Source organism: Sciurus carolinensis, chromosome 12, assembly GCF_902686445.1.
Source record: "Sciurus carolinensis chromosome 12, mSciCar1.2, whole genome shotgun sequence".
Lineage (NCBI taxonomy): Eukaryota > Metazoa > Chordata > Mammalia > Rodentia > Sciuridae > Sciurus > Sciurus carolinensis.
Window position 1 is genome coordinate 112845958 of NC_062224.1, and position 144179 is coordinate 112990136.

Here is a 144179-nt window from a genome sequence, read left to right on the forward strand (position 1 = left end):
CAAGGGGTTGAGTAGGTGAGGAAAAGTAGGGACTGCTACCCACAACAAGGAAAGTTCTCCACAGCTGACCAGCTTCTGACTCTCCAGGAATGTGCCTGTTTCAGTCATCTTTTCCTCTCTGTGCCCAAAAGACCTGACTAGAAGAGTTTGGAGGAGGAAAAGATTATTTTGGCTCCTGGCTTCAGAGGTCAGTCCATGGTCAGTTGACTCCATGGCTCTGGGCCCAAGGTGAGGTGGAACATCATGGTGGAAGGGAATGGAACAGGAAGCAGCTCAGGACATGGCAATCAGGAAGCACAGAGAACGCTCCCCTCACCAGACACAATATGTAAACTCCAAAGGCTCTTCCCTAATGACCCACCTCATCCAGCCACGCTTCGCCTGCCTACAGCCACCACCTGGTTAATCCACATCAGTGGATCAGTCAACTGATTGGGTCAACTCGTGACCTCCTCATCTCACCTCTGAACATTCCTGCCTTGTCTCCCACGTGAGCTTGGGTGACTCCTCCTATCTAAACCATAATGGTGCCCACCTCTACTTCTTTTTTTTTTTTTTTTAATGTGTGTGCTTATTTTTTTTATTGTAAACAAATGGGATACATGTTGTTTCTCTGTACATGGAGTAAAGGTATACCATTTGTGTAATCATAAATTTACATAGGGTAATGTTGGTGATTCATACTGTTATTTTTTCCCTTCCCCTCCACCCCTCCCACCCCTCTTTTCCCTCTATACAGTCCTTCCTTCCCCATTCTTGCCCCCCTCCCTAACCCTAACTCTAACCTTAAAGCTAACCCCTCCCACGACCCATTATGTGTCATCATCCACTTATCAGCGAGATCATTCTTCCTTTGGTTTTTTGAGATTGGCTTATCTCACTTAGCGTGATATTCTCCAATTTCATTCATTTGCCTGCAAATGCCATAATTTCATCATTCTTTATGGGTGAGTAATGTTCCATTGTATATATATGCCACAGTTTCTTTATCCATTCATCAACTGAAGGGCATCTAGGTTGGTTCCACAATTTGGCTATGGTGAATTGAGCAGCAATGAACATTGATGTGGCTGTATCTCTGTAGTATGCTGATTGTAAGTCCTTTGGGTATAGGCCAAGGAGTGGGATAGCTGGGTCAAATGGTGGTTCCATTCCAAGCTTTCTGAGGAATCTCCATACTGCTTTCCAGAGTGGCTGCACTAATTTGCAACCCCACCAGCAATGTATGAGTGTACCTTTTTCCCCACATCCTCGCCAACACCTGTTGTTGCTTGTATTCTTGATAATCGCCATTCTAATTGGGGTGAGATGGAATCTTAGGGTGGTTTTGACTTGCATTTTTCTTATTACTAGAGATGTTGAACATTTTTCCATATGTTTGTTGATTGCTTGTAGGTCTTCTTCTGTGAAGTGTCTGTTCATTTCCTTAGACCATTTGTCGATTGGGTTATTTGTAATCTTGGTGTTGAGTTTTTTGAGTTCTTTATAGATTCTGGAGATTAGTGCTCTATCTGAAGTATGATTGGCAAAGATTTTCTCCCAATCTGTAGGCTCTTTCTTCACATTGCTGATAGTTTCCTTTGCTGAGAGAAAGCTTTTTAATTTGAATCTATCCCAGTTATTAATTCTTGCTTTTATTTCTTGTGTTATGGGAGTCCTGTTGAGGAAGTCTGGTCCTAAGCCGACATGTTGAAGATCTGTACCTACTTTTTCTTCTATAATTTGCAGGGTCTCTGGTCTGATTCCGAGGTCCTTAATTCATTTTGAGTTTAGTTTTGTGCACGGTGAGAGATATGGGTTTAGTTTCATTCTGTTGCATATGGATTTCCAATTCTCCCAGCACCATTTGTTGAAGAGGCTATCTTTTCTCCATTGCATATTTTTGGCACCTTTGTCTAGTATGAGAAAATTGTATTTATTTGGGTTTGTGTCCGTGTCCTCTATTCTGTACCATTGATCTACCTGTCTATTTTGGAACCAATACCATGCTGTTTTTGTTACTATTGCTTTGTAGTATAGTTGAATTTCTGGTATTGCGATACCCCCAGCTTCATTTTTCCTGCGAAGGATTGCTTTAGCTATTCTGGGTTTCTTATTCTTCCAGATGAATTTCATGATTGCTTGTTCTATTTCTGTAAGGTACGTCATTGAGATTCTAATTGGAATTGCATTGAACCTGTATAGCACTTTTGGTAGTATGGCCATTTTGACAATATTAATTCTGCCTATCCAGGAACATGGGAGATCTTTCCATCTTCTAAGGTGTTTTTTAATTTCTTTCTTTAGTGTTCTGTAGTTCTCATTGTAGAGGTCTTTCACCTCTTTTGTGAGATTGATTCCCAAGTATTTTATTTTTTTCGAGGCTATTGTGAATGGGGTAGTTTTCCTAACTTCTCTTTCTGAAGATTCATCACTTATGTATAAAAATGCATTAGATTTATGAGCATTGATCTTATATCCTGCTACTTTACTAAATTCACTTATGAGTTCTAAAAGTTTTCTGGTGGAATTTCCTGGTTCCTCTAAATATATAATCATATCATCAGCAAATAGGGATAGTTTGAGTTCTTCTTTTCCTATTCGTATCCCTTTAATTTCTTTGGCCTGTCTAATTGCTCTGGCTAGAGTTTCAAGGACGATATTGAATAGGAGTGGTGAAAGAGGGCATCCCTGCCTTGTTCCAGATTTTAGGGGGAATGCTTTCAGTTTTTCACCATTTAGAATGATATTAGCCACGGGCTTAGCGTAGATGGCCTTTACAATGTTAAGAAATGTTCCCACTATCCCTATTTTTTCTAGTGTTTTGAGCATGAAGGGGTGCTGTATTTTATCAAATGCTTTTTCTGCATCTATTGAAATAATCATGTGATTCTTGACTTTAAGTCTGTTGATATGGTGAATTACATTTATTGATTTCTGAATGTTGAACCAACCTTGCATCCCTGGGATGAAACCCACTTGATCATGGTGCACTATCTTTTTAATATGTTTTTGTATACGATTTGCTAAAATTTTGTTTAGAATTTTTGCGTCGATGTTCATTAAGGATATTGGTCTAAAATTTTCTTTCCTCGATGTGTCTCTGTCTAGTTTAGGTATCAGGGTGATATTGGCTTCATAGAATGAGTTTGGGAGAGTTCCCTCCTCTTCTATTTCATGGAATACTTTGAGAAGTATTGGAATGAGCTCTTCTTTAAAGGCTTTGTAGAACTCAGCTGGGAACCCATCAGGTCCTGGACTTTTCTTTGTTGGTAGGCTTTTGATGACTTCTTCTATTTCATTAGATGAATTTGGTCTATTTAAATTGTGTATGTCCTCCTCGTTTAGTTTAGGCAATTCATATGTCTCTAGAAACTTGTTGATATCTTCGAAATTTTCTATTTTGTTGGAGTATAGATTTTCAAAATAACTTCTAATTATGTTTTGTATTTCAATCGTGTCTGTTGTGATATTTCCTTGTTCATTCCGAATTTTGGTGATTTGGATTTTCTCTCGTCTTCTCTTTGTTAGTGTGGCCAAGGGTTTATCAATTTTGTTTATTTTTTCAAAGAACCAACTATTTATTTTGTCAATTTTTTGTATTGTTTCTTTTGTTTCACAATTTTGTTGATTTCTGTCAGGGGCGGGCTCTGAGGGCCCCAGAGCCGCACCGTGGCCTGATCTCTAAGATGGCGCCTGGCAGCTTGCCAGACTTAGCTGCACTCATAAACAAGTTTTAGGAAGTAACTCTGGTTGGCTCTTGTACGTGAGGCGATCCTGGTATCTGCCTGGAGACTATTCCTTGATAGGCTGACGTTCCTGGTAGTCTACTCTCTGATAGGCTGATGTTCTCAATATAAGTCTGAGACTTGTGGAATAAACGGCTTTTTGGTTCCTGTGCCTGAGAAGAGCGTACGTGTTGTGATTGTCCCCACGGGTGGTGGGCGATCATAAGTGGTGCCGAAACCCGGGAATGAAAACTTTACAAGGATAAGTAAGAAAACAAGGTAAGATATTCTAAAATTTTAACAAGTTAAATTGGTTATAAAAAGGTCAAAATAAACAAGTGAAAGGCAGCTTTGACATTCGCGGTACGCGACTATCTGGACTAAGCGGAAAGCGGTCCAAAAAGGAAAGTAAAACAGTGGACTAAGCGGAAAGCGGTCCAAAAAGGAAAGTAAAACAGTGGACTAAGTGGAAGGTGGTCCAAAAAGGAAAGTAAAACAGTGGACTAAGTGGAAGGCGGTCCAAAAAGGAAAGTAAAACAGTGGACTAAGCGGAAAGCGGTCCAAAAAGGAAAGTAAAACAGTGGACTAAGCAGAAGGCAGTCCAAAGAGGAAAGTAAAACAGTGGACTAAGCGGAAGGCGGTCCAAAAAGGAAAGTAAAACAGTGGACTAAGTGGGCGGCGGTCCAAAAAGGAAAGTAAAACAGTGGACTAAGCAGAAAGCGGTCCAAAAACAGTGACCTAAGCGAAAGGCGGTTCAAGGACTAGATAAGCACGTGGAACGCGGCTTACATTGCACAAGGTGGGGTCTGAAATATCAAAAGTTCCTATGCAACAACCCTTACGGAAAAAGCGATGAGTTAAAGTTCGCGGGAAAAGCGACGAGTTTAAGTTCGCAGGAAAAGTGACGGAGTTAAAGTCCGCGGGATAAGCGACGGAGATTTAGTGTTTGTAAGTGCTTTCGCTTTTGTTTTGCTAGTTAAAGTGCTTTGCATTCTGTTAGTTTAATAGAGAAATATGGGCACTGAAATGTCACGAATGCACATGGAAGGTCCCTTAAAGGATTTGCTCCGGGCCAATGGAATTCCTCTTGAAACTAAAACAGCCCGAAACTTTTTACACACAGTGGAAGTTATTGCGCCATGGTTCTTGGACGAGGGATTACTGAATATCCCTCAATGGGAGCTTCTAGGGGAGGATTTGAGAGCGACAGAGAGCGTAAAACCATTACCCCTGGGAACCATGGCCATATGGATGTTAGTTAGAGGGTGTTTAGATACTCCTAATACCAAATGCAGAGAGGCAATAAAACAAGGGGAAGAGGTTTTGGAGGAAATAAAAGAGGAAAGGTCTAAAGCATCAGAAAGGGCGTCAATAAGATCAGAGACAGACAAGAAAAATGAAACTGGGTGTGAGGATAGTTCAGATGAAAAGGATTCCTTATCTTCAAGTCTCTTCTTTCTTGCGCTTCTCTGCTCTTCCTGCAAACTCAAATGCCTCCTTCTTCTCCCCCTCTTAATCCCTCCTCCTCCTCCAACTTTGACTCAGCTGTTTCTGCTTCCATTCCCCAGTCCAGCCCACCTAGTCCTCCTGCCATGAGGTCCCACATACACCGGTGGGTAGGGAGTAACCAGCCCAACCATCAGTGGCATATCCTAGTAAGGAGTATGATATAGTAGCCCCAGTCCCCACAAATATTGGGAGATAATTGTTTCACAATTTTCTGCGTCCAAACCTGAATTGATTACTAACCAGGATTAAGGGTTAAAATGCCCTAGGCATCAAGTTTCTGCTGGAACATTTTCTCCCCTTTCAGATCCAAATCTCAGTCAAGGCTTACATTGAAATGTAAATAGAGAAAGCCTGAAGGCTCAGTAGGAGACCGGTCTCAAACCCAAAAAGAAAAAAGAAAAAAGAAAAAAAGAGCAAAAAGTCTTACCTGAACTCCAGCAAAAGTAAATTTTATAGTGCTTTACTAAAGTAATTAACGGCCGTATCATTTTTCCAGGACTCTTGCTTTTTTTTAATTCTACATATTTTTGAGCTCATGACTTTTTTGATCAGTTCTATTTTTTTTTACTCAACTAGAGTTTTTGAACATCTCTTGCATTGCAATGGAGATTCACCTATAAAGTTTCAAGGCCTTTGATTTTGTGTTATGTGTATGTTGTGCTGTCTGATGTCATGTTTTGTCTGTATCAAAACTGAGCGCTCCTAAAATTAAAATTTAAAAATGGATCCAAATATTTTTAATTCACGTGATTTAAAAAGGTTCGATTTAAATTGGGTAAACGAATTGAAGTAAAATGTCTTGAAAATAACTTGCAAGTCTCTAGGTGGTCAAACTAATATAATGTTGATGTTTATAAAATGTCTAACATCAATTTTTCTAGGACTTTCCTCCAACAAGAAAAAGCTGGCAAATACTGTTCAGGACACTTGTCTAATATCTTGGTTTGTTTTTTTTTTTTTTTTAAGAAAATAAGTGAATTAGAATTGACATGCATGGGATTACTCAAATGTGTTTGTACAGAAAATTGTTTTGTGTCATCACTAAACTAAAAACAAGGTTACTAAGAGTTATGTCCTAACAGGTACAATTCTATACACAAAGGGTTCTAAAAGTTTTGACTGTGTTTCAATTAGAGTACTATAAATAACAAAATATTTAATCTTGTTAAAATAGAGTAATTTATCTAAATTCAGAAATTTCATAAGAGTTGTTTCAGAATGTGAACAAAAAGGGGTCAACAAATAGGAAAGAGAAAATAAAAGGTTCTAGGTATGGAAATATATTTAACAAAAGGGAAAAGGAAATGTTTCTGGGTAAGAAAGTGTTTGTGTGATGAAATAAATGAGGGTCTAAGTAAGTGCTAAGAAAGTCTATGTAAGTAAAGGGCAAGTTTCAACAAGTTTGCATGTAACTAAGTTGGTTGTATGTATGTGAAACATTTAAAGCTATTTAAGGTTTTTCCTAAGGTGAAATGCTAATGTTCTAATATAAACCAAAGTTTAATCTATATGGTAAAATGACATGGTAAAACAACAAGGATTTCTTAGAAACACTAATTTACTCTTAACTTTGTGTCTATTAAGTTTTATTCTTTAGAACAATTAGTCTTAAAAATAGGGGTTTATACAATTATGGTTAAGCAACTGTTAGAGTATTGTACTACGTTATAGAGTCTAAATTTTTCTTTAAAAACTAAATTTGGTAAGAACCAATTTCTCACTAAATTTGAAATAACTCTAACCACAGGTATGCCTTATAACCCACAAGGACTCTTTATAAACAAAAAGGGGGAATAGGGGAGACCTTCAGGTCCCCTAAAGATAAACTTTCTCTTTGCCTCTTTAATTTAAATTTTTTAACTCTGGATAATGAGGGTCGCTCTGCCGCTGAGAGACATGGCAATCATAAACAACATGATAGAGTGACGGTAAAATGGAAGGATGTTCTTACAGGACAATGGAACGGCCCGGACCTGGTGCTTTACTGGAGTCGCGGCTCGGTTTGTGTGTTTCCACAGGACAAAACATCGCCTATCTGGGTTCCTGAGCGACTAACTCGACCAGTGCCAATGCTACCAACAAGTAACTCAGACCAACAAAATGAAGATGCTGAACATACTGCTGATGACCATGATGCTCGTAGCCTTCCCCCCCTTGAACTAACTTACAACCTCTTTTCAGTCTATTAGGAGGAACAGTTTAATTATGTACCTTTCCACCTACCCCAGTTTGTGTGTTTCCCCCTTTTATGTTTCTGAACTAACGAAACAACCGCTTCTCTCAATTGTACTTCAGATTTATGCTATCTCTCTCAATGTTGGAATGCTTCTAGGTTTCCGCTGGCAGTCTTAATGTGTGTTCCTACCTTCCTACCAGTCCCAGTCTCTGTTACAGATACAGAACTGCCAGTGCTATTATCAAGAAACAGAAGAGATTTTGGCATCACAGCAGCTGTGATCACTGCCATTGCAGCCTCTGCAGCAGCAGCATTGACACAACCATACAGATAGCAACAACAATCACTTGGCCGAAAATACAGCTGCAGCCTTACAGACTAAAGAGACCCTAAACCAACATCAAACAGCAGGCATACTCCTTGTAAATCAAAGAGTGGACTTACTACAAGAACAAGTGGATATCTTGCAAGAACTTTTGGGACTGGGATGTGTTTATCCTTTAAGAGCAGTGTGTGTCACCCCTATTGCTTATAATAACCTTAGTTCTGCAGCTATGTTATCTAAAAATATCTCTGTCTACCTTACTGGCAATTGGTCATCTACGTTTGATAATTTAACCAGTCAGCTATGAGCTGAAATACTCAGAGTCAATGCCACCAGGGTTCAAGTTGCATCGGTATCCGAGATGTTCTCTTTGTTATCTAAAGTCCTGGGATTGACAAAACAGTGGGCTGGAACAGTAGCTGTTCTGATTATTATCTGCTTAGGGATAGCCTATGTTATACACAGCCAAATCAGAGCTCGCCAAGATGCCCGATGTCATCAACAGGTTATAGTACAGACTTTGATAGCCATTGAGACAGGCACATCCCCCCAAGTATGGCTAAGCATGCTGGACCAGTAGTCAAAGACGGGTAAGATCCGTGGAAATGCATACCAACCTAAGACAGGGTTCTGACACCTGGAGGTCAGAATTCCAATGACAGGTAAGGATGTAATTTGCCATGGACAACCTAAGACAGGCATGGTCCCAAGTCATCTTTTCTTTATTTAAAGAATAAGGGGGAGATGTCAGGGGCGGGCTCTGAGGGCCCCAGAGCCGCACCGTGGCCTGATCTCTAAGATGGCGCCTGGCAGCTTGCCAGACCTAGCTGCACTCGTAAACAAGTTTTAGGAAGTAACTCTGGTTGGCTGTTGTACATGAGGCGATCCTGGTATCTGCCTGGAGACTGTTCCTTGATAGGCTGACTTTCCTGGTAGTCTACTCTCTGATAGGCTGATGTTCTCAATATAAGTCTGAGACTTGTGGAATAAACGGCTTTTTGGTTCCTGTGCCTGAGAAGAGCGTATGCGTTGTGATTGTCCCCGCGGGTGGTGGGCAATCATAATTTCAGCTCTGAGTTTAACTATTTCCTGTCTTCTACTACTTTTGGTGTTGGCCTGTTCTTCTTTTTCTAGGGCTTTGAGCTGTAGTGTTAGGTTATTTATTTGTTGAGTTTTACTTCTTTTATTGAATGTGCTCAATGAAATAAATTTTCCTCTAAGTACTGCTTTCATAGTGTCCCAGAGATTTTGATATGATGTTTCTTTGTTCTCATTTACCTCTAAGAATTTTTTAATTTCCTTCCTAATATCTTCTGTTATCCATTCACCATATAATAGCATATTGTTTAATCTCTAGGTGTTGGAGTAATTTCTGTTTTTTACTCTTTCATTTATTTCTAATTTCAATCCATTATGATCTGATAGAATACAAGGTAGTGTCTCTATCTTCTTGTATTTGCTAACATTAGCTTTGTGGCATAATATATGGTCTATTTTAGAGAAGGATCCATGTGCTGCTGAGAAGAAAGTGTATTCACTCTTCGTTGGATGGTATATTCTATAAATGTCCATTAAGTCTAAATTATTGATTGTGTTCTTGAGTTCTATGGTTTCTTTGTTCAATTTTTGTTTGGAAGATCTGTCCAGTGGTGAGAGAGGCGTGTTAAAATCACCTAGTATTATTGTATTATGGTCTGTTTGGTTTCTGAGATTGAGAAGGAGTTGTTTGACATACATGGATGAGCCACTGTTTGGGGCATAGATGTTTATGATTGTTATATCTTGCTGATTTATGCTTCCCTTAAGCAGTATGAAATGTCCTTCTTTATCCCTTCTGACTAACTTTGGCTTGAAGTCCACATTATCTGAAATGAGGATGGATACTCCAGCTTTTTTGCTGAGTCCATGTGCATGGTATGTTTTTTCCCATCCTTTCACCTTTAGTCTATGGGTATCTCTTTCTATGAGGTGAGTCTCTTGCAGGCAACATATTGTTGGATCTTTCTTTTTGATCCAATCTGCCAGTCTATGTCTTTTGATTGATGAATTCAGGCCATTAATATTCAGGGTTATTATTGAGATATGATTTGTAGTCACGGTCATTTGACTCATTTTATTCATTTATTTGTTTATTTTTGACACCACTTGGTTCCTCTTTATTTGAGAGTTCCTTTAGGATAGCTCCTCCCTTTGTTGATTTGCATCTTTATTTTTCATCTCTTCCTCATGGAATATTTTGCTGAGAATGTTCTGTAATGCTGGCTGTCTTTTTGTATATTCTTTTAGCTTTTGTTTATCATGGAAGGATTTTATTTCATCGTCAAATCTGAAGGTAAGTTTTGCTGGGTATAAGATTCTTGGTTGGCATCCATTTTCTTTCAGGGCTTGAAAAATGTTGTTCCAGGCCCTTCTAGCTTTTAAGGTCTGGATTGAAAAATCTGCTGATATCCGTATTGGTTTCCCCCTGAATCTAATTTGGTTCTTTTCTCTCACAGCCTTTAAAATTCTGTCTTTATTTTGTATGTTAGGTATTTTCATTATAATGTGCCTTGGTGTGGGCCTGTTGTAATTTTGTGTATTTGGAGTCCTATAAGCCTCTTGAACTTGATTTTCCATTTCATTCTTCAGATTTGGGAATTTTCTGAAATTATTTCATTGAATAGATTGTTCATTCCTTTGGTTTGTTTCTCTAAGGCTTCCTCAATCCCAATAATTCTTAAATTTGGCCTTTTCATGATATCCCATAGTTCTTGGAGATTCTGTTCATGATTTCTTACCATCTTCTCTGTTTGTTCAACTTTGTTTTCAAGGTTAAATATTTTGTCTTCGATAACTGAGGTTCTGTCTTCCAGGTGTTCTATCCTATTGGTTGTGCTTTCTATAGGGTTCTTAATTTGGTTTATTGTTTCCTTCATTTCAAGGATTTCTGTTTTTTTTTTTTTCAATATCTCTAACTCTTTATTGAAATGATCTTTTGCTTCCTGTATTTGCTCTTTTAACTGTCGATTGGTGCGATCATTCAATGCCTGCATTTGCTCTTTCATTTCATCATTTGCTTCCCTTATCATGTTAATTATGTACATTCTGAACTCCCTTTCTGACATTTCTTCTGCCATGCTGTCATTGGATTTTATTGATGTAACATCTAGATTTGTTTGAGGCATTTTCTTCCCTTGTTTTCTCATGTCGTTCAGGTATCAGTGGACTGCTGAGATGTTGCAGATTTCCTCTATTGACTTATAATGTCCCTGAAGATTGCTAGTGTATCCCCTCTTATCCTTCAGTAGCCTGAAGTCTTAGAGGAAGTTGATACTGCGGTGCTCCCCAAGGAAGCTGCCTCTCTAGGGGTGGTGGCCTTCAGGTGGGGTATATTCCCTACTAGTGGGCAGAGGTGCCTCCACTTGTTGACCAATAGTCAACCAAAGGGCAACTAGGCTGCGGGCTGAGGCAAGGCCTGTTTGTGCCTGTGTCTCTGGTTTTACCGTCCTTGTGGGAAAACCTCACCTGGCGGGGAAGATTCACCCGGTGGGGAGGTCTCGCTGGTCAGTTCCCCTCTTGGAGGTTCCCCTCAGTCCACAACTACCGCCTGGGCAAGGCAGCCTTCCCAGGCAACATTCCCAGGGGCCCAGACCTACCTTCTGGTCCTGGGGGCCCTGCCCTTCGCAGATGAATCTCCTTAGGCTGCCCCTCCTCAGAGAAGCTGCCCGCAGTCCTGGAACCTTCGCTCTGCCCCTCAGGTTGTCTCTGTGTAGCTCTTCCACCAAAAAGCGCCTAGGTCCCTGGACCGTGCTTTGCACCTAATCGCCTGGCTATGTGACCCTTCCTCTGAGCAGCCATCTGGAGCCTCGTACATATGCTCCAAGCCCCAGTGACCCGACGCACGCCTATTCCTCCAGGCAGCCACCCGGTGTTCTGTGTGGGCACTTGGAGACCAAGCAACTCACTGCGCACCTCCTCCTCCTCAGGACAGCCCCACCCCGTTGTTCAGGAGGTTGCTGAGTCCAAACAGCTCGCCGCCCAGCTCTTCCTCTGTCAGCCGCCGGAGCCCCGGCGGGTTGCTCCGAAACCAAGCGTTGTGCTGCGCGGCCTCCTCTGCAAAGTTCCCAGCTGTCCGTGTTCACTGCTCCAGCGGGGAGAAGGGTATCTTGCCGCCTGGGCAGGGCAGCCTTCCCAGAACGTTCCCAGGGGCCCGGACCTACCTCCTGGGCCTGGGAGCCTCACCCTTCGCAGACGAGTCTCCTTAGGCTGCCTCTCCTCAGAGAAGCTGCCCGCAGTCCTGGAAACTTCGCTCCTCCCCTCAGCTTGTCTCTGCAGCTCTTCCACCGAAAAGCCGCCTAGGTCCTGGGACCCTGCTCTGCACCTAATCGCCTGCCTATGCAGCCCCTCCTCTGGGCAGCCCACACCTCTACTTCTGACGGGAAGGGCGTTGCACAGAGGAGAAACAGCAGGGGAAGGAACTGAAACAAACTGCTTCCAGGGCCTTGTCTTCACTCAACTAACTCTGCTCCACTGCCTGGGGTGAGGCTGTTCTGTTACTACAGAGAAAAAGGAATTCTTGGAAGATCTCCTCAGTCACTATCCGGTAGAATTTCCATTTGACTGGGGCCTTCAAAACTCCTGAGTGCCCTTTTTGCATTGAAGGACAAAGGAAAGTTCAAGCCCTGAGTGTTAAGGGCAGCTTAGCCACAGGGAAGACACCCATGTGCTTCTGAGGAGAGCCGCAGCACCCCATCCTGACCTGGGCCTCCTCCCTGCCTTTTCCTGCCTCCTTGACTGTCTTTGAACGTCTTCCACTGCGATGCCCCACAGAGCTGGGGCTCCTGACCTCCAGTCGGACTGCCACCATGTCTGAGTTGCGCGTTGGCAGTAGGGAAATGAAGGGGAACCCAGAGCAGAATATGGGCCTGAGCTCATGTTGGGTGTGTTGCTCCATTTACTCCTCCCACCCACTGTGACAGTTATCATTCACAAAGAAGGAAAAAGACTCGGGATAACAACTAGCCCAAGATTACATGTTTCCCATTAGGTCACACCATCCCGCAATTCCCTTGGGGCCTGCTATCTCAGGGGTTCCCCACCCCCATGCCTGTGCTTCTGTTCTGCACCCATCCCATGCATCAGATCGATGTCCTACTCCTTTAAGGCCATGCAGCCATGGAAACAGCTAATGGTCACCTCACATGGGTGGAGCCTGACCTCTTACCCAGCAGCGAACATTGGGAGACCCCTGGGAACCGCAGAGTGAAGGCAGGAATACGTCTCTGATACATACAGAAGTAAGCCAAGGAAGATATTTTTGGTGGAAATCTTTTAGAAACACCAATTCTCTGTGCTGCAAATCTTGCTTGGGTGAGTCAAGTTATAGGCAGGAATTTTTTGGCTTCTTAGACATGTATAAGGATCTCTCTGTCTGCTTGTCTAGAGAAAGCTGGGCATTATGCAATCACACCCACCCCGACTGCACCCCCGCAGCCCCCCGACTGACATCTACAACATCTACATGCCAACTGCTTTCTCTACGCTTAAATCTGAAATATAACAAGCCCGGAAAAGTACAGAAATCAATGTAACGAACATGCTGTACTCACCACTCAGCTTTTCTTGACTTTTAATATGTTGTCATATTTGCTCCTCATATTTTTTAAGAAATAAAATATTTCAGATGTATTGGAAGCACACAGAATTCCCGTCTCAGCCCCATCCACTGCCTTCTGGCTCAGAAGTTACATTTACCAAAGTCATTTCTGGGAACAATTCAGAATTTTCTGACACTATTTCTCATTTCTGTGCATTTTTTATGTTCTTAACACACACTTATGTGTTCACAAACAAAGCAAGATTGCAGGGTGCATTTTTAACTTTGTATCCAAGGTCCTCCTCTAAAGTGAGAAGGTGTAGGACAGGTAACCAACTGGATGTGTGTGGTGGTGGTCTTTCATTATTTATTTCTGAATAATATTCCATTGTGTGAACATACTGCATTCTGTTTCTTGTCCCATTGATGGACATTCTGTTTATTTCCAATTTTGTATTACTGCAAACCATGCTGCAATGAGCATTTCTGTTCATGTCTTCCGGTGCACATGTGTGAGTTTTTCTAGCCGCCCAGGATTGCTGGCCTTATTTTACCTCTGCTAAACTGAGTGACACTAAGCAAATAAATATGTGACTCTAAGAAATAGTTTACAGATGCCCTCAATTTGTGGATGACCTGGTCATTTTCCTCTTAAGAATGCTGCTTTTTCATACCTAGAATAACATTTTGGGATTTTCTTTTTTTCAGGAACTCCAGAGTGTCAGCCATTAATTTCTTGAAAGTGATATCTAGTGTATTGATTTACTATAACATTCGACTTCTTTTTAGGTTATACTCCAAAGCACACAAGATGCCACGTAACTATATATTTTATATTCAAAGACCCAATGTGAAAGAATAATTTCTCCTAGCTGTTGAGAGCTATAAATCTGGGTTACACAAAGGAACTTGAAATGCTGGTGGGAAAAAAGAAAGGAAGATAGGAAAGAAGGAAGAAAGGAAAGAAAGAAGAAAGGGGGACAGAGTGTATAAGGGTGGGCAGAGCTGCAGTAACAATTAAGTCTTGTCATATAATAGTTCAACTGAATCAAACCTTATTTTTCTGTCATATAAAACTCCAGGATGGTTCCAAGTCAGCAAGGGCTACAGCTTCTCTTATTCAGTCACGTTCCTGGGTCCCAAGCTAACTGCTACTTTACCTTTTTCAAAACGTGTCTCCCAGAGTTGGTCAGAGGTTGTCATCTCAGTCAGCCGGATGGAACAAAAAGTAAGAAGGAATGCAAATGGGCCAGGACTGGAATGGCCAAAGACCACTTCAGCTCACATTCCGTGAGCTGGCCATCAGCCTCCAGAACACGGCTCACTGCAAAGGATGCTGGGAAATGAAAGTTGCCTATATGGCCAAAAAGAAGAGCAAATGGACTTTCTTGAAATGCTAGTTCTTTCTGGCATAAGAAAGAGGAAATGAGTTGGTATAGTTTTAATCAAAGTATTTGCAGTAATGTCTGTCAACATTAGAAGAAAGAGTTACTACCAACTGAACTGGAAAACAATTTACCATCAGAAGTCCTCACTCCTTTCTTCCTTTCTCTGGTGGATCTGTATTATTTTTGTCTGCCTACACTTCATTCCCTCCTTCTTCTAATGACAGTACATGCCCACGACTCAATCCATGTAGATTTGGAACAATTCAGAATTTTCTGACACTATTTCTCATTTCTGTGCATTTTTTTATGTTTTTCCCACACACTTACGTGTTCACAAACAATGCAAGATTGCAGGGTGCATTTTTAACTTTGTATCCAAGGCCCTCCAGGCAAAAGAGAATAGGATTTTAAGCTAGCAGAGTTGGCGGTAATGGTCAACAAGCAGAAAGATCACCTGGAAAGTGATCCTCGAACAGAGCAGAAATGCTGGCCTGAGGGAGGAGAACGGGTAGAGCGCATAATCATGGGGGCCACCATTGCTAAGGGGACTGAAGGTCAAAAACTCTAGGCCCACAGAGGAAAGTGGGGAGCATTTATTTGAGGTTCTGTCTTCCAGGCTGGTGAAAATATCCCAGGGAGGGAGCACAGGTCTGCAGACGGGCACAGAAGGAGTTGCACTGGTGCTCAGCTGTGCCTCATAGAGACAGGAGCCTGTCGGCTGCTCAGTACACCTCCACCTGGCAGGCACAGAGATGAGATCATGGCTATGCATAAACCAACCTAGGACACTAGAACCCATCCTCAGTTTTTGGTAACAGTACCGTGTTTCTAAACTCCTTCTTCCAAAGCTGAATGAATGTCCATCTGCACGTTCCAGGAGACACTTCCCATACTACATGGAGGAAACTGGACTGCAGAGGCAGGAGACAGAATGCAGGTGAGGTTACATGTCAGACCCAGTACTTGAGGTTCTCAGTTACCCTGATTCCTCCAGTTCTTCCTTTCATTCTGTGGACCATCCATCAAATAAATCCTAATTAAAACCATCTTAGTCTAATTTGATTTGGGTTTCTGTCACTTGCAGCTGAAATACACCTGAACTGAAATCTAGAGTATTACCAATTATACGCCTTCCAGTTGAGAACCAAATGGCCTGTGGTCATCAGAGAGCATGGAGGACCATGGCCCACAGCCTGCTCTCCAATACTGAGATCGGAATGAGGGTCAGAATCTGCCAAGTTTTAACTGCATTTCCCCCATTTAAGCAAAGGCACAAAGTTTGAAACATGCCAGGAAGTCTTGACACTTAGGGAACCACCAGAGAAAAGAAGGGAAGCTTCTTTTCTGAGCCCTTTGCCAAACCTCTGTTGCTGTCCCACTCCCCACAGATCTGTTATGACAAATCACCCCCATGATCACTGCCCCCTCAAAGCCACAATCTGCTGGGGTGCTCCAAGGACAGAGGCAGTACAGCTGTGCCCAAAACTTAAGCCTTTCTGTTCAAAAGTGGAAGGCCAGGATGAAGTCTTTAAATTGAGGTCCTAGGTAGATGAGCAGATCTCGGAGTGCTGTTTTAAAAAAAAAAAAAAAAAAAATATATATATATATATATATATATATTTAAACACACAACAGTGGGGTGTGATGGGTTCAGATTCAGAATCATGACTTAGCAAGATTTCCAGCACTGGTTACCAGTTATGGATTCTCTGGGTACTCGATCAACAGAGTGAGCCAGGTCTTCGAAAGGAGGCACGTGGTACTCAGCCACTGGGGACGCGGGCAGAGAGGCTCTCAGGAGAGGCTGCCCAGGGCCGGGCTGTGGGGTAAAGGCTGAAGGGGGCAGAAGTGGGGGCAGGAGGACTGACTAGCCAAGGAACTCTGTTGTCAAAGGGGCAGATCCTCCATGTTCCTGGTGTCACATGCTGTGACAAGTGGACACTAAATGTCAGTCCCCCTGCTTTTCCCTGAAGGGACTCTTACTGTGGTAGCCTCTGCTTCACACTCATTGGTGATGGTTAAAACAGTAATTTGTCTACAGACTGCAGGACTATAAGAAAACATCGCAAATATGACCAGAAAATGCATGTGCCCCAAAGTGCCAAGCTCAGCTAAGGCACTGTGGGTGGCGCGCAGGTGGGTGGCACGCAGGTGGCTGTCCACAGCCCCTCCCTCCTGGCCTTCGCCTTCTCAGGAGGCTGCTCCTGACCCTCAACCACTGTCTCATGGTGCCAGGGGATCTGCCAGCCAGAATAGTCCACCCAAAGTGTCCTGGCCAATCAGGGGACCCCACCTCCCTGACCACAGCGCTGTTTCAAAAAAGCCATGAAATCCAAGCATGGCAGATCAGAATCTTCATGTTGGACTGTTCTGCTTAGAACCAGCACAGAACACCGTTTGTCCCTTATCAGAATGTAAGGCTAAGCTTGCCACTGGCCACGTTTTCCTTCTGCTCATAGACTAATCAGTTGGAAACAATGAAAATAAGAGACAAGGAAATGGATGAGAAAAGACAATCATTGAGTGTTGAGATATTGCCAGGTCCAGTGCTCAGTGCCAAAGTACAAATGGAAGGTCTGTGTTCTGATTTCCACACTCGTGTTATAAATCAAGCTAACAGACTGTTAAACAGATCAAGTCCTCCTTTAACAAACGTGCCTTCATTAAAACCTGAGAAACCAGGTTCCCTGTCAGAATTCTGACGGCTGGGTGTCCCATTCCAGAACATGGCCGTGTGAGGAAGGTCAGATCCTGGCCCGCAACCTGTGGTCTGTCCACTTCTCACTGCTGCCCTGCCCACACCAGAGTGGACATGTGCTTACATGTCCAGCAACAGTAGCATGCATGTCTCAGGTCTATCTGCGCTCCCTGTCCCTACAAACAGTGACCCCTTGGTCACCTTCAGTCATATGAATCAGGAGTCCCTATGTGGGACTTTTGGTCACTTTTTGAAAGTGAACGTTGGCCAGAGAATTCCAACTCTCAAGTGACTGGAGTGTGGTCCAGAAGGGGGGGGGCTCAGGTTCCCAGGGAAGGGTCAGTCAGAGAACTCTAGAAGGAACTCAGGGTAGGGTACAGGACTCATCTGGCCTAAGGGTGTGACTGCGTGGTTGTGACCCCACAAAAGTCATATGTTGACACACTACTCCCAGTGGGGTGATGTCAGGAGGTGGGGCCTTTGGAAAGTCACTAGGTTGAGATGTGGCCTGAGAGTAGAGCCCTCCCTCATGGGATTAGTGTCCTTATCAGAAGAAAATGAGACCAGGGCTCACTTTCTCCACCACATGAGGCTATAGTAAGTAGACAGTCATCCCAGAAAGAAGAGCTTCATCGTCTGCACCTCCAGCCTCCAGAACTGTCTGGAGATGCAAGTGTCTGTTGTCTATGTCAGCATCTTGGTAGAGCAGCAGACCCAACCAGGACCAAGGGTGGGTTTTGTGCCGGTGTCCGGGATCCCTGGTCCACTCTGACTCCAGCAGACCTTCTGGGCTGCACGCAGCCCTTCCAATAAACTCTCTTGTGGTTTTTGTCTAGTTGGGTAGGTTTCTTCTACCTGCAACTGAAAGCACGCTTACGATATCAACATCATACACGTGGTCAGTAGCTGCGGCTTTCATTTTCTCAAATCACTTATTCGTATCAAAATTTGCTAAATCAACATTCCTCCCCCAGCACCATAGTAAACTGTTCTCTTGAAAGTCACTAATCCAATGGCCTCTCTTTGGCCCAGTCGGCTGATCTGCACTGTAGTATTTGAATGTATTAGACAGTCCCCCTTTTTGGGAACCTTTCTAAACTCTGAAATATTAAAGGGAAAGTTTGATTCTCCTCTATTTTTCAAGCAGCTCCTTTTAAATAGACCTCTGTAGCCCTCTGCCCAACTATAGATGTTCTTCAAAGTTTAACCTGGCTCTGGGGTCTGAAGTGACATCCAAAATCCACTTATTGGAATTGATTGAGTCACATGGCGCTCTCTCATCGTGACGAGCCCATTCATTTTTGCACCTCCAAGTGTTACACCCTTAAAAATTAGTCTCAAACTTCTATCCCACCCTTGACCTTGGTATCAAGTCCGATTTCCGTGTCTTCATTTACAGAGTACTTACACTTATAGCACTTAGGTTCCGTAACACATCTAATGCTCCATTGGGGTGATGTTAGGAGGTGAGGACTTTGGAAAGTCACTAGGTTGAGATGAGGGCCTGAGAGTCGAGCCCCCATCATGGGATTAGTGTCCTTAGCTCCAGTGATCTTCCCCATAACTAGGGCTTCACTGCTTGCGCCAGGTTCCGTCGGTGTTCCTGGTGATCCTTCTCCTAGTCACCAGGATGCTGTCTGACTCTCCTCCCGTTCTCTTCCTGCTGCAAAACCCTCTCGATTCTTTCCTTGCAAGATGTTTTCTATCCATCATTGTTGTGCCCCTACAGCATCTTTGCCGGCTCCATTCCCAGCTCCTGTTCTGCCCCAGTTTACTTTCCTTCTTTTATAAGAATAACCCAACCCTGCTAAAATTGCGAATTTTTGCATGGCTCTTTTTTTCCTACTTAAAAGCCTTCCGTGGATATCTGTGGCCTGAGGAAAGGTCCACATTCCCTCGTCTGATGACAGAGGCTCGACGCTGGTCTTCAGGGTTTTGTCCTATTCTGCTTTAAAATAGGCTCTTCGTCCAGTCCAGGCCCATCTCGCCACGTCTCCCTGAACCACACTCCTCCCTCCTGCGTCCCTGCCCTGCTTCCTTCTCCACTGGCCAGCTCCCCCCTTCACTGCCCAAGTTCTGAATGATGACTCTCAAGCCTCAGTTCCCCTACGAAACCTTTCTCCCACTCAAGATCACAATGTTTGCTCTCTGGAAATTTGTTGACTCTATTTGTCTGACTCTTATTAATTCCTTGCCTTGTGCAGAGCCATCAATTTGTCCTTGCTAGAGGTGCCTTTAAATCAGATTTTAATTGTTTTGAGAACAGAATTCATGCCTCGCTATGGGGTCTTTCTGTCCTCATGACCACACAACCTATGCTATGCACAATGGGTGACTTAAAGCATTTTATTTTGCTATTTCTTTGTTCTAAATTAAAAGGCTGTGCCTTATACGAAGTCCTACTGTCAGACACTATGGAGGAGCGGGGATGCTAACAGATGTCGGTAAAACTTGTGGGCCTCTTGGGCCTCTTGTAAAAGTTCTGCTCCACCCTATCCCCCTCCCCCTGCCACTGTCTTTGTCTTTGAAGAACAACTTTATTTCCCCCTTTTATAGGAAATAATATGGTACTCTGACAAAAGTTCTCTTGTTTATGAACACTTCTTACCTTCACTCTTCCAAATGTGCTTTTGGATCTTAGCAGACAGGTGTTTTTTGAAGTTCAGAAAGAAAAGAATCAGCAGACTCTAAGGTACATGACAAAAGACACTGTAATGTCCTTCTTTCATTTTATTGAAAAGGAAACATTTCTATTCTAGCGCAAACAATGTATATTTTACATCATAAAGCAAGATATAATTTACATATTACATTTCTTAGGAGATCTTTATACCATTATGTCATTCCCTTTTTTATTAGGTTAAGTCTTCAGATTTAATTTAACCTGCCAACTACCCACACCTGGCATCCCGGTTGGAGGGGGTTGGGCAACAGCTGGGTGCTCCACTCTGTCTGGGCATATTGATGCCTTGAGGTCTGGCCCTGAGACCCTCTTCTGACAACTGGCTTCACAGCCAAAAGCTACTTCTCCAAATCACATAGCAAACTTGTGTTTTCAAAAAAAATCAATAGTAAATCAAGTGCTAGTACTACATTGTTTACTTCTTGATCAAGTGCTCAAATAATGGATGCTTGTAGTGTTGGTTCGCTATCAACGGACATTCCCATGACTTACCAGCACTGATCGCTCTTCGGAATTCCCAGAGATGGCTTGCCTAAGGCATCAGACAAAACCTCCCAGTCCTCCCCCCACTCGGGTTTATGGGGCCAGGCTTTTCTGCGGACCACTGGAAAAGTATGTCGGGATGAAGGTTTCAAACAATTTTGTTTCACATGCCTCCCTCTTCTAAGAGTCTCCCTTTCCATGCATGACTTCTGTTCCTTACCTATGACCAAATCCTCTTTTAGCTGTTCTCCCAAACCTTCAGACCCCTCAAATTCACCAATTTCTTGGATTGCACTTGCTTCACAAACCAAAGACTGTTTCCATCAGTAAGGATATACTGTTTCTTTGAAACTTGATAATCCACAGCAATTCATGGGACAGAAGAATAAGTCGAGAGATTCCTTAGAAGCAAAAGTGTGAGTTGTCCAGTCACCCTACATGATGGTTCCATAAGTAATGCTTTAACAGTGGGTTAAAAGGAGAGGGAACCAGTTGTGAAAGTAAAATGCCTAAGATGGGCTTTCTTCTTATTGAAAAAAGTACAGAATCAACATTTGAAATACACTTTGAGATGGGAGGCTGTTAGGCTGAAAAAATATATATATCACCATTAGCTCAATCTGATATGCCAAGGGAAATACAAATATTTGCTAAAAGTGCATCTTACACCCCAAATTCCTTGCCTGTCACTCATAGTTCAAAGTTGACATAGTTGACCAAAATCAATCTAAAGATTTTTAATCACAGGTAACTAAATTTATTAGAATCAAACTGGCCAGGATAAGAATATAAGATAAAATATGTCTGTTTTGCATGTCTTAAATTATTCTTTGGTCAAATGGTGTGATTTCTCAGACATCTGAAAATATAAACCTGTTTCTTACTTCCAAATACATGGCTTTAAATATGTACAGCCAGGGAGCATTTCTTTCTAGAAAATAAGGCTTCCTGGTATGGCACCATTCCATGAACATTGTACACTTTTATAGTCCTCTTCCTCTCCAGGCTACAAAGTGCTGGACATGCAGAGAACACAAAGAAGTGTAAAGGAGCAAATGTATAGAACCTCACAACACCCCTGTGAGGTAGGGAGGCATTGCTAAACCCATTTTATAAACAGGCAAACTCAGGCACAGCATGGCAATATGGTTTGGTCGAGTCCACCTGGCAAGTTATAAAAGCAAGGCTGGAAACAAAGAGAAAGAAACAAAGAAATATCAGTCCTGGCTCCTAGCCCTAGATGCTAAACTTTACTTCGAAATACCTAGGGAAAATAAAAACAGTCTACAATTGCCTTTAAAGTTTTTGGAATTTAGACAAACCTTTAGATATCCCTCTTAAAACATGTGTTCCGTCTTTCCTATTTCTGTTGAGTGGAGAAAGCAGATGACTATCTTTTTCTCCTCTAAGGATAATTCCCATGATAGATCAGAATATATCAGCATTCCACCAGAGCCCAGCTCCAAATTCAAGGACATCTTTGTTCTCTCAAATAATTTGTAATTCATTTAAAGCCCTAATGCAAAAAACGAAACTGTTCTCAAACAACTGCCCTGCCTATTGCTCTGGGGCCTTAGTGAGAATTCTGTGTAGAATATAAGAAAAGAAGCAAGATCCCTAACTAATGTCTCATCACTGCAGAGATAAGGACAATGGTGATAGTGTGAAATTTGCTTTCTGTGGTGTTTGAAAAATTGCAGACTGGAACTTGCAATATTTTATATATATATAAAATATATAAATATGTACAGTATATATATAAGTGCGCATCTGACGACCCTTAAGGCACCGAAGAGAAGTAGGCCATGCCTTTCACAATTCAGTCTTTGTTTTCCTAGAGAAATTTCTCTCCTTCTCAAGTGAAAATATTTCCTCTACCAAACAGCCTATGACAACAACTAGCTTTAACTCAAGATGACCGATTGTTTAAATGGGGCAGGGTGATATTGCTGGTGATATTATAGTACATAGCTTAGAGTTGAGACCTAGAGCTTAGAGCTGAGAGTGAGCCAGACACGGCCAGCCACACTGGTCAGACGGACCAGAGACCAAAGTTGTACACAATTTTTGTTTTCCAGCAGCTGATGGAAGAAAACCTTACCATAACCAACAGACACGGACAGAGTGAGAAAGGGGATCGTGTGAAGCGCAGATCTTCAGAAAGACTTTGGCTTTGCAAAAGCTCCTAGAGAGAACTGGCAAGAGCTCAGAGTAAGGCACTGAGGTTTGCACGGGCTGGTGAGAAGGCCTGGGCATCTCTCTGAGCATGTGTGTGTGTGGCTTCTGTGGCTGCCGCAGACCTTCTCCAAACCTCTTAGGATTATGGGAGTGGGTGGCTGAACCTAACTGAAGAAGCTCGGCGTTATATTAAGCAAAGCATGAATACAAAGAAAAATAAAATAAACACACAGAAACAAATGGTGGTGGAATTCCAGAGGGAGGAGGAAGGTTTTGTTAACTAATTTTCATTTTGCTCCTCTCCTGCTTTTCTCTGCCATGGTCCCAATATTTTAGTTCTGTTTGTTTGATTGATTGTTTTTACTTTTTTTTCCAGCGGATGAAGAAATGACAGAGCAGGATAGGTGTCTTATGGTTTTGATTTCTTCTTAGGCCTGTTTAATTTTTTTTTTCCTCAGTTGACTGTTGGCACCTGGTTCCTCTGTAAACTATACTCCTTGGCCTTCAGTCTCAGGTTGGCAATGCTGTTGGCCATGCTGATGCCCTGTGCAGGGCTATTGTTGGCACATGTGGCAGAATAAGTAGCCATGGCGCTGTGGGGACAAAGGAGAAAGCAGGGAGAATAACAGGCATTAGTTTCACAAAGCTGCAAGTCCCTGCCCCGGGTGGATGCACTCGCAGGACGGGGCCGTCACAGGGCGGGGGTCGGACTGAATGACCTCTAGGGTCTCTCACAGCCGGGCTTTCCATTAGGCTAAGGCACTTGGAGAGGGTGGCTGTTCTGCAGGGCAGGGGAAACGGAGGGGAATGGAGCCAGGGGAGGAAGGGGCACTTGCCACATTGGGCACAGTGAGTAATGATTTATTTCTGGGGTGAGAGAAGAGTGCTGCCCAAATGGAGCAGCAGGTGCTTTATCAGCTGACTAATTAAGGCAGCATTTGATCTCTGCCTACCTTGCCTAGCCCATGGGAGCAGCGAGGCAGAAATGCAACTTCGGGACAACTGGCTTTGATTTCCTAACCTCTCCTCGAAACTTCCTGCGGAGCACACACTGCCTTTTGGGTCAGTTATTTTGGAAATGTCTAAATTTCCAAAATAAAATATTGAAGGCTCCAGGTTCAGCATTCCTGACTTCAGAGATAACTGTTTCTCACTGTCCATATCGCCAAGGAAAACTTGAAGCTGTCATTGTCAGAGATTGTACTTGGGACCCAGGAACATCACTAGGCAGAAATTTGTCATTGCATCCATGAATCTCTTCTAAGGAAAAAAGAAACGGTGTTGTAGAACTGGATGAAATTATCCTTTATACAGAATGGCTAAAAGAAGACTGAACTAAATGAAAATGTTTCTAGTTGTTTCTAAGATTAGCAAAATCCCTTTCAACTGAGGTGGGGGGAGAGGGGGGGGGGATGGAGACAGACTTATAAATGGAACGACATGTGCTTTTCTGGGGCCTACATTCCAGTGGAACTTGTCAGCCACACAGGAGCCTGTGGTGCTGGGATCAAGTGGTGAGATCAGAAAGAGAGAAAACGGAAGCTGCTCTCAGGAAAAGATCACCTATGCTCCTCTGAAACACCACGCGGCCAGACTTATCACAGCCTCTTTCGGCTCAGTGACTAGCGATTAGCCCAGGAAGATTGAGATCAAGAAACATAAGTAGTTCCGGATTGCTCATCTCTCCAGAAATACACATCTTTAGCTTGCAGCACTGGTATAAGGGTGTGAGCACGTGTGTGTGAGAAAGTGAGTGCATGGCAGAAAGAAGGAGGCTCAGAGGGTCGCAGAGCCTGCCTCCTACTTCCTCCTCCTCCTCTCTTTCTTTTTTTCCTGGTACTGGGGATTGAACCCAGGGGTGCTTAACCACTGACCCACACCCCCAGCCCTTTTTATTTTTCATTTTGAGACAGGTTCTCGTTAAGTTACGTAGGGCCTCGCTAAGTCGCCGAGGCAGGTTTTGAACTTGGGATCCTCCTGCCTCAGCCTGCAGAACCACTGAGATTACAGACATGCGCCCCAGATCCAGCTGCCTTCCTTCATTTTTGCCCGCTCACTCTTACTCGGCGCTTCTGGGTGGTGGTCTCCACCCTCCTTCAGGGCAGGTCCTCCTATAGCAGCCTGCCCTTCTGCTTCTCTCACTTAGTTCAGTTCTGATGAATAACTTCTCTGACGTCTATCACTGTCCTCAGCGGTGAGCTCCACGGAGCGGACACCAGCTCTGCCTGTTCACAACCGTATCCTCCCGGGGAGCGGACGCCGCTCCTGGCACATTCTTGGTGCTCGTTAACTCTTTAGTGAAGAGACAGTGAGCGGTCATCCTGCTATGAGTGACAATTTCCCCACCGTGCTTTCACTCTTAAGAAGTAGTCCTTGCCGTAAGTTTTGCTATCTTAATGGAAAGAACAAAGTCAGAAGGACATGGCAAAAGGGGATGATCGTTACATATTCTGGGATACATAAAACTATCTTTCCACCGTAAAAATAAGCAAATATTAGAAGGGTTGAGACAGACTATCACTTCTCCCATTCTCTACCAAAGGGCAGAGAGGCAGAAGAGTCTCCAGCTAAAGTGGGCTTCATTAGGAGTGAAACAAATGACCAGAATAACCCATTAAGATAGGAAAAGTCTTTTCTAGAATGCTCCAAGAAATGCCATTTATTTCCAAAACACATACACATATCATCATTTAGTTCCTAGATGAATTGCATGTTTCCACTCAAGATTCTGCCAGAAATATAAAGCCCATTGTCACAGAATTCTAGGGTACACCAAGGACCTGAAGCTATCATAACTAGGAAAAGAGATGAGTGGATGTGGAAAATGTACCTAAACCATGGATTATTATAAAATCAGCCAAATTAGCCTTTCCCAACTAGGAGTCTGAGAGGATGAAGTACTAAAGATCGTAGACAGTAGGTGCCATTTTAAATACACAGGGATAAGCTGGAATTACAGGGTATCTGCATCAGTTGGTAAGTACTGAGGTGACAATGAACGGCTTCTGAGCACAGAGGGTAAAACTTCATGAGAGAACACGAAGACAAAGTCTGGTGGCAAAGTGCAGACTGCCATGGAGTATTGTCCTCGGCCTAATTTTGGAGATGTGTTTTCCATTCTTTGAGATTCTGGACAAGCAAAGTCCTACTTAATAGAAATTCACCCTTTCTGTTTGCTTAGCAGACAAAGCAAACCTGACCTTGGGGGACTAAGGTAGTTTACTGAAGTCGTTTCTACCATTTTCCAGAAAGGTCTGCAGTAGTGGTGACTGCGGTTTTGTCTACTGTGTACCATTTTTGCTACAGTTGCTTCACAGTCTATTGACTGTACCATCAGGGATGCTAGGCTGGGATTTATAAGGTAGCACATTTCTTAGAAATGCTGAGTTTTTCTCCCTAATGCAGGCCAGACTATAAAATCCAAAATCAGAGGAATGTTGATCCACTTTTTTACTCAAAAACAAATTAACTGGGAATTAGGGTCATATATGGCACAGGATGTTCACAAGGCATTTTTCGCTTGAATGGCAGCCTGTTCTTCTGCAGTAGACTGCAGCACCCTGGTCCAGTGGTATGGTGGTGCCGTCATAAGAACACCACGGTAACGGTGAGTCCTCACGGGAAGCCTCCGTTGATCGTGGTGTAAGGAGCAGAAAGCAGTTGATATTAATGAATGGATTTTGTGATTCCCTAGAGGCTTCAGTGATAACATTTCACTTGCACAATTTTAGAAAAGTTATAAATGTTGGAGAAACTGATCTGACTTATCCCAGCATTCTGTGGCTGAAAGACGTAGGCTAAGAGAAGAGAGGCCACCTTCATCCCTGCCTCTTAAGTGACGTTTAGACTGCATCATCCCACAAATAGAGACTGCAGTGACACTTTGTGCACATGCTGAGGAATGGTATCTCTTTCCCTACGGTAGTTCCACACGGGTCTAGCTTTGCAACTGAAGCTATATATGCCTTGTAGGCAGGCGTGGGTGTTTCTTTGACGTAGCAGTGATAAACAAGACTGGTTGCAGGTCAGAAAAGACAGACTCACTGAGTGGGTGTTCACGGACTAGCTGAAGCATGGCAGTGACTGATGGAGAGGACTCGCTTCCTAAAGGGAGAGCAGACGGGAGAGGCCCTTGGATGGCTGCCAATCTGAAAGACTGTTGGTGACCACCTGTTTTCTATGTCATGGAAACTCTTAAAGCTCTGCTTTAGGGAAAGGAGAATGCTGAAACATCTTCTTGCAAGAGAGAGAACTGTCAGGACAATTAGCTACTTTCAACCAATTCATGGGGCCATTCAGACTATATGAAATGACCACCCCTTCCTATCAGACGTCCTGGGGTAAACAGGTAAGATTGAAACTGATGTCCATCGTAGGTTAAGTGTAAGACAACAACCGAGAGCCAGCTCCCTACCCGCTGGGCTTACCTTCTGAGAAAGGCAGGGTGCAGATACGAGCTGACTCTTGGCCCTGAGTTTATAGGGTTTGGTTAAAGAACCATCTCTACTTAAGTTCTAGTAAAGCTCTGTGTATCTGTGACCAAGAAAGGACTTTGCTGGGATAATGTGCAGGGAGACATTAGAGATGAGAAAGAAGGGCTGTCTCCCGTCTGTTGACTCAGCAAGGCAAGGCTGGGACGGCCACAGAGCTGACACGTTTAACGGGGCTTGGAATGTTTCCATTTCCTTATTTGGAGATTCCTAGCACATGTGGCCCCACTGCAGGCAGCAGAATGCTGACCCCCACCAGCGGGGTTGAAGGACGGTTCTCACTGGGGACAGATCATTCACGATCCGTCGAACCCGCTCTGCAGTGAGGGAAAACATGCTGAAGACGCTGCCGGACACCAAGGAGGCCCGAGCAGCCCGCAGGCGGCACGATTTCAAAGCCGGGAGACTCGGCCACGTGTCCCTCAGCTTTCTGCTCACCCGTAGTGTGAACCCTACAAGTCACAGGACAGTTGAGGTTTGGGAGAAAGCAACACTCGACTCCATTTTCAACTGTAAGGTGGCCTTCTAGTTGGCTCCTCTGAACAAATGATGACAGACTGTAAAATTTGACCCCAAAGACAAATCCGTCCACTGAGAAGTCTGTGGGTCTTGCTGGGAATCCAGGTTTTCCTCGGGGGGATTCTGACGCAGGAGCCTTTCAGAGGCTCGGAGCCCTCAGTTTCCCAGGCTCTGCGGTGCTGGAGGGCAGAGGCCGCCCCTGCCTCTGCGGTACATTCTTTGGTCAGTGCAAGAACGGTGGAGGCAACAGGCCCTCTAAGAAAACTCAACACTGGTTTTCCTAGGGAAGCGTAACTGAAGCGAAAGTCTTTATGTCCCATTAGAACGGTTCTTACGTGACGTCAACAATCACGTGCAACTTCCGTTTTGGAAATTCAGAGGTTGCTTTTAAACGTAAACTTAGCTCTTACGAGTGGACACGCTTGGACCACGTTTCCTCAGTCAGTCTTCAGGGTCTTCTACATGATCAGTCACATTTCTGCAAGCCTTAACTTTTCTTCTAGAACTGTCTAATACATATATATGCAAACGTTGGCATATGTAGGCTTTGCATCTTTCTATTGTACACATTTTTTTAAATTTCTTGTTCAAAACATATGCTGCTTAGTAATAGGTTCTGAATTGCCCTGTGAGGTCTGCAGCAGGGACACATGCTGGCTGGGTTTTGATACAAGCTCGCACAGGAAGTCCATGATCCGACAGAAGCCAGGAGGAGAACATAGTTCTTCTGACTCCTACACGTGCCCTGCAGTCAGTGAGCTGACAACCTCACTGTTCAAGGCGTGTCCTGAACGGCACGGCCATCACCTGGGAGTGCAGCAACTTGCCGATGCAGAATCTCAGCCCCGCCCCAGGCTTAGCGCACCCCAGTCCGCAGGGATGGGGTCTCAGGCGAGTCCTGAGCACAGCCACATTTGAGGAGTGCTGCTCTAGCCGGCGCTGGCCTTAGGTTTATGGGCAGGTTCTCCAGTAGCTCTGGCTCTAACCCCAGTCCCCGCTCGAGGACCTCACTGCTCGCGTCTCCGGGACTTGAACCCCTACTTTCTTAAACACACTGAGCTTCCCCTTAAGCCCTACCCCAGCAGCCCCCGCCCCCCTGACAAGTTACCTTTTCAGGGTCTTCCGTTAGAATCCGTTATGAAGCCCCTCGTGTAAACAACATCTTGGGAGGGACGAGGATCTATGTTTGAAAGTGTGAAAGCAAGAAATGAGCCAATGTGTTCAGCAGATGTCGGCCGCACCAGGGGGACAAGGCAGGGGACGGGGCGCTTCACTAGTGCGGGTGTCCAGCCCTCCCTCCGCAGACGGCGCTCTGGACCAAGCGGCAGGGCCGGGCCATTGGCTCTGCTCTCCCGGGAACTCAGGTCTCTGGGGAAGGGCGTCTTAGCTATTTCATCTCAAAAAACAGGCAACAGCCCAAGACTTGGTTGGTCACTGCTACCCAAGAGCAAAGCGCTCTGTAATCACTGAGTCCTCCCATCCTAGGGCCTGCGTGTGGGCTCATTCTCATAACTTAAGGAAAATTGACCTGAGCTAAGCAGAGAGTATCATTCCAGAAAGCTTCCTTCCACTGGCCACAGGTAAATAAAGAAGACACCTGCCAGGAAAGTAGCATCTGAGCTCCGGGATGCTTTGCTTCCTCTGGAGGCTCAATGGCGGGCCGGTCATGTCCTATAAAATGCTCAAGGGAATGAACAAGGTCGTGACATACCTGGAGTAAACTATGTGCCTGAGTTTGCCACCAACAAGCCTGGTTTACGACTGCCGTCCCAAGGTGATTATTAATACCACTCCCCTTTCACTTTCAAAAATGTACCAGTTATACAGTCACCACTCTGACTGCAAATGACACCCCGGAAAAGATTCGTTGGCTCTTCCCCAGTCCACAATTCTGAACGTTAGAAAGTAACTGTTCTGTGCCTTGGCTTCCTCCTTTCCTCTCTGGGAAGAGCCCTGGAAGTCAGCCAGCTGCTCTCTAACAAAACTGTCAGCTGGCAGTCCCCAGGTTGCAGGAGCAAGCCCCAGGGGTTGTCCCTGTGGGGTGCCCACACCCCTGAGCTGTCCACTTATCTGAGATAGACCTTGCCTCAAAAACAACAGTTTAAACAGTTCTCCAGCCTTAGACTTTTTGCTGTTTCCAAAACGGTGCAGGTTCAACTCGAATGAGAAGAGTCATGTGTCCTAAGGAGTGGGACAGAAACAGGGACCTCAAGTACTGGCTCTCACTCTGTTCCCTCAAGACTTCAACCTGGGCAAGTGTTCAGTCTCCTCTTCTTTGGAACTGGAGCAAGGACAGAGTATCACACAGGAGTGTCCCAGGGATTAACCAAGACAAATGCTTTTTAATGAATGTCACTAACTTGACATAAGGACCAACAGAAATTGCGAGTGAATTTTCCATAACACAAAATGTCTATCAATTCCTCCGCTCTTCGTCACTCGTTTTTCTTTTGTATTTCCTTAACAATAGTTATATTTCCTAGCAAGTTTCAAAGTGTGAAATCATAATATATTGGATTCTAAACAGCAGAAAAATCTCTAAGTAACAGAATGGTTTTTGCCACTTTTAGAAATTAACCAAACTATAAACACTTCAGTCAACATTAGGTCAAAAAAAAAAAAAAAAAAAAAAAAAAACCAGATTAACTCACTGCTTTAAACCATCGCTTTTCTACTTAAATTTGGAGATTAATTTATTCTTCATACAGAATATGAACAATCAGGTTCTGTAATATTGTTTTAATTTTTACACTCTTGTATCTAAGAAATGATATAAAAGCACACCATAAATGAGCAAGAAGTAATAGGTTATATGATCTTAAGTGAAAAGAGCAGAATACAAAATAATATGTACACTAAGGCTACACTATTTAAAATATTGAACTCTAGTCGTAGAAGAGAACAAACTAGTTATATCAAGATGATAGAATGATGTGTCTTTTGAAAACAGCTCTAGATTTTCTTTATCATCTTTTTAATTAAAATAGAATATTTCCAAAAAGGCACACACGACTTGCCAGGTTAACAGCTTCAGTTAGATGCCCACATACTAAATGCTCCTGGTGTGGACCCTGAGGCTTGGCTTTTGCTGCAGCCGGTGTCTAACCTGACACTGGTTCCAGAGGACTTTGTCCCCATATGCAGGGCACTGTGCTCAGTCTGTCCCTGGCAAGGACCACATGGCAGCCGTCTGGGTTATTTATGGGTGTGAGGAGACCTTAAGGAGCATGCAGGCAGAAAGAGGAGTAATGCTTCCTGGTTATGACCACATTCACGCCCAAGAACTTGAGTCCCTGGACTATAAACTAGACCCACAAGCCATTTAGTGAGTCTGTGGACTACCAGTACTCATAAGAGAAACAAAGCAGCCCTTCACTCTTTTAAAATATTAAAGAATATGTGATCACGATGGTCCTGTTTTTAGTAAATCCTAGGGAAGAAATAGGACACACAGATAAAATTAATCTTTCAAAATCAGCAAAGATGAGGGTAATGGGGTCCCAGAACACAGCTTCCTATACGTGGGGCCACTATGTACTAAGACCAGAGTTAATTCAGGCTAATTTTACAACAAGGAATATAAAAGACATTCCCAAACGCATTTATAGTGTTTCTCTCACGAACTGCTCTGTCATAGACAGAACATTTAGGTGAGGCTTTTGGTTTGGATCGGAGCTATCAGATCTGGAAAGCATTTGCTTTTCACTTCAGGGGCTAGGTTTCTGCTAGGGAACTGTTAGTTCGGTTAGTCTAAAGCCTGTCCTTAAGCTCATAATTAACCTTGACAAGAAAAAGGTAAACAAAGGCACAATAAGTGAATTTGCGAACACTTCTTCCATTGACATCAGCAGACGAGAACATGCAGACTTGACCTGGTTTCTTAGAACGCTCAGGTCTAGGTTCAGAGAAAGGCACCCTGGACCAGCCATGTGGCGCTGAGCACCCGACTGAAATAGCACTCTGCCATTTGCTTCTTCAAAAAAGTCACTTTTTTAATATAAAAGTTTAGTGTAAATTATACATTCTTTTTTTTTTTATTTAAAACATACACAAGTGCACACACACACACACACACACACACACAACTGACTCCCAAAGACACCTCCAGACAAGTAGATAAGAATTAGCAACAGAACAGAAAGCATTTGGGATCCTAAGAAAGTTCCACCTACTAACTAATAAGGAACTGAGGTTGTGAAAGTGATTGGAATGAGCTCGGGTTTTCCTTCCTTGTGTCTGCATCACTGTCTCCCTCCCTTCCTCCCTTCTTTCCTTCCTATTTCCCTTCTTCCCTTCCTCCCTCCCTCCTGTCTTTCTTTTCTTCTAATTCAAAATCAGTTTCACTGCGAGTTTGGAGCCTTGCATGTTAATTCCCTAATTGAGCCTAAGAACACAAATCTATCTGCAATTTAGAAATGGGGTAGTTCTGTTCCAGAATGGCTGCGGAAAGGGGCAGTGGGCACAGCTTATTATTGGTCTTTCCTTTTAGATTCTTCCCCATCTTTGAATACTTTGCAAGAGTTCCCGAGTCCACGAAGAGACTGCTGATGGCCTGCCCCTCTCTCTTCTGCCCCAAACCCTGCTCCTGGGGCAACTAGTAACGTCCTGTGGAACTCTGGGGATGTCAGCAGGTTGAGTGTCTCTGGAGAGGGTAACCCAGGAAGAAGTGTCAGCACACGCGGCTTTGAGCGTGACGATGGCTGAGGAGCGTGTGGAGGTGGAGCGAGGGAGGGCGGGCGAGCCATTCACCTGTACGGGGACGCCGTCCCCCAGGAGAGATAGTCGGTGGGCCTCGGCGCGGGGCGCGGGACGATGGGCTGTTCCAGGGCGCTCACGTCCCCTGAGTAGGGCTTGAGCAGGGACGCGTTTTTGTTGGCCAGCATGGCTCTCTCGTTCCTGCGGAACTTGGCCCTTCGGTTCTGAAACCACACCTGGAAGACGGTGGGAGGAGAGAAGGGCGTGAAGAGGGAGGGGAGACAGAAGGGAGAGGGGACTGGACGCAGCACGGCCTGGGACTCCTCCCAGGGAGTCAAGGTAGGCACGGTCCTTCCCTGGTGCCAGGCCTGGAGCCCGCCAGGGTGGGGACGGCAGGCTGGCTGGGAGGCGCGTGCTGAGCATGCAGGTAGCCTGGGTTCTATCCCCAGCACAAAACAAAAAGAAAACAACACAAAAAAACCTAGGGCCACGGAGTTCTTCCCGTAATCCAGACTCCTGAGACAGCTCTGTGACTCACACACCAGACAGCAAAATGGGGGCACAATCCCCAGCATAATCGTAATCAAGGAAAAGGAAAAATCTCACTAGACCTCCCCACAGATACAATGACTTTACAAAAATTTTTTCAAAATTCTTCAAAATGTGAAAACTTCTGCTTTCATGTTACTGGGTGTCTAAAAGAAAAGTCTCTGTTTCTCCAATCGCGCTCCAAGGACTTAAGGAGCAGACAGTTTGTTTTGGAGATGCAAGGAACACCATTTGGGGAGTGAGGGGCCGCAGAGCAGCAAGCACTGCAGAGAGCACTAGCAAGCCCCTGGGCCGCCCTGTCTGCAGGAGGGCTGGACTCCGGCCACCGGCCACCGCAGCACGCTCTCTGTCATCCCCCTGCAGGGGCCAGGGAGCCGACTGCTTGTATCCTGGCTCTTGTCACTCATTGGTTACTAACATTCCGGCACTTCTGACATACCAGAGGCAGGCAAGGAGGTCTCTTGAGGTTCTGGAAGGAAACATGGATGCTAAACATCAGAAGTTGGCTGGACTACATTTCTTTGTAAGGTTTGAGGGACGTGGGTGACAATGACAGCATCCATTACAGCTAATAATAAACTTGCACAGTAAGGGCCACCAGGACTGGGAACATCGAGAGGCACACTACTTCTGGTCATCGTGATAATTCCAAATACTGTTCTATTATTTTTATTTTAGAGTTAAGGAAACAGGTTCAATGAGATTAAGCTATTGAAGTTTACACAACTAATTAATGGCTGAGGTTCCTCTTGTTCTGCCGTTTTGTTTGTTTTGTTTGTTGGTGGGCTGGGGTGCTTGCTTTGGCTAGTTGCTTCTGGCTTGCAGTGTGGGAGCTGCATCCCCAACCCAGGGGCTGAGCTCGTCAGGGACATCCACCTCATGACCTTGGCCTCTCAGAACGCAGTGACACCGCTCCTGCCCCTTCACTCATTAGGAAGCCTTTACAGAGCGCTGCCGTGCCCGGGCCCTACCAAGTGCTGGGAAGAGAGATGAGAAAGGCTTATTCTCTGCTCTTCAGCAGCTCCCAGTCTACAGAGGAAGATGTGTATGCGTGAGAAACTGCAAAATAAATAATTTAGGTGCACTTATGGAAACAGACGCTGGTGAGGCGTGGGAGAAGGGATTCCAGCACATGGAGAGACAGCTGCATGGCTCAGGGGGCAACACACACCCCAAGTATTCCAGGATCACTGCCCCACAGAGTCGGGCAACAGGAGGGGCCAGAGTGGGAATCCACAAAGGTGGAATCTGGACATCCCTTCTCTGGCTTCCTGGACCCCAGTTGTTCTGTTTCTTCTCTTCACATTGCTATTGGAGTCATCGTTTTAAATATCAATGTGATCCTATCAGTGCCCTGCTTGATATCATCCACTGGCCTCCCAAGACAGAATAAATGACGACTCCTTGCCATGGATCCAAAGTCTGTTCAGGAATTAGTTCTTTGTCCAACTCTAACTTGGGCACTGGTCCTCTACTTTGGCTGCTTTCCACCCACCCGAAGTCACGGCAGACATCCCCTCTGCCTGCAGTGTGCTTCCCTTTGTCCAGCTCCAAAGCCCAGATGTTAATCAAGATTTAACTTTAACATCTGAAGTCTTGTAATGGAAGGAAGATGACTTTTAAGGTCCAACAGAAATGAATAAAAATACTGGCTACACTACGTTCAAGATTTATCTTGGAAAATTATTTAATTTCTCTGTTCCTTGGACATAATGTTCCTACTTCCAGGATGGTGAGAACCATTCCAGAGTGGGTGCTTGATCAGTGTGCATTCCCTCCCTTTCCCCAGGGAGCCTGGATGGTTCCTGTCTCTGGTCCATGGCTGGTTCCTGTACCTTCCTTTAAAGGAGGAATCGCCTCACAACATCAAGACTGTGATTTGCACCTCTGTCTTCCCAGCCCCAGACTAGAATATCCTCAAGGAAATGGTCAGTATTTTATTCACCCCAGCAAACCAAAGCAGGTCCAAAGGTATAATTGGTGCCCAATAAGTGTTTGATGGAAAAAATGGGGAGGGAAAAGGAAAATGAAAAAAAAAAAAAACCCACGAATTTTACAAAGATGAACAAAATATGGCCTCCACCCAAGGGGACGCCACCATCGAGTGGAAGAAGCTGGCCACAAACAGCTCCATGTAAGGCACATCATGTAAAGATAAGTGCCCTAAATATGAAGAAGCCTGGAGTCAGAAGGGGTGAGCTCAGACAGGGAAAGTGCTGGACTCAGGGAGGAAGAATGATCCTGGAGGAACAGTTCTGTCTTCCTCTTAGGGAATGTTCACAGCCCTGGGAGTTATTAGTAAGTGGCAGGTGGGAATGGAGGAAGAGAAAACAGCTCTGCCATATCTGCCTGTCTATCCATATTTGACTCCATCCTCTTTGTTTTATATGTATCTATACCTATAGATAATATGTATTATTTATATGTATACAGATAATTTGCAATATGTTTATATAAATATACAATTGCCTACTGTAATAGGGACAAGATGGTCTCCCAACCCAAATATTATTTTCACTTTTTTTTTTAAATTTCTCCTATTGCATTATCCAGGTTTCCTTCTTTAAAATTCAGAACACTGTAGTGAACATAGGACTTCAAGGTCACTGTGGATTACTGGCCTAAAGTTCTTCCTGACTCCACCGCAGGCTGAGGTTGGGGTGTCAGCCGTATTGCGAGGTGAGTGTTGGGAAAGTGGAAGGGATTTATGAGCACTATGTAATAAGCAGCTGGGGAAAGAGGAGGTGGGAAAGGGAACATCATAGTTCATCACAGGATGGTGGGGTGGACAGAGCAGGACTGAGCTGTGTCCCTGTGGTCACCCTCGCCTGAGCCCCGAAGCCTGCTACTAGTAACTACACACCCTCACGCACACCTGCTCACCTATCCTCAGGGGCCCCTGGATTCTATAAACCTTCCCCTTTGTGGCGGGGACTGAGCCCTGGGGTGCTGAGTCACATTCCCCTGGTATTTTTTTTTTTTTAATTATTTGAGACAGGTCTTGCTAAGTTGCTTAGTGCCTTGCTAAATTGCTGAGGCTGTCTTTGAAACTTGTGATCCTCCTGCCTCAGCCTCCGGAGCTGCTGGGATTTTAGGAGTATACCACTGTGCCCAGATAAACTTGGCTCTTTTGTCATTGGCATTTTTCTTCTGTCTCTTAGGAAGGAGCTCTTTTTAGGTGAGGTCCCTGTTCCCCATTGGAGAAACTCTCTCACACTCTCTCTGAAGGGACCTCCAGCACCTCCACATCAACTCAATGAGCATCTCTTGCAGTGTCCCGTGCCTTGTGACAGACACAGTCCTACCCTAGTCAAGACCCTGGAGGTGGCTCAAGTCCCCATCTGTCTAGAGTGTTATCCTTAATAGAAAGAAATCCCTCAAGTCAGACAGAACACTGATAGGCAAACAGCTATTTCTTCAGGAAGACGAGAGAGTGGCCCGCCCTCCTGATGGGGACGGCAGCTTGCCACCGGCAATACGGAGGACAAGAAGCTCTGTCGGCAGAGACGGCAAAGCACCCCTTGAAAAAGCATCTGGTCAGGGGACTCATGGATTCAAGTCTGTCGTAGAAAAAGAAAGAACTCAGGATCTCCGCATCTGTGTCCAGATCCTCTTCAGCCGCCTCTAGCTACGTGACTTTGTGTGAAATACTTGAGCCTCTCTGTGCCTCTGTTTCCCCATCTGCAAGGTGAAGCATACTGCTCACATCACTGACCGGGGTGAAGAGGAACTGGACTAGTGATTAGAGAGCACCTCCAGGCAACAAGGGCTCGCGGTTGTATTGTCATTGTGGCTGTTACTAAACACAATCACAGGCATATTGTCCCCCAGGTCTGGCTTACAGTCAGTGTGCCACGGGAGGAATGCTTTGCACAACGCTGCGCCCTCTTACCCTGTCTACGTGTCCCTGCCTCTGCTCACTTCAGGGGACACGGTGAAGACATGAAAGCCGCCCACCTGAATGTGCTCTGAATCCCTTGCTGTCCACTGCCCACTTACACCGCTGTGCACAGCCATGTGTACTCAGCAAGTCTCTGAAGGTCTGCCTATGCCCAGAGGCTGGGGAGGAGAGCTGAGGCTGGAAGAATTGACTCTGTGGACACCTGATGCTCGAATGGAAAGCTGGGGGTACAGAGTCCTAAGCTCAGATGGACAGCACAGGTGACATGAATTGGAAGGGTCAGTGACCACGGGGAGGAGTGGACCCATAGCAAAGACCACACTGCCCTGCCTCAAGGCCTTCCATTTGGCTTTTAAAAATACCAAACCCACAGTTAGAGACAGGCATCTGTCTTCGTGCTGCCCGCTTGTGACCCTGTTAGGGCCGGCTCAGTCTGAAAGCTGCAACTTGGGTTTCAAGCAGTGAGGAGCCGTGTGGCTACGGGCACCCGGTGCCATCTGCCACGGCAGGCGTTACCTGCACTCTGGCCTCCGTGAGGTTCACGCGGCGCGCCAGGTCTTCCCGCACGAAGGCGTCCGGGTAGTGCGTCCGCTCAAACACACGCTCCAAGGCCTGCAGCTGGCTGCTGTTGAAGGTCGTCCTGTTCCTCCGCTGCTTTCTCTTCTTTTTCTCCTCTGAGTTCAGCTGATCATCTGGAACAGAAGAAATTGATGATAAGGATCCACATTCACGTTATGGGTCTGTCAGCACTTTTTTTTTTTTTTTTTTTTTAAAGTTATCTAGAGATGAGGACATTTGCTCATGTCCTCATCAAAGTCCTCCAGTCCGTGTGCAATCGTTGGCATTGGCACTCAAGGTCATCTGCCCAGAACTCCCAGAAGTTCTGATGCTTGGTTTTTGCTTCTCAGCATGGGCCAGACCTGAATCAACAGTTGGAGAGACTCTGCTTGCATGTTCCTTAAAGCCCGTCTTGTCAAGAGGGCTAACGGACAATCTCACTCTTGGCCACGTTCTCTGGGCTTCACCAGAGATGGAGGAGTTGTCTTTTACTATGTCTTAGACAATATTATGCTCATTGATACAGTTTCATAACCAAGTAAACAAAGCAGCTCCTGGCTCCTTCTCTAAAACATGCAAAAGTGAACGCAGATGCAGAGAAGAAACTGTTCACACCAACTAGGGGGACTTCTGCTCCACGGTGCACTCTTTGTAAAACAGGAGCTAAGTCCTAGGAGCATTCACCCAGGGTTCTGTGCTTTGCCAGGGCTGGCTTCAGGGACTTGATTCTCCATCTGGGCCAGGGCCCAGCACCACCAACCCAAGCCAACATTAGCCTGGGACTCACCCTGGGAGAACCCGAAAATGAGGAACAAGGTTCCAAGATCCCTGAACCAGTTTCACTGCAACTTGAGTCTTAGGGCCCTGGGACTTTAGGGACCTTTGGAGAATCACAGTCCCAAGTGTCCCCCTGCCAGGAGCTCTGCTCTCAGTTCTCCCAAAGGCTAATCACACAGCCTGTGCATGTCAGTCAGAGAGCAGTGTGCCCCTCTTGACACCCCACCAAGCCCCAAAGAGGAGTGACAGATTGTGAAACAGAGCGGAATCCCAGCTGTGCTAACACCACCCTCAAACAACAGCCAAGACCCAAACTGCCACAGGGCCTGCACGGCTCCCAGAGACCCACAGTGCCACTGCCCAGGTCCAGGTCTGAGGCTCGGCTGAGAGACTGATCCTCTATTTCCTTCTCCCCTGAAGTACCCTCTAGTACCTTCTCCCCTGAAAGGCTCAGCCCAAAGAGAATCACAAGGAGTTTGAGAGAGGATGGGAGCAAAGAGAACCTGGCCACATGTTCCATGAGCAATAGAAAGTAGCTCTCGGCCACTTATTTCTAATGTGTACAGTCTCTTGGCCTGCGATTATAACCACAGAACACATTCAACAAAACTACCAGCGTCAACCCTAATGTCTGAAGAACAGAACACCTACCTAGCTAAAATATTCTTATTACAAATTAGAGCACATTCTAGATTCGCATTTGGATTCGAAGTGCAGCTCAAGTCCAGGGGCAGCCAGGTCTCCAGGTCCTTCTGCCCAGAGGGTCACTGCTGCACCAGGAGGCCCTGGAGCTCTAAGCAGAGGGAGCCTGGCGTTTCCTCAGCTAATTAAAGCACCCACTTATGTAAGTGGTCGTTGAATGTGTTTTCAGGGAAAATGTGAAATTTCTCTTGTCCTTAGGAAACTGTTTTGTACAGTTTTGTGTGATCTCACCCAGATTCCTGCAGCAAATGCTCTGACCCCATCCTCTGTGCTTTGTGGGTGTGCCCAGTTGATCCCCTCTGGGATTTCACATTTGGGGAACCTCCCCCAGGAGCCCACCCTTGAGGGCATCTCTGCCACTCAGTGAGAATATCAGATCAGCCACATCTGAGAATGAAACTCATTTAATCCCAATTTCTGGAGTCTGTGCAGGCCTAGCGTACCCCAACCAACATCGCTGATCATCCCACTATTATTTATCCCTCTATTTAGCTATTAGTAAAATTAGTTTATAATAATATCAACCCTAGAATTCAGCTACAGAGGATCAAATACCTTTAGCAGTTGCCTTACATTTGTCTTCTGCTTATCTACATGTTTGGGAGCATGTGTCTACATTTCCTTTTCACAGATCCTTCTGTCCACAGTTCAACATGTCTTGGACTTCAAATCTCATTGGGTCTTCCAGAACTTGAAAAGTACTGGTACCTGCTCCCAATAAACAGGAATCTATAAAATATCCTTGGCTTCCATATTTTTCTCTCATTAACACCAATTATATGCTAAGCTATTATTTTTAATCATATAAGGGAAATATTTTATTAAGTCAATACCATGATTTCTTTTCTTCCCTCAAAATTATTTCTCAGGTAGAATCTCAAATTCTAAATCTTTTTTGCTGCTTCCTAAGTCTTCCTGAGCTGCTTCTTGTGTTGCCAAACTACAATCAAGAGCAAGAATAATTTATGTCTCGTTCTTAGTGCTACAACCTGCTATGTAATCTCCCAGTAGTTCTTTTGAAATCTTCCACTGTTCTTTCAAATTCCACTGACTGTCCACCATAAACCACCAACTCCCCTGACGTGGGAGTAAGGGAAACGGAGAATTACAGTTTATGACAGGGAATAAATAGCTGTGATGACTTGAAACCATGCCAGCAGAAGTTTCCCAGTGAACGTTCTTGTTGTTTTTAACAAATGAAAACATCAGTCCAGATCATGTGGAAGGTGAGAAAAGACATGCAAATAACAGGGGTCCCGGGAGCCTGGATCTGGCAAATGTCCTGCTAAGTGGAGGTAGAACAGGAAGAGCCGGCGGGCAGGGACAGCTTGAGCCGCAGCCCCTCGCTCGCTCGCCCGCTCGGCTCACAGATCTAGGCCGATCCCGTCCTGAGCACAGGACAGCAGGATGCAGCTCCGCATCCGCCTCAGCCTGAGGGGACAGAGAGGCACTGCAGGAGTCTACAAGTGTAGGGCACCGGAAGGACCTGTGCTGGACACATTTCCGGTTCCTGGCCCTGGCTGGGGCTCGGGAGCCAGCCATGTCCTTGCATCATGGCAGGAGGACCATCGTTCTTGTGAACCATGCTGTCCAGGGATAGTGACCTCCCATCAGACACTAGAGGCATCTCATTTTTTGGTACTCTAGAGTGTTAGGATGCACCAAGTTACAGATTAGCCACGAATTATGAATGAGTTTTGATCAAAGTCGAATGTTTCAAATCCAAAGTACTTCCAGATTTTATGATTTTTTGGCCTCAGTTGCAAATACGCAGATATTGTCGCTCTTCCCCTCCCTATCCCCCAGTCCTGGAGACTGAACCCAGGGACTCTACCACTGAGCCACATCCCAAGTCTTTTTAATTTTTTCTTTTGAGACAGGGTCTCACTAAGTTGCTTAGGGCCTCACAAAATTACTTCCATTCTACTCTTGAGAGCAAATTACAATACACAGGCTGTGTAAGCAAGAAACAAAAAAGCATCCAGAATATAAATAGAAGCTGCTACCCAGGCAGATCTTTCCATACTAATTATATCTAGGAAAGAAGATTGACGTGTATCACGTCATTCCTACCACAATAGCCGTTACACAGAGAACAGCTAGAACAGTCATTTCAATCCAGGTGTTCTTGCAGTTTTTCCCAAGAGCCTCCCCTGCATGTGCAGGGCCCATGTAGCACAGGTGTGCACCCCTCCCGTCCACTTTTTCACCATGAATACATTTGCACGTCTTCATTTTTAGATATGGTCCAAAATCTGTTTCCTGGGACACATTTCAAATCTTTCCTGCTCTGTAAGACTTTGTGGATAGCTGCAGTTCATATTGACATCTCCTGTCTCCAAATTCCTATAATATATATGTATATATGCATATATTATGTTCATGTACATAAGGCCATACATTAGTATCTCACCTAATACTTTTTAAAGTCAATTCTTTCTATGTAAATGTCCTGTCACCTTAATGCATTCAGGTATTCCTATAGAAAAGAGATAGGGTCCCTTGACAAATCAAATGACAGAGTTGGAAAAGTTAGAGTGGTATTGTGGTGTAGAACTGGCTCAAAATATTAGAATCTTAGTCATTCATCCAAAATCTTAAAAGGTTGAATAATTCCTGAATTCTGATTATTCTTTTTAATAATGCAAAGAAAATAACTAGGCTGGTATTGTCTTTGTGTCCATAGGACTTGAACTACAGAGGGAAAATAAACTTTCTACAGTGTTCCTTCTTCAAGTAGGTTGGATATCAGCTTTAGAGATGGGAAGCTTTGCGATCCTGTTCCTGTCTAGATGCAGGAATGAGTCCTTCACTTTCATCCCTGATGTGAAAAACAAATTACAGAATAAATGAATCATTTAAACAAAAAGGAACACTCAAGAAAGAGATGTTGGGGAGAATGGTGTCTCCTCGGAACAGCACACACGTGAGGCCCTTCTCTAGGAAAGAAGGTCGTAAGCCCAAGGTAGAGTCCTCATGTGCCCTCAGATGGGCCGGAAGGGCACGGTGGCCCAGGTAGGGCTCCTGCACAAGGCTCATTCTGGACTCCTCTTGTGGCTCCTGAAGTGGCCCAGGAGGGAGGGTGGAGAAGGCACCACTGACACCTGGTCACACCGCGGGGACCAGGCAGCATGAGATGAGCCCTCCGCACTGAGGCCTTGCTCTCCCGCGCGGGCTTCCGTTAACTCTGCTCTGTGTCCTGTGGGAGGAGCCCTGGAGATCCCAAATCAGTGGTCAGCCTGACATAATTTAAAGGTACAATAAGAATATATTTCAGAAATAAGATCAAATCGGAATAAAAATGTGTTTCCTATGCCTGAGTCACATCAATTTGGGAAGAAATCTGATGCAAGAAGATAAAACTCCAGCTTCAGTAGCAGAAACCAAGCACCACATCAAAGCTCCTCACCCGCCTTTTGGTGAAGACATGGCAGGCGAGCGGATCTAAAGTGCAGCCCGCTGATCATTTTATGGGCATCGAAGAATGTTCTCAAAGGAACTTACATTGCACAACAGCTACTTACTTTAATGGGATTTGTGTGGTTCAGGCCCCATAACCTTTGGAAAATTGAAAGGAAGTATAATTGCAAAAGCCACTAAAAACCGTTTGGCTTTCGTTGCAAGGCCTGTGAACAGCAGCGAAGCACGCCTGCGGCACTCACTTGCGTTTTTTGGTTGCACTGAGCTTCAGCTGAAGTCGTGACAGCGTCCTTTAACATAGGCCCTGATGAATGGCACCGGGTCACCTTCCCGGAAGACGACTGCAGTCCACGTGGTGCTGAGCACATCACAGCCAGAGTCGGGTTCAGCAGCACGTCATGCTTTCCCCACAGCAGAGGTGCCAGGGGTCCTGGGCCACAGCATCCCAGCAGCCCTGCCCAGAGTGCCAGGCCTCTGCCAGTGTGAATACCCAGCTGGACACCCGCCGTCCACCACAGGGTGCACTGTCATGTCAGAGCGCCAGGTCCTGAACTTTGCACGCGGCATTCGACCAGCGTGTTTCCCTTTACAGTCCACCTGGCATAGACGGGTCTCAGCCGGCCATCACCGTCACTAAGGACCAGAAAGCCACATTCAAACACCTCAAGTGTCATCAGGGGGATGACAGACGTCCTTCGGAGAACAAAATGCTTTAAAGGGTATGAAAAAACGTCGTTTTGAATGGTTTTGACCACACAGATGAGCTCACAGCTGCAGAGTCACCACGTCTCTGTGACCGAGCTCAGGGTTAGCTCCTGGTCATGCTCAACTTCCCTGGGAAGCAGAAAACCCTGAGGACTACGAGGCCCGGCCGTGACCTGTACTGCCCTGGACTTCCTCTCATATACGTCCTTCCACCTCTGTAGATTAATACCCTTCTACAGGCCAGAAGAACGAACACGGTCCACACTGCTTTACCCGCTTCAATCCCTCAGGATTTGTCCTTACGGATTCCCGCCAGAACCCCGGGATGCCCCACCGGAGCAGGCCACCCTGCACATGGCCACCCACAGCAGAACTCCGGCTTCTCCTGGGGCCGTGCTGGCAAACCTCACACTGCCACTTCCATGTGATTGAGAGTCGAGGTTCATCTAAGACCCCAGAGGACAAGGTTGAGTCTGTCCTTACCTGAAGCTCTTGTCAGTGCCCAGTAAGTACAAGCTAAGAACCACAAGTGCTGGAGCCAGACAAGAGTGTCCTTGTGACAGGAGCTGAGTTATTGGACAGGACAGCATCTCTGTGATAAAGGCATAGAAGTCTAGCTTCAGACATGGAAGCTGCTCCCAATTTCTCTGTGGACAAACGACTCAGTGGTTCTCAATTTGATGCAGAATACAAAAAAAAAAAAAAAAAAAGTAGAAATACGACACTTTATCAGAATGGACTAAGAATCACCAGAGAGGGCACACGGTGTGGCAGAATAGACAGCAAACCAGCTTAGTGACAGGGGCGACCTGCATCCTACAGCCCCTGCCCCTTGCTGTCTGTGTGGCCTTGGATGAGACACTTCACTTCTCTGAGCCTTGGTTTTCACAACAACAAATTGAGAGTGAGACCACTCACTTCTCGGGGTCCTTGGAGGACTTAAGGAACACATGGTAGCCACAGAGTCATGCACAGAGCAGCCATTTCTAAGTGAGGATCTTACTGCTACCACAGCTGCTGCAGTTTCTGCTGGGAAATGGACTTGCCAAAGCTGTAGATGCTCTTCCATTTTTCTTGGCTCACTGCTGACACTTAGCTCTCCTACCATGAAATGACTGGAGAGAAAAGGAGAAAGTCATTCAGATACGTCGACGTGGCACCACTGGCGTTGACGGAGAGCACAGTTGAGAACCAGGGAGCTGGAAGATGAACAAAAGCTCTACACGTCAGCAGGCGCAGGGCATGGTGGGTGACCGAAACTCGGGAAGTCACACGTAGATGCTTGTCCCCAAAGCTCCACGTGGACGCTCCTCTGCTTAGTCAAGTCCTGGCTTTCTACCAAGTCAATGTTTCTTTCTAAATTCAGATTTTTAAAAGAAATATTCAGAAAGCAGGCAGATCCTAGGACTCAGGCAAGGAATTGATACCTTGAGCGAGTAACCACACCAGAATCAGGTTTGGGGAAGGAAGAAGGTGGCCAGCGGCTAAAGGCAGGCCATGAGAATTCAATTATTTCCCAGCCCATTTGCCTTAGATTAACTAATTTGGTTGCCACATGTCTAAAAACACAAAAATTGGGTCATATTACTCAATGTTTATTCAATGACTTTTTTTAAAAAAAACATCTGAGCACTTTTGGACATTCCAAAAGATTTTTATTTTGGAAATTCCAAAAGATAAAAAAGAAACCAAGGAAGGCAAAATTCGGGGACAAAGAGTGAATTCCGAGACTTAATCATCTTCCTAAACTTACAAGATGGCAGGTGCGTGGTCCCCTCGGAAGTGCTGGCGTTTGGTTAGGATCACAGAGCTCTGGGAGAGGTGCACACTGCTGGCCTCCTTCTGGTGACATTTCTCCTCGGTAGTTAAGACTGTTGTCACTTTGTAAAAGACACAACATTGACCATGACATACCAATAGAAGCTGGCATCTTCAAGGGAAGCAGCTACCACGTGTCATTTTTAAATGACTCCCTTTTTTGTCATGATTTTAATGCTCTTTTGTAAATCTGGGGACCACTCCTGGGAGCGGCAGCACCGAAGGAGATACACACAAGCACTGGGTAAGCTCAGCTCTCGGCGGGACAGGAGTCAGGAGCAGAGAGGGCGCCTCTGCTCAGACAAGGTATTTGAACTCTTGAGGACAGAAGCAGGACTTGCAGTTCTTCATCGTATTTATGTTCAATTAAAAGGACAAGAAGCCCATAGACAAGAAACCTCAGGAAACAGAATTAGCCTTTCATCACAATGAGAGAGAACCCGGGGTGATTCTGGAAGACTGCGTAAGCAAATGAGTCTGGAGAGGGGATTAAAGTCCCTCTCAGTTGTTGCTCTGGTCTTGGACACCAAAACAACATGAAGGCAGAAACATGCTGATGTGATTAATGCAAGATGTGATTCGTGTATGACATTTTAGAATTGTTTAGGTTTAAAAAAATTAAAATCCCCTAGAAAGAACAAGAAAAGCTAAAGTGTAAATAATTACTTATGGCTTGAAAACTTTGGAGGAAAGTACCACTCTGTAACATCTATGGGTTTCAGTTGTCCTGTCTATAAAATGGGTTGCTGTCAGCTCAGGCTGCCATAACCAAATACCACAACCTGGTGACTTAAGCAGCAGTTCCGAAGGCTGGGAACTCCTGGGATCTAGGTGCTGGCCTATCTGACCCCTGCTGAGAGCCCCCTCCCTGGCTTGCAAACTGCTGTCTCCTTGCTGTATCCTCATAAGATACGGGGGAGGGAGTGGGGGTGCACCCTGTTCTCTTCTCCTAAGGCCCTGATTCCTTCGTGAGGACCCTGCCTCGTGGCCTCATTAAACCCCTTGCTTCTCAAAGCCACCCCAGCAGGGACCATCACATTGAAGAGCGTGGCTTCGACACATGGATCCCGAGGGGAGGTAAAGGTTTGTTTTATGACAATGACTTTAGGATACAAAGAACACATGTTTTTTAAATTATGTAAATTGTGACAACTAGTGATACACACTTGTTTACACTTGGCTTTACATCCCACATGTGCTGGTTCTGGGGGAACAACTGCAGAAGGGGCCACAGACTGGGAAACGGGAGGCCTGACCACGTCTGTTGCTCCGTGTCCTAATTGGAGGAGCTACAGACTGGCCTGTGACTGGACCTCTTTCAGACCCAGCGTCCTGGGGTCCTGGGATGGACACACTTCCAGCACCTCGCCCAGCAGAAAACTTTCAATAACTGTCTGTTTTAGGCGATGACCGAATTGTGTTCTGAATTGTGGTGGTGGTGGTGAGGGTGGTGGCTTTGTTTTTTGGTTTTTATTGTTTTTGTTTTTTTAAGGAACCCTTCGATAAATAGCTAGGATGAGGACTGTGTTATAATCACCATGCCTGGGAAAGCAAGGATGACCTAGTTCTCCATGCCAAAGCACTCTGCAGCAATAAGTTTCCAGACTGAAATTAATGTGAATTTTTATTTTATAAATGAATTAGTTCACCTATAACTAAAGTCGAGAGGAAGAAGAAACCCACCAAGCTCCGAGGGGTCAGTTAGTTTACCCTGTCAGCTAAGTAAAAGGGAGTCGAACACCGTGTGCCTCTCTTCTGTCCTTCACCGTCCTCGACGACTTCGCCACGGGCACTGACCTTGCTGAAGACAGCCTGGACCAGCCACTTCAGGCTAATCCCAGGCGGAGGCCACTCACCACAGCCAAAGCCAGCCTGGACGCTCCCAGCCTCTCATGGTCCCGTCGTGCACTCCCTGGGCGGCCAGGAGGCGCTCTGAGCAGAGAAGCGTGGCTTGCGGGCTGTTCTCAGGGAGCGCGGAGCTGACGGGCGCCAGGCCGAAAGCACTCGAAAGGCAGTGGCAGAGAGTATCTGCCCGTGGATGCAGGGTCCTCAGCGCCAGCCACTCTAGTGGCACAGCCGATGGTGACAGACGCGCCCTCCTGGTCTCCTTTTACTCTCTTGGAGCTTGTCTCCTTTTGTCTGACGGCACACGCGGGCCCTGTCCTTGCCCACCACTCTGCCTCGACTGCGGCATCTCTGAGCCTCAACTTTCTCGCCCACTCTTGGCAGGAAGCCTCTCTGATCGACAGGCCGCTCAGGGCGCTCCACCCAGCATCTTGACCAACTTACAACAATCTAATTTTCTGCGCCGGTTGCCTCGGTGCCAGGCGAGAGCAGCTTCCTGAGGCGGGCACCTGACTTGTTACCTGCCATGTGCCAGCATCTAGCGTTGGGACCTGACGCGTTCCAGGCACTTTTCTTACCATTACCAAGTGAATGTTAGACTGTGCTTGGTGAAAACGTCTGTTCCATACGCCCTGCTCGGTTCCTGCTTGGCCACAAAACTGACAGCTCTTTTCAGGATCCGTTTCTGTATGAAGGTCCTGACACACAGCTTTCCCAATGAAAGCTGGGTGGCCTCTGAAAGGCAGGGAAAGTCCCTCGGGGTAAGCTGCCACCCAGGCCTTCCATGTATCTCCTGCACGCATGGCTTTGTATCAGTGACTACAAGTCCTCGGTCATTATTCTTAGTTAGAAGGTAAACCTTGACGGCAGGTGAGCCCAGTGAGGGTCAGAGTCCTATACCTCCCAGTAGCACTCGATAAATGTCTGACTCTCATAACGAGGATGAACATGACGTTTTTGGCCCTTTTGCTCCCAGTAAAGAGACAGAGGAAGTCTCAAAAGACGTGACCTGGTACAGTTGTATCAATGTTCTAAAATACATATGTTTAGTTTTCGGTGATATTTTCTTCTAGTTAGTCATTTCCAGTCTGGTGTTTTCTGTTCCCTTCCACTGGCGAAAGAGCTCGGGCCAGAGCCTGGCTCATTCACTCTCCAACATACAGGAGCGTTGCTGCCCGTCAGCCACACCCAAACCTTGATTATACAGTGATTTCTTCTCCAGGGATATGTGACTGTTTTCACTAGTAAGGAAATTGATGTATTAAGGTCATATGAGAAAAAAAAAAAGTTACATTTGGGCAAAATATTCAAAAATCCATGTGGAATCATCTTATTCCACTGAATCATGCCCCCTGTTGTCGAACAGCCCTAAAGAAGTCCTTGTTAATAGGTGATTCTGTCTGCCTGGCGTGGAAACCCATGAGTAATCGATGTGTCACTGTGACTCATGTCATGACCACCGCTTCCAAATCCCCATCCTCCAAGAGCTGGCAAAGGAGTTTGTACCGCTCAGCTCACAACAGGAAGAAGCCAGGATGGAGGAGAGACTAATAAAAAGTGCTGTTGAGTAAAAAGAGAATGATAATTTGCAAAGGGGGACAGCTGAGGACAGGAAGGACGGCCTTCAGTCGCCACCTGCCACCCCCCGCTTGGCTTCTGTCTCCACTGCACAGAGTTCTTCCTCCCATGTCCTTGGGCCTTTCTTCAGGTTTCCCCTATTTTTATAGTTTTCCAACTTTTAAATTGTTTTAAGGACTTTGATAGTAATCTGTTGAACCATGACAAGGACAGGCCATGTTTGAGTCCATTATGAAGCATAACCCAACCACCAATGAAACTTTGATTTGCCAATTTGCTTTCTTCTTCTTCATTTTTTTTTCCTTTTGGTACCAGGGACTGAACCCAGGAGTGCTTAACCACTGAGCCACGTCTCAGTCCTTCTTATTTTTCATTTTGAGCAGGGTCTCACTAAGCTGCTGAAGCTGGAACTTGTGACCTTGTGATCCTCCTGCCTCAGTCCTCCGAGTTGCTAGGAGGATTTGCCAGCTTTCTTATTTCTTCTCTGTCCCTCTGTTTAAAATGACACAGGGCTTAACAATTTAACTCACTCAGAAGTGAGCACTTTTAAAATAAAATATGTTAGGAAAAAACTTGAAGATTTTATGAGCTCAAGGGATTCACTGACTAGGTGATTTGATAGAAGAAGGCATTTTTAGAAAACCAGATTCTGTAAATGTATCTATTACCCTAGGTCATGTAAACGCTGTGTGTGTGCATGTGCGTGCACATGCACACACATATGTATAGTAACTGACTTAGGCAAAAATGAGGACATGCCAAGCTACATTTTAATTTTCCTATCCAGTCAAGAGAAATTCGCAGGATTCTCCTGGTTTCCTGTTCGTCAGCTGTGTTCTCCAGACCCCGGCCGGGCTTCTTTCTGCTCATTTGTTGATGGTGGTGGTGGTGTTTCTGTACTGGGTCTTGTAGTTGCACCTGTCCCTTGGTAACATCATTAAACTGCTCCCTGTACCATATTCCTGTTAGTTGGAGGGGAAATTTCCTTGACTAGAAATATGATCACAGTTTCCTTCCCTGTGGAGGTCTACCTTGAGCACCAGTACTGGGTCTTCCCGAGGCCAAGTGGCACTGAACTTTGCAGGCCATTTCTCCTAAGTGGCCACCAAGTGGTAGCTGTAGTTAACTTCTTGCGTGAAGAGACCTAATTTTTTATGTCAAAGTTTAATTAGCCATAGCCCCAAACCAGATTTGCACAGTAGAATTTTATAACTTTCTCCATATAATCACAAATCTAATATTGGTAAAAAAAAAAAAAATCATAGAAATTTATGAAAAAGACAACTTCATATGATGGGCAGGAGAAGGGGATTGTCCAGTGACTGAAGTGAGACAACCTGAGTTCTCACCATGTCTGACCTGAAAATGCGTAATCCTAAGAATCTAACTTTGCCAATCTGAATTTCTATTTCTATTGCTATTCAGAGAGGCACAGTATTAGATTGTTTTTATTAATTTTCCAGTGTTAAACTACACATTTCTTTTTTAAGTTTCTGACCAATAAATAAATCTGTGCCCTCAATGAGGTATACAGTAAAGAATAATGTATTCATTTAGAAATATCTCCAAGTTTGGAATCTGAATTTAACAATGGATTAATTTAGATACTGTGTAATTGCATTTTATAATTTCTTTAGTCAGATTTTCAATGTCTTTGATGTTTAAACAAGATTAGCAATAATTTTTGCAGATATCAGAGTTATTTCAACATTGCATGGATGCTTATTTCCTTTTAGATAATTTTAAAGAAAATGGTGAGGCTTTGAAGTTGTTCAAACATTTAAGAAGAAAGTAAAGATGAAAACTATTTTGTAAGGCTATGAAGTTTTAAAATAATCTAATGTTTAAAGTTGAGGAACATAATTTCTTGAAAAGTGTGTATGCGTGTATGTGACTTAACTCAGAGATTCCTCAGTTAAACTAGGAACAACAGTCCTATAAACATGAGAACTAAGATCCAATTTCCCAGAGTGAAAAGGTCCAACCTATTGCACTGAGAAAGACTTACTTTTGGGGCTCTTGCATAGCCCACTAAAACTGTTGAGACCTATCGTCATTACCTAGTCCGGTACTAACTGTATCTGGTAACTCACTTTGACATATGAGTTTCTGGTGGGAGTTCCCAGACAATGGCTCATATATCACTGCCAGCTGAACTTGGTCATAAACAAAAGAAAACTTAAATAGATATTTCAGATGTTTAAATTTTAAATAAACCAAGCACAGTACACAAGGTTCCAAAGGAAGTCAATTGCCGAGTCGTGCTGGTTGGCACAACCCAGCACTGCATTGATGGGATCTTAAATCACTGCACAATGCAAACATGGAAAGAAAAGGAAATGGGGGAAAGCAATGGTGTACAGTGAAGATGAATCGCTAAGGCGATTCCACCATTAAACTCTGAGTTGAAACATTGAGACTCTCCCACTAGAACCCAAGTCACATATGCACCTTTAAAACCATTTGTGCAGAGTTTCAAAGTCCAGACCAGAGCCACTATGTAAGTTTTAGGGGTCCCTCTAGAAAAGCAGTTTCTTGTCAGGGTTGGAAAAATAATGGCACAAAGCATCCAGTAACAACAGAACGTAGGCTGTTAGATTCCAAGCTGCTGCCTCTTCCAAAAGGATAGAATCAAGAAGAAAAACTGATTCCCCAGACAGAGTGTGAAAGTCTAATATCTAAGATCAGAAAAAGCCTGGTGCATAGAATAACACACCCAGGGCACAGATCTCTTGGGAAATCTGCTTACCATTTCACTGTTCCAATGAAGACTATTATGAAGCTGAGCTTCTCCAAGGTGATCATGTGTGGGGACTAAGGACAGGAGACAGGAAGATGTATGTCGCTTCCTTGTCAAAGTATGTCTTGCTTCCTAAGGCTCTTAGGCACACAGCAGAGCTAAGAAAGCAAGTCTGCATCCAGTCCTGCACAGTGACAGCGGTGACCAATGGCCCATAAATCAATCACATCTTGTGTACCCAACTTCACCTATGGATATGATGAATATTTGGAGCATGTTTTTGGTGGTCTCAAGCCAAAAGTTAACCATAGCCTGGAGAATTCTGAATTTCAGAAAAAACAACTAGAAATCTATGTTCCCCACTACATTTCAGTGCAGTTGGAAAAGAGAGACTTCCGTCAGAGAGAGAGAATGGAACTGGGCTCACAACTTCTCAGCAATGAGGGCTTGCATTTATGTGATGACTTTCTTCCCAAGATCATAAAACATCTCACATATGGTATTTCATTTATATTCAAAATATCTTTATGGTACAACAAAAGAGCACTTGATACGATTTTTACCAAACAACTAATAATTTAATATACTTTGGCAAAACTAAGCAAAGTCACATTTACCTAATGTAATGTGCAGAGAAAAACCAGTGCTTAGTAATATTTTCTGATTTAAAAAATAGTGAACTCATTATTTCTTTTAATCAAAAGTGTTGTATCCTTTCCCCCAGTTAGTCAGCCAAGGGACATTAATTATTCTCTTTTCTTAACTCTGAGCCCGATTCACACAATTTGGCACATTGTTGTATTTTTCATATTGTTGTCTTGTCTGTGTATTTTAGTCTCAACTAGCCACTATCCTGAGAGCCAGCCCTATCACTCATCTTCCTCCAGCAAATTCATCCTTCCTGACCTCCAGATTCCTAACTAACAAGTGAAAAAGAAAAGAGAAGTCCTAAGTGTCTTAGAGGATTTTCGTGAGGTTCAAACAGGATCACTCTCTCAACATCACTATGCATCTGCAACAGACGTTATTCATATAAACTCCAAAAGCAGAGACTGAAGCTCATGATTTCCTTTATACTTCCCAGGATCTAAGGTGATGTTGGGTCAGGATGATTTCTCAGGAAATCCTAATTTCTGAATAATAATAATTATGTAATTATTATTATTATGCTAATAATAATTTCTGAGTTATAAACAATTATTGAGTGCCTTCTGTTGCTAAGAACCACTGCTGAGCACTCTGCACAATCTATTTCATATTAGCACCCTGGGTGGTTTCTGCTATCTCTGTCCTGAGCACTTGGCCAGGGATTTCTAGCTCTCAGCCAGTGAACCCAAGTTCTGAGATGCTTTGCTCTCTTTGGCATTCAAGGAACCAATGATCCTGAAAGAGTTCAGAGCTTATAAAACTTCATTCCTAACAGTTATTAAGAAATTGAAGAATATTTAAGAAGAAGGTAAGAATTTAAGAAAGTATTAGGTATAGTTTTAGCCCAGAAATTGAAATACATAAATGGACCCACTTCTTGATATGATTGGGTTGTGATCGGATGACTTTCAAAATCTGTACATCTGGCTTGTCTTTGAGAATTGAGGTTCCAGCCTGCAATATATTTCTGCTCTTCCCCTGATGCAACAGTCACAGACCCCTCTGAATCGGGGGAACATAAGTCTGATTATGCACAAGGCCAATGGGAAGGAGGTCATCGCACAGATCTAGTACCCATCCGTTACTCGGCATCGTAAATCACCCATCGGCCACACCTCAGCTTTCTGGAATCCCTAGTTGTTGGAGACACTCTGCTCTTGCCATTTATGGGAGAGCCATATTATACTGTCTTCATCTCAGGTACTATAAAATTAAAATTAAGACTTTGAGCATTTACTCTTCAGAGAGCGCTCACGTGACAAGACAATGAAAAACACAAAGAAACCAATCAAAACGTGGGACCTTCTTATGTGAACATGCGCCAAAGCTTCGACCTCAGGAACAGGTCATCCCCACCTTCAGAAGCCACGTTGAGTGGTCCTCTCCGTAGTCATTCCGTTTGGGAAATTACATTTGATGGCAGAAATGCAGACCCGCTCCCTATCGCCACACCCAGCACCACCAACTCTGTAGGGAGGAGGTTGACAGATCCACTTCCAACAGCTCCTCCACTTACTAGTTTTAGGATGGAAAAGCTATCGCCTCAGACGTTACAATTCTTGAACAAAACGAGCAAAGCATTTTTCATGAGTAGAGAAATAATCAGATGCCTGCAAAGTAAATTGAATTAATTAAGCCATGAAATTTAAATTCAGTTGCCATGATGAATCACGATTTAGACCTTTTGCCTTGTGTTTTCTCTCTGTGTGGGTGACTCAGGCTTATTGAACAATGACTGGCGGGTAAGTGTGAAAGGTCAATAGGCCTCACTCCCACAAAGAGCTCCAAGGTTAGTAAACAAATACATAGCAAGTAACTTCCAAACATGAGTTAAGTAAAGAGGGGTTACTTTAAGCTGTGGCGTAAAGGAGGGATCAACTGCGCCTTAGAGATGAAGAAAGGGGTCCAGGGCAGGACAACTGATTGCACTAGATTTTGAGGAAAGTGGGAAAAGACTATTTGTGATGGGAGGAGCGGGATGCTGGAGGTGGGGTTGCTCACTCGAGTGGGTTTTACTCATGTCTTCCTTACAACAGCCCTAAGAAGGGTGTCATTGTCCCATTTTAGTAGACCTGTGAGGATGTGGTGCTGGTCAGCAGTGTGGTCGTGAGGCTCCAGTGCTGCCCCTGCTGAGCACCTGAGTCTTGGAGACAGGAACCACACTGCTGTGGCAGGGCACACGGAGCCAGGTGACCAGGGCTCTGACTCTCGCCAAGGCCTTGGGACTTCACGCTCTAGTGCAGGAAGCAGGGAAGGGTTTCAGCAGGAAGGTGGCCACAAGAGCTTGCCTTTCGTAGACCCAGTGGTGCGTGGCGCTGGATTTTGGCGGGGCATGAGAAAACACCAAGGTTTTGCAGATTCAGAACGTCAGTACCAACAGCTGACCTGTCGTGCTACTTTTAACGGTCGGGACACACAAGCCTCTCTGGTTGTTAAACTTCTACCATAAAGTCTCTGCCCATCTTCCATGTTCTCCCCTATCTGGGTCTGTGGTTAACTCTCTGGGTTGTCTTTCTTTCAATCTATGAAGTATGCATGCATCCACTAGCCAGAGAAGCAAAGTATGAATTCAAGACATGATGTCATGTAATTTTTAAAAGAAAGGGGAATATCTGAAGGACTTTCCAAACGCTCCAAGTATGTATCCTAAAGGTTCGTGCATCCTCTAGAAGGCAACTGTAATAGCACAGCTCACCAAGGAGTCTGGACTGGTGGGGAGTGCCCCCGTCTCCACACTTCACCTAGAAATAGCAGGCTTCGTGGGCTCCTGGAGAGCCCCACTTTAAACAATCTGATTCACAAAACAAAAATTTTCAAAAGGCATAAATCAGATATGGCAATTCATTTGTTTAAAAAAATTGAGCAAATGATATTTAAAAGTTGCTGACACTTAAATGATTATACATATGATTGTATCTATGATATATAGTTACATATATGATTTTATGTAGGTACACATGAAAACCCTAGAAGTTCATCCATTTGCACTTCTCAGTGTATCTTTATGAGCTTTGCTTCATTTCGAAGGTAGTAGATCAGTTTAGATCTGGAATCCTGTCTCTTTGCGGCCCACAGACCCCTGTGCTTGCCTCTTTGTTCTCCAGGCTCCTTTTGCTACCAACTGCCCCTCGGTGTTGAAGCGGGCAGGTCCTCGGGGAACCTGCCCTACTGCTGCTGCCCACGGCGTTATCTGGGAACCGGCAGGAGCCTCCTTCCCCTGTGCGTCTGGAGGGCTGTGTGCACCTCAGACTCCTGAGTGGAACAGTGGAAGAAGGGAGAGGCATTTAAAAACCCAAAGGCCCTACTCATTGCAAGGAACCAAACATTTACTCCTCTGAAGGGGGTTTGTAAAAGAATAAAAAAAGAAAAAAAGAAGAAGAAGAAAGAAAAACTTCATTAATGTTTGCTGGAGAAACAAAAATGTCTTTTCCACAAGAAAAGTCCTTTCTGCCCTGAAGTTGGCAGCCAAGGCCTGGGCATTTATCTCCCGCATAGAAAGTGCCCTGTCAGGCAAGCTGCGACTAACAATGAGCTGAAAAGCACACCACAGACTTCCACTGTGTTTTATTTGGCAGAGAAGAATTATTTCTCAGCACAAAGTATTTGCAACTGGCATTGGTTAAACAAGAAATTACAACCTTTAAAAGACCTATTTATCATTAGCTGTAAAAGTGCAGACTTCACCGTCAATTACCCTGACATGGGATTACAGACCATCAACACCGCACACAGGATAATGACGGTCCCTGCGGCCTGGCCTCGCCGAGGGGAGGATCGCAGCCAGGGGCCCCTTCTCCCACGGCCCTTCCTCGCCCACCCCGTCTTCCGGGGGTTCTCACGTCTCCAACCCTCTCACTTCAACTCAGCTGGGTGGGTGGAGGCTGGGGCCAGCAGAGCTTCTAGGAGAAAGATGCCACCGTCGGCAGCAGGCACTCAGGCTCCCTGGCCAAGTGGAGTCTGCAGCAACTTTGCTCCAGCTCTGCTCTGAATGTGTCCCATTGATGAGAACGAAAACACAAGACCGACTTCTGAAAGCTAAAGAAATAATGTGGTGTTATTCCTCTCCACGCTTCAAGAGGCTGGCCCGTCAGGAAAGGAGAGTGGATTTTAATCAGCAAAAGGTCGCCACTGTGATTGATTCTGCAACAGCCCCCCAGCCCTGAACGGTGCCTATGTGCGCTCGGAAGGAGCCTCTGCGTGGCACGGAGGCATCGACCCATCTTTAAGTGATTTCGTGCCTTGGGAACAGAAAAACAAAGAGATTCTTTTTTTCCAGTCGTCAAACGTTTTTTACATGTCTTTTTTCAGGTGGTTATATAATGATGAGAGGTTTCCCTCAAGAAACAGATAGGTACACGTCCTTTGTAGCTCTCACTGTCCCCGGAGCACAGGGTCATGACAGCGCTATGGTCACCTTCCTGCCAGTCAAGTTAGTGTAAATGGGCCTGGGGCTTCTCTCAGAGGAGCAAGGCTTACAGATGAACACCATTCTGCAGTGTTTGTGGATGTTGGCCGTATTTGCCGCAGTGCACAAACATCTATAGATCATGAGAAACAAGTGCACGTAAACCGCTCACATCACATTGGCACCGCGACAAGAGGAGGGTCTCCAGGACAGCGCCCACGCAGATGAGGACGACAATGGTGCAGTGCTGGAGGTTGTGTCTATGAAGGCTTGTTAACAACACCACAGAACCCAGAGGTGTGTGTACGAAGGGTCCCAGAGGCACCTATGGGATGATCTTAACTGTGTAAGAAACATCCAGCAAAAAGACTGGATGGAGAGAAATTAAGATGTTAAAGAGTGTTCACCTCCGAGAGATGCAAGATGGATGTTTTCCTTTCCTTCCTTTCTGGATTCCCTAACTTTCTATGATGTGCTTAACTTACATGCATCATCAGAAGAACATTGCAAAGGTCCATGCTGGGAAGGAAAATAATTGGAACTAACATAGTATATTTCCAGGGTGATTATGAGTTAATAAACTCTTGTGCACACAATATTCTAAGCCTCCAAGGGAGATCGTGGTTCCCATTTTATAATAAAGCAACTGAGGTTAAAAGAGGCTAATGATTTGCCCAGAGGAATTCAGCTCCACCTTCCAGCCAATGCTAAGGCACAGTGACCTCCGTTCTGCCTGTCTCGGTCCTGAGCTGCCCGGTTCCTCCTGTGGCCTCCGGACAGGTGCACGTGTGCGTGCACAGGAGCCCTGTGGCCACTGGCTCATCTTCTCTGTCTTCTCCAGTCAGCGTATGTCTAGAAAGTGGGTCTATTCGTGCACGCCATCCCCATCTCCCCAGATCAGAGAATGTTCTTTCGCATATGGTCTGCTGTGTTCATAAGAACTATCACAGGGCTATCGCTCGTGGGTGACCTTCTCCAAAAATCACAGGAGTTTGAAGGCTTTATTTAGCTCTATTAAGTTCAAAGAATGTGCCAGGCAGATTCGCAGTCCAAAAATAATCTCCTTTTATTGGCACTGTAAATTAACTCATGGAGGAGTGAGCCGAGCTAAATTAAAGCTCTCACACAGCAAGGCTCGGGAGTTTTACTGAGTGGTAAACGTTTTCTCTCTCTGTGAGAACTTTACTGTTTCCTTCCTCTAAGAGAGGCTGTGCTTAGAGGCAAAGAAAGTAGCTCAAAGCCGATCTGGGAGAATTCATTTTATTTGACAAAGACTCTTAGTGTAAGCCCCTGGTGTGGAATATTTAAAATTTTATAGGTTCTCCTAGCTCTTAAAATAATTTGCATTTAAATAAAGGGATACTAATCTCTAGCACAAATGGAAAAATACATTCATTGCCTTCTTTTTTTTTAAACTGGAAAATTGGATTTGTAGGAGTCACTGGGTGAGGTATTTTTACTCATAAATGGCTTCAAATAGCTTGACGAAGCTTAACCACACATCCTTTCTGGCTGGCCTGCTGCACCTTGGGTTAGCCTTTCATAACTACTGAAATACTGGGTACATTCCTCTCAGAGCACTGCACGCGAGGGAGCCCACCATGTCTGCCATCAAGGAGGAGACTGGGGTTCAGGGTTGCCTCTTCCCCGCCACAGGCTGTCCCTGCCGGGCAGGGCTGACAATGCCTTCATCAGTTCTTACTGTGGGGACGCGCCCACCAGTCTTCAAGCAGCAGAAGACCAGCCTGACAGGCTCACCTAACGGCCACATGGCCAGACTGCTCAGTGCCCCTCCCCCATTGCTCCTGCCTAGTCTGCTCCCCGAATGAGTGGCCAGTGCAGGCATGAGGCACATGGACATGGCCACCACTACAGACAGAGGAACCCGAAGCACCAAAGTCTTAATGTTGAAATTTAGAGAAGGCACTCTTATATGTCATTTCTCCACACTGAACATCTGGTCTACCCCCAAAAAAACATCCTACGTTGCTTTTGAGGCATGTGTTATGACTTCAACTGAGTCTAACAAAGGGCCCAGAGAATAGAGAAAACAAAAACATTTTACTCAGAAAAGAAGTAAAAAGAGAAGGCAGAGGTCAGGAGAGTCCAAAGAAATGTGTATGAGAAAGTACACTCAAAGACCTCTTCTAGATTTCCTATTGCCTAGAAACCTGAGTTTGAACTAAGAGAAAATATAATTCACAGGAAGTTGATATGTCCTCTTGATAAAGACTGGAAATACAAGTGCTTTTGGTCCTGATTCAAAAGAAGAAAATACTTCCCTCTTTCTAACTGTGGCTGTGGACCTCACCTGGCGCCAGCATAGAAGTGACTTTTCCACCCAGAACACTTGCTCCTTCATGCACACCACGTGTGCGTGAACAGGTGACATGTTTCACAAAGGTATTGGCAGAAGGAGGGAAAAACCAACATCCAACAGAAAATCCAGGTGTGTAGTATTTATATAGCACCTTATTTTGAGTGGATGCAACCATAATCCACTGTGGGGAAGCCATTGGCAGGACATAATGACCACTGAAGAGGGACTCAGGGTTTGATTACAGTCCTGCAGCTAGCTAGCTGACTTGTGCAAATCACTTCAGTTTCCTCATTTTGCAAATGAGACGTTTGGAAAGACACTCTTCTCACTCTAACAGTCCGTGGGGTACAGTTATTGCATTCAGTCAGTCATATTATTGGATATCTTGCAGGTCAGGCTTCCAAAGACCTGCAGTAAACCTTTCCCATCTGGCTGGAGAGAGGGACTCCACCATCACAAGTTCTTGCAAGGATAAGTAGGGTCACCTGGTTTCAACAACTCTCTCAATCCTTCTACTCTGCCAGTTTGCTAGCTGGATTCAGGAAGAGACTCAACGACCAGTTAGAAGAGCTGATGCTGTTAGACTCCTCTTAATTCCTATGTCTACTGTTATTCTAACAACAAAAAAAAATCCAAGATGTTTTTATAGTTTTGATTTTTATCTACAGAACCCCTTTAAGCACAGCTGTTACTCATTAGACTCCAGTGGCTGAAGGCATTTGGTTGCTACAGGAAAGGGGAAAAAAAAAAAAGAAAAGAAAATCAGTAAAGTTTTATTTACAATCTGCTTTCATTGTAAAATGGTAGAAATCCTGAATCAATAACACAGTTGTGCTTGGTACTAAAAGCAGAACTGTGCTTCCGGAAAGCCGCCTCAGTGCTGCAGGCTCACTTGCCAGGTCTCTTATTTTCCCCACAAGTACCATCAGGCTTCTCAGCCCTGGTGATCAGGCTTCTCGGGCCTGTGAACGGCCTGTGAATAAGAAAGCACAGCCACGCCGGGAATGTGCAGGCACACACGCACACACGCAGATTTTTCAAACAATTTTTGTAACAATGGCTTCCACCCTGTGAAGGAAACAGCTGGTCTGTGAGATAGTGCGATCTCCGTCTGTGAAACCTTTTAGCAAGGATGGTTTCTGTCTGCCAAGAATACCAGAGAAGGAATTTCACCTCTCAGAATAGGTTTGGTTTGATTATTCCTAGCTTCTCTTTCAACTCTAAATTCAAAGATTCTATGTTACTTTTTCCCTAAATTCATCTTTAAAAAAAAATGGATCCGAGTTTCTCCTGTTTCATGTGCTGGCAGGTACCATAATAAGTGCTAGGGAGAGCAGGAAACCTTACGGTGCTGGAAGCTGGGTATCTTTGCACCTGGGCTTTGAACACACACCTGGAAAGCAAAGTGGTAATCAGGTCTTCTGTGGCTGCAGCGCCCTACATAGTGCATTGGAAAATTAAAACCCTATTTGCTTCATTGGTGGTGAAGGCAGAAAACATGAACATGAGGAATCAAATACACATAAAATAAGACAATAGGGTTGCTCCCGACCATTCACTTTGAAAGCCGGAAACTCACCCGAGTTCTAGCTACATAGATTCACTACTTCCCCAGCACATCTCGCCTGCCCCCCTCAGAGTGGATTTCTCTAAGAATATTGTGCCCTGATCCTTCGTCTCACCTTGTGAACTTAGTCTGATTCAAGGTCTGAGCCTCTCGTCTTTCTGATTCAATTTCCAAGGAAACTGTAAGTAATAAATGACTATATCAACCCCATTTCCCACCACCCATAATTCCACACTGAAGTTTCTTGTTTATAAAATTTCTTATTTTAACAAGTTGGCCCAGCAAGTTTTACCTGACAACACGTTTTTAAATTACTTTCCATGGTGACAGTGGAATTTAGTGGGGGGCAGGGGGTGACCGCAGGGAAAGGGAGGATCACAGCCCAGCAAGAAATCAAACACTGTTCTCTCCTGGACCCCCTTGTAAGTGAGGCAGTAATGGCATATAACAGCCTGCTTCCTGAGAGTTGCTTCTGAGATTGGTATGTGCAGGAAATGACATCACAGCAGACTGGTCACACTGACCCTAAGTGCACCCATATTCCAGCCTGCACCCTCTGACCTCAGCTCCCTAATCACATTTGATGCTGTCTCTACTCTTTACAATGTATTTAGAACCTTTCTACGGCACGTTTTATTTTGCAAGTCATTTATCAATGTTAATTCATCTCTTCTCACTGTCATTCCTTTGAGGTAGACCACTGTGATTAGTAGTAAAAACAAAACCCTGGAGGTTGGCTTTTCTATAGCTCCTGTCTCCTGAGAACTCTACAAATATTAGCAGCACATACAGCCGTCTCCTGGAAGGTGCAGGTCACAGAGGGAGCAGGGAAGAATGCAATGACTAGCCTAAATGGAATAAATTGAAGGTTGGGTTGGAATGGAATCAAGATGTTGGTGTTAACATGCTGGACTGTTTAGGAAAAGTTCCAGGATCACTTAAGGATGAAAAGCAATAAGGCTGTCAAAATTTGCCTGGACTCTATACAGGATTAGACCATCTCCTAAAATTTCCCAAGGTACCTCTGGGTCAAGGGCTTTCTACAGAAGGCAAGCATTGCTGATGACATAAAAATTCCAAAGTCTCAGTTGCAGAAAAATGTCAGCGGGGCATGTGGGGAGGAGGGTGTAGTAAGAGTTTCTTTCACTTATTTTCATGAAGGTTCTCACCCATTTCAATTCCCAATATTTGTAATACATTTATCATTTCCTATCTTAAAAAAAAAGATTCTATAGCTAGGACAGACTCAATAATAAATAATAAGAGAACCCTAGTGGCTTTAAATAAAATAAAATACAACTACAATTGCTCATCAAATACACTCAGCAGCAATTTAATAAAAACGGAAAGGGACCCTTTACAAGGGAAAGTTAGTTACTTTCTGAAATGTAATTCAGTAGTGAATCAAGAAAGACTATCCCATGAGGCTTACCAACTCCAGTTATTGGGACTTTTTAGGCTCTTCTTTTGAGTTAAATTCTTCAAACTGAAGATTTAATCAGAAGTGTTAAAACTTTAGGAAAATAAGAAATTGAATTCTTAACCCATACAGATTTGTGTCTGTTTAGGGGAAAGGCCTCTTGAAGCTAGACAATCCTTAACAGAAATGCAAATTCTTTCCTAGAAATGGAAACAGGAATATATCCTATTCCAATTTTGGACCTCCAAGACAAAGGAACAGACTGTCAATTTGTTTCTTCCTTATAACGTCACTTGCTACTTGGTACCATCTGCATCTGTGCATATGTGTAGAGCCTAGATTCCAGACCCACCCAAAGCTCTTAGGTTTCTTAAAGGATGAGCAGTGGTGTACCCCTCTGAGCACTTAATGCAGTGCCAAGTACACCATCATGTGCATCCGATATTTCTTGAATAATGGAGTTGTGATGCAGCAGCTTGGGGACCCCGCCTGCCCCGACAGGAAGCCCCACAGTCCCCGCAGCCCGCCTGCTGAAGCTCTCTTGGCCACCCGAGCACAAGGCTAATATTTTCCTATTTTACATTAAACCCTGGGGACGAGGCTCTTTTGTTTCATTTTTTTTCAATACCATCTTTGTCCCAACACACGAGTCAGGGAAGAGGGAGGCAGGGAGACCACAGAAGAGGGAGGGAAGAGAGGAAAAAGGAAATCAGTATCATGCTATGCCAGAGGAATATGAAAAAAGAAAAAAGAAGGAGGGGGGGACAGGAAGTCTCCTCAGTGATGTCAGAATTCATTTGCGTGGCGACTGTGACAGCGAGTTGGTCCTCGGTGTTTACACACGTCTAACCTGATGAAGTCCATCGACGGCCTCTAAAGCACATTACTTCCTGTTTCACTCACATTTTTGGCTCACATTTTTGATCCAATTTTTGTCTGCTTGCCACTACCCAACCCATCTCCAGGATTCATCTATTCATTCCACAAATAATTTTTGACCAACAATTTTCCAGGTCTGAGAAGGACGCTGAAGAAGGACGCCCCACTTGAGAGGCCTGCCCCGTGCTCTCCGGGGCCACCAGACACCCGAGGTGCCGCTCTCACCCACAGCGCACCGCCTGGCTCCCAGCGCTCCCCGCATTTCCTTACTCCAGCGCCCCGGGCAGCACCTGGGCACCTGTGTCCAGCTAGCTTCTGGGCCTGGGCCTGGTCTTTACTATCTTCTGCAATGTCCACCTCTCTGAGGAACTTCTGACCCTTATTCTATTCATACTCTTCCTATGGTCACATTTCTGGGGTCTCTTGGGCCTGTAGTCCGGGCTGCCTACACTTAAGTCTATCCTGACCCCATCAAAACACCTGAATGTTTAAAGTCCAAGTTGTGCCACAATGACCCTTGTCACACAAATTCTGGTGTAGGGGGGGACGTAGGGAAGTTGAGTTTTACCAAACGCGTATTTTCTCAGATTTTGAAATTTGGAAACGAGGCTACAGATGGCAGCTCCTGACTGTGCTCAGGAATAAATGCCGAGTCCCGCCCACCGTTCTCCTTGCAGCACACATGCCCAACCTGCTCACGGAAGATGCTGACCCCCATGGTAACTTCCCTCCCCCAGTCGAAGTGATGCACAGCAGGTCGTGCCCCATTCTTCAGCCCCAAAGCTCACACCTCCCAGGAAGTCTGTCTTACCAGGCGGACTGAGACCTCCACCCTTCACCACCCCTCCAAACCTGCCCTGGCCCCCGCTCCATCCCATCCACCCACAGCTTGTGGCTGGTGTGCGCAGGTCCGGGACATGGAAGGCACTCAGTAAATGCTGAGCGAGGAGGCAGGGGAGGAGCAAGGACCTGGCACACAATGAAAAGGAGTCAGAACTGCCATCAGGAGTAGAGAACCGGCAGCCCCTGAACTTTCCAAGTGACCACTGTACAGAATCCAGTGAGGACAGCATTTCAGACAGATGAGAGCAGCCAGTGTCACCAGTTCTTCACAAGGTTCTCCCCCTTCCTTGTCTGTCTCTCAGACACACACCCGCGTGTGCACACGTATGTGTTAAATCTGATCGTTCGCTCTCCAGATCTCCACATTCTTCCTCCATAGCTGTGACACGATCCACTCTGTGCCCCATGCACCCCACACCTCGCCCCATGTCGCCACCTGGTGCCCAAGTGCAAGAAAAATACCTAGGAGATGAAAATGATCTTTTGAGGGTGATGAATATCATGAACTTGTGGATATACTGAAAGTTAAAAAAAAAAAAAATTATGTGCCTTGACATAAACATATGGTCTCAAGCAAGATTAAATATATAAATCTTCCTCAAAACATAGACTTGTTTCCATTGACATCATCTTAAAAAAAAATGAGTGCTCTCAATCTTTTCAGTCTTCTCCCACAGATTCCATGTTTTCAGACCTTTTCTACTAAATAAAATGTTTTGCTAAATAAAAAAAAAGTTTCTGCTAAATAAAATATTTTATAATTTGCATTATGTGAAGTCAAAATTTCCCATTGGTGACACTACTGAGCCTGTGACAGATGGGAATGCCCAGGCAGCTCTTCTGTGTGCCCTGCCAAGTCCCAAGAACTCCCCAAGGCTCCCCAGAGTCACAAAATCAATATCAATCCAACCAAAAGAGCTCGATGCTTCTTTTGTCTCTAGAGAGTAAGCATACATTTTTATTAGGCCATCTGTAATAGAAAAAATAAATAAATCAAGATCCCTATCACTGCCCTCAGGAAGCTGGAGCAAGAGACTGGGAGCCAGTGGATTAGGGAAAGGTATGAGCTGGTGTCCTAAGTGAAATTTCAATCAGCAGTTCCTGAAGAAAGCATCTCACCTGCCTATGTTTAGCTCAGATCATCCTGCATCTGGTGTTAAATGTCCTATCAGTTGCCAGCATATATTGATGGCAATTCTGTTGTCAGAGAACTAAGAACCAAAAGATGCACAACTGAAGAATAAGGACTTTGTACTTGAACCTGAGTCAACAATTGAGTTTCAATAGTAGGAAGCAAAAAACTGCACCTCAATCAGAGATTCACACTAAACAGTCTCAGAATAACGACAAAGTTTTCTAGTTCCACCAATAGAAGGGGGAAAATTAAGGACCCAATGTGGTGAACGCTTCAGTTGTTTTCTTTTGAGAATACAATCATTTTACTATTTTGGTCCTTTTCTTTATGAAATGAACAGTCAGCAGAGGGTATGAGGTTCATTTAAATATACTCAGCTATGTAAATAAGAGCTCCCATTTTTTAAAATAAAATTTTACTGGTAGAAAAATTTTTAAAGTCTGAATAAACTAAAGCATGAACATGAAATAATTTTCAAGAAAAATTAAAAATTGCAAACTGTTGAAAATACCTTTGTTATCTTTCAGAGTAAATCTAAAGCAGCACATTGATTTTCAAATGAATTGACTAAATAAAAACAATTTTTAAAAAATAGAAAAAAATCATAGACTCCAGTTTTCTGCCCTAATATCATCCAGCTACAGAAATAAATATCACCACTACGTGACATCGCCCTTTACTGACCCACGTTGTACTCTGAGCGCTAATGTTTCTTTAAGTTCCTATTTTATGTCGCTTTCTGGCTCCAAAGTCAACAGAGAGCTTTAGGATTTATTTTATCTCCCAAGATCTCTCGGTTAATAGAAAAATAATCATATCAGCGATTTTTGGAGAAGTATAACAATGAACTTGGAGGTCACACAACAAGTAAATGGTTGTGTAGCCTCGACGCTTGGGCTTCTGAATGAGAGAGTAAGCAACACATTTTTTCTCAATCTAAATATTCTTGACACTTAGTAAGATCCATTTCTCTTCTCCAGTCTTTTTTTTTTTTTTCCTTGTTCTTTTTCCCTTTTCTCTCACCACAGCTTTTTGGATTGAGTAGAAGTATTTGGTCACTTGCTCTTTGACCTCAGAGCCTTCTGAGACTATATATTCATTTGGAGAATGACTCCCTTTAGTTACCTAAAGTGTCCTCAGACTAAATTGTTTCCAGATGTTTACAAATATTTCAAGGAAATATTCACATAGTTTTTATGGCTGAGTGATAAAGGACTCCACAGTGTCTGTTCAATTATAAAATAAGATCCAAGAACTTATTACAAAATTACTTTCATTTGACCAAGATGAGCTACATGCCAGGCACAGTGCTGGCCACAGTCAATACATTATCTCATTTAATGCCCACAAGAGCCCTCCGAGGGAGCCGATGCTTGTTTTAGAGAAAAGGGAAGGGAGGCTCGGAGAGCAGCTTCACAGAACGAGCCAGCGCAGGAGAAGGGTGCGTCCCGAGTCCACACCACCGCGGGTCCTGCTGCCCCGCAGAGCCCGCTCCTCCGCTTTGGCTCAAGACAGGAAAGGAAGGAAGGAGGGGACTTACACAAGTCGCGGGACACCCCGAGTTCCACAGAGATGGCCTTTAGGAGGCTGGGGAAGGAGATTTACAGAGCGAGAGTCCTTGTGGGTGTTGCAAGAGCCTCTAAGGGACTTGTTCACCAAATACACTTCAACAGGCGGAAAATGCACAACCCCAGGGTTCCTTATTGTTGAAAAGCGAGCTTTCCCACACGGGTCTAAGGTGTTTATGTCCTCACTCGCAGTACTCTGACTTGAGAAAGAGAGAGAGAGGAAGGAAGGAAGGAGGGAGGGAGGAAAGGAAGGAAAGAAGAAAGGAAGGCAGGCTTGGTGACCTTCAAAAAAAGAAAGACTGTTATTTTCATAGAAATTGTGGCTTTTTGTTTAACCTTGGGGTTACTCTGAAAAAAGGCGACTCTGGGTAAGAAGACCTAGAAGATTTGCATTTGGGGATGGGAAAGTGTCCAGTCAATTCTCTTGGCTTCTTCTCTTATTTATTCCAAATAATGGAGAGAAGCAAAGTGTAACCATGTTTTGGTGAACGAAGGCTAGTTCCACTCTCCAAGACAAAAAGGGCCAAAAAGCTTTGTGTATTGGTGCTGAGAAAGCATTCCGTAGTTTCTCCATTTTTACGTCTCTGGAGGTCAACGTTTCTCTCCGTTTTGCCTAGGTATAGTTTGCAAGCGATTCTGGATTCTCAGGGTATTGACTAATCACAAAATGAAGAAGCCATAGAGCATGTAAGTTAGAGAGACGTGACAACCATGGGCTTTACAAAGAATCCATAATGTGGGAAATCCAGACTCAGGCAATTAAGAGGTGACTGTGTTTGTTCTGGAAAGGTCTCTCCTGGAATCGGCTGCGTGAGTGCCGGGGCTGCCTGTCTCCTACCCATGTGAAATGTCATCCATTCGTGCCACCTCTTCCTCTGTTCTCATCCAGCAGCTACCCCCTAGGGCTAGAATTGGAATCCGTGTCAGAAATCCTGACCTTGGCAAGTCACATTTTCCTCAGTCCCAGTCCCCAGGGCACTACAGAACTCTCAGACTTTTGACCTTGCTGAAAACCACGGCGCTGCTGGACCGGGAACTCTCCTCCCCCTTCTCTTCCTTCCCTCTGCCTCCCTCATCTCCAGAGCCACCAAAGCTCCTTTTAAAGGAACACGGGGTTCTAAAGCAGAGCTGCCTGTCTTGGCTCTTTTAGGTGTTTGGTCTTCTAGGTCAACATTTTTTCCAAGATGTCATTCTACACTCACCAAACTATATTCTGAAAAAAATAATCTGGGACACGAACAGCAACTTGGTTTGGTTTTTTTTTTTTTTTTTTTGCCCTTAACTAAAAATCTGCCAGGCCTTTTCTTTTTTCTTAAATGTAGTGCTGTTTCAAATCATTTTTAAATGAGTTTAAAGCTAGTGAAAGGTGCCTGATGGGCAGCCTGGGAGGCAGAGGGTCTAGATTTTTAGCTATAACAGACAGAAGCTATGACAGCTACTGACAAGCTTCAGCTTCAACCCTGGGAGGGCTCTGGTGGGGTTGAAAAGGTATCCAGTTGACTATGCTTAGCTGGTGTTTAAATTTTTTTTAACTCACAACATTCTGACTTGTTAAAAAAAAAAAGAAAGAAAGAAAACAGGAAAGAGGAAATACTGGGATTGAAATGAAGAAAGTTATGAGCATGTCAAAATGAACCCATCCAGTAAAACTATAATGCACCAATAATTTTTTTAAATTTACTACATTCGAGTCCCATTCAAATACTGCCTCCTCCAGGAAGTCCTTCCTTCTGCATCCCCGCAAGATATGAAAAATATATCCTCTGAGTCCATGGTAGTTGGTTACCCTTTGATTACACTAGAACTTTGTAGAAATGTTCATCAGACCTCAAACTATACACATCCTTTCCTGCATACTTTACCCTCTTGGGACCACAAGATTATTATCTAAAAAGAAAGAAAGAAAGAAATCAAGCAGGGATAGCCATGGAGGCTAAGGGTGGCAGAACCAGGCAAGACTGAAATCTTGATTTTCCGACTCCATATATTCTAAATTCTTTTCAGATTTCCAATACTGGGCGAGAGCACTTTAATTCCCACGTGCATGATCTTACAGATCACCCACACAGCCCCTGGCTTCCAATGTCTTCCTGAGGCAGCTGAGTGTGTCCACTCAGTGCTACTCCAAACTTGAATGGCCCTCTAACAGGACTTCCAGTTAGAGCCCACACTAACTGGCTTCTCAGGCTGCCAGCCTGACCGGCTTCACGCTGTCCTGTGTCCTGCCTTAGGAGGTAAGCAGGCCCACTAGGAACAGCCACAGTTGGTGTAAACTGGCTCATCCTGACCCAATTTCCTCTGTTCCTGTTTTCATTGATGAAGACATCTGTGAAAGCTCACAGGAAGAGAGGAAGGAGCCTCAAATAACCTCAGAAAAGCCCTGATCTAAAGCCAATATTTCAGCCTTCAGAAAAATATTGATTAAATTTCCTGTGCTGAGAAGTCAATAAACTGATAGGCTCCAAATTATCATTCTGAAGTCGGATGACTATTATCTCATTCCAAGGTTCAATTTAGATAGAGTTCAGCTTTTCTTTTCAACTACTGAACTTCTCCTAATCCATTGCATAATTCAAGGTTTATGCTGACTACAACTTGTCATTTGCCAAATTATTTTTAAAATCTTGGAAAGCACTGGAAGGTTCGGAACACAGAGAAGCATGAGACAATCAGGGATTTCTTAACTCCTTCATGGTGCTTCAAGCTGCAGAATGCTTAAGACAGCTGAGACTCAAAGTCTTCCTGAAAAGTGGGACAAACGGTTTCTTCTGATAGTTTCCAACTAGTGGCTTCCTACAGGTTTGAGGTTCCCAGTCTGGAACTACTTCAGGGTCATAGAAAGTTCCATCCCTAAGGAACTACAAAGAGGGATGTGACCAAGCACGCCTGCCCCAGCAGAGGGAGGGTGGACCTGAGATACAGGTGCGGAGTGAGGAGACCAGGAAAGCGGTCATGGAAACCGTGAGCTGGGTCCAGGTGGGGGATTGAGGTGAGCGATGGGGAAAGAGGAGGAGCAGGCTAGAGGTTCCAGGATCTCAGGAGCCAGGGTGAGCAGGCATGAGGTTCATCTCACCAACCACATGACTGGATGTTTGGCAAGAGGGTGTGTCGCACACTTTAAGATCCTCCAAAGTGCTTCGGCCCTAAACACAAGTATCTGCAAGCAGAACAACCAGAGGGAGGCAGAATGTTCTGACTTTGACCCATCCGAACTATGAGTTCAAGTTCACTGGAGAAAAGAGCTAATTTCTGGCCTTTGGCTCCATTAATGCACATACTTTGAAAGAAGAGGAGCTGAGACCTAGAAACGGAGTAACTTCCTAGGACATTTCCCTTGCACCACTTCGCACATCTGAATTGCGGTCTCTAGCAATGCTACCTGCCCATGCTTTGCTAAATTACAAAGAGGCTGCTTTCACAAAAATTTAAAACAGAAGGCTTCCTCTCTGAGAAAATTACAGGCAGTACCTGAATTGCAGGCTTTAACTCTTCAGATAATGAGCTCAAGAAAACGACCTCTCCCCGCTGCACAAGGCCGCCCTGCCTCCTCCGGCCCACACTCCCATGGACAGGCGTAGAAGTCTGAGGGAAAATCTGGTTTCTACGTTTCTAGAGAAACAGAAAAGAGGAGGCGGCCTGGACGATCCTCCGAGCCAGGCTGCGGGCCCTGGTGACGATGGCCCCTCTTCTCTCCTTCATCTACCAGGCTCAGCAGGCTCCCGTCAGCCTCCTGAGCCCCTGCATTCTCGGGCGCCCCCCATCTGATAAGGACATCACCCACCAGCTGGTTCCAGAAGCCATGGTCCCCCTCCTGCCTTTTGTAAGACGCCCTCATCTGCTTCTCCTCCTCCTCTGACATCCACGCCCCAGGCAGCAGGCAGGCGATTCTTTGAAAGACTAAATCACAGGACACCCTCCACGCGGTCTCAAACTCTCATCCCTTGCTGGCTCTGGCCACCTGCGCCTCCTGTCCGCTCCTTGTTCCTGCCCTGGGGGCTTCTGCTCGTGCGCAGCATTCCCAGGCACAGACTTACACCCGGGCCTCCCATTTGCTACAGCGGCAGGTTCCAGAGGACAGCCCACTTCGCTGCCGTTGTGTGTCTCTTCCTCGCGGGGAACCCTAAAGGAGAGGGGTGAGCCTCACTCCCATGTCCCAGCCTGAGGTCCCTGATCTGCCAACCGGCTCCTCCTCTCTCCCACCACTCACCTCAGGGCTGTGGATGTGACTGTGTGGCAGCACTCGCCTGCGGTGTGTGAGGCCCTGACTTCAATCCCCAGCACCGGGGGAAATGGTTCAAATCAAATCAGTGAGGCCTCAAATCCTCACTGCAGTCTTAAAGAAACCGTGGGACCACACCATGTGACAAGGCAGACACCAGACTCAGACACTGGGGCCGAGGGACAGGGAGTGTTGTGAAGTCAGCCCAGAGATTAAAGTTCTGCCCCACATGGGTCCTATACCAATAGAGGGAAGGATCATCGCTGTCATCATCACCGAGCCACAGAGCACCGCTTCCAGGCCGCGACACCCCATCAACTCTATGGTTGCCTCTATCATCCACTCACTAGTAACCTGGAGGCCGCCTGGGAACCTCATCACCACTCAGAACTCTGTCTGGACAAACAGAATTCCAGCTCTTACAGCCAAGTTAGAAACGGTGCTCCGAATCTTTCAAACAAAATCCAAGTCATAACTTTAAAAGACTCATTTCCACAGCAAAAAAAAAAAAAATCCTTTTTCTCCAACGTCTTACGATCCAGCATTAGAGCCGACACAATGCGGCCCTTGGTGGAGCCACACACAGCCGGTGCCGTCAGTATTCAGGGGACTCGTCCAGAAGATATGCTGGTATTCCTGTTCACAGGGTCACAGAGCTCACAGGGGCTTGATGGCATGTTCTGGGTCATACTTTGGGGAAGAACCATGGTCAAGGGCTGGGGACATGACTCAGTGTTAGAGCATTTGCCTAGTGTGTGTGAGGCCCTGGCCTCAATCCCCAGCATGGGGGGAAAATGGTCAAAATCGACTTCTCGCTTCCAGGAGAGCTCTCGGAAGGGGGCTCGCCCCAGTTTCTTCGCTGGTGCTATCTTCCAACCCAGTCCTTCATTTAAGTTCCCTGAGCCCTGTAATTAACCTCAGTTTTGCTACTCAACTGACATCAAAACATCTAGGACCATCAGGGGCTTTATGTTCCCCCAAAGATATCATTTTCTGAAGGAATATTTGCATTTTTAAATTTGTAACCCCAATATACAGTCTTGTGCGACAATTATAGTAACCCCACACTCCACTGAAAAATACCACAGAAGAGCAGCTCAGGGCAACTACGGCCTTCTGACCTCTAGCCCCGAGAGTGTAAGTGAGAGGGAAACGCAATACGGTGTGCCAGAGGGGTCAAGACAAGTTCTGATTTTCTTGGTAGCTGACTTTGAGGCTTTGGGCAAGTTGATCGGCCTCCTCTGAGTCTCAGGGCCCTCTTTATAAACTGAGGTGATAAAATCCACCACTCAGCATGATTGTGAAAATTTAAATAACATAATTTGTATAAATCACCCAGTACTATACCTGGAATACCAGTAAATCTTAATTTCTTTCCTCTAGTCCCCTTATCCCATTGGGAGGCCCCAAGACTCTATTAAGTGGAATCAGTTCTGAGCTGTTGGGGGCCAAACACAAATCTGGAGGAAAATCCAGAGTCTCCTTGTTTACTCAGAAACTCTTGTTGTCTCACTGATATCTTCCACATACCCAGGGGTCCACAGGACTGGAACAGAGTTTTATGGTTCCATTGTAGAAGTCAGTCTCACAAGGGGAGTTACTTCCTATGGAAGCATTAGACTTGCTACTCAGAAAATTGGACTTAAGCCAGGAGCTGTCTTTGGTAACCGCTCCCCAAAAGGAAGACTCATTGAGGAGGTGAGTCGGCTGGGCTAACTTTCAGCACGGCCACAACCACACACAGCATCTGCCAGGCCTGAGCCAGGGTGTTATGACACTGGGTGATTCTGACTCACTCAGCTGTGCATCGGGAGGCCTGCAGGGGTGTGAGCACACAGCTCCCGTGTGCAGCCAGCGTGCTCTACAAATGATTAAACGCAAAATAAACAAAAGCCAACTGTGAATTATGAAGCTGTAATTCCACCAAGGGGGCTCCAGTGATGTCATAAACCACTAGAGCAAAGTTCATGTCACCAAAGGATCCCAGAGGACGTCGAGGCCTGTAACTCAGTCGTGGTCTCTGCTTCAGACTGGCTCCAGGGGAGCCTTTCACCTCTAGTTCTGGCCCCTTTTCATCCCTGCAAGGGCTGTCCCTTCTCCTTCTCTTCCTCCGAGCTTACTGAAATCACCCTCATCCTCTTTTTCTAAACAGTGCCTTTAAACCGGTCCAGTGGTCTATCAGTTAAGACAGGCCAACAAGTAGACCTTTGGACAGCAGTCTGCGACTACATAAACCTCATTAGAAGTCCAGCTGATATTTTATAGAAAATAAATTTAGGATAAGAGCCCCAGAGCATACCTTAAAAGGCAATATCTGAAATATAACCTTAATATGTGCCAACTTAAGACAATAAATTCAATTATCATTAAACAAGCTACATTTCCAAAAGCTATGGTTAAAATTTCACTTATAGCCTTTTCACAAGTCCACATCTAGAAAAGAGATAAATTACAAATTGGCTTTGTCAGACTACATAGAAGATAGTTAACCAAATTTCAAAATATTACAAAAGGTGTGCTTTATCCACCATCTGAAAACAAGGAAGTAGTTTGTAAAACAGAAAATAGAAAATGTTGAAATGTTGTCCCTTAACTCATTCATGTGGCATAATATCATCTGAGAACTCACACTTAAAACTACAATGCAAATACTGGAATCTTTGCAATGAATTGCCACTTTTCCAATACATGACTTTTCTTCTAAGTGCTGAGACAGCCATCACCTGACACTAGCCTTGGAATTTTGACATTCCCATTTTTTCTTTGCAATGTGCCTAGGCCGCTGCAGGCGCCTGTACATGCTGTGCAGATGTCTTTATTTCTTACTTATTGGTTCGTGTGTTCATTTAGTCAATAACTGTTAGCCGCACTTAGCAGGAAAAGCACAATGACTGAGTTACAAATCGTCTGCCTCTCTGCCCTTGACTTCAAACTGGATGCACTAAAGACACAAGACCAACTCTCAGGGAGAGTAAAATAGCAACAGAAGGACACATGAGACTCAACTGATGTCATAGGAAATACATATTCAATACCAATCATGGGAGAGAGGTTGAGATCAGGGTCTTCAAACTTCGTGGTATATAGACATCATCTTGGCGATGTGAAATGCACCCATTTTGAAGACTCTGGTTCACTGGGTATGGATTGGCCCTGGAATCTGCATTTTAAGATGCTTCCACTCATTCCTAAGAAGTGAATTGGGCCCCACACTGAAGACATACAGGATTAGGGCACAAGCACATTAGTGAAAGAATCGGGTGCTCTGTCGCTTCTCTGTACTAAATCATGAGAAATTAACTGCTCATGGGAGAGACAGACAGAAGAAAGACTAAGGAAAAAACCAGGGCTGAAGGCAGGTTTCCCTAGAAGGAAGGGCCCCCACTCTCCAAAGGAGAGCAGTAACCAGAGCTACCCACATTCCCAAGCAGACTCCAGGAGATAGCCCAGGAAAGACGGCATTTTTATCCGGACACGCACTTTCCATGTTGGAACTGCTATTCCCAACAGAGCTGTGCCTGACCCCACCGAGCATATTCAGGAGGTGGCTGCCTGGCTCCTGCATGGGTTCATGGTAAGCAGCTTCCCTGGACACTAGCACACCAGCTTTGCAATAAACTGTGGCCAGAGGGCCTCACCCATAAGGACTGGTTTGCGCCACATGTACCACAGCTGTGAGCTAAGCCCATGTCTTACCCAAGAATACCAAGGAGCCTTGACGGCTAATTGATTGTTAAAAAATAGGGTTCTGGATGCTTCATGGTCTAGAAATGCAGTCTGTATGACTTCACTTATCAGATTTCAAAATGATATATAAGAAAACAGTTCACACATCAAACTGAGGACAGAATGTTTGTCGTATTCAGCTGGTTAGGAAGTCTCAGTGGGAAAATGAATGGCAGCTTTATGTGTAATTGCAGTTAACATCATATTATTCATGTACAGAAATTAAGTAAACCCCACAGGAGCTTCAGTGGAGTGGCGGGTTAGAGCTATGCTGGGGGGTCTTAAACTATAGCGAGAACACAAAGTGGCCCTTCAGGAAACTTCCTGCTATGTCGTGCCTGATGCCTCATGTCCCCAGCATGTATCATGTAGTCCTGTAAAATCCAGAAGCTAAATAGAAGGAAGGGATTAGTCTTCCTCAGTAGAGACTGCAGTGTTGGCTGAAGCAAGTGGGAACAGAAAAGGATCTGAAGTATCAAAAGACCTACATGACTATTTCACTCTAGAGAGGTGGGGAGTGCACCAATCTCAGGAAGCTCCTGGCTCTGCTTGGCTCTCATGGTGGGGCCTCATGGACTTGACGAAGAGTCATGAGGCATCAGTTTCTAACTGTAGATTGAAAACCGATGTCGAGCCACTCTTCAGTGACGTGCTGTGTGAGTGGGACTTAGAGTTTGGAAATTTTACAATTCCAGGAGCATTACATGACCTGAGAAACCACACTATCCACCCAAGCCTACAATGAACGGTGCTTGTCAGAGATGCTGTGGAAGTGGAGGATCAGAGGAAGGCAAGCGTCTCCTGATGCCTTCTGTGGAAAGAGGACAGGGGGCGGGCTCAGCTTCCCTTGTCTCATTCTCCAAACAATTAAACTGTGCAACAGTTATTAATATGCCAGTTTATAGATGAGAACACTGATATTCTGAAAATTGTCTTAAATCAACTAGCAAATAAATGGTGGTGCCATGATATAACACAGACTTCTCTAAACTCAAAGTAAAGTACATGCAAACTTGTAATGTCCCTAAATCAAAATAAGATTCTCACCTTTTAATTCTTAATATTTTTTTGTGCTGGGAATGGAATTCAGGGCCTCATTCATGCTAAGCACATGCTCTACCACTTAACTACACCCCCAGCCCCAAAAGTTTCTTGCATTTTCAGAGTTTGATGTAAATGTAATGAAATGCATTCTTATTTTTTTATTTTTACTTGATAACTTAATTTAGAAAGTTCTCCACTGGATCCTTCATGGCAAATATATTTGGCCATTAAATATATATTTAGCCCTTTATTTTTGGTTATATTTATTCATCGCTTTATTTTTCAAATATTCAAATTTATTTTTCAAATATTCAAATTTTCCCAAACATGATCTTTTTTTGGCCCACTGCATTCCCATGAGGAAGAAAGCCATAGCAACTGCATGCCTTCTTTATAATGAGGAATATGAGTCCTTTTAGTTTAAAAATACTTGCGCGGCATAGCAAGGTCCTGTGAGCTGGCAGGCTAGGCTCCTCATCCTGACTCACACTGGGTCACTAGACAATAATGCATCGAAAAGAACCTGGTTGACCTCAAGCTGGGGTGTGGAGCAGACAATTGAAATGGGATCAGAAGATCACAACAGACCCCTAAAAGTCTCCAAGCTACAGTTTTCCTGTCCGCAGGACAAAAGCAATGCTAACTTTACTTTCTTCTCAGGACTGACTTTATGAAGCAATTGTTTACATTCTTTAAGTTTGCAAAGTAGTTTTATAAACCTCAGTTTTTCTCTCTCATATTGTTAACACTTTATGACAAAGGAAATTATCAGTTCACACAAGTAATTAGGAAAAGGAATTAATAAGACAGCAGCTTGAGTATATTAATTGAGATAAAAAGATGGTACTTCAAGGCCTCCCCCAACATAGGTTAAATTTCCTTGAAATTTCATGTTCAAGGTAGCTCTGGAACTTTAAACCAAAAAAAAAAAAAAAAAAAAAAAAAAAAAAAAACAGTGCAGAAAACAGATATTCTTGCCACCTTGAGAAAGGAAAATGTTCCAGAAAAGGGAAAAAAAAAAAGAGAGAGAAAGAGAAGATAAAAATTTAAACAGCAGCCCATATATTCTGAGTAAAAATGATCACACTCAGAAAAATCTCTTCCTCCCTGAGGAAAGTTAAGAACAGACTATTAGAGTCAAGTGTGCAGTGATATTATTTTCTGTTTCTCTTGTCAGAAGGGATTCCGTCTTTGAAATATGTCTAGCAAAACTGCAGATTTCAGTCCCATGATTAATGAACTAAATTACATTTTATTTCTTAAATGTGTTGCGGATTCACCCTGTGGTCTCCCGATGCCGAGGCCTGGAGCTGCCGAACGGCACATCTGGTTGCAGGCAAGCCGCTCTCCGGGTGGCTCTTTCTTTCCTTCCCTGGGAAGACGCAATGTGCAGAGCTGCAGGAACTTTTATTGGGCAAGTGTGGTTTTTAACTCTCAGAAATGGTGCTTATTCTCTGTTCTCTCTTCTCATGAGGAGATACATTAATTATTAACATACAGAAGAGGCATCTAATTCATTATTCTCAAATTTTGTTCAACATGATTTTACATTACCTGTTGATACTGTCCCTAAATAAAATATTGGCATTCATCAGGCAAATATTTTAATGCCAACTTGCCTGAAAATGATTTTCCAGAGACTTTATAATAATAATTTATATCTTAGCCAGGCGTACTTTTCCAGAGGCTGAGGCAGGAAGACCACAAGCTCAAAGTCAGACTGAGCAACTCAGTGAGACCCTGTCTCTAAATTAAAAATAAAAAGGGCTGGGGATGTAGCTCAGTGGTAGAGCACTCCTGGGTTCAAATCCCCAGTACCAAAATATATATGCATGTATGTATTTTATATCATCCTTATAATCATCACTTTACATAAAGACTCATTTCTGGACAAAAATGCACAACATTATTTTTGTAAGTCCTTCTTCCTCTGTCAAAACACACCATGCTGTCCTGGAACATGCCACTATCACAGCTGATCAGCATTATCATTGCTCTACAAGGCATAGAGAAATAAATGCCATTTCCTCCTCTCTCTTTTTTTTTTTTTTTCAAAAGCACATATGAGTCTTAAGATATTTAATAAAGGAAAGATCCTGGGATCAACAGTAATAAAAAATGTTCAGTCTCTCATGAGATGTTCTCCCCCTCTGTGCGCCTTTGGAGAGCTCTTCCTTCCCAAGCCATCTAAACGCTCCGTTTTGGAAACTGCAGCTCTGTCAGTGTGACCCAGAAACGCCCGTTAGGTATCGCACAGGCTTTTCCAATGTCAAAAGGAGACGTGTGCTCATGTCTAGAAAGGCTCCCTGAACAAGTGGAAAAGAAAAAGAAACTGCTTCTCTTAGGGACGTTAGTGCTGGAAGCTTGTCCCCCTGGATCCTGGGAGGGACGGGAGTCAGCTGTGATGCCACAGCCCACACCCCCCCCTCCCAGGAAACCTGTTTACTATTGCATGCTTGTTTGTTTAACTTTCCTGATGAGAACAAGTGAGTTAAGTGTTTATGTCTTTTCTTAATTTGGGGAAAACACAATCTGAAAAATGACGTTAACTTCTCCACTGATTAAAAAGTCAGTCATCAAGAATGGCTAATACAATATAATCCAAAGTTGTGTACAAAATTAAAAAGAAAACATAGTAATTGTATCTACTTTCAGATAGTGGAATACAGGTGACCTTTCTCATTTGAATTTTTAATGTAAAACCGTATCTTTTTCTAAAATGAGCACGTCACACTTCAATATTACTCCCTAATTAAAAAGTGACTTGCAGCTAGACAGCAAAGATGGCAGAACTACAGCACACTGGGCCATTACCTATGAACTCATTTGCTGTGTTGCGCACTGTGGAAGACACCCTCCCCCACGAGTTCCCAGTCTGAAGAAAATTCTTAAGGCAAGTTAACCATCATAAAATATTCAGACCATAATCAAGCAATCCCTGTGGAGGCGCTGATCATTTCCAGAGGACACACTGAGGAAAGGGATTCACAGGGTCTGGAAATGGCAGCAATAGGAGGACTCCCAAGGACGAGTGTGTGATGGCAGGGAGCATGGGCAGGTTTGCGAAGGCGGCAGGAGCAAGGACGTTTCAGATAAGAAGCCAGAGAAGCAGAAACGAAGCAGAGTACATGGGACGCGCCCTGGGCTAGCATACGAGGGGACACTAGTGTGTGTGAATGGGCAGGACACTGGATCAGGGACTGAAGTATAGACTGTCAATCATTCAGCCTCTATGTAGAAAAGAATTAAAAGAAACTTTGCATTTAACGAAGGGGAGGGCTATGATTTTGAAACAATGTGTTTAGAGGAGAAACTAAGTTATCATTGGTTCATCTAATAAATAAGTTTGGAGAATCCATTCACCCTCTCTGTCCATCTCCTCCACTCGGAAGACAAGCATGGAAGCAAGGAGGGTGTGCATTTAGGAAGGCACAGCGCAGGTGAGAGGCACCAGACATCTTAGAAGTAGGTGGCTTGGGTGACTTTAGAACTGGAGATGGACTGGACAGAGGCATAAAGGAAGGGGAGTCAAGGATAGGTCTGAAATGTCTGAGTTTCACATAGACATATTGCCATGTAGGAAAACAGTGAAATCTGTAAGAAGGTCAGATCGTGGAAAGGAAGCTCCTAAGTTCCGTGTTTCGTTGTTTCTGAGGTGGGAGCACTTTTATGACAATGAAATGAACATGTCAAGTGGGGGTTGCACATACGGACCTGCACCTCCAAGGTGGAGGCCTTGAAGCTATGAACTGGAGCTGATGGTCACCGAAACGGTGGGCCTAGAGCACAGGCAAAGAGCATGAGATGGGAAGGAGAGGGTGAGGTGCCTAGGACTTTGGCTAAACAGAAAGGCATGTATGTGGACACGGGGAGCTCGTCTGTTACCTGGTAAGCATTAACAGGCACAGGCAACACTCTGACAGCCGTCCCAGTGTTACACAGTCCCTATAATCCAGACTGCTATCTAGGGAGGCAGCAGCAGCAGCAAATAAAAAGGACAGTTGAAATGTACATAATTATTTAATGTCACCTCCCAGTCTGGATTGATGGTGACATATGCAAATACCAAAGTATGCAGGTTTAGATTCAGTACCTATCCCTTTAAAACATGAAATCCCCTCATTTATGAGTTACCTGGAAAAGGAACAACAGAATGATAACCAATCTCTCAAACCACAATCCCCAAGAAGTCTCTAGCTGGACTACTATAAAATGAATTAGCAGGGAGGAAAATTGCATTAGATATCTGACACATTACATATAATTGAGCTTGACAGTCCTCTCTTTTTCTGAGGACTCCAGAAAACAGTATTTTGGGGGTGGGGGCTCTACAGCCTTTGCATTCCAATTTTCTCTGCAGCACACAGATCTTCCATAGACGGTTGGGGTAGAGGGAATACAAAGAAGGAAAAGGCCAGTAGACAAGGACAAGGGTCTGCAACATTGACTGCCTCCCACCCACCAGGCCCAAGTCAATTCTACCAGGCCCTCCCCAGACCCACACTGAATTCAGGTGAAAAAGACACAGAAACATGAGGAAATGTGGCTCTCTGCATGAGCTGCAAGTGCTGGCTAGGTCTTAAACGTTGCCCACGGTCAAGCTGATTGAATATAGCACATCCTGGCTCAAATGTTGATTGAGTTAGGCCCTTTGACTTTAAAGTTATGGATCTGAGCCCTGTTTGAATGATTTGGCCTCCTTCTATATATTTGGAGAGCACCCATCTGTTTTTATGCTTATTCATAACTACAACATCTTCCAGCACTGTGAGGGCCTTTAAAATATAGTGACATGACTGAGGATGAGAAATTAGGAGAAGGGGTGAATGTTCTTACTCTCAAAAAAACGTTCATGGGAAAGTAATTTCCCTCATGGTTCTGCCCAGCTTCTGTTTCTAGGGAACACCCCAGCTCGGGTTATCCTGGAAGGTGTGTGTTGACCACCACCTATGCTAAGAGGACGGTGTCTTCATTCAGTCAGTTTGTTGTCTCCAAGGTTGCCTCATCTCACTGACCCCCAATGTCAGTAAGAAAAGAAAAAAATCCAAAGTTCACAAAGGGGGTTAAGAATTTTTCTTCTTCTATCCTGTCAATCCCTTGAAACTCTTGACTAGAACGGGAAGATCACTGGAGGGCAGGAATCAGATCTGAAAGTGGCTTGGGGTGCTCAAGTTTCAGGCTCACACGAGAATTGGGGGGACAAGTGCTGTTCTTCTGGGGGTGAGGGAAGAGGGTTACCCTACCAACACTGCCTAAAACCCAGACTCTAGACGATGGAGGGTTTCTGTGGCAGTTTGGCAGCGGGGTCTCCATCTGTCAGTCTGCCCCTTTTCCCTAAATACTTGCCCCTCTTTCCTTAAACAAGTTCAAATGCACAAACCCACACCACGCACACATACACACACGTACACACACACGTACACACACGCACACACGGGTCAAAACCTCCTCCCACATGGAACCTGGGCACCAGTTCTAGTACCTACTGACTCCAGGTCCAATGGTCTGGGTCTACCTGCTTCTGCCCCTTCCTGCTCAGGCTGGAATCCTGACCACCCTCATTTCAGGGGAGGTGAGGAAGGCAGACGGCCTACCAGCTCCCTCCACGTTTCTGTCAAAATGCATGCGTCTACCATAGATTCACATGGCCCCCCGAGAGTCTTCGCACTGTTGCTATTCCTCGCGTTGCGCTCCTTCTGTAGAGGGGTCTTTCAGTCGATCTCTCCTGCCTGGGTCCAGGGGTTTTTAAGAGGAGGGGGCATCCCAACCTCAGCCTGGGGCATTGCGCCCCCTATCGGCGGGAGAAGGCATAGAGGAGCGCGTCTGATCAGGCTGGCGGTTCCACCCCACGCAAAGCTGCGCGGCCTCAAGGTCCCTTCAACTTGCAGGAAAAGGGCGGAGGTCGGGTGGGAGGGTTTGCAACTTCTTCTGGGCAGGGGCCGGGACCATTAAAACCAAAACATATATTGTGGGTTGTGTTTTAAAAGTTAAAATTCCTCATTGAATTAATTCCTCCTGTACTTACTTCACATACAGCACACCCCCCAACAAGAGGGATCCCCAAGGAAGCCAGCTCTTCAGACCTGAGGGTAAGCTTCATTCCTGCGTCTGAGTTTGGGTGTTATTTCTCTCCCTGCCAGTTAAGAAAATTCCAGCCACTTGCAAATAACTCCAGAAAGCAACCAAAATAGGAATAGTATCTGCCCTTGCTCTTTTTCATAAGTTGGGTCTTAGGGATTCAGATGAACACACATATTCCAAATTTATTCCTCATTTTTGAAGCTGAGCTTGGCGGAATCAGTAACATAAAAATAAGTAAGCCCCAGAGTTCTCGGGAATTAGAGCTTCCTCATTCCGCAGTGCCGCAAAAGGGTTGGAGAAACCAGTACCCAAAAAATGTATTCTATTCCTGTACATGAGGACGTCGGGATTGAAGACTCCTTAAGATTCTGATTGTCCTGACTCTTTTGAAAAGTCACTTGTGCATGGAATTGATTTGTTCTGACATGTTCTTTCTTTCATAAAATTTCTTGAACCATTTATGCTTCTATTCCCCTCTCCTGTGCTCAAGTGGCGATCAGCCCTGTAACAGGCTTCTCGGATACTTTTGCATTAAGAAAAGCAGTTCCAGGGCCAGTGAACTATAGTAATTTTTGAAGTCTTAAACCTATAATCAATAAGCCATAATTGTGTGACTACATCTTCCAGGTCGAGAAACTAAATACAACAATTACTACTAAGAATCTACTAGTAATCAGACCACAGTGGAGATGTCTTTTCAAGAACTTCCATAGCTTAAAAAAAAAAACCTGCCAGGCCAGAAGCACCACTCTCCTTAGTCTTGTATGCAGTGAGTGCATCTCCACTTTTACTGGTTTAATAAGAAACAGTGTTTAGGGAAAAAATAGCCTGTGGCAGTTTGTTGATGCTTAATACTGTTTGAGAGTGTTGGTTTTTAATGGAGCATTGTTAGCCTGAACACCAGGGTATCTGCTTTTTCGAGAGTCCAAGTTCTCCTGGATACATAACAATGCTGTTGACATACATGGGCCCTCATTATCTTGTTGAAAAGGGAGTTCAAGAGCCCCAAACCTTGGGACTCACAAGGTTACTGCATCAAAGTAAAATAGAATTGGACAGAGTGCCCATTCCTATGGATGGATCCATCATAGATTGCCATGTTGAGCACCCACAGGTGGCTTTACAAATGTTTAGACAGAAATGGCCATAGGGAGTTCGCCCTTCTCCAGACTTTTTTTTTTTTTTTTTTTTTTTTTAATGTCTGTCTCAAGCTCTGAGGAAGACTTCAAGAGTCCTGTTAATTAAGCTTACAAACCTGGATAGAGGACGCTGAGCCCCAGCATCGGTGTTAGACTATTTCTTTGAGGGAGAATGCTCTATTTCCCGCCACCCTAAATTAAAAAAAAAAAAAAAAAAAAAAAAAAAACACTAAACAAAAAACTATTCTACCACTTAAAAAAACAATAATAAGCACAAGCAAGCCTTCTCTCTTTCTTTGTAAATACTCCTCTGATTTCAAAAAGTCGGTCCTCATAAGGCTTCCGATGACTCCATCTCTTCTAAGGATTAAAAGAAATACATATTCCAAAAGCGGTAGAAACTGGGCACCTCCAGGAGCTGGATACATTTCGGGGTCGAACCCGCACTGCACGGGCCAGTGAAACTTTTGCAACAACCGGGTGCGGTTCTCCAGGGGCGAGGTGTCTGCTTTGGAGGTGGGCCCGGCGAATGGAGCTGCCGGTAAACAGCGTAAAGAAGGATTGTAAAAGCAATATACTTTAAAAAAAAAAAAAAAAAATCAAACTGATCTAGAGACACTCGCAGTTGAAAATCTACAGCTGTCATTTAGTGCGAAGGGGTCCTGGAGGTGACTGCTACCCCGGAGCAGCGTTCAAAACTAGCGGATCCGAGTCGGTGGAACAGAAAAGCACCGCTGCTTCTGATGAAAAGATTCATTCTGCAGAGGGCACGAGCGGGGTGACATCTCGTTGGCTTAGGGTTGATTTACTCACTGGTGTTGTAAAATCTAAAATGACGCCCCGGGAAGAGGAAGGAACTGCAGGGACCGGTGTGACACGCTGCTGCGGGCCTGGTGCCCCTGCGCTCGCTCGGAGGGAGTAGGGTCGGGAAACAAAACGCAGGATCGCGCGGCATCTTAGACGGGCTCGGAGCCGAGGGAGGGTTTCGCCGCCACAGTCCACGGTGGGGCAGTGACCCCCGGCCTCTTAGAGCTGGGGACCTGCCCCCCGGGAGTACTAGCGGCCTGGTGCCTTGGACTTCACAGGCCCACTTTCCTGGCACCTCAAATTCCTCTGCCCATTGCCCGAAAACGGGCGGAGTCCCTGGATCCATTCCTCAACATTTCAGGAGGACGCCCGGTCCCCTGGCCCTGTTGCGAAGTAGACTTTCACCACGGCCTTCGCAAAATTCGGCCTTGGGGGCCCAGTAACCGCCCTGGATTCTGGGTTTCACCTTCCTGCCCTCTAAAAAGAAAACTTTCCTGGCTACCCTTAAGTCGATCTATTTAATTGGCTCCCCTCTTGAACTAGTTGAGGGCAGAATTCAAATTCAGAGTGCCAGACCCGAGGTCCAGGGTGGTGCCGCCTAAGACACTTCTGGCGCCGTTGTGACTATTGCGAACGCTGAGACGCTGCGGGAATTGATAGTATTTTGATGCGAATTCAACTGGGGAGCGCCCTAGAAAATGTTCCCCCTCTCCTGGGCGTTCCTCTGGCGAGGAGGAGTTTGGGGAGCTGGGCCCGCAGGAGTGCGACTGGTGGATTGGGCGGGCAAGCCTGCGCGCCGCGTTTACACCTCTGCCTTTGTGACAAATCGATTTCCCGCGCCGCTGTTCTACATTTGCATCCCGCCGGCCCGGGACCCAGCTGCGCCCGGTGCACACTTAGCGCCGGCTTGTGAGTGTGTGCGTGTGTGCGCGCGTGTCTAATTGACTTTCCGTCTACCTTTTTATGACTACATGTGTTTCCAACAAAAGGTCTTATTAGGACAATCTGGTTTCACTAATTTAGGGGTTGGGAACGTGGAAGGCAGGCGCTTTTTTTAAAGAGTTTGCAGGAGTCGAGATTAAGAAATAAAAGCGAGATGCACTGTCCTTCTAGGGGTCGGTCTGCCTCTGTTTATGACCGGTTCCTCTTTCCTCTCCCTGGTCACCCCTGTTCTGCCATCACCTCCATTCACACACCAAATTGCCAAACTCACCATTGGATCCCTAACCGTGTTAAAGAGCCCAGAAGTATGAGAAGTATACTGGGCCAGAAGAATCTGTAAAAAGGGAGAAGAAATCCTTCTATAGAAGGGAAAATAGAATGAACCTCAATCTCAGGGGTGGGGCAGGATTGCTGATGAACAGCCCGGGAGGTCAGGAGGAAGCCCACACTTTGGACCCAACTCAGTTTCTCTTTGCTACACTGGGACCACATTATAATTTAAATTTTTGCAAAATTTAAGAATCTAATATTGAAAGTGTAAGCTGGGGCCTATTTTGCTAATTTCCTCCAAACAGAATATTTAGAAAGGACAGGGATAAGAACTGTTTCTATACAGCTGGAAACGTCAAAGTCATCTTTTCATTGTTCCTCATCTCTCCAAAGAAGATTATCTTTTCCCACTCTGGAGTAATCTCTCAGCTGGCTGTAAGAAACACCAGCTCCTGATGCAATTTTTCAGTCCCTCTGACTTCTAACGTAACTCCCTCAGACCCCCTCAGGACCTCTTGCTCCAGCGCTCTTCTGCCCAGAGACTCCCCTCTCCTCTGCTTCACAGCCTGAGCCTCCTGTGCATTGCAGGCTGGAGGTCCAGTTCAACCCCATAGGTCTTGACTTCCAAATAGCTCACAACTTCCTCTGAAACTCCTTGTGGGAGCCCAAGTACTAAGGGACAGTAACTCTACCATCACCGGACTTAGACTCTGCATTCTCATCCCCAAGGAGAGGAAGGAGTTGAGGAAACACTGCTGCTAAAAGCAACAAACTATTTGTTAGCAAAGCCCCACAGCCACCTCTGGGAAACAAGACCTTCCACATATAGATATTTTCTCAGACACTTCCCCAATCCTAGGTGCCGGTCATCTTGTTCCCATCTCCTCACTCTGCATTCTGTGATCTCCTTCCCAACCTACTGACTATCCTCTGCAATACATCCCCTCCCTGGCTGGCCTCTGGTGTTCCTTTTCTGGGTCCTCTCTCCCAGGGCCTCTTCATCTTCACATGGAGTATCTCCAGGGTTCCCATAGTCTTGTACCCTTCTCCCAGGACAAATGGTCCCCAGCCCTGCCTGCGATCCTAAGTTTGTCCTTGAAAGTCCCAGTGGATGCCACGTGTGTGGTGTGGCCTTGGTGGCCCACAGGAGCCATTCCCCAGTCCCAGGCAATCTCCCAGTCATCTCCCTTGGCTAACAAATCATTCCTGGTTGTTTGTAGCTGGCGTTTCCACCTAGCTTCCCTGGGTTCCTAGTAGAATACCATAACAAATCCAGAGATCCCTTCTCTTGGCATCCACTCAAAGAGGCCCAAACACAGGTACCTCTGCCTCTCTGCAGTACCTGATGTTCGCTGGCAGCCTTGGCCCTGGGCTTGCAGAGGTCAGGGCCTTGGTCCTGCATTTCCCATCCTCCTGCCTTCACTTGGGGCCAAGCAACAGTGTCTTGTCTCTCTGCTCCACCCTGGCCTACACAGCAGTTTCTTTGCAGTCCTGTTTTCTGTTGGGGGTCCAGCTTTCAATCCTCTGAATAGTGTAGATGTTTTGATTAATACTTAGCCACAGCAGAGGGTCAGAATTTTAGAATAAGAGCAGCTGAGATTCCAAATACTATTCTTCTAGTGTTTACGTGTTTTACATTTTCCCTAGTAAAATGTTTTAAAATAATCATAGTACTTCACAGTGCATTTGTTAGAGCTAAAAGTGCCTGGCAAACACCTCCTGCTGCTGGCACTGCAAGCAGGAGCAGAAAATCCAAAGCTCACACCCCCCAAAACAAACAAACAAACAAAAACTCTGTGGCAGCTCCCAGCCCTTACTCTGGACTTCGGACACTGCCTCTTCATTCCTCAAAGTTGGCTGCCTTTCTTTAGTGAAGGGTCAGGCAAATCTCCTTCGCCAGTCCCTGAGGCCCTCTGCAGAAAGTAAGTGGGCATAGGGTAGATTGGCCCCAGGTCCCTCCTGGCTAAAATCGCCAAGGGGCTTTCAGGTCTGAGCTAAAAAAGCAGGGTGAGAGTGGGTACCCAGGAGAAGGCCTCTCCTCTTGACCACTACTACCACTGTGTTCATACCCTATTTCCAACTGTCTCTCCGTCCAGTTTGCTTTATATGTCTATTGTTTGAAAGTCAGAGATGGGCAATGTTTTGTGAAAATCCTAGAATGGTAGCAGGCACCCACAGGTTCCGAATTTCACCAAATAGCTATTAGCAAATAATGTGTGGAAAGAAATCATTTCAGAACTTCCTTCCAGCCAAGTTCAGACTCTGGCAACTTGGAGGAGAGAAGGAATATCTGAGTGCATCGGATGTCACCTGGAATGAGGCAGGTGACAGGTCTGAACGATGGAATACTCTTGCAGTCACGTTTTAGAGGCAAAGCTAATGCCAGACGAGCTTTCATGGTGATGGGGAGGGGGCGATATCAGTCGGTGAGGATGGGGAAGGGTACTCATGCGTGGGCTTTTCTGGAGGTCCAGAGGCCAACAGGCAGAGCTACTCAAACGTGACTCCGGCTTTGGCATTGAAGCCCGCGATTTCCCACTGTTTCCCTCTCTTGCAGGATCATCCCGAGCAGGATCTCGGATTTACCCCTAAAGGACATTCCCTCTGCTTCGCCCGAGTTTACCCAAATCAACCAGCTTTCTGCTCTGCCTCAAACCCACTTGCAGGTGGAAGCGGAACGAGGGAACAGAGAGCAGCCCGGGTGACCGTGACCGAGGCTGGGCGTTCCCGTGCGGCTCGCGGCTTGCGGGCCTGGGGTGCGGGCTCCGGGGGACAGCCCGCGGCGGAGGTCTGCTCCCTGCGCGCGGTGCCGTCCCCGGCGCTCACAGCCGCCCGGGAGGAGCCCTCCGACCGCGCAGCATCTGTAGCCGGGCTCTCCCCCCGCGGAGCTGGCTTTCCAGCTTGCGCCCCGCGGGACCTTTCCCAGCCCAGCGGGCTCGCCCCGCCTGCCGGATGTCGTGGCAGCGGCGCTCGCGCGGGACGGAGCCGCAGCGCGGTGGGCTTGAGCGAGAGTCCCGGGCGGTCGGAGTCGCTGCCCAGCCCGCAAGGCCTCGGGGCCTTTTCCCGACTGCCTCGGCTACGCCCTCCGCGGAGCCTCCTTTTCTGGCCCCTTGCGCCCCATCCGACCGGCCATTTCTCCGGCAGCCGCCGCCACCTCTCCTAGAAAACCGGGGCTTCTCCCGCTGGCACGGGCGCGCTCCCGCCTCCCCACCTGGGCCTCCGCCCTCCATCCCCGCACACACTCCCCGGGGCTCGCGCCCCTCACTCACTGTCCTGCTGCGGGGTGTCGCTGCCACTGGTGAGTCCCGGCGACTCCAGCAGGCTCCTGCCCGCCTCGCCCACGCTTTCGTCCGCCTGGGCTGCCACCATGTCCCCGGCTTCCTCCAGGTCTAGCAGGTGACTGACGGAGAAGTTCTTTTTCGCCTGCAGGGTGTCGAGGTTGCCCGGGCTGTCCAAGCGGCCGCCCAGCGCCGGTTGCCGCTCCAGAACGTGCCCGTAGCTGGAGGTCATGGTCTCCCCCTCCAATCCCACCCACCCCCCTCTTCCCGCTCGAATCAACACCAAACGCTGTGGGCGCGAGGGGGGAGAGGAGCCGAGTGGGGAAGAAAGAGGGGGGAGTGGAGAGAGAGAGAGAGAGAGAGAGAGAGAGAGAGAGAGAGAGAGAGAGAGAGAGAGAGAGAGAGAGAAGGATAGGAAGGCCAAAAGAAAAAAAAAAAAAAAAAAGGAAAAGAGGGCGGGGGACCCCTTTCAGCAGAGCAGAGCGTTCTGCACCAGCAGCCTCCCGCAGCCTTAGTTGCTTTCCTGGAGCCAAGTCCCGCCGATCCAAAGAGATAATCCACACCAAAAAATAAAATTTAAAAAGTTACCCTATGTTTAAGTCAGGAGCAAAAAAAATTCCCTTCCAACTCTCAAAAAGCATCCACACGCGCACACTAAAAATAATAATAGGGGGAGAAAGAAAGGGGAGGCCAGCAGGCGGGGGAGTTAGGCAAACAGAAGAAGAGGGAAGAAGGGGTGGGAGAGAAGAATCAAAGTGGGTTTAAAAAAAAAGGTTAAAGGAGTTATTCCCCGGCAAGAGTTCAAGCACCAACAGAAGAAGGCTTGTTCCAGCTTTAAAACATCTTCAAGCAAACGTGTTCCCCCCTCTCTGCACTCCTGTGGATTCTCAGGAGTGACTAAAGTTTCAGGAGGAGAGGGTGATGTCTTGCAGATGTATTAGAGAGCAGGATTCTCACTTTACTTTTCGTAAGGAATAAAAAAATAAAAAATTAAAAAAATTAAAAATAGGACTTTAAGAGTAGGAAGGAGGGTGGCGCGGGTCCCCCCTTCCCCTTCTCTCTCTCTCTCTCTCTCTCTTTCTCTCTCTCCCCCTCTTCTTGCTGAGCGCCTTTTTCCTTCTCAGTTGGATCAAGAAGCTCTCTGGCACTTCAAAAGGCACAAACTGGCATGCAGAGGAGGCTTTGTAGGGAATACAAGAAAATTGGAGACCCCAGGGAGGGCAGATCTCGACTTAATAGGAGCCTGTAATTACGTGGCAAAGCCTTTGTGCCGCGCCTGACGTTTTACAGACCCCCTTTCTCCATCACAATCTCCTTCTTCCTCCTTTCCCTCGGACCAAAAAACAGTCTGATTAAGAAAACCCCCTTTGCCAACATCAGAGCCAGAGAGAAAGGAGAGGGAGGGAGCAAGAGGGAGAGAGGGAGGAGGGAGAGAAGAGGGAGGGAAGGGAACTAGAGAGCCCCTTTGGATTTTTAAAGTAAGGTCTAATTATCATTCCCCTGCAATAGTATCACAGGGAGAGAAGACAAACTGAAACTCACAGTCACTTCAAACGGGCTGATTATTTTGCTTCGGCATTAACTCCTCCAGATTTGTTTAAGATCCTGTAGGAAAATCTCATTTGCATGTTTTGATAACAGCTACAGGGAAACTTGTTGGGGGAAAAAAATCCACAACTATCACAATCAAAATTTCTTTCCCTTCTGTTCTTCCCCCGTTTAACGTTTTCTGTTGTTCTAACAGTTTGGGGGTGGGAGTTCAGGGAGAGTCAGAGAGAACGAGCGAGCGAGAGAGAGCAAGCATATTATGGCTACGTCTGCTCTGTAGAGACAGCCTATTAAAAATGTAATAAAATAACAAAGTGATAATAACGGGAGGCTCTCCCACGCTTTTCCTGCGCACCGAAGGAAGGTCGGGGACTAGAAGGCACCAAATCGATTCGCGGTTTTCCCTGCGGTTAGGAATCTCGGGGCCAAAGGCAATAGAAAATTTAAATATTTATTAAGTTGGAGGAAAGGACTCCAGGAGTATATCACAACCGTCCCTCAATCCTGCCAATTTTTTTAACCTTTTTAGTGCGCCGAGATCGCTTCCTCGTGCGACGACGCTTAGCCCAGAGGGTCCCGCCGCCCCAGCTCGGAGCGGACTGGAGCACGCCGGGGCGGGCGGCGCGGGCAGGCTGCAGCGCGGCTGTGCGTCCGGCCGGGCGCGGGCGGCTCCGAGAGCGGGGCGGACGCACCCCCGCAGGTCCACGCACAATGCTCTGTCGTCGTCTGCCCAGCACTACCGACAGAGGACCGAGAGGTGCCGAGCCGTTTTTTTCATGACCCGTCGGAATTTGGTAACAACTTTAATAGTCTCATTAGAAATGAGTTACTGTATGACGAGTAAGTAAAACATCGCACGCTTATTTATGGCGCGGCATGCGCCCCAGCCACGCACACGCATCCAGCGGGCTCCCCGCTCCCTTGATTGATAGGGTTTTCTCCCTCCTACAGCCCAGAGGGTCGACTGAAGAGAAAGAAGAGTTCGAGTGTGTGTAAATGGTTTCTGGGCTCCAAACGGCATCGTTAGCCCAGAACTTCCAGCCCTGATCTGGGAAAAGAACATTTGATGCCATCAAAGGGCTGCGGATTGAAACCAGATGTGCTCGCCTCGGTTCTTTCCATGCATTTAATTAAGGAGCCAGGATGGAGGAGACTTTTTCATCATTAGTCCACCCTCTTCCCCTCCTCTGCCCGCCCCCTCCCCCTCCCCCGGGGCCGCCGTACCCCCGACCGGGAGCCCGGAGCCCGGCCAGCGCCGCGCAGGTCGCTCAGCCCCTGCGCAGAACCCGCTCCAGGCAGTGAACATCTGTCGGCCTCCGAGCCGCGCCAGCCGGACGCGCGTGGGGCGGGCGCGCGTGGGGCGGGGCTGCCCTCCCCAGGACCGCCAGCTCCGCCGCCTCAGAGCCTGAGCCCGGGCCGCGCGGGCTCCCGCCAGCCGCTGGAGTGAACGCGACCACAGCGCGCGCAGGCGTTTCCCCTCCGCGCTCGGCTCTGTGTGCTCCGGTCAAGGCCGAGGAGCGCTGCCGCCTTCCCTGCCACGCCGCGGGCATGTGTCCCCACGTCCCCACAGCGGATCGGCCTTCCCGCAACCTCGCCAGGACCGGGGAGCACACCGCACCGCTCCCGCCCCTCAGTTCTCCACACCCGTTCACACAGTTGCGTGTCTCTTCGTCCCGGCACCGGCCGAATTGCCCTTTGAGACAAAGGTCTGGGTAAGGGGTCGGGACTTCTGGGCTCCCGAAACAGGCAATTTCCCCGAGACCCAGGGACCTCGGTCAGTTGGGGGCACCTCGCCCTTTGAAGGGGGTTCACTTCGTCCCAGCGTGCAGGTGGCATGGTTGAGACCAAGGAAAAGCAGCAGGAATTGGGGGTCCTAGGTGAGCACCTGGAAGCACGGTCAGAGGTCTCCACTTACTTTGGTCACGTTCTCCAAAGGCATCAGGCGCGTTTTTAAAATCACCTACAGTTCATATCCGCCAGTCCTACCAATACAGCTAGGATGCTAACGGTTTCAGCAAAAACATCTGGACATACTCGCTAAACATTTGCCGACCAAATATGTTTATATATGATTTTCTATGCGCAACATTTTCCTCCAAATGTCCCTACGGCTGAAAGTTCAAATACAAGCTGACTGCGCCCGGCTTCTCCAACCCAGGCGGCATAGCTCCAGCCTCTGCTTTAAAGGCCAGAGGTCGGGGACCTTCGCTCTCGGAAAGGGGGTGACCTTTGAAGACTATGGGAGCACAGAATGTCTCCCCCGAGTTGGAACTCAGGGGCAGAGTCCTAGTGTGCTCTGGGAAAGGGAGCATCTGGCAGGGGACGGGTTTGCAGCCACCCAGGAGGGAGAGGCGGGCAACAGGGTCCACTCCCAACGCGGTGTGTTTTGGAATGCCGCGGAGGTTTCGTGGTACCCTTCACCACTGAAGAGAGGCTCCTCCTTGGGGACTATGCTATATGTCTCAGCGGCAGGTTCTAAGTTGCAGTGTCCTCCTGTCCCTACATCACCACAGGGAGTCGTCGGCCCCATGGGCTGCACTGGACACATCTGCTAGGCAGCAAATCCTCAAGGCAAGTAGCACCCTGCAAAATTGCCCCACACCTGTTTTTGGGGAGTGGAGTCTTTGCCTGTGTTTTTCCTCTTCCTCTTTTTCTCTATTAATAATCACAAATGTATTGGATCTGCCCTGATTGTGTTTATATACAACATTTGTAACTTGTTGAGATTCTGGATTGTAATTTAAAACTATCAGAATAATTCTACAGGGAAATTCAAGACAGTGCTTTTACCCAGGAAGGAACCGAAGGTGCGTTCAGACTGCAGAAGGCATTCACAGAATGGATCTGGGCTGTCATCTTCCCAGCTCGCCGGCTGCAGGCCAGGGAGAGTCCTCCCAAAGCCCAAAGGTCACTGCGCCTAGCCTCTCCACTCCCAGGCTTTAGTCAGTGCTCCTTAGAGGGGTGGACCAGAGTTCTGTGGGCTCAGGTTGCAGTTCCCCAGGAGAGCCAAGTGCCTCCAGAATTTCGGGAACTAACATATGGCAGAAAGATGTCTGGAGAGGAGTCTAGGAGAAACTGTGTCTGACAGCACAGGCTCATCTCCCAAGCAGGCAGCGGGCCTAGCCTGGGAACTTAGAAGGCCCTAGAGAAAAATGGCCTGCTGCTGCCCCTGTCGTTCCTTAATCACTATTTTGCTTTCCCCATGTAACTTCCTCTTAGGAATAGTTGGAAGGAAAACATTTCTAACTTCAACCCCTTGAACATGTGTAGGCCTTCGTTCAGCTTTAGCTTTGACTTCCACCCATCAATCAATATTTATTAAAGTTTGAAGCCCTGGATGATGTAACTAACCAGAACGCTCTTCCTCACGACCCTTCCAGCTTCTGAGAGTGGCTTTCTAATCATCCTTTCTTCCCTACTCCCTTTAGAATAATTCCCACTTGGGATTCCTCCCCAAGTAAGTGGGAGTGAAGCTGGGACTAGGAAGAAGTTGCCAAGAAACCAGACCAAGGTAAGAAGGAGGCTTGGTTCACAGCCTTTGCCGTGGGTGGTCCTACTCACAGGTTTGGTATTGATTACTGTCCAGGGCTTCCCTGGCACTGGAAGCTGGCAGAACTCTGCCTCATCTGGCTAGCAGAATGTCCCCCACCCTTAGCTTTCCTTCTGAACTAGAAGCAGGAGCTGCACTCCCTGACATGTTAATAAGCTGACAGGTAATCACGTATGACAGGTCACAGGTTTCATGACACACAAAGAAGCGAGTTTTCCCCCCATACAAATGTGCTATGGGGTGGAAATGCTCTCTTGCTCATGGTTGAGAATCTAGTACATATTCATCCACAATGAATCAGGAAAGAGTGAAATGCAAGATGGATTCTGCAGGGTATCTGTTATTTAATGTTTTGAGAAGGAGACTTTAGGCCAGGCCTCCCCTTTGCCCTTCCAACTCTGGTTCTTGCAATCATAAGTGATGTTTCAGAAACATTCTTCCTGTATGCATGGCTGAATGCTTTCCACCCGTCCCAACTCCTTCCAATAGCCCTGTCACATTATTTTGAAATTGTTTCAATACTGAAAGCAACAGGAATAAACACATTACCAAGTAGAAAGTGGAGCTTCTATCACAGTCGGGGAAGCCCAGCTAATTCGGTTGGGACCTAGGACAGTTTCAGTGGGCCCATCTGCTCCTCTAACCACGGGACACTGGCTTGCAAACACCATTACGATAGCTTTAGCTAGAGACACCACTGGCCTGCACATTGGTGATGCAGTAAGCGTTCCTTAGGCCTTATTCCACTGAACACCTCTGCTGGAATTGACGGTGTTGAGCGAGCAGTCTCTTTTAGAAATTCTCCTAGTCCTTATGCCACTTTCTTTTGGTCTTCATGGAGTAGAGTTTCCCCTTTTAACTACTGATATTTTCCAGAGTTCTTCTGTCTGTCATTCTTACTGTCCATCACAATAAATAGGTTGCTTTTAGAAGATCTCATACATTTTCATGGGTGAACTAATGCTTGTTTGTCAACATGTCTAAAATTTAAATCCAAGAGTTGGTCACCTATTTACTCTGTTGCCTTGGACAAACTGGAAATGTTACCTCTCTCAGTTTACTCATCATTCGGATAAGACTAATCATGACACCAATGACTTATATTCATGCAAATTAAGTGCAAGTGCATGCAGTCCATTTACCATGGTGTTTGGCATATAGCAATCCTTGAAAATTAAAAGACAGCTATCTTCTTGCTGGACATGCACATTTATTAAACCAACTTAAAAAACTGAACATCCCAAACTGACCTGACCATCTTCTCCCCACCCTCCTCCTCATTCTCAGAAGAGAACCAAAGAGTGATCCCAAATTCCTCCCTCTCTGACACCACCTCCAGCTTCTCCAGATAATCACTGATGTCTACCCCTGTTGTCTAGCTATTACATGGCCCCTGCCACAAAATGACCAACAAGTGCTAATGAAATGGGAACTGAAGATTAAGTAATACTGGAGTAGGAGAACCAACCACACTACATGTGAGTACAGAGGTATGATATTAGTGTGCTCATGTTATAGAAGCAAGCATCAATTAGTAGTGAAGGGATGTTGCCAAATGCCCCCTGAAAAGATGTGTGTAGGGGCCATACCTTCTCTGCCAGGTGGAAACCAGGCCTTACTCACCAGGTCAATTCAAATGTACCACAAATGGTCGTCGGGAGAATTAAGAAGGAAAATAAAGGGAAAGTGCTTTATTGTAGTCAATATCCAACAGCTGTTAATTCCTTTTCTCTGCTCTTTCCCTCATACTCAGATGATCCAGTTTATTTTGTACTGCACAGAAGAATAGGTGGCTCAGTTCTTACTCATCCTGTATTTTAGAAAAATCCTTTAAGGATGGGCACATGCAGGTAACTAAGATGCTTAAAACTGGGAATGGTTCCAGGCAAGCAGCAGCACATGGAGCCACCAGGGAAACTATTTGTAACCCTCAGTCTTGCAGGAAGAGAGCTCATTCCTGGTGGGAATTTTGTGTCTCACTCTGAGATTTAAGGCATCTGCATGCTCTCTAGATTCTTGACCCTGCAGAAGACATCTGAGCAGAGGTCCCAGGCTGGCTTGGTACCTCTTCAAGATCCCAGGTTTTGGACCCTGGAACTCTGTTTATAGGTTAGGCAGAAGTATGGTGGAATCCTACAGGACAGGTATAAAATGCTTTAGGCCTGGGTAAGTTTGGCTGACTTGACACCTGCGAGGTCCCTGGGCAGACTTTTTGGCTATTCATGGCATAGTCAGTGAGTGAGCCACTGTGGATGACCTTCCTTGGCTACTGCTCCCATAAATCTGGAGCTGAGCACAGCCTACTTCTCTACCTGCTTTCCTCCCCCAATCCTTCACAAATCTCCACCTTTCTAACCAGCCCCCTCCCCTGCCCCCCCCTGCCCTCCCCTTCTCCTCTAAAGCTAGCTCATGAATAAACAGCCAGGCTGTTTGCCGTTTCTTTTCTGATTACATATGTTAGGTTAAGTATATATTTTTACCCTCCTTTTTTCTGTTTTTCTTCTGTTAAATATACTTGCATCTGTCTTTTATCAAGTTTTGCTGCACAATAAATAGTAGTAACACAGTTTTGGAGACTTTTTTTTCCTGCCTGCCTCAAAGGGAGGCACTGAGATAATGTGTATGTAACTTAGTGTAAAAGGTGCGATTGCATATGAGAGTCTTTGCAACTATCTTTACCTCCAGTTATCTTTTCCTACTATATTTATCTTGCCATTTATCACTACAAATAAGGATTTAAACAGTTGAGGTGAGAAACCTGATTTTTTAAAAAAATCTAAAATAATGTATTAGTTTAATACTCTGCAGATCACAACCTACTACTTAGGTCACTATGCACCTCTCCTATGTGGCACGTGCCTTTGTATTTTATGAATCCACTGCCCACTCTGCAGGAAGGCACTGGAACTGCCTCCCCCAGCACACACAAACTCACCATAAACAAACTCACTGCCCTTTGTATTAAGGTACAACATGGGGGCTGGGGTTGTGGCTCAGTGGTAGAGCTCTTGCCTAGCACCGTGTGAGGCACTGGGTTCGACCCTCAGCACCACATAAAAATAAATAAATAAAGGTATCATGTCCATCTACAACTAAAAATATTTTTTTAAAAAGTACAGCATGTGTGATTATGTACAGTACCTAGTACTTAATAAAAGTTACCATACTGGTTTACATATTTAACATACCATGCTTTTTATAGTTCCTTAGAGTATATGCCTACTTATAAGCAATAAAAAAGCTTACTGTAGGACAGTGTGCCATGCTCAACCAGGGCAACCTCACACAGCTTGTCTTGGCTGCATCACAAGCCCACATTGAGTGATCTACCCATGCCATCTAGATTTGTGCAAGTACATGCTTAGATGTTCACACGATGAAGGAATTACCTAACGTTGCACCTCTCAGAAGAGATGCCCATGGTTAAGGGACACAGGGTTACATATTAGTAATCATTCACAACAAGGAGGGGCTAGGAAAGAATAGAGTTACTTCATATTAGGTAGAATGGAGTGAAGGGAGGGGAAGAAATGATAGTGGAATGAAACAGACATTATTACCTTCATGTATGTGTATGACTGCATGATCGATGTGATCCTGCAATATGCAGAATCAGAAAAATGAGAGATTACACTCCATTTGCATATGATCTACCAAAATGTATAAATGCATCCTACTGTCATGTACCACTACTTAGAACAAATAAAATAAAATAAATTTAAAAAACAAATAGTCTAAATAGGCCAATTAAAAGACCTTAAATGTTGTGCCACTATAGGCTACTAAGAGAGTCACTTCTTAAAGTCAAAGAGAAGTTGAGAGCAAACAGATAGAAAGCATACTTCATGCAAGCAGTAGCAAAAAGATATTACCACCACATAACATAGGCTTAAAAATAAGAGGCATGTTAGAGATGAAGAAGGATACTTAATAAGGACAGTAAAATCAATGTTATAGGGAGATATAATTTAAATTCATGTGCATCTATTAATTTGGCTTCCAAAAATAAACATCAGAAATTGGATAAAATAAGAGGAGAAATATATAATCATAGAGGATATTTAATATGTCTATCCCATATCAGACAAGAAAAGAAAACCACAAATTTGTTAAAAAGATGGAGATCTGAAAAACACTTGACCCAGTTGACAAATGCAGAACACTGAAGTCAATAGTGATAGACTGTATGTTCTCCAAAACACATATGTCAACATTGCCCACAACGTTAAATGACCACATGCTGAGTTACTAAACGAGTTTCAAAATTATCAACACTAGTCAATTAAGTAATTAAGCTAGCATTCAAGCAGAATTAAGCTAGGCATCAATAAAAAAAAAATTGAATGCTTGGAAACTAAGCTGTTCCCTTCCATGAACCATTAGTCAAAGAAGAAATTAAAGATGGAAACTAGAAACATTTTGGACTATATGACAATGAAAATCCTTTATATCCAACATACAGAATGGAGCTACTTGATGCAGATTTTATAGTCTTGAGAAACAGTAGGAAAAAAGGACTAAAAATCTGTAATCCAAATATCTATTCCAAAAACTGCAAAATTCTGCAGATTGAACACTAAGCAAATGGGAGGAAGGAAACAATAAAGGGAAGAGTTGAAAATTAATAAAGTAGAAAAAAGAAGGTATAATAGAGAACGTTTGTGAAACTAAAAGAAGCTACTTTGAATAGACCAAGAGAAGCAATCATTTCTTAGCAAGTCTGAGAAAATATAAGAGAAGAATAAATTACTGATATTGGGACAATAAGAGGGAACATTAATTTAAATCCGTAGATTGTAATCTTGTTCAATCTGTAGATTTAAATTAAGTAAATCAAGTAAATCTTTCTTCCTTACTTACTTCTCCCCTCCCTCCCTCCCTTTCTGGCAGGGCTGGGGAGAACCCAGGGCCTTGTACCCCAAAGGCAAGTGCTCTCTCACTGCCTCAGTACTCCAAATAAATCCTTAGAGAGGATTATCAATGTTTTTATTCTAATAAATTTGAAAATTCAGAAGAAATGGGCACATTCCTAGGAAAAAAAAGTATCAAAATTGACACAAATAATTAAAACATGAGTAATTTTCACAATTTTCAAGAAACTGAATGTGTAATTTTCCCCACAAAAGGATCTTCAGGCACAGATGGCAGTAAGGGTCAATTCTTCCAATGACTTAAAGAAGAATAGCAACATTATAAAAACTCTGATGAAGGGTAAAAAAAGAGGAAATGCTTCTTAACTTATTTTATGATACCAATATAATCCTGACAACAATATCAAAAGGAGACATTACAAGAAAATGAAATCACAAAAAAAATTAAGGCAAATTTTTATAAATAAACACATAAAACTTCTAAACAAAATACCAGCAAATCAAATAAAAATTATATACAAAAGCCTAATAATACTTCACAATTGAGTTTATTGGAATGCAAGGTTGGTTAAATATTTTAAAAACTAACCAATGTGATTTGCCACTTTGGAACAAAAGAGAAAAATTACATGTTTATCTCAGTGATGAAGTAAAAACATTTGATAAAATTCTGCATTTATAAATGTGTTGGAATTGATGAGTGCCTCCTTCATGTCTCCTAACTTCTCTTTTATAGTTCTGTTGTTTATCTCTCTGTGTTGTATTTTGAATGACTTCCTTGGATCTGTTTTCCAATTTATTTGCTATTTCTTTAGCAGGATCTGGACTACTGTTCCACCCATCTACTGAATCATTTTATTTCAGGGAATATCAACATTAATTGACTTGTTCATACTCTCCCGTTTTTCCCTAATGACTTCTATCATTTCTTTTATTTTTTTAATGCTTTGAATATATTTAATCTCTTTAAGATTGATTTATTATCATTCTTTAATGTAAAAAAATTTCCATTTGTGTATTCAGTGACTCTTCTTCAAGGTAGTTTATTCATTTGTGATTGTTATTTTTTTAATAAGGAACTCTAAAAATAATTGCTAAAATGGTGTATCTAAAAATCAAATTTGACCAAAAATCTAGACAAAAATTTCTTGGAAAATAAAAGTGTGGAGTGAAATAATTATAAGACCTTTGTAAGAAAGATAAAGAAAATGGTTAATTTTAGACTTTCTTAAATTAAGTTAAATTAAGTTTGTATGTTACAAATTTGAGGTTAACCACTAAAGAATATAAATAGAACATATAATTTCAAACCCATGAGGGGAAAATGAAGAATTAAGAAAATTCAATAAAATCAATAGAAGAAAACAAGAAAATGTGGAGATGCATAGTTAATATAAAACACTAAGCTCAGCATAGCACCACCCACAGCTCATTATCCAGAATTGGTAACACAAGATTCAAGGGAAAAATTCAGCATTGTGATACCAATGAACAACATATTTAAAGCAAATGATCCCTAACAACCAAAAAAATAGGCAGGGCAGAACTAATACACAATTTAAATAACTATTTTATTCATGAGATAGACTGCCATATAGCAACTAAAAATAAATGACTGCTGCATGTCAATAGTGTGCATGTCTACACTGATGGATCTACACTTCTCTTAGCATAGCATTGACTATTGGAAAATAGTATTGACTATAAAAGGTGCACAAGTATATATCAGTACGGTAACATTTGTATGGTGATTTAAAAACACAAGACAACACTGGGTTTATAGACTTGTAAAACTTAAAAGTTCAGAATTGCCAGATTAACACCAAATTCATGATAGTGCTTGCCTTTATAGAAGGAGGAAAATAACAGAACAGAAAACAAAAGTCACTTCAACTTCATAATGTTTTATTTTTGCCAAAAAAAATGAGTGAAGAAATAATACTTAATGAAGTAGTAATAATAAAAGGTACCTATGTTAGTTTGCACATGCGTGCACACGCACGCACATTATCTCACCTTCAAGTGTAGCCAAAGCTGTATTCAGGCAAATCCAGAGCCTTAAATGTGGTTTTAAATGTTTTACCACTAAACCAGGAAAAATGACAATCAACTCTCTATAAGTAGCAGGAAACCAAACAAAGCTGTTTTAATCAGCTTTTTCACTGCTGGGACTGAAAGATCTAACCAGAACAATTGTAAAGGAGGAAAGGTTTATCTCACAGTTTCAGAGGTATCAGTCCATAGACAGCTGGCTCCATTTCTCCTGGCTCGAGGTGAGGCTGAACATCATGGAGAAAGTGTGGAGAGAAGCAGCTCACATGAAGTTCAGGAAGCACAGAGAGACTCCACTCTCCAGATACAAATACATACCCCAAAGCCTCGCCCCAATGCCCACCTCCTCCAGCCATATCCCCCTGCCTTCAGCTACCACTCAGTTAATCCCACAGGGGATCAGTTCACTGAATGGGTTGAGGGCTCATAACCCAGTCATTTCTCACCTGAATCTTTTTGCATTGTCTCACACACGAGCTTTTGGGGACACCTCACATCCAAACCATCACAAAAGCTATAAGAACACAAAGGGGTAGATGAATAAAAACAATTTACAAAACTCAATAGTAGTAATAATTTAATAATTTGCAAAAGAAAATAAATAACTCCAAGAGTTAGCAATGGTTAAAATTCATTGACATCTCTTACCTCAGCCAAATACCATACTGGACTGCAGCTGTATGACTCTTGGGAAGGATTTAAACTGTATGATCTGTAACGCCCAAATCTTTGGTTTGTTTCCTTTTGTAAGAAGCCACTGGCTTAATCTCTGCTCACCACCTCTCAACTGGAGGCACTCTTGGCCTTGATGGGACCAACCTTGGGAAACCAGCCTGTTGCAGGGGAGTTGGGGACCTGCCTCTGGGTCTTGGGATAGCATTCTGCTTTCTGTCTCCACAGTGCTGCTGCTCCTTCGACAGCATCACACTCACACAGTTATGCAGGGACAACCACGGATGCACAGAAGAGCACAACACAGCCATGGCTGCAGGTGCGAGAGGCTTTCTTAATTAATTATCGCCTTCTTACTGGGAACCGAGAGACCTGCTGTGCCCGCCACTTTTTAGTTATTAGGGAATGTCTGCGGGCACCCAAGATTTCTATTCCATACCGACCCTTCTCTGGAGAAGCAGCAAGTGCTATAACAGCTGTGTGTGTTTGTTTTCTTTGGGGGCAGATAGAGGCCAAAGAAACCACAAAAAAGTCTCAGTTGCAGTTCTTCCTTCACTTACATAAGGATTACAGAAGCAGGTGCACAGTGTTTGTTTCTTCTGGATGTGAAATAAGGCCTCCGAGTTTTCATATCAATAGTCCACATTTAATCATTTATATTTCATTCAAAAACTGCATTGACCTAATTTCTGTTTACCATTCCTGATTGGAAGCGCCCTTACCCTCGATGGAAACTGTCTTAGCCCAGTGGAACTGAAGAAATCAGAACCTTTATATAGTTTGGTGGGAATGTGTATAAGTATATCTAGTAGGGAAAACAGTGTAGAGGTTCCTGAAAAAATTAAAAATATAACTATCATGTGCTCAGCAATCCCCTACCAGGTATATATCCAAAGGATATGAGGTCAGTAAGTCAAAGAGTTATCTGCATTCTCACTATTTAGAGCATTATTCACAATATCTAAAACATGGAATCAAACTGTCTATCAATGATGAATGGATAAAAAAAATATGGTATATACCCAGTGGAGTGTTACTACTGGAGGCTAAGGCAGTGGACAGAGCTGGAATTTGTTGGTTGAAGGACACAAGATTTCAGGAGGGTTAAGTTCATGATAGCTATCACCATGGTGACTACATTTAAGAAAAATATAGTACATGTTTGAAAATTGCTGAAAGTTGATTTTAAGTTCACACTATTAAAAAAAGTATGTTAAGTAATTCACATGACTTAACATGGTATAGATGAAGTCTGTGTAGAACTGAAATCCTCATTTGAAACATTCTGAATTCTGAGGAGTCAAAAAGATCTAACAGAAAGCTTTGGTGTCTTAGGGATCATAATATTACTCTGAGCTCCCTTTTTGTCATCCCTATTTTTCTTGTCCCTTTTGAGTTTCTGCAGTTTTATACTTGGTTCATTGGATTGGGTCTAAGCTTCAGTAGGTTTTGCAGAATTAAATTCTAAGATGCTGAAGATTTCCATGTTCTATGTCTATTAATTTTCTGAAGATGACAATTTCTGTTAAAACAGACTTAGAGAAATAATTCTCCCAAATCAGTTGAATGATAGGTCTGTTTTATCTTCAATTTTAAAGAAGACCATAAGGATCCAATAAAAGTGCAAAATCTATAAATTTTCTATAAAAGAAATGTTGTGAACCCCACAGCCACCACCAAATCAATTTAATTCACGTTTTAAGACCCCCTGGCTCACAAGATGAAAACCATAAGCTTCAGTTGTTCTGGACTTCTCCATGCTGGGGTATCCCACAGCTCTTGGCTCTTCTATAGGGTGAAGATTTAGGGGATGGGCATCTTGGCTTGGGTCTTTCTGCCACATCATGATGTTGGGATGTCTGCTGTCCATGAGGCCCTGTCAGTACCGACAGACTCCTCCTGCTTCTGATCCGTGCACACACAGAACCCTTTCTTGGTTCTGCTGAGGACTGCCCCGCCATTTCCTCTGGCAGGTTTCAGAATCTTCTCTGCCCCGAGAAGCAGAATGAAGGTCTCTTCTGTTCCAAGAGTTCACAAATCTCTGACTTCTCTTGCCATTCCCCCAGCTCAAGGGAACAGGGTGATTTTCAATAGAATGGAAATCGTTTTCCATTGTGTCCATATTATCAAAGTTCTTTCTACCTCCTCAGCAAACTCTACAACCAGTGATTTCTCCAAAATTTGTGCTTTTAGGAAACATTAGGCAGAATGACTTTGGTGTACTTTTTACTAACTTTCCTATCTGGTATTATATTTCTGAGGTAATGAGAGAAGGACTAGAAATCTTGAATGCAGAGAAGGTAAAAAAATACAGAAAAAGGCATTAATATATCAAAAATAGTATTCTGGGTACACAATTGAAGTGCAAGTGTTCTCAAACCAGTTGCACCTTCCTGTCCTGACTGACAGTCACGACCAACACATGGTGAATACTATCCAGGAAGGCAACATTCAGTCAAAAGTTTCTTTCTTACCTTGTTGGAAAGAAAAACTCAGTACAATTTGACCTAATTAAAGTGTACCAACAGCTATTGTTATCTTCTGATAATAGTATGAGCTAAAGCACACTTTGGTTTAGACTCTGGTGCCTCTGAAATTTCCCAGTGCTTCACTGAGACCCTGCTTTCTAGAATTTGTAAGGAGCTTGTATATTAGTGACATCCCAGTTGCCGCATTAGCCAAGACTAACCCGATGGAAAGCACTCTATTCTATCCAAATATCAGGCTTTGTGGTAAAAGAGAAAAAAATCTATATTGAAAAATTATAGTTGCTATCCAGAGAACTACTTGCCTTGGTCTGTGTGTAGTCACCTTATGAAAGATGTATTTATCAAAAATATTTTTTTAAGGAAGGACTCCAGCTTTCCAGAGATCAATTTCTTCCACACTTTTTCTCCCCCACAAAAGGCAGACATTCCTGAGCTGTCCCATCATCTATCAGAAAAAAAGTCATTCTGTGGAATTTAGGTTACCAGAATAAGAATTCTTTTTAGACTCTTAAGCAGCTATGAGTTCAGAATTTCTGTTCTCACACCACAATTAATATAAGCAATGCTGCTAAAATATAAGGCTTATCTATCACGGTGGTACCAACACTCAACCCAGACTCACAGGTGACATTGGAATGGCATTCACTCATCTCTCAGCAACAGTGTCATCTAGGCACAGTTGAACAAATAAGTGATCACTATTATCTTAGAGGACAAGCCATTAGCAACTATCCAAGCATGACATTTATAATTTTTACATCACAAACTAGATTTCTGGTCTCTAGCCTAGCATGTAGGGAACTTGGGAAATGTCACTCTCATCCTCCAAACAAGAAAAAAAAAAAAAAAAAAAAAAGATGAACAAAGTGAAAATCAACAATTCTTCTTGTATTCATCAGAAAACTGGGGTCTTGGGGCAAACCATTGACCCAAACTGGAGAGGGAGGGATGACAGAATCACAAGTTAGCAGAGCAAAAGCACAGGAGTCAAAACTTTTACCAGAAGCTATAGTAGACAAATTGCTTGAGGTTCACTGTGGGCAAGATTGGGAGTGAAGAACTCCAGGGGGCCCAGTCTTGGGAATCATCTACACTCTGGTAAGTTTTCCCTCCAAGAGCCCTACCAGATTAGGGTAAGATCTGATAAAAAACCTCCTCTGTTTCCGGCAGGAGAGGATAAAAGTTGCCATTTAAGTTCACCCAGAGCATTGTGTTCTCAACAAGGCCTGGTCTCAGGAGAAATTATTTTACTTGAGTCTAAACAACTGGGGTTTTTACCAAAACCTAACTGACCCAGCAGAAGGGAAATACCTGACCCCAGTCCCCTCTGGCATTTCTGACGACCCCAAGGTGGCGGGTGGGGAGTGTGGAGCTTGAAAAGTACTTGTGAAACTCACAGCTCAGGAATGTGCTCATTAAAAATCAGAGACCTGGTAACGGGACCGTAGGACAGTTCCTCTCTCCCGCACCTTGCCCTGGCATCAGCCAGACCCCTGTAGGACAACTAGGGAGTGCAACTAAAAGAACACGCGTTGGGGACTCCATTTAAGAAGATCCCTGGAAGAAAACAAAAAGACAACAGAGAACAACTACAGGGATACCAAGGGAAAGCCTGACCCTGACACCTGCAGGTACAGCAGACAGTAAGCACAGCCAAACCCCAAGTCTGAGGGACACAAGAACCTCAAAAAGTCCATGTTTGCCTGTGTTCCGTTATCCAGTTTGTTATGTTTTGATTTCAACAAAAAGTTGCAAAGTACACTAAAGATCAGGAAACACCGTTTGAAGAGACAGAACAAGCATCAAAAGCAGACTCTCATATGTCTAGGGCATTGGACTTATTAGACTGAAAATTTAAAACAACGATGATTAATGTGCTAGAATCTGTAATGGAGAAAGATCTTTAATGCCTTTTCAGTGACAACATGCAAGAACAGATGGGCAATGTAGGTATAGATATGGACATTTTAAGAAAGAATCCAAAGAAGATACTAGAAACTAAAAATATTAGCAGAAGAGGAGGTGCCTTTGATGGACTCTTCTATAAACTGAGAAGAAATAACCTGTGAACTTGAAGAAATGTCAGAAGAAACTTATAAAACACAAAGAGAAAAAGGAATGAGAAAGACAGCAGAATATCCAAAACCATGGAATGACTACAAAATGCACAGCATACACATAATGGGGCAGTAGAAAGAGAATGGAGGAAGGGACAGAAGAAATGTCTGAATCGATCATGCATGACTGAGGATTTTCTAATTAATACCAGCCACCTAACAGAAGATACAAAAGTGCAGAGATTATCAAGCAAGATCAAAACCAAAGTGTACACCGAGGCATACGAAATCCAAACTGGAGAAAATCAAAGCGCCAGAAAAAATCTTGAAAGAAACCAGAGGGAAGAAAGTTTACCTAAAGAAGAGCAAAAAAGAATTACACTGGACTGCCAAGAAACCACGCAAGTAAGAGAGAGTGTAATGTATGCAATGGTTGAAAAAACCCACCATTTTAGAATTCTTTTTTAATTTATGTTCTATTGGTACATTGCAGTTTTACAAAATTATGGGGTTAATTTTGACATATTCATAAAAGCATATAACATAATTGGCTCCATTTCAATCCCCAGTACGTCCGCTCCCCCCCTCCTTCCCCTGACTGCCTTCCTCTACTCTATTGATATCCTATATATTAATGGCATGAAATTATCCTTCAAAAGTAAAAGAGAAATAAAGATTTTCTCAGACAAAAATTGAGGAAATTTGCAACCAACAGACCTGAGCTGCAAGAAATGTTAAAAGAAATTCTTCAGAAAGAAGGAAAATGATACGTTAGAAACTTGAATCCTACCTGTATTCCTATCATAGATGCATATGTGAAGGTCAACTACATAAGACACTACAGACTATTCAAAAGATGAGTTTATGTACATTTTTAAATCACTATACAAACTCTCAGCAGAGTCATGAGTAGTAATGGGAGGATTTTCCTTTGTTCAAAATATTATTCCACTATCAATAATATAGATCATTCCCAGTGATTTAATAACAACATAACTTACTTATTCAACAAATAATTATTAAACATACATACTATATGCCAGACTGTGGTATTAGAGAAAAAGATTTTTAAAAAAACTATGGTTTCTAAAATGAATATACAATTTATTTAATATAGAAAAATGCTACCTTAAAGTTAATAATAGAGGAAGATTATAGCACTTGGAGCAGTTGCTATAAGTGGCACATGCACAAAGTTAAGGGACACTTTCAAGGAAGCACCTGACCTTATCTAGAGGTGTCAGGAAAGGTTCGTCAGAGCATAAAGTACAGCTGAGATCTAAAGGTAAGAGGAGTTTGCAAAGGGATGACAACAGTGTACGTGACTGTAGGAAGAAGCGTGGCAGGTATGGAGGACACAAAGTGATGCGGTATCCCTAGAATTCAGAAGGAGAAGAGCGGGAGATGACGCTGGACATCAGAGAGGAAAGGTCTTGCACGCCTGGCAAAGGGTTGTTCCGTGTTGATTTGCTTTTGTTACCTACAGGCAAAGTAGATTCACTGAAGAATACGGGGCTATCACAACGAAAGCACTGAGGAACATTTACTGTCACCGTGTCCCAGCCTCTGTTCTTCACGGTCCACACACAACAGTGCATTTAACCCCACAACTCGCAGTAGGGCCCAGTGTGGTTAAGTTCCTTCTCTTAGATCCTGCAGCTCACTGGCAGCGCTGGGCGGGAGGTGCTGGAGATGAGCTCCTGTTCACCCCTCCCATAGCCTCGAATGAGACGAAGGAGGGGTGATAAAGTGGGGCAGTTGTCATGGCAACCGAGAAAAGGGATAGCCGTTCAGAAGGTAGAGCAGACAGACTGATGAGCAGGTGAGTGTGTTGGGGCTAGAAGAAGAAAGCGGAAGATGCCTCCGAGGTCCTGGCTGGGGAAAGCGGAGATGATGACTCCATTCCCAATCAGGGAGTGCGGGAGGGAGAAGGTTTCGCAACTACTTCACCCACTCCTCTCTTCACCCACTCCTCTTTTCATCCACTCCTCTATTCATCCACTCCTCTTTTCATCCACTCCTCTATTCATCCACTCCTCTCCTCACCCACTCCTCTCTTCACCCACTCCTCTATTCATCCGCTCCTCTATTCATCCACTCCTCTCTTCATCCACTCCTCGCTTCATCCACTCCTCTACTCATCCAGTCCTCTATTCATCCACTCCTCTACTCATCCACTCCTCTCTTCATCCACTCCTGTATTCATCCACTCCTCTCTTCATTCACTCCTCTCTTCATTCACTCCTCTCTTCACCCACTTCTCGCTTCATCCACTCCTCTACTCATCCAGTCCTCTATTCATCCACTCCTCTCTTCACCCACTCCTCTTTTCATCCACTCCTCTTTTCGTCCACTCCTCTCTTCACCCACTCCTGTCTTCATCCACTCCTCTCTTCATCCACTCCTCTATTCATCCACTCCTCTCTTCATCCACTCCTCTCTTCATTCACTCCTCTACTCATCCAGTCCTCTATTCATCCACTCCTCTACTCATCCACTCCTCTCTTCATCCACTCCTCTATTCATCCACTCCTCTCTTCATTCACTCCTCTCTTCATTCACTCCTCTCTTCACCCACTCCTCTTTTCATCCACTCCTCTTTTCGTCCACTCCTCTCTTCACCCACTCCTGTCTTCATCCACTCCTCTCTTCACCCACTCCTCTTTTCATCCACTCCTCTTTTCGTCCACTCCTCTGTTTACTCAATAGCAGCCATCTTGCCTGTGTCAGGCAATCTATTAAGTATTGGACAGACAATGTTGAGTAAATTAGACAAAATCCTCATACAGCTCACAGTCAAAAATTAAATTCAATTTTCAGAAATGCTAAGGCCATCAAGGTAGACGTGTCTACCTACAGAACAGAATATAAAACTAGACAGTTGGCAAGAAAACTATAGTCATAGATTCCCAAAGGGAAGAACGTTTTAAAGAGAACAATGAATAGAATAAAATGCCTCTGAGAGGTATTTGAAGCATGGGCTGAGAGTGTCCCACTGGTCTTGGAGGACGACTTATAGACAGGCATGACTATGTCCTGGATATTAGTTCATGTGTACTGACTCTTAATCACTTATATATTAAGAGTCTTTACCAGGTATTCTGATGTTGATCAACAATAGGTCCTTTCCTTCTAATGAGGTCTTGGGTCTTCAGTATATAAGCTCCCAGATGCTATTGGGCCAAAGAGTCTTGTTATGTTGGTCAACCTGATGAAGCGTTCTTCCATAGTGATTTGTTCAAACAGGAAATCTTCAAAATATATCTGCTAGAGTCTTCTATTTAAAAATGTTTCTTCCCATTTCTCCTGACATGTGATAATAGCAAAAAGTATTGAAAGCAATATTTCTTCTTTGGATAGTTGATATATTGGATTGAGTTTTCATTCATGGTAAATCCTGAAAATCATCAACTTGATTATAATTCTTAATTAAAGATATGGCTGATTCAGTCTGTCCACTCTGGACCACAGAATTTTGGCCTTAAGCATTAGCGTGGCATGCCTCTTGTCTAAGTATCTTTCAACTTCCAGCAGAGCACAGGAAATATGGTCTGTCTCTCCTCCACCACATACGTGGCCTCAGCTGAAGAGACTTAAATGGCTGGGTATGACTTGACAGCTGAGGGTCATAATCATTTGAGGCTCCTTACATGTCTGGCAATTGGTCTGAGATAAATCAAAGGCAGGACTCAGCTGGGGCTGTCACCTAGAACTCCCACATGTGACCGTGTGACCTCCCCATATGGCTTGGGTTTCCTCACAGCATGGTGGCCTTCGGGATAGTTGAACTTCTTACATGATGGTTCAGACACCACAGACAAGTGTTCCAACAAACAAGGTGGAAAGTGCATAACCTAACCTCAGGGCCAGGGAGCATCACAATCTCACCTGGATCGAGGAGGGGACATAGGTCCAACCTACTCATGGAGGAGCAACAAAGAATGTGCAGTCGTGTTTTTAAAACCAGTATACTTATCAGGGTGTTATGAGAATGAAATGATTAACGAGGATTGACTCACCGTGTATTATGGTACAAGAATAGTATGAAACTTCAACTGCAAAGATTTGTGCTAGAGTTAGATTTCCAAAGATCACATGTCATGCAAAAAGCACATTATCTAGATTCATTCATTCATTCAGAAAATATCAAGAATACCATGGTGAATAAAAGAGTTCCTGTTCTTATGAAGTTTAAACTCTTGTAGGACGATGGAGGTAAACATGATAAAGAAGCAATAGAACACATGAGCAAGATGGTTTAAGATACAGATGTATAACCAAAGAAAAATTAGGTAGAACCCTGAGCATTCGATAGGAAGCTCAAAGCTAGATCAAAAGACCTGGTTTACCAGACTCATGAGAGCATGGGAAGTGAGCCATATAAGACCTCAAAAGTCTGTACAAGGAGGAAAACAGCAGAGATGACACAGGTTGAGTTCTGGACAACATTTTTAGGAAGCACAGAAGGTAAAAAATACAGCATTTAGGTTAATGGCTTACAAAAGATCATATTTGAGGCTAAAGAAAGGAAACGGGGCCATGGGTCAGAAGCAATGTGCACTGGCAGGAACAGGAATAGGGGTGATAGAAAAGGTCAAGTGAAGGCGCTGTACTGCTTTTTGGTCTTCAACTATGTATGGAGAATAGAGCTGATTCAAGAAATGGAGCAGGGCATGCTGTCCAGAAATTTAGAGACAGATGAGGTAGAAAGAAGTTATTTGCAAGGCAAATAATTGTCAAAGAAATGGTACCTAGAATATGTTTTTTAAAAAAATACCTTCAAATTAATTTCATGAAGCCAAACAACCCAGTGGAAAACTGGGCAAAGGCATGATCAGGAAAATCACAGAAAAGAAAATCAATCTCACTCGAATCAAGGAAGCTCAAAATAAAACTGTAAAATAAAATCTACGACAAAACCCAAAAATGATAGTAGTGAACCCATTTTCAAAGGTGTTCCCTGCCCCCAAACCCACACACAAAAAGACTAATTTTAGTGTTTTCAGTGATTAAACTACATACACGTAAACCAACTTGGGTAACTGCTGGAAACTGCTCAAGGCTAAAAACAAGTAGAAAAAAATGTGAAAATGAACTGTTTAGGCAGAGTTTTAACACGAACAAACAATTACTACATAACGATTTGGATGCTTTCACATACAGTGAAACATGAAGATAATGTGGTAGTGGCCGCTATAATCCTAGTGATTTGGGGTGAGAGGCCGGCCTCGGCAACTTAGCGAGACCCTGTCTCAAAATAAAACAAAAAGGGCTGGGATGTGGCTCCGTGGTAGAGCACCCCTGGGTTCAGTCCCCAGTACCAAAAACAGTCAGACAAACCCACGCCATTTCAGGTTACACTGTGCCCAGAAGGGAAGAAACTGAATTCGGGGTGGGGAGGATTTCCATTGCAAGCTTTCAAAGTGCCGGCTCTGTCTTCTTTCTGACAAAGGATTAGGTCTAATGCAAAACGAACCTAAGGTGCTGAAGTACAGCGGTGATACTATACCATTTTCTGTATGCTTGTTTTGCAATAAATTCCTTTAAATATTAGAAACAAAAATCATAGAGAATATTAACATTTAATCCGTCTTTGTGGGGCAAATGGGAAAGTCGCTTCTTCAGATCTGGTCAAGAGAGGTATCTATCCTATGTAGTTTGGGTTGTATTTTCCTTTAGTAGACATTTTCTGTCCATAGTGAAGCTCTTGTCCTGTGACTTATGTTTAAATGTGTTTAAATGTGTATTTCCATGCCTCAGAATATAATACCAATCACAGAAGTGCTTGGTGTCTCTGTTTTAAAGTTCATACAGTAAATGCAGGACTTTTTGTTTCTGTTTTTGTTTTGGTTGGTTTTTGTTTTTATCCAACTATACTCATAAGGCGATGCTGAAAGATACTGACTCTGCAGCTCTTTGTTTCATCTGAGTTTTCAATCTTAACTCTCTTCTGTGCTGTGGGTGGAGATGGGGTTTTGTTATTCTTTCATTCTGATGGGAAAAAAAAATCCCTATCAATTTGGGTAGGATTCATCATGCAGAAATTATGGATTCCATGATATTTCTTTTCCAAAATCATGTAAACACCTAATTCCTGCTTTTAAGCAGTGTCCTAGGTTCTAAGTATGGGTTCATCACACAGCCATGTGGACCACAAGAGAAGACTGAGAAGCATGTCCTTGGAGGGTCTCCTGAAAGAGCAACCACCCTTGTCTGACTCAACACCTTTGCAAAGCATAGGCTGATGGCTAGGAGTAGGTTTTGTAGCCATTTAATGCCAAACCAAATATTCCAGGACTAATGGGCAGTTCATCCTCCCCCTTTTCCATTCCTATGTTCCTATTAGTAACAGTAACTTGGAAATGTCTTCCAATCAGAGTTTGCTCACATTGTTACCACTCAGGTTTGACTTCCTCTTGGTGACACTGCGACCGAGCCCTGCAGCCATGCCTCGAGTAAGCCCTGGCCTTGGCTGGGGCAACCTGAGCCCTGCTTCCTGCCGGCTTGCTGGAATGCACCGCTCACGATGATTTCCAGACCTGCCAGTTCCCTGGCTGTCTAGGACACTGTGTTGCCACATGACCTTTGCCAAGTCCCTTCTTTCTGTTCTGCCATAACATAAGGTTGTAATTATGATGATCTCCCTCTTCAAAATGTGATGAGAAGCTATTCATAACAAAGACTGTAAAAATCGCACACACGACGAGAGAAGCTGATATTAAATGTACAGAAAAGTTCTAAATTGAATATTCACTTCCTCCCTGGCTCCACGTGTCCTTAACATGTATCTGTAAAGACGACGGTAGCCGAGTGCCTGAGGAGGCCCCTCTGCTAATGTTATCCATGGAGCCTATCTTTTTCTGGCCCCAAATATTGCCTGATTTTCAGGTAAATGAGCTTTGTGTGGGGAAGGGTTATCTTTTCATTGTTCATTAAACATATGGACTTTCTTTTTTTCTTTCCCAAGAAAACTGAGGTCAGTTGGCAATGCAGGCTTGTTCGGTGCCAGTCACATGGCGTGGTCTAGGAGCCGGCTCGACTTGGGTCTGGGATCAGATTCCCTCCAGTCCCCAGTATAGGTCCAAACACTTGTGCATGTGCCGGAGGGCAGAAGGCTCAAAGAGGTGAGCTCAGGCCAGGCTGGCACCCACTCTGTGGGACTCAGGGACAGAGTCATACTTCAAAGGGGTGTGAGAGAGTGATTGACAAAGCTCCCGGACTGCGCGTGGTAGGTGGAAGGACCAGGGGAGAAAAATAAGCTGCCTCGGTCCGCTTTTTCAAGTTTCTGTTTATCTTCCATCTGCAGACTCTCTCGGCTGCCTTCATATTTGGATGTGGACATTGAAGTATTGCTGACCAATGCCAGAGTCACAGGAATATCCTGCTGTGCTTTTGATCTTCCCATATGACTGAATTTCCTGAATCATCATGTTGCTGTGTGTGCACACATGTGCACACGTGAATCTTCTGGCACATCTCCCAGAAGTGCTCGGGCTTGGACAAAGGATCCATTGGCGCTTGCAGAATGTCGTATTGATCGCTCTGGCCTCCTTGGCACAGGGCCAGACACTCCGTCTCTCACTGCACAACGTGGCTGCCAAGTCCACAGGCTCGTCTCCTGGTGCCAGCCCTGGGTGCTGCCTCCTGAAGAGCAGAGTGATTTTTCAGAAGCCTTGAAAAATGTTGCTTAAAAGCAGAACTTCACGTTTCACCGACTGTGGGCAGGAATTTGGTTTTGTCCGTTAACCCTTCCGGCCTGTGGTGCCTTCCCTACCTAGTTACTATCCTCCCAGTATTCGGTGCAGCGGGGAAGTCAGTGACACAGAGTTACGCCCTGGGCTGTTCCTCTGCGTTTCTGCAGTTCTCTCTCTGGTACCAATCTCAGACAAATCCACGATTTGTGCTTCAAACTTAGTGATTGCTCAAAGGGCAAACTTCACATAAGAATGAGAGGAAGAAATCCCTGAAGTTTTCAAGCCATAACTTTCACGTACAGTGTTACCAAAATTATAAACATAAATGATTCAGAGAAGACCTATTGCCAGTGCTTTACTTTAAAAGGATTCAGAGTGTCAGCTTTATTCTAGAAAGGAGTATAAGCAGCATGATTATCTTCAGGTAGACATCTGAAGGACATGGCCACAAACTGCAGGCCCTTTGTGTCTGGACTACCCAAAGTGGGGAACTTCAGGATCTTTTCCTCCTTTTCTCTCAATACTGTGTCTAGGGCTTGACCCAAGCAGAAGGTGAAACGGTCTTCCCTCGTCACCTCCCTAGATGGGCTGCTCTTCCTCAGAAGAGGGCTGCCTGACTGGCCACCATCCCCCCAGAGCAAAGTTAATTCACACACAACCTTCTCTTGTCTTCCAGAGAAATTGCTGTTGCTCACTTTTTACTTGAAGGGACACAGGAAAGAACACTCACGACGGAGGTTCAGGGATCACAGCATCTGTGAGCGGGAGTGGGAGGGAACAGAGTCTGGGTGGGACCATGGCGGGGCTGCTCTTGCTACTAAGGTGTGCTGTGCTTTGTTAAGAGTCCAATCAGCTGTTTCCATTATCCTCTGTTTTATTTGGCGTCTGAGAGATGCCCAGAGCAGGTCTCTAATTCAGGCCCAGATGAAAGTCAATCTGAATTCCAAACATTCCAGTCGTGATGGAAAGAGCACATGCTTGGGAGTCAGTGGGACCCGTGAGTCTCCTCGAGCTGCCACTGACCACTGATCTTGGGGAGCTATTTGACTTCTTCAGATCCTCGGGTGGCGGTAAGGACAACACTGCTTAGCTCACCGAGTTGTCGTGAGGCCAAGTGAGGCGCTGGACATTAAAGTCCAGCACAGTGTGTGAGGCAGCTGAGGCCTTAGCGAAGCGCGTCCCTTCAGCGTCCTTAGAGGCCAGCAGTCCCGGCCGGCCCGTGCGGCTCACTTCTTAATGATGACCTATGCAATCTGAAAACTCTGCTGTGATATTTTTAAAAGACTGTATTCCATGGGCATGATATCACCAGTGTCAAATTTAAACTTGTGATGGCCGCACAGCTGTGGCCTCCTTGGGTGTCACCCTCCTTGGAAGCAGGGCACTGTGACAGTGCTGGAGAAACTACCATCTGGGATATTCGTTGGCCCAGGAGAGCCTGGAATCTCCAGGCAGAAAGGGCTGATCATGTCCCACTCATTTGTTCTGAACAGCACACCTCAAGTCCTTCCTTCAAAAGCCACAGTCCACGTGGGCAGTGCTGCTGCCCACTCCATTTCTGGCCTGCGACCGTGCTCCCAGGACGCTGCAGCATGATGTTAGCAGTCTGTTTTGAAGTTCATGTTTTCAAACTCTGAGAAACTTAATAAACAAAAATTTTTGAGATTAGGGAATAAAATATGGGGCTGGGGATGTAGCCCAGTAGCTCAGCAGTAGAGCACTTGCCTAGCAAGCACAGGGCCCTGGGTTCCATCCAGAGCACAGGGCGCACGCGCGCGCACACACACACACACACACACACACACACAAGGTAGAGAGAGAGAGAATAAAACGGTGGTTGAATGACACAGACAAGATAGTTGCTGACTCAATAGAAGGATACTTTATTGTTGTTTTCAGAGTAACAATATAAAGTAGCAACAGCCTTGGAGTCTAGACATGAGTATTCTGGCCCAGGAAACCACTCTCTCTGCGCATTCCTGGGGGATCACGTGTTTTGCCATAGTTATTCCCTGGTGGGCACCTTGGTACCATCTAGGGAAACCAAAAGCAGGGCCTAACCAGGAATAGGACTCAGGTGGACACAGACAATAGCAGGGGAAACAGACTGTCAGAGACCAATCCAGGGGTAAGTAGACTTGTAATTCAAAACTTATTTCCCCGCTTTCTGCCTCATTTTGAAACCATGAGTGTCATCTTGATCATTTCTTCAGTGTTTCTTCAGTATTACAATATTTATATTCCATGCTTATAAAATACAGAACAATTCTCTCATTGCTTTTCTTCCTTAAAGAGTCAGGAAAATAGAGAAAAAATTAAAATGTGCTGTTTTGAGCTCATCCTGAGACTCGACCTAAGTGGACCAGTCTTTGTATCTAGACGGCTGTCACACCATGAAATTTTCAGATTAAGACGGCTGGGATAAATCTTCCTCTCTCCCTCATGAATCAGGATTCATGATTCAGCTAATTCTTTTTGATGGAGAAGTTGGACCATTGAAATTTTGAAAATATTCTGGTCTTACAGAGAGCACAGAAGTGTACGTTTAATTCGCCTCCAGTAAAGTCAGTTTCAGGGATTTTGTTTCACGATTGCGAACCTCCTCTTCCTACCTGTTCAACTGCCACATCACAGAGCCCCGCACTGAAGTGCTGTTTATATCCACAGAGACCAGGGATCCATTAGTCTCTGCTAGTGATACCAAGGGCCGTCTTTCTTCATTTCCTAAATGTGCCTGAAATGTCCCGTATAAATCCTGTGCTATCCTTGGCAGCCTGGATGATCCAGAAGTAAGCAGAGGCCATGCCTGTGCCTCGGAGGAGCTTGCCGAAGGAGAAAGCGAGGTGGTGCCTTCCGGGACACAAAATGTACAGTGCCACCTGTCATCCCAAGAACCTTCTGCTCCACGAGTCCTAGCCTGTGGCCCTGCAGGGAGAATTCACTTTAGAGTCACACTTGGTTTGGCTCACACGGTACTCAAGTGAACAACTGAGCAAATCGTCGACCTTCTGAAATGGAAAGATGCTGCATAAAACCCAGGATTATGACTTGTCTTGAAAAGAGTGGGGCAAGGCAGCACGAGCGTCCCCGTCACCATTGGCCAGGGCGGGCGGAGCGCTGGCCTTCCCCGCCCGTCACCCTCCTGCTGCGTTCCCTCGGTGGTCAGCTCTCCAGAACCACGGGCGGTTTCTAGAAGGTGGGAACCTGCAGGGAATTGCTTTCTCGCTTCTCTGTTTCACTCCACTCTGCTTTTCCAGCGACAGAACTGGTGGCTTCAGGCTGACAGAGGCGCACCCACGTGTGGCGCCCGACGGCCAGCGCAGGAGCCCACAGATGGCTTTCCTCTGTGTGGTCCACGAGGGCCTGGGAAGTGGACCAAGATCCCCGGGTGCGCCCGGAGACCTGTGGGTCCTCAAAAGCCTGTCCGCTCACAGACAGCCGCGGTGCACAGAAGACGTCACCGCGGAGCAAGAGGACGAAAGGCAGTTAGAGAGATTTAAAGACAACCCACAGGTACTTTCTGCATCTAAAACCAAAATTCCTGAACTGAGCGATTCAGTGAATGATTTGACGGGCCAGATGGTTACTACCCAGACTTAGATCAGTAATAGTCCAGAATATCAAGAAAAAGTAATATCTAAAGCACAGCATAGTATTTCAAAAATATGGAAATCTCTCTCTCTCTCTCTCTCTCTCTGTCTCTGTCTCATACACACACACACACACACACACACACACACACACACAAATACACAAACTTGAAATATAGAGCAAGAGTCCCACACATTAATAATGGAACTTCTAGAAGAAGAAAGTATACAAACAATAAAAATGAAATAATAGATTTTCCTTAAGTTTAAATAAAGGTCTAACCTGTAAATTAAAAGAATTGATGATTAAATAAAAACAAACTCAAAAGATTATGTTTTTGTAAAAAAAAAGAGAGAGAGAGAAATTATTAAATTCTCTCAACAAACGATTCAAGAAGCCTGGTATACACATAATTCTACTCCCCAAAGTAGGAGAGAAACCAAAAAGTAATGCCAAAATAATGGCCAAAACAATTTCAAATTTGATGAGAACTATAAACTTGCACATCCAAGAAGCTCAAAAAATCCAAAACAAACAAGAAATATGCAGAGAACGACACCAAGAACTATCAAACTTAAGTTTCTTAAAAATAATAATAAAGAAAAAATTATTTTAAATGACCAAATAAGCTTGGTCTGGTGATGTATGTCTGTAATTTTGGTGACTTGAGAGGCTAAGGCAGAGAGGTGGACTGCAAATGAGAGACTCACTTGGGCAATTTAGAGAAACCCTCTCTCAAAATAAAAAATAAAAAGGGCTGGAGACGTGGCTCAGTGGTAGAACGCTTGCCTAGTATAGCTGAGGCCCTGGATTTAATTGACAGTACAAAAAAAAAGAAAAAGAAAAATGTCAAATAAGCTGCATTACATGCAAAGGAAAGAGGTGATATGATTTTTTCTTTCTTTTTTCTTTCTTTTTAAGTTTTGAGATAGGGTCTTGCTAAGTCACTGAGGCTGGCCTCCAATTTGCAATCCTCCTGCCTCAGCCTCCCCAGCACTGGGCCTGCAGGCATGTGCCATCACACCTGGCTGAATTACATTTTCATCAGAAGTAATGAAAGTGAGAAAACAATAAAGCAAAATCTTTAAAGTATTTTTTTTTAAAGGAAAAACAAACTACCAATCATGGAACTCTTTATTCTGTGAAAATATTTTTCAAAACCAAAAGTTCAATGAAGACATTTTCAGATTAAAAAAAAAAAAAAAAAAAAAAAAAAAAAACTAAAAGAATGTATCACATCAGGCCTGTACTATAAGAAATTATTCCAGATGGACATTTGGATTCACATAAAAGAATGAAGAACACCAGAAATGGCAATTATGTGGGTAAATACAAAGACATTTTGTGTAAAGATAATTGACTTCTAGCTTTGGCCAAGTGAGGGGTCTGGCAAATCCTCTCTCAAGAACGCAACCTAGAACTGGGAGGTTGACAGAAATGGTCATTTTGGCTTCTGGAAACAACCAAAGGAGCACAGCAATCAGAGAAAGATTGTTCTCCAGAAAGCCGAAGCTTAGCTGGGACTTTGGGAAGAGCTCTTGCTTCTGGCCTGGGGCTCCTCCTGTCCTGTCCCCGCACACCCGCGGCATGAGGTCCAGGAGAGCTGGCAGCCGTGGGAGCAGTGCTCCTTCCAGCAGGGCTGCGCGTGGTGTCCCCTGCGATGGCGGCAGCGGCAGCGGGGCGCCCACAGCCCGGCTCCCTCAGCCCGGGGCCCACTCGTGCTGGGCGGGAGCTCGCTCCTCCTGAAGCCGCACGCGCCCTAAGACTGAGGAGAGGCCAGCGATGGTGCCCCGGCTGCCCGAGCTTCAGGGGGCCGGAGAGAGCTGGCCACAGTCCAGGCCGAGGGACTCGGAGGGGCCGACGTGCTCTCTCACCCACGCTCGTCCCGGAGGTCGGGGGCCTGACTGTGGCCGGGCCACACAAGTGCAGGGGGCTCACTAGGAACAGCCTTGAAGGTCCGCAGGGGTGTAGACATGAGGTGTCCCCAGGCCACGTGTGAGGCGGTGAGAAGTCTCAGAGGTGGAAGACCAGAGTGCCAGAGGCCAGCCCGATCGACTGGACCGGAGTGACCGCGTCACCGGGCAGGGGTGCTCGGGGTTACGTCTGTCCTTGCACCTGGGGCTCTGTCTGCCTGCCCGCTGTCACACCCGAGCAGCTTTCCTCTGCCACACCTTTTGGCCAGGATGTTCTGCCCCGCCCGGGCCCAGAGCTATGGAGTAGGCCATCCATGGACGGAACCTCTGAAACTGTGAACCAAAATAAACGTTTCCTTCTCCATGTTGTTCTTGTCAGGTCTTTTGGTCACAGCAATGAAAAAGCTGACTAAAACAAGATGCAAACAGGAATGAAAACAAACAAAACTAAACTGGCTTGAGGCATCCGCCACCACACTCAGGAGGGGAGTCAGATCTCACTGTGTGGCTGAATGATTGAGCAAGAAAGAAAGAGAGAGGGAGAGAGGGAGGAAGGAAGGAAGGAAGGAAGAAGGAAGGGAGGAAGAAGGAAGGAAGGAGGAAGAAAGGGAGGGAGGGAAGGAGGAAGGAAGGGAGGGAGGGAAGGAGGAAGGAAGGGAAGGAGGGAAGGAAGGAAGGAAGGAAGGAAGGAAGGAAGGAAGGAAGGAAGGAAGGAAGGAAGGAAGGAAGGAGGGAGGGAAGGAGGAAGGAAGGGAGGGAGGAAGGAAGGAAAGAAGGGAGGGAGGGAGGGAGGAAAGAAGGGAAGGGAAGGGAAGTGAGGGAGAGAGGGAGGGAGGGAGGAAGGGAGGGTGGGAGGGAGGAAGGAAGGAAGGAGGGAAGGGAAGGGAAGGGAAGGGAAGGGAAGTGAGGGAGAGAGGGAGGGAGGGAAGGGAAGGGAAGTGAAGTGAAGTGAAGTGAAGTGAGGGAGGGAGGGAGGAAGGAAGGAAGGAAAGAAGGGAAGGAGGGGGGGAGGAAGGAAGGGAGGAAAGAAGGAAGGAAGGAAGGAAGAAAGAAAGAAAGAGGGAGGAAGGAAGGGAGGGAGGGGAAGGGAAAGGAAGAAAGAGAGAAAGGAAGGAAGGAAGGAGGGAGGGAGGGAGGGGAAGGGAAAAAGAGAAAAAGGAAGGAAGGAGGGAGGGAGGGAGGGAAGAAAGGGAAGGGAGGAAGAAAGAAAGAAAAGCAACAAGTTTTAGGGGGAGATAACAGAAAGAACAGTTGCTACAAACAATTATAAAATGTGCATGAAATATAAAGAGCTGAAAGTGTTTCCTCTAAGGTTAGGAACAAGATGAGGATGTCCACTTTCACCACGCTTATTTAAAAGAGTACTGAAAATCTTAGCAAGAGCAATGAGGTAAGAAAAAGAAAGAAATTGGAAGGAAAATTAAAATTATCCATGTTTGCAGATAACATGATGTTATACATAGGAAAACCTAAACTCCATCAAAGAGTCATTAGAACTGACAAATGACTCCAGTACAGTTGCATAATACAAAAATCAACATTCAAAAAAAGTTATTATATACCACTAATGAACTTGTTAAAAAGTAAACTGAGCAAGCAACTCCATTTACAATTGGTATAAAATTGAATATTTAGAAATACATTTAACCAAGGAAATAAAAGAGCTCTACAATGAAAATTATAAAGCACTGATTAAAGAGATTGTAGAGGACAGACAGACACACACACACACACACAGGAAAGGTATCCCATGTTCATGAATTAGAAGAATCAATATTGCTTAAATGACCATAGTACCCAAATTGATCTATAGATAAAATGCAAATTCTATCAAAATACCTTTGACTTTTTTCACAGAAATATGTATATGGAATACAAAAGACTGACAATAGCCAGAAAGTCTCAGGAGAGGAAAAACTACAAAACTTTGGAGAAAGAAGAAGAGAGAAAACATGGAAGACACTCTGTGTTCACGGACAGGAAAAAACATTACTGTGAAAATGTTTGTACTACTCAGGATGACCTGCAGATTCAATGACATCCCCATTAAAATACCAAAGACATTCTTCACAGAAGTAGAAAAATATCCTAAATATTCATGCGTGACCACGAAAACCCTAAATAGCCAAAGAAATCTCGAGGAAAAAGAACAAAACAAGAGACATTACACTATTTAAGAAAGTATTATAAACTATAGTAATTAAAGAGCATGGTATGGGCATAAACAAATAGACACAAGGACAAATGGAACGGAACAGAGATTCTAGAAGTAAGCGCATGCCTCTGTAGCCAACTGATCTTCAACAGTTGCCACAAACACCCACTGGAGAAAGGGCAGGCTCTTCAAAGGGCAGAGGAATGAAACCAGACCCACAGATCTCACCAGTTACAAAATTCAACCCAAAATAAATCAAAGACCCAATGTAAGACCTAAAACTATGAAAGGACTAGAAGAAAACAGGTGAAACACTTTAAGACATTGAACCAGGCAAGGATATTTTGGACAAGACCCCAAATGACAGGCAACGCAAGTAAAACTAGAAGAATGGGATCACTTCAAACTAAAAAGCTCCTGCACAGTGTAAGAAACAACTGACAAAGTCATGAAACAACTTACAGAATGGAAGGAAATATTTGCACACCATACATCTGACAAGGGTTGATACCCAGAATCTATAAGGAAGTCAACTCAACAGCAAAAGAATAACAACAACAATGATAATCCAATCCTTAAAATTGGTAATAGATCCAAATAGACATTTCTCTAAAATAAGCCATAAGTAGACAACAGGCATGTGGGAAAACTGCTCCACATCACTAATCATTGGGATAATGCAAGTCAAAACCACAAGGAGATAGACTCCCCTGGGCGACCATTCACTGTGTCCATCCAACTCTGGTTCAGGGATCAAAGCCAGATCTGTTCATTTATTTTCATACTTCGTGAGTGGGAATGGAATTGAAACACAGTTTACTTCCCAATGTTAAACTGGACTTCACACACACACACACACACACACACACACACACACAGTCTTAGTGTCTTAGTGCTAGGGCTCAGTACTCTTCAGTTACCAAGAGCACCATGCTCTTTCCAAGATCGACTTCTGTGGTCTCTCCTGCGAGTTTTACCTACCTCCTCATCTGCCACTGCAATCTGTCATGGTGGGTGGTGAATACTACAGACTCGTCTCCCTTCAGCACCCAGCAGCTCATGAAAACAAACGGCTAAGTTGAAGCCAACTGTAAATCATTTTTTTCAGAGTCATGTAAATAAAATAATACGTATTTTTACCCAAATGTAGTAAATAAAATAATATCTATTTTTACAGAAATATAGTAAAAATATATGTAGTAAATAACTTTTAAATATAAACCTTAACATGCTAAGGTTTCCAGCAACCTCTCTCTGCTTCCAGAATCCAAGTAAATGTCTTCCCAGGGATGATCTTAGGCGCATGTTGTTTCAGAGCTATCTTACACTAACCTGAGTGAGTGTTGCCTTACCTTCCCCTGGTGTTTGTCAGTTTCCATGACTATAACAAAATACCTGAGTCAATCCACTTACAAATAGAAAAGGTTTGTTTTGACTCACAGTTTTGGATGTTCCAGACCAAGGCTGCTTTGGACCTGTGGTGAGGCAGTGTACCTTGGGGCAGGAGCATGAAGCAGAGCACAGCTGCTCCCCGCCTGGCCAGAAAGCAAGAAGGAGGATGAGAGGGTGGCCCAGGTCTTGTAATCCCCTCAAGGGTAAGGATGTAAGACTTCCACTAGGCCCTACTTCCCAATAGTGCCACTCTGGTGACCAAGCCTTTAACACCTTTGGGAGAACCAAGATTCACACTATATAGTACCTTGCAAGCTACTTCAGTGTTGCGGCATTGACTGCAGGGTTTTATTTCTCATTTTACCTGTGTTTCTACCTCTGTGTCCCCACTGCATAGTAGTAACTCAACTTCCTCTGGAACCCTCGAAGGTGCCTGCTGTCATTCCCACCCGCCAGGAGCTCTCGGGTTCTGACGAGGCCTGCCTTCCAGCCTTCTCCAGCCTTCCCTGGTTTGGGTGGTGCGGCTTCCCTGCCTGAGGTTGGACTGTCTGTGAGGCTTTCCGCAGAAGAGTCAGGAGTTTGGATAAGCCAGCCGTTTAAGCAGCTTTTATGACCAGCCTGCAATAAAATGCATCCAGAGGTCACCCGAGAAACTTTAATCAGCACCAGGGGTCACTGGATAGCACTTCTAGACAGGAGAGCAAGAAATGAGGACCAGAGATTCAAAGGGGAGGAAGAAGAGTTGGGGGCAGGGGAAGGGATCGAAGGTTCTCAAGTTATCAGAAGTAACTTTTAAAAAATCAATGTGTCTTGCAATCAGAAATGGTAAGAAGAGCCATAATTGCCCAGCGGAAACTAGCGATCTGCTGCAAATTTAGACAAGAATTTTACCCAAAGACTTAATTTTTTTCCCCCTTGTGCAGTTTTGCATGAAAGTTTGGCCTTATGACTGGTCTCAGGATGGATATCAGATATCTCACCCTGAAGGGAGAAACATTCCCACTAAATCCTTCTTCCCTGAAAGAAAGAAGGACGGGAAAAAAAAAAAAAAAAATCTGCATCCAAAATTCAGAGCCTGGGCAGACAAATTGGCTCCAATGTCTTCACTCTCCAGCTTCTCTTTTATTTTCTGTGAGAAATAAGACTGCAGACTCGAGTCACAATTTGCAAATATTTGGTAGTATTATGTTGCAAGAACCTGGGGGCGGGGGGACCAGGAGAAGGTAACTCTTAAAAGCTTTGCCTTCACTCATGCAAACAAACTTTATGCTTCTCAATAAATCTCCTGTTTTGTAAGTGGCCATTAAAATAACAGATCATTTGATTAAAATTCTGTTTTCTTTTCGCAACAGTCATTTGGAGTTTTGGGGACCTCCAAATGTGGCCTCGGCCATGATGTCATTAGCATTTTATTAATGCATTCAAAAGGTTAAAAGCTCTTACATTTTATAGGGCTTTTAAAAGCAAACATTTGATTGTCTCTTGCATAAACCGGGTCTGAACCCATTAAAATGTGACAACTTCAGAACTGACCCTGTTTAAGGGTAAAAAATTGATCAAGGATTTGCCACATTTTTTAATTACTTTTGAAACTGAACTGAGGCCAATATTTAGGGATGGAAAGAATTAAATCCAGTCCAACACCTTTTGATATAATAATGATATTTTCTAAATTAGGGGATTTTTTTTAACCCCATTTTGCAGTTGAATGATTCTTTAGGGCACAAAAATAGTTTAGAGTTTGAAAGGTTTATTTCTTCCTCTCTACTCTGGTCCCAGTGCAGTCAGTTTGTCATTAAAAATAAAATGGGAAAAAAATTCTTAAAAATACATGTTTCAGGTGTCCTGCCCTTAAAAAGAGAGAGAGAGAGAGAGAGAGAGAGAAGAAACGCTCAGAGCAGGCAACCCTGTTTGCCTTCACTGTTTACTTGGAAGGAGAAGCATCCGGGTCGGTACAGCTTTGGGGCGTTATCAAATTTTTAGAACCAAAGAATCTTGACTGAGGCATTCTTGAATTGCATAACAAATCCACGCTACATCACAGGCCCTGCGCATGGGGTGTGCCTAGTCACGTGTCCTTGGGCTCTGTTTGCTTCACACACGTGTGGTGGGTGGACCCTCCATTCCACTGAAAGATCTTTCCACACCCAAGAGGAGACTCCTGCCCTCCCACCCACCATGTGCACCCTCAGCCAATCCGGGAAGCTGCATTGGAATTGTTCCCTATCCTTATATCACAGATGGAGGAGCGCCCCTGCTCACCTTTACTGTTTGACGCATTCATTTTTAGAAACCATCTCTGTTCCTCATTCTAATACATTCTGTTTCTTTAGGCTATTTTAGCCTTTTTTTCCCCCCCAAACAAATGAACTACTGAGAAGCCACCTCCCAAGCCCTTAGTTTTTAATTGCTTCTGTGTTCTGTGGCACCGGGGGCGCAGGGACATAACCAGCAGAAGCCGATCGCAGATAAGCTTGCATAACACACACTTAATTATACAAACAAGCCTTTCTGGAGAAAGTCTTCTGACAATTACCTCCTGAAATAAATATACCTCAGTGACTGTCAATAGCAATAAAAGCCACACAATCATTTCTTAAAGCTTTTACTGTTTGCCTGTAATTAGCATGCTGATGTGATTAAAGCTACATTTGACTTTTGATAAACCCCAGACTCCTGTAGATAACATGTCCAGCAGTTCAAAGCTGCTTTCATTAGAAGCGATATTTATCTGATTTGTAACCAATCAATTGGAAATAAAACTTTCCTGTGGCCTGCCTGGAAACAGCCCGCCGCGGCCTGGCTCCTCCAGCCGCCGCAGGCTGCGGCCTGGGCTGGGATGGGTTCCATATGGGGAGGAGGAGACGCAGGGGCTGCGGAGGTGGAGAGCGCGGCGCCTTCGACGTCGCCTCATTTCCACGCCGCGGTGGGAAGGCACACAACTGCTGTAACCAATTTTCTTGAAAACTCCACTTTCGTGGGGCAGCAGAAAAGCCTGAAAACCGGGGTTCGTTAGGGCCGTACTTGGGATGCGCGTTCTGCTTCTCTGTTTTTTCAGTGTATGTTCCATTCTTTTCCCAGACGCTTTTGATCTGCTTTTAGCCTCATCCCCTTTTGCCCTCCTCAAAGTTATTTCTCCATCTTCATGCACTTCCCATGTTACGGCGTCTTTCTTTTTCTTTCTTCTCTCTCTTTTCTGGCTTTTTTTTTTTTTTTTTTTTTTTTTTTTTTTTTTTGAGTGTATTTATTTATTTATTTTGCAGTAACGTGTTGCTTGCCATCACTTGCATTTGCCTTCTTCGGAATCCTGAAACTCTGCTGGGTTTTTTTTTTTTTTTTTTTTTTTTTTTTTTGCGGTACTGGGGTCTGCTGGGGTTTTGACGCACAGATCTCCCAGGGTTTATCTGCCCCAGCGGATGCGCGGACGGATCCGGGTGAGGACTCAGCTGCTAACCTGTCACCGGGTATCCCTAGACGTCACTGAAGGAACGCCGCATCCCCTGTCTTATTTTCTGTGCCATTTCACCACCGCACAAACACATTTATTCTCTGTTCCCAATGGGAAGAAAAAGAAAGGGAGCCGAGCCAATGGAATCAGCCCTACTTCCCTCCTGCTCTCCCCACTTTCCAAACATTTCGTATTTTCAGAAATGAAACAGAGGAAGGAAAATATTTTCTATAATGGAACAGTGTTGACATGCAAACCTTAATGGATTTCTGTCCGTGCCTCACTGAAATCTGTCTTTAAGTGCATGGTAAACATGTGCGTAAATGCCCCGTATGTCAGGTTGCCTCATTGAGTTTGAAAGTGAATGAACATTCACAAATTATTATTATTATTATTATTATTATTTTGCTGTTAAAATTAAAACACGAACTGTAGTCTGCGAAGCTATTTACACTAATCTGGACGTGGGCAAAGGCTTCCACTGTGATTTAATTATATGGTTTCTCAGCGCCCATTTCAAGTGTTTTCTCAAGCACTGTGATTTACAATTTTATAGATAACCCCACACATTTCAGCCTTATTGAAAGACACGTGTATGTGTATCTTTGCACAGATCATTAAGTGCATTGTCTTTAAAATGCTGATTCTTTCTAATCTACAAATGACTCAGTTGTGACATTTAATATCTTAGAAATGAATGCCACCTCATGTACATAGGATCCACAGGCAATAGCACTTAAAAACAAGTAAACAGGAAGAGGAGTTATTCTTGCAAAGTTAATGGCTGACAAGCGAGATTGGGGTGCTGAGGCTGTCCCCACGGGCCTATGCTTATGAATACGACTTATAGCCATGAGAATTCGGGGAATGTCAGGTTCTAGGAAAAGGTCTATAGGTAGTACCCCATGTGGCTCTGGAAAGCAACTTTTATCAAACAGTTTAAACATTTTCTTTGTAAAATGAAAATCTGTAAAATATTTATTTTACAATTCATGAAAACTCCATTTAAAAAAATCGACCGTAATGTGGTTCTTCACTTAAAATGTATTACATCATTTCTCTACTTCCTAATTAGTATAAATTAAGGGAACTCCCTTGGCTAAAACATTATGCTACCAAAACAAAATATTTATGCTCATCATCTTGATTTCAAATCCATTTACTTAAGATTATTAATCACATATTCTTTGGATAAAATTTTCTGCTAAAAACCCTAAGTGTATTTTTAGGGATTAAAGCTGGGACGTTTTTCTGCACATCACTTTTTGTGTTTCAGTACCACATGCTAACTCCAAAAACAGCAATTCAGAGCATTCTGCCTTTAAACTAGACTCTGCACATAACTGCAATCACAGCAACAATGTTTCAAGTAGTAGAAGGAAAAATCGTTCACAGATTTACAAAGAGAAATCATGTACTTTTCCAGGAGCATGCTAATAGGCTCTATCTGGTTTATAGATGAGCAAGGCTGAAATGATATACCAAATAACTAAAGGTAAAGGGGAACCTGGCCTGCCTGAGCATTTTTACTGAGGTTCAGGTGTGTGTTTCTGTGGACGGTGGAGATGCCACAGGAGATGCTTATTTTGTCTTTTTCTGTCATTTACTTCTCTTGAACCAGTTATTGCACATAGAACTTTCCCCGCTTTGTCGGCTGGGGAGATCATACACTTACCAAGCCACTGCATACGGCCACATGACGACAGATATCAGGATGGAGACTGGAAAGTGCAGCTGGCTATCTGGGTTGCCTCCCTCTGCAGAGCCCGGGCCCTGCGGGTCTGAAAGCCGAGGCGTTGGCCTAGGGTTTTCAGTTTTCACCAGGTGTTTGGCATCACGCTGGCATAGTCGCAGGTTCTGCTCCTTCTGCTGAGGGAGACTGGCATCCATAGATGCAGGGCATTTCAAAAGGCCTTGGTGGAGCAGTTGCAAAGTGATTGAAATGACAGTTCTCCAGGCTGCACAAATAAAGGGCAGGGGGAGGCTTGGAGGGTGATTCTTGCAGGTAGCCAAGCCGCATTATCCCAGCTCACGTTCTCTCTTCTAGCCCTGAGATGACTTTCTCCTCCATCAATCTTTGCATTTGTGTGTATCAATTCCTTTATTTTGGGTTCCTGAAATAAACATAATTCTATATACCATGGAGGGTTTGATCTTGCTTATAAGTCCTATGCACATAAGCTAAAAATTTCTCCATCTCTGAAAAATATGTCAGGGATTTTGAGAGGGAAAAATTCCTCACTTCAAGCATTACCTGAACACAGGAGGGATCCCCACTTTACCATCATACTTCCCCAAAAGCAGAACGTCTGTGGACTTGGGTCCATCTAGCCAGGCACAGTCTGGTTTCTACTGCACCATTAGACTATGGATCAAATTCAAGTTTAAGTAACTCTTGATTTTTAGAGGAATTGACTTTGCTTTCCCCCACTTTATGTGCTAATCTGAAGCAGGTAGGCGTGTGCTCCGATGTTAAGTGAATTTTCTGAAGTCTGACCGCACGTTGGGGGTATAATAACACCACACTAGCTCCCTACACCTAAAAGATGTGCCCTGGCAGTGTGGTTCACTCCATGTAACAGAACAGTATCGTGATGCTCTTTAAAACTTACTCCATATATGTACAAAACTTGTTTGCTTACATTTAGAAAAAAAATATATCTCTTTGCAGGTCTCTATGTGGTTACATGACTAGAAGGATGGTGTTTTCCATTTTTCCACAACTTGAAACATTGTGATAAAGCCAATTAAAAAAAGAGGCGTTCCAGTCACGGAAAAAGGAGCCCTATAAATAAGGAACATAGTAGCCTCTGCTCTCTGGGTTTCCCAAAACGAATTCTTCAGAGCCAGTCAGAGCCCCCTCTGAAGGCACCCTCCACACGAAATGGCGGTAGGCCTGCTCAGGGCTGTGGGGAGCCTCAGACTTGCAGAGAAGTGGGTCCGGGTGGCTGGCCTTTGCATTCCACAACGCGTCTAGGGGCTGCTCCTTGGAGCCTGCCCCTTGGGTTCCCTGAGAAGGCCCCGTGCAGGTGGGCAGTGTGATATCCAGAGTCTGCCTCCTCTGTCTTGGCAACGTTGGCGAAGCCACTGTGGAGCCCTTAAGAAAAAACACCAGAAGAGATGTTTGAAAATGAAAGAAAAAGAGAAGAAAAAAAAAAAAAAAAAAAGAACAGGCACTCTCAGCTCCAACGGAAGCTATGCCAAGAAGCAACTAACTGAAAACAGACTGAACAGAGACAGAAATGAGGAAAGAATAAAATGGTTTGGAGTCAGTCTGACAAAAGCAGGAGAGAAAAAGATTCATGTGGCTTCAGAGCAGGACTTGGCCTCTGTCTCAGAGGTGTGTGCGTCGTATCGTGCAGTTTTTAAGGATGTTTTATTTCTGGAAGAATATTTAGCAACTTCTTAATATAAAAAGAGTTTTTGTCTTCTTTAAAATAGTGGATAGACCACCTCCCTCTTTCCCAAATTCCCCCAATTCTACCTCCTCCAACTTATTGCAGTTTTAAAGTGTGTATGTTGAATCACTAGCTCACTTCCTGGGGTCTCCAACCAAATAAAGACTAAAGCCCAAAGGTCTGGGCCCACTGTCTTCCAACTAGCCTCCTAACACATCCATTTGAGGAGGTTGGCCCACTTGCATTTTTTCCAGTCCATTGTAACAAAGGAAGAGTAGCTGTTTTAAACCAAGGCAGAATGCAGGAGGCGGTTTTGATTCTGCATTACTTTGAGTAGTCGTAGCAGCCTTGGGCTGAGGGCTCAAAGTTTCTGGCTTATGAGATCTAATCCGATGTGTGGTAATGAATGTCTGAAATGCTGGTCTGTGGTTAGGAATCTCTAATGCTGTCCTCATGGGCTCCGCTGGACTTTCCTGTTTGTGAACGGAGGCTTAGCACTCTCAAGTCACCCGTGGAACTGTGCAAGCTGGGACCCCAAAGAGAAAGCTCACCACTGTGACGCTCATTTCATTCCCACCTTTGACCAGGAGCAGTGATTATGTATAATTTGTGGAAAGAGTTCTTCTGGAATGAGAAAACATGAAGGAAACACGTTTTGCTCTCCACCCCCCAAGTGCTGGGGGTTGAACGCAGGGCTTCGGGCATGCTAGGCAAGTGCCCTGCCCCTGAGCAGCACCCCAACCCCAGGAATCTGCTTAAACGAAATTGAAAACTTTTTAGATAAGAAATACAAAGGCAGTGTGAGCTGGATCATTTCCCTCTTCCTGGTGATCAACGCACTGGGGAGTGTAGCGTCTCTGAAAGCGAGAGCAACAGTGTGGCTTTTCTTGCTGGACCTTTCCCTGCAGGGCTACCGAGACCGGCTTGACCAAGCCCAGAGCCTCGGCTGCGGAGACTTCTGTTTTCTTCTAAGACAGATGCGTTGCAAAGGCACCAGCAGTGACTAATCGTAAGGCTGACAGTGATGACTGTCCCAGGGTGGCACTCAAGCAGCTATTTCATGTGCTTCTCCCTTCCTGGTCCACTCCCCATCCCGCCACCATTCACCAATCCTAATCAGGCTTGCTGGGATAGACACAGAGGAAGGGCGCTCCCGAGAAGCCTGTGCATGACTTTCACTCTAAGGCTGCCGCCTTGCCCAAGAACGTTTGGTGGCATCCGAGTTCCCTGTGCCTCTGAGAGAAGTCTTGTGCAATACATGTCCTATTTAATGTGCCCCCATTTCCAGTGTGCTTCACATCAGAAGTGAGCTCCTCAGCAGGCTGCAAGTGTCCGTGGTACGACACCAAGTCCAAGAGACCAAGTGCAAGCAGATCACCATGTGGACAGCAGCGGCCATCTACAGGTGCAGCATGAGACCCTTTTAGGGGTGGAGAGTGGTGACTAGGAGACCCGGCTTTTCACCACAGTCAAAAAAGCAACCATGGTGTTTGTTTTTCAGTGTTGATTGACACACTCTATCGGTTTCTGCTATGAACTGGAGGCTCCAGATAAGTGAGGCCAAAGCCTGCCACTCTCACGTAGTGGTAATTGTGTGAGCTTTAAAGTCACACAGCTCTGGATTCGTGTAGTCACGATAACGTACACAGAATGTGCGCGCGTTGGCCTCCTGGAACCTCGACTTCTTTACACCTCAAACGAGCACCGTATCAAGAGATTTTTAAGGTAAGTTACAGAAAGTGCTTGATCCATTAAAACCAAGCAAAACATAACACTCAATGACAGCTAGTTCTTCCCTCCACCCTGTGAAAAAAGTACGACTAGTTATTTTGCAGTGAACCATTTTGGTTCAAATTGTTCTGAAGTCTAGTTATCAACTCTCCTTTATAAGGGATGATCTTGCTCTACCATAACTAGGTCTATGTGATCAGAAAGGTCATGAGATAAAGAAGTTATAGGAAACATAATGAATAATATCTTAAACGTTGAACATACTCTGAATTTACCTTTACCGCCAAATATCCATAGGTAGTTTTCTGATGCTTTCATTATAATAATCAAAAAATATCTTTTGCAACATTGTGTTGAGAGCTATAGAGAATTTCATTTATTCTAACAATGTTATGAAGTATTTATTTCTATTTTACAAATGAGGAAATGGAGACCCAAAATGATAAAAAAAACTTTCTACTACCCAGATGGAACGCAGGGCACAGTTGTGGATGGTCAAGTTTGAGATTCAAACCCAGGTCTATTTGGTGAAACCCCGAGCTCTTAAGTACTGGGTACAGGGTCTGATGCAGCTTGGACCCAGCACAGAATCCACCACAGCATCACTGCAGGTCACCACTAACTCCCTGCTCGGCGCTCTGATGGCCCTAAATGCACTTTCCATCCAGGGAACTCAGTCCACATTTTGGTGCATTTTCCTGCAGTTCTTCACTCTGAATCTGATGATCATCACCGTGAAGGCAAAAGAACAATTAACTATATGGAACAACATCATGTGTAATATAGGGTGAAAAAGAGAAACTGCTAAGTTACTCTCTAGTCCCGTGGCCACGCTCTTGTTGCTAATTAATATTCTCCAGGGTCATTAAATGTTATTTGTTGGAAATTTTTCATGGCTGACATTTTGGAACTACACTTGCTATGTGTGACTTGAAATATCAAGAACCATATGCAAAACATACACTGGGGGTTCCAAAGGCAGTACAAAAAAGAAAAAAATATAAATACTTCATTAGTTTATTGCATATCAAAATGATTATATTTGAGATATGAGTTAAATACATTATTAAGAATCATTTTACTTGTTTTTTATTTTCCCATTTACTTATTTATTTTTGCAGCACTGGGGATGGAACCCGGGGCACTGTATCACTGAGCTACATCCCCAGCCCTTTTTATTTTTTGAGACAGGGTCTCATTAAAATGGTCCTTGAGTTTGCAATCCTCCCACTTCAGCATCCTGAGTAGAACTACTTATTTCTTACTCTTTTAAATGTAGCTGCTAGAAATTTTTTAATTGCATACGTGGCTTACATTTGCATTTTGCATTATATATCTTCTGGCCCAGAATGATCCAGAACCTCAAAAGTGGAATATATCAAGTTCACACCTTACCCCAGGTCATCTGAGAGAGCAATAAAAGCAGATGTTTATTTAGCTGCTCTAGCGTTTGGCTACAGGCACTTTGTATGCATGGAGAGATTATATTTGGACATGTGGTTAGTGTGGTTAGTGCTAAAGTGAATATCTTGTAGTCATCCTCATTTAAGTTTGATCAGAATCGTTTATTTACACCAGAAAATACTGCACTTTACATTGTGGGTGAATGCAGGGCCTTACCTCTTAAAATAGTTGGAGACAGCATAGGAAAAATTCAGGCACTTGCCTTAAATTTTACTGGTGTGGGTGGTTGAGTACAGACAGGAGGGGAGGAGTAGGTGACCCACAGGGAGTTGCAGTCCACAGAGTCCAGGGCCGGGCTGCCTGAGCAACATCCTGAGCATCCACAGGAACATGAACGTCTTTCCAAGTCCCTGGCTCTCCATCGGAACACCACTGAACTATCCAGAGTGACCAACCACGTTGAAGACCTGAGAGGGCCCTGAGACCTGTTTCTTGAGAAATCAAGTAGCATTGCCTTCACCCCCAAACACACACACACACACACACACACACACACACACACACACTCACACTTAGAAAAGGCCTGTTCTGGTCGCAGAAAGGAGACTACAGCTGATTTCCATCTTGGAGGAAGGAACTGTTTCCGTCAGCCTGCCTGCCCGAGACTGCAGCTGAGCCATATTTAGCCTCTAAAGTTAGATGTTTTAGTGCCTGGCTCTTTTTAACTGGCATATGTTAAGAGCTTTGAATTAACAGGTGCATAAAAACTGTCAAAAAACACTTAAATCTCAAGACAGACTGTCAGTTGTATTAAAAAATATGGTGTTACATAACCACGCACTCTCAACACGTCCAGCATGTTACAGCTTGGAAAGTCCTTCCTCCCTTCCAGCAACCCAGCCGTGCTAATCCACGCCCTGAAACAAAGGCCAGGTCCTCTCACCGTGGAGGACGGGGCCCTGTGCCTGAGGAGGAGGAGGCAGTGGCAGGGCAGAATCTTGGAGGGAAGGTTTTGAGATCCCCACTTGTAAACCAAGGGAAAGGAACAGCGAGGGCTCTGGAAGGCACACTGGAAGTCATTCCTTCTAAGGAGAATAACAGCGGATCGTGTGATGTGGTGAAGTTGAGATTAAAATTAGCCCAAGGATGACAGACGCGTTCCTTGAAGCTGTGTGACTCAGAGCGGTGTCCAGGGACTGTAGCACCCACAGGCCTTAGACAAAGTAAACAGAGCCAGGGCTGCGCAAGCCGGGCGCGTCAGTCTCTGCCACCAGGGGAGGGGCCTTTGTTTGTGTTTTAATACCGCTGCCTGACACTAGCTCTACAGTTGGGATGGGGCACCCAGCATTAAAGCATTTTCAGTGAAATTGAGTTAAAAGGTCCAAGACATTGGCCGTTGGGTGGTGAGGTCTCAGACTCAGCTCTGGGTCCTAACCTCCCAAGTGGTTCTGTGACCTCGGCCGGAGAAATGACTTCCAAGCCTCATCACTTATTTTTTGAACAGTGATTTGGAGGCAGATGGGGATAGGATGGGCGAAAAGACTCAATATTATTCTTGGTTCTGGGAAGCGTAAACCTGACGATTCATGAAATTGTGCCTGGAACGTGTCATTTCTGGGTGTTCCGACGCACTGTCCCGAGCACTCTACTGAAATTATGGGGAAGGTTATTTTTGTTTTCTGTTTGTTTCTGTGCCCTGACATTTAGATTTTTGTTGTTATTTGGACTGTTTGTTTGTTTGTTTTAATGTGTACTCTGGACCTAGAGGGCTGCAATTATCAGGGTTTTCAAAGAAACAGACTGAAATGGAGAAGCATGTGCGGCAGTTCCCTGGGGAGCGTGTGTGAGGACAAGGACTAGAGGAGGGCCAACAGAGCGGCCCTGGGTGGAGGGACAGGTTGGGTTGAAATCACCCCAGAGGCCTCAGCAGACCCCGGAGCTCTGTCCCCACGTCCTGTCCTCCTATCAAGGCCGAGTACGTGCTCGGCATCCTCACAGTCATTAGCCTCTGCTTGCAGGCCACCCGCAGGAAGGCCACTCTTGCCTGGGGCAATTCCTGGAGCCCTTGGCCACAAGTCCCCGAAGACTGGGGAGGGGTGATCAGTCCCCAGGGGGAAACGGGCAGCATCAGAACCACACCGTTCGCCAGGACGCAAACGTGGGATCATTCTGAGGTTCTCCTGGCACCTCCTCTTTCCAGATGTATGACCTTGGACTAGATGATTACTGCCCTCTAAGCACAGACTTTGCTCATTTCTAATTTGGAGATAAGAGAACCAGGTAAAGTTGTGAAGACTAAAGAAATAAGATTTGTAGAACGTGGGGGGTTCCACATCCCGCATGGATGAGGGGAAGAGTTTCTGTCGAAGGACGATGGTGCGGGCAATAAATCAATTAATTACTAACATCTAATCAATAAACACACAAGAGTCAATGGCAGGTCAGGCCATACCAGATCTGGCCTCCAACATGAAGACCCACCTTCACCTTTATATATAGTTACAAAGGTAAAGGGAACAGGACCAGGAGGGTCTTTTGTGAGGAACAGGATGGGGTGGAGCTAGGGAAGCCTTTTGCTTAGGGAATTGGCACATCCTTAGACGGTAAGCCACTCCCACACAGGGCCACCTACTCCCCGAGGTCTGGAACAATCTCCCATGGCTGCCAGTTCCTGGGAGTCAGGCCTCCATATCCCATGGATCTGGACGGCTCCCCACAGAGCCCATCCAGCCGTGTCTGATGCGTAATGGGCTCTTTAAACCTTAGTTGCACCTTCCTCCGCTTTCAAGTAACCATCCCTCTTCAGGTCTAAGGGTGGTTTCAAAAGAAAGAAGATGGAACGAATGTCCGATTGTCCCTGAGGTTGGTCCACAGATGACGAGCTCGCCTGTGCTGAATGTCAGCCCCGCAGGATGTCATCCGTGTCCAAAAAGCCCACGCTGACCCTGCGATCCCTGGCCACCCAGCCGCCCCGGCCAGCCACCACCAGCGCAAGATGGGAGGTGTTCTCCAGGAAGGCGCGTCTGCTCTCTTCGTGTGTTAATTTGAGGGACTATTATGAAGTCTCCTGCCAAATTTCTCTGATCTCTGTTTATTAAAATGAAGAGGACTTGGATGGGGTAGAGGGGAGGCAGGCAGAGCATTTAATTATTTTGCCAAATTCATTTTAAAGTATGAATCCAAGCCAAAAACAGTGTGGGCAGCATACTGACACCAAGGTGCTAAGGATCAGCTGGTCCTGCGTGGGGCACGCACAGACGGCTCACTCTGCAGTGATTCTTACTGCTGGCCATTCCCTTGGGGTCGTTAAATGCTGCTGTTTTATCCTGACTGAATGGCAACGAGAAGTCAGTGTCTAGAAGGGGCAGGGGGGAGAAAGGCTTTGGCCACAAGGAATTGGGGTAGGGTCTCGACCGAGGGAAGTCCTCTCTGCGGGGACCGTGGTGTCTGAAGCCCCTCTGCAGGTCAGGAGGCTCCTCCTCCGGGCCTCCTCTGCCCACTGAGGTCCGTCTGGCACCTCCCCTTCTCAGCGTGGGCCAGTTTGACGTAACCGTCAGGACAAGCCAAAGAAGGAGATGCGGTGTCAGGAAACTAAGTCCTGTTGGTAAATATTCTGGTTTTTTTTGAAAAGCTCAAAAACCACTGCTATCTCAGTAGCCGAAGGGTCAAGTTGGGGAAGGAAGTTCCCAAGAAGACACCTGGCCCTCGACCCCGCACTCTCTCCAGCCCCGCGATGTCTTTATCTCTGAATGTGGACTAGGAAGATCTTTTTCTCCAAACATTAGAAAGAAAACGAATCCTTACCAGTCCACCCGCAACTTAAAATAGAAAAGAAGAAAATTGCTAGAGCCTAACCACGGAGAACTCAAAACCATAACAATAAAACAAACTGAAAAACCCAAACAAAAACCACTTTTCATTCCACGGTGCAAGCTAAATGGTGCCGTCCCTCAGGGTATATTGGTTTTTATTTGAGTTTGTTTACATTTTGGCATCCATCTTCCTCTCTTTGAAAAAGTCTGAGGCATTTTAAAGGTGGAAATGAATTTTTCTAGGTTATTTGTATAGACGCTTTCATGGTATCATCTTGATTGTTATGTAAGACATCAGTTCTTTCTTTTTTCCTTTTTTTTTTTTTTTTTTTTTTTTGGTACTGGGGATTAAACCCAAGGACACTTAACTCCTGAGCAACATCCCCAGTCCTTTTATTTTTTTATTGAGACAGGGTCTCACTGGGTTGTTTACAGCTTCACTAAGTTGCTGAGGCTGACTTCAAACCTGAGATCCTCCTGCCTCAGCCTCCCGAACTGCTGGGATTACAGGCATGCGCCACTGCACCTGGCCAGATATTTCTTTTTTCATAGAGTACGTAACAAATCCCTCAGAAAATGTTCAATTAAAAGATGTGATCCATGGCTGTGTAACTGATTCAGACCTGAAACTTCATCAAAAGTTTGTGGATTTTATTTACGGAGCTCCAATCTCTAGTAAACCCACTCTGCCAAATCGTGGCCTTCTCGAGGGATTTCAAATGACCAGAAGAATCAGACTCGGCAGAGGGTGGGCGGAGGTGTGAGGGCCCCGCAGCCATGAGCACCTCTGGAGATGGCCCTGGGGCCTCGCTGCTTTGCCGCGGCCCCCAGCTCGGCCTGGCCCAGGTGGGCAGGGTGATCAGGCGGGCTCTGCCTGGTGACCGCCCAGTCCTCTCCCTCGGCCCGTCCACCACTTTCAGACTCGGAGGAGCAGAACATCACCCGTGTTCACAACAGGCTCCTGAGTCTGGCATCCCTGCAGCCCCAAGATGATGTGATCCCCAGCCAGGAGTTAGCACCCTAGCAGGCAGACGTCCACCAGTGGGCGGGTGAGACAGGTGCAGGCCACCCCGATGCACGTCCTCTCCCCCGCACGCCAGGCCACTCTGAGACCAGTGCGTGCTGTGCGCTGGGGGCGGACCCAGGGCCTGGTACCACCCGGAGGGCTCTGCAGTGAGCCAACGCCCAGCCCCAGCAGCGTTTCCCCTTTTCCCTTTTTAAATTTACATTTTGTTATTTAGAGGACACTTTATTGGTTTCTGTAAACCACACCCACGTGGATGGGCCCTTACACACTGAATACACGCTAGCCCTGTGCAAACGGGAAAATCAGGTGTGACCTTTGTAGGCCGATATGGCTGCTGATTTCTGCACAAGCAATGGGACACTCTTCTAAACCAAGCATCATGTCCCACTAGAGCCTGTCCCAGCAAGGTCCCTGCTGTCACTGCAAGCAGTAGCCAGGGCGACACTGCTGCCGCTCCCCTGCCCTTCCTTCTCTTCTTCCTCACTCAGCTGCCCCCCTGAGTAGAAGACCAGCGGCCGGTTCTTTCCTCAGGACCCATCTTCCTAGGCCGCCTGAATCAGAGGAAGCACGGAGCCTCCTGAGCAACGGGCCTTTTTTAACAACCTGCATGACGTGCAGTCTGAATCTTCAAACCAGGATGTGCCAAGAAGCAGTCCCCTGTGGGAAGTGCCAGAGAGCCCCCTAAGACGCTGACGCGGCACAAGTACGCACCTCTCAGGACCCAAGGCCAGAGGGCCCTCTAGTCCCTCAGAGCAGTTCCTCCGTGGGCCACGGTGGCCCTCGGGGGAGCACTGAGTAGCAGCACCAGTGGCAGGAAGTAACCCAGCCTCCGCGGCTGCAAGGGAGACTCTCCATTTTGCAAAGGAAAACCACCAAAGATGGGAGAGGAGGGAGCGACTGGGTGGCGCAGAGAGAACCTATTCAGAGGAACCTGAGAGGTGGCATGTGTGGTTTGGGCACTAAGTGTCCCCCAGAGGCCATGTGCTGAAGACTCAGTCACCAGCCTGTGCACTCCTGGGAGGTAGAGGGACCTTTCAGACGTGGGGCCTAGTGCAGGGAAGTTAGGCCGCTGGAGGTGTACCCTCGAAAGGCGCACTGGGACCCCGGCTCCTCTCTCCCTTCACTTCCCAGCATCATGAGGTGAACCCGTGTCCTCTGTCATGCACCTCAGCCATGACGTGCCTGCATAGGCCCCTGCATAGGCAACAGGACCAAGCAAGCATGGATAGAAACCTCTGAATCCAGAAGCCAAAATAAATCTTTCCTCCTCAACTTTATGTTGATTATCTCATGCATTTTGTCACAGCAATGAAAGCTGACTAATACACATCTCTTAGAAGTTCTAAAACTAGTTGGAAATTTGGAAGAGGAAAGGATTGAGGGAAGGGTTACTGATTCTGAAAAACAAGTTAGACCAAAGCCAACTTTTGTAATGCCGTTGTTGAGTGAGAATGACTAACATTCAGTACATACTCAGCTAAGTATATGTCCAAAAGGAAATAAAATCAATATGTCAAAGAGATAGGAATACTCCTGTCTCCACTACACTAGCCAGGAGTCAGAATTAACCCAAGTGTCTGTCTACCAGTCAATGGGTGAAGAAAATGTGGCACATACACAATGGAAGACTAGTCGGCCTTAAAGAAGAAGGAAATTCTGTTATTTGCAAAACAGGGATAAACCTTGAGATCAATATGTAAAGAGAAAGCTAGACACAGAAAGACAAACACCACATGAGCTAAGTTATGGGTGGAATATAAAAAAGTTGAACTCCCTGAAGCCGAGAGTAGATGGCTCTTACCAGAGGCTGGAATGATGTTAGCCAGTTAGATAGGAGAAATAAGTTAGGGAATTTATTATACAACATGGTGACTACAGTTAACAACAATGTATTGAATCCTTAAAAATTGCTAACAGATTGTCAAGTGTTCTCACCACAAAATATGATAAGGATGCACTGACTGCATATTTAGATTCAGCCAATCCACGACATACACTTAATCAAAACATTATGTTTACACAATAACTATATAGTTTTTATCAATTAAAAATTAAACAGGCCAGGCATGGTGGTGCCCACCTGTAATCCCAGCAACGTGGGAGGCTGAGGCAGGAGGATGCAAGTTTGAGGTCCACTTCAGCAACGGAGCAAGTCCCTGTCTTAAAGCAAAACCCAAAAGGGCTGGTGGTGTAACTCAGTGGTCTAACTTGTGTTTAGCACATGCCAAGCCTTGGGTTCAATGCAAAATAATGATGATGATAATAATAATATTTAGTTTGAATAAAAATTATGCATAGGAAGGCAGAGGCTAAAGAGGACGAGGAGGAAGAGGAGTCTTACCCTGGGGGACAGAAGGTGGCCAGCGGGGCCGGAGGCAGCTGGCTGCAGCTCTTGGACACCACCTGGAACCAGGGACTTGCGCTCCCTCTCCCTGAAGAGCTCACCTGTGGCCACTGCCCGACCCTGCCTCTTGCTGGCCCAAGCGGTCTCCGGGGCCCTGTGCTCTGCCCCTGTGTCACTCTAGACCCCTCCATTCTCTCTTAGGCTGAGAACAAATTTTGTGTGTGTTTTAAAAAATTATTTATATTTTTAAATAAAATTTTCTGATTGGAAAAAAAAAAATGCAAATAGGGAAAGAAAAATGAGACTGGAAAGGAGAGAGGCCATTAGACCTGCCTGCGATCACAGAGGCCTCGTTAGAATTGATTTATGTTTGGCCAATTTAGAAAATGTTCTTACCAAAACAATCCACTCCTAATTCTTTGAGAGCTGTGTAGTCTTTCACCCTCAATCGAACTGAAATTACTAACATGATTTAAACTCTGTAAGGCACACATTGCCCAAGGCCAGGATTTGGAGTGAGAGTCAAGTTTTCGGTCTTTTACAAAACGCGCTTTCGCACCCCGGTCTCCAGTTACCAAACCTTTTCCAACTTGTCTGGACCTTCCGGGGCTGGTGCATAAATCAGGAGAGATGTGGGTGGAAATGGCTTCCTTCTCTTCAAAGCAACGTGCACCCACCTCTGTGGAGCCCTGGAAATCCATAATGGTGCATGTGGTCTCCATTAGGCCAAGGGAAGGCCTGTCCCCTTGCCTCACTGCTGTGTGACATCAGAGCCTCTCCGTCTACACCCTGGAGAGGCCCCTGGGTCAAAACCAAGAGGGGGTCATCCAGGCAGATCCCTTCCACTCCGAGAGACAGCGGGAAGACGCTGCTTGTCTGGCGGCCTGGGCTGGCCTCTGAGGAGAGACTCAGGAGATTTCTGACTTTAAACACCACTGTCCTTCAGGGACTTCACTGTGGCCCCAGCCAGCGTGGACCCGAGAGGCCTGGGAACAGGACACACAGCCTGCAGGCCACGGTGGAGGCTGCCGCCGCGTCTCCACAGCTCCGTCTCCCTCCCTTCTCTTGATTTTTCCTCTCTCCATCCCTTTCCCTCCCTTCCTTCTCCCTCTCCGTCTTCCCCCCCTCCGCCTCCATTCTCCCTGCCTCTTCCCCTCTTTCCTTTCCTCTTCCACACCCGACTGGAACTTTTGAGTTTCGTGGTGCCCAGCATGCTGGCGCAGGTGGCCAAGGCTGGCGAGTCCAGCACCTTGTTTTTCCTAAGATCATTCTTTTCTGTTTGGTTTTTTTTCAATATCTCTAACTCTTTATTGAAATGATCTTTTGCTTCCTGAATTTGCTCTGTTAACTGTCGATTGGTGCGATCATTCAATGCCTGCATTTGCTCTTTCATCTCATCATTTAATGCCTGCATTTGCTCTTTCATCTCATCGTTTGCTTCCCTAATCATTTTAATTATGTACATTCTGAACTCCCTTTCTGTCATTTCTTCTGCCATGCTGTCGTTGGATTCTATTGATGTAACATCTAGATTTGTTTGGGGCATTTTCTTCCCTTCTTTTCTCATATTGTTCAGGAATCAGTGTGTCATTAAGATATTGCAGATTTCCTCTACTGACTTATAATGTCCCTGAAGATTGCTAGTATATACCCTCTCACCCTTCAGTAGCCTGAAGTCTTGGAGGAAGTTGATAATGCGGAGCTCCACGAAGAAGCTGCCTCTCTAGGGTGGTGACCCTCAGGTGGCGTATATTCCCTGCTAGTGGGCAGAGGTGTCTCCACTTGTTGACCAATGGTCATCCAACGGGGAACTAGGCTGTGGGCTGAGGCATGGCCTATTTGTGCCTGTGTCTCTGGTTTAACCGTCCCTGTGGGAAAATCTCTCCCGGCAGGGAAGACTTACTCGGTGGGGACGTCTCGCTGGTCAGTTGCCCTCCTAGAGGTTCCCCTCAATCTACAACTACCGCCTGGGCTGGGCTGTCTTCCTCTGCAACGTTCCCAGGGGCCCGGACCTACCTCCTGGGCCTGGGAGCCTCACCCTTCGCAGACGAGTCTCCTTAGGCTGCCTCTCCCAGAGAATCTGCCCGCAGTCCTGGAAACTTCGCTCCGCCCCTAGGCGTGTCTCTGTGCGGCTCTTCCAGCAAGAAGCCACCTAGCTCCTGGGACCCTGCTCTGCACCTAATCGCCTGGCTATGCGGCCCCTCCTCTGAGCCGCCACCTGGAGCCCTGTACAATAGCTCCGATACCCAGAGACCCGCCACACACCTCCTCCTCCGGACAGCCGCCCGGTTTCCGACGCAGTCACTAGGAGTCCAAGCAACTCACTTCGCGTCTCCTCCTCCCGCCAACCGCCCGTAGCCATCATTCTTATTTTCACTCTGACGCTGCTTCGTCAGTGAGAGTAGCCCTGAGGTTCACAGGCAAAGGCGTGAACTGCCACGATAAACGGACTTTTATGTCCCGGGGGAGGTTTTCTAATAAAGAGGAAGACCATCGCGACCGCTCACAGTGCAGAGCCAAGGAGATGTCGCCTAAGCCCTGTCCTCCAAAGCATCACAGGCTGTTGGAATAATAATAATACAAACGGGGAGGGGGAGGTAAGGGAAAATGGAGAAGGATGGATTGTGTAGAGGGCATTGAGAGGTGGGCAGTGGGGGGAAGGAAAGATAGTAGAATGAGGCAAACATCATTACCCTAGGCACGGTATGATTACGCAATGGTATGACTCTACTTCACGTACAACCACAGGAACGATAGTTGTACCCCATTTGTGTATGAAGAATCAAAATTTAAAAAAATAAAAATAAAAAAATAATAAAAGACATGAGCCAATATTTACTGTGCATTAAATATTCATTAATTCAGTTAAGTGAGCAGCTACTCTGTACTAGGCAGTTTTCTAAGAGCCAAAAACACAAGGCTGGCTGGTTTACTTTGCAGTGGAAAGGACAGGCATCTTGTGTATGTGACTTTATTCGATGCTCCCAAGAACTCTCTAAACTAGATAACATTATGCCCTGTTTATTCCTGAGAAATCGAAACCCCAGAAAGGTGAAGTCACCCTATCTTATTAGAGAAGAGCCTGGATTACAAGCAAGTCTGCCTGATCTCAAAGCCTGCACATTTTACCTCATGGCGGGGCCTTTGAAGACTAAGGAAATCACACGACGACACACCACAGGGAAGGCATCCAGTGCCGGTGAGAAGACCGTGGAGGAGAGGAAGGTGGCACAGGGCGGGAGGCCCATGAGAACTTCAGGGAGGCTCCATGTAGAGGCTATGCCTCTGAAGGTCAGTGCTGAGACGAGAGGGGAGGGAACCAGCTCACCAGCTGCAGAGCTGCCTGGGGTCCGTCCAGGGACCCTGAGCAGAAGTGACTGGAAGAGAAGGATTCTCACCGGAGGCAGGTCTGGACACAGTCCAGTGCCCCGAGCGCCAGCCTGCACTGCATCTGGGGGGACTGGGACGGTGACAGCACGCGTGCTTCTGCGGTGACACTGGTGACATCGGCCCTTCAACATCATCCTGGCTCATCTGGGAAATACAGAACCCCTGACGCGGTTCGGGTGACTTCAGGACTCACCAGCCCGTGAGGGCTTCTGCTAACCATGGACAAAGGACTAGCACCTGTCGGCTGTCCCCTCGAGCTGCATGTTTGTGGTGGCCACTGCGTTCTTCTCTGAGCAGCCTCGGTGTTCACAGAACTGGAAACACGAATATTAAGCTAATAAGAGAGGCCCAAGAATGTGAGAAATGTATCTACTGCATGAAGTCACTGCTTCGCCTTTGCCTGGAACTCCCAGTGGACTCTGAACACCAGATTTGTGCTCCTTTTTGCTTTCCGCCTTGCTCTTTCCCATGAGGAGATCCTTTTGATATCAGCATGGGGTATATGGAATTCTTCGGGGGTGAAAGGTGTACTTTCTATTACGGTGACTTTTCGTTTAACCAGTTCCCGTCTGCACAAAGCTGCTGTGGATGCAGTCACACTGGGAGAGGCTCACCAGGCTGTGCTCCCATGTTCCTCTGCTGGGGCGAAGTTGCCGAGCAAATTTGTTGAGCAGCTGGAATTGTTAAGGTCACACTCACATTGAAAAAACCAAGGTCCTGACATCAACATACCCAAAGATCTGGATAATTTGGGGCTGCCTTCAATTTGGAAATCCATCTCTCTGGGCTTTTGTGTTTCCTTTTCTCTCTCCCCCAGTGCTTTTCCGGCTTTCCCCCTTGATCTAATGAATCCAATTCCGTGTGGATTTAAATTTTTTGCCTGCTATAATGCAAACAGTTCCAATGGTCTAACCTTCATGTCAACTCAACCAAGTATTATTTGCTCAGTCTGTTCGGGGGGGGGGGGGAATCCCCTTTTTCTGCCCAGATCTTGTGTAATGGCGTGAATTCTGAGTTATTTGGCTAAGCAAATCTATCCCAAGGTAAGCTGACGGCAGAGATGGAGAAGAATTCATTATCCATTCCCTGCTGAAATAGTGACCTGTAAATAATGATGGGGAAATCAACCTTGATCGCTGAGCTTTCCCGTTAGTCTAATTTCTTCTGAACTTTAGACTGTAACCTGGTTTTTGGCTAGATAGCCCCAGGACATGCTGGAGTCTGACGGGGGAGGGCGGGGGTGCTGAGACCTGGATTTTCACACCATGAAGCTGGTAACAGTTTTGACTTCAATGCCTTGAAAAGTAGGTGATTTCAATTGCCCTGTTTCCTTTCAGGGGAAAATGCTTTCTTTGCACCTAAACAATCTTCCGGTGCTTTTGACTGACAAGCATATTGTTATGATTATGACTGGACTTCTTGACTCCTGCAGGGATAGCATTTAAAACGGCCTGAGACTGGCACAAATCAAAATATTCATCAACTTAAACTATGTCAGCTAAACTGGAAAAGCCAAAATTGTAGTGTTTTATATCATGTCAGGAGTCCATGAACACTGCAGAATGCTTAACTCTTTCCCTGCCTGGAGAAAACTGTGCTGCTTTTCAAAATTAGACCCACCATATAAATGCCTTATCTTTCTCTTGGTGTAATAACCATTGACTGCTTGGACTTCTGGGTTCAATTACCTCTTTCCTCTTTCCCATTCATTGATTCGCTTGATCATTCGATGTACACTTTTGGATGCCAACTGTGTGCAGGGCTTTGTGTGCGCCTTGGGGGAAGGGGAGAAAACTTCTTGGGCACAATTTGCTGGTGGTCTGTAAGAAGAAAGACATGTGCACAAATTTCTATGAATGAGCGGTACAGGTGCTGGGTGGTAGGAATACAAAACACCAGGATGGCTTCGAGGTGCAGTCCCTCCCACCTCGGGGAAGGTAGATTGGGTCCACCCAGGCTTCACTCTTTCAAGAGTTTCCTTCCTCCATTAGGAAGATCTCACAGACGCTGTCAAGTGGGATCCTGTCCTTCTCTGCAGACTCCCTTTCAGCTGCCCTGGAGTGACCACTGACCACACTGGCCTTCCAGAAGCCCTTCTACTAGAGTTCTGCTACCACAGCAGGAGATTTACTCTCAGTGTGGTGGAAGAACAAATGTAGGCCTGTGTGTGGAGGGAGTGAGCCCCGTCCAGGGGAGGTGAAGTGCAGGCAGGCGGGTGCTCAGGGCAATTCCCTCTTGGGTGGCTCCAGGAAGTCGCCTGGCTCCAGTCCTCCCCACCTTCTCCCAGTACCTGTCTGTTTCATTTTCTCAGGGCGAAGGAAGGGGCAGGCA

General features: G+C 45.1%; 1 protein-coding gene across 3 annotated transcripts; it reads right to left on the reverse strand.

The window, feature by feature from the left end:
* Nucleotides 1-23076: 23076 nt before the first annotated feature.
* Nucleotides 23077-87642, reverse strand: Prrx1 (paired related homeobox 1). Of its 3 annotated transcripts, XM_047521300.1 has the most exons (5): nucleotides 87302-87639; nucleotides 37393-37568; nucleotides 32481-32662; nucleotides 28840-28911; nucleotides 23180-23315 (listed from the first exon to the last, which is right to left on the reverse strand). In XM_047521300.1, the coding sequence occupies exons 1-4, from the start codon at nucleotides 87540-87542 to the stop codon at nucleotides 28857-28859; spliced, it is 654 nt and encodes a 217-aa protein (XP_047377256.1). In that variant the 5' UTR covers nucleotides 87543-87639; the 3' UTR covers nucleotides 23180-23315; nucleotides 28840-28856. The 3 variants fall into 3 exon arrangements, with proteins under 3 accessions (XP_047377255.1, XP_047377256.1, XP_047377254.1); XM_047521299.1 differs by lacking the exon at nucleotides 28840-28911 and having other exon boundaries at nucleotides 23077-23315; XM_047521298.1 differs by lacking the exons at nucleotides 23180-23315; nucleotides 28840-28911 and adding an exon at nucleotides 30378-32373 and having other exon boundaries at nucleotides 87302-87642.
* Nucleotides 87643-144179: the final 56537 nt, after the last annotated feature.

Bases quoted from the DNA above. Each gene is read 5' to 3' on its own strand.
- Prrx1 (XM_047521298.1), bottom strand. From the start codon at position 87,542: ATGACCTCCAGCTACGGGCACGTTCTGGAGCGGCAACCGGCGCTGGGC. The intron at 32,663-37,392 runs GTAACGCCTGCC...ACCGTCTTCCAG, and splicing joins TCACGGAGGCCAGAGTGCAG to GTGTGGTTTCAGAACCGAAG. The intron at 32,374-32,480 runs GTGAATGGCTCG...TACCCTCTCCAG, and splicing joins GGGACGGCGTCCCCGTACAG to AGACACTCAACCTGCTGACA.